At 41.6% G+C, this 144,179-nt stretch overlaps 1 protein-coding gene across 3 annotated transcripts; it reads right to left on the bottom strand.

Annotated features, from left to right (window-relative positions):
• Positions 1-5,569: 5,569 nt before the first annotated feature.
• Positions 5,570-120,073, bottom strand: SNX9 (sorting nexin 9). 3 transcript variants are annotated; one of them, XM_072767140.1, is made up of 19 exons: positions 119,930-120,073; positions 70,557-70,643; positions 67,377-67,451; positions 66,015-66,140; positions 49,563-49,722; positions 47,113-47,278; positions 45,432-45,582; positions 41,976-42,060; positions 39,832-39,957; positions 39,594-39,711; positions 30,794-30,924; positions 26,420-26,523; positions 24,709-24,812; positions 19,056-19,133; positions 14,390-14,466; positions 12,973-13,062; positions 11,007-11,121; positions 8,958-9,049; positions 5,570-7,207 (listed from the first exon to the last, which is right to left on the bottom strand). In XM_072767140.1, the coding sequence occupies exons 2-19, from the start codon at positions 70,586-70,588 to the stop codon at positions 7,160-7,162; spliced, it is 1,878 nt and encodes a 625-aa protein (XP_072623241.1). In that variant the 5' UTR covers positions 70,589-70,643; positions 119,930-120,073; the 3' UTR covers positions 5,570-7,159. The 3 variants fall into 3 exon arrangements, with proteins under 3 accessions (XP_072623241.1, XP_072623244.1, XP_072623247.1); XM_072767143.1 differs by lacking the exon at positions 49,563-49,722; XM_072767146.1 differs by lacking the exons at positions 49,563-49,722; positions 119,930-120,073 and adding an exon at positions 116,047-118,999.
• Positions 120,074-144,179: the final 24,106 nt, after the last annotated feature.

Below are 144,179 nucleotides of genomic sequence, written 5' to 3' on the forward strand. Positions count from 1 at the left end.
GCTGTACCAGAGAGGGGTTGCCCCCAGCCGAAGCTGGGAGGCTGTGGGCCTCGGGCCCCCTCCCTGCTCTTCTGCACATGACTCTCGGAGGATCCCCGCACTGGGAAGGGCTTTGGGACACGTCTGCTCCCGTCCTGGCGCTCCACAGAGGAGGGGACCAAGAGCGGAGGGTGTGCAAGACTTGTTCAAGGTGATTCCCCGGGCTCCGGCTCACAATTCAGATTTCTTTCCGTGAGCGCACGTTTCTCCAGGGGAAGGACTGTCTTCACGCTTCTGCGGGTTCCTCCGTGCCAGGGTGAAGCGAACAGCACGCGCCGAGGCCCGCGTGTGCAGAGCGAGTGGGTGTCCGGCACCCTGTTGGGGCTAACGAGCATCCGGAGAGCAGAGGGCGTGGGAAATGGAAGCGTTCTGAGAGCTTAAACACTTTTTTGATTTATGATACAAGCTCATTGTTTACAAAAGCTCAGAGAAGGGGCAGCCCGGATGGCTCAGTGGTTTAGCGCTGCCTTCAGCCCAGGGCCTGATCCTGGAGACCCAGGATCGAGTCCCATGTCGGGCTCCCTGCATGAAGCCTGCTTCTCCCTCTGCCTGTGTCTCTGCCTCTCTCTCTCTCTCATGAATAAATAAATAAAATCTTAAAAAAAAAAAGCTCAGAGAAATACAGTTTTAGGATAAAGGTCGCTCATCATCATACCCCCAAAGAACCACTAGAGAAACTCACTGTTAGCCTGGGTTTTGCTTCCTGGTCCACGTGCCGTGGTTTTAGCCTTAGCATATCTCCTGTCACCTCTGTTCCCCCACTACCCTGGGCTCCCTTAGATCCTACTGATGATGGCCTTCATCCTATCCTCGGCCATATACATTTATTGAGCACCTTCTGCGTGTACCTGAAACCATCTATTGGTCCCCAAGCAAAAAGCAATTGTCTGTTAACTTTATGGTTTTTATTTATTTTTTATTTTTTAAAATTTTTTTAACTTTATGGTTTTTAAAAGATTTATTAGAAAGAGAGCAAGTGAGCATGTGAGGCAGGGAGGCAGAGAGAGAGAGAGAGAGAGAGAGAGAGAGAGAGAGAGTCTTCAAGCAGATTTCCCCCTGAGTGCAGAGCCTGACACAGGGCTCGATCCCACAGCCCATAAGCTCATGACCTGAGCTGAACCTGAGAGCTGGACACTTGACCAACTGAGCCGCCCAGGCGCCCCTTGTCTGTTTGCCTTAAAGTAGGGTTTCTCAGTTTGGGTACGATGGACATTCTGGGTGGATATATATATTATTGTGACAGCTCTTCTTTGCATTGGAGGATGTTCAACAGCATCTCTGACGTCTATTCCCCAGAGGACAGGAACAGCCTCGGTAAATGTGTTCTGGAGGCACCGTTACCTCGGGCTGAGAACCTCCGCAGGACAGCTGATGGGGCTGCATCCCGACCGCGAGAGGCCTCTGTGTCCGCCGCCAGATGCTGTGACGTCACTTTATGCCCAGAGGAGAAGTGCATCACTCTGGCCTGCTGGTAAAACCAACATTGCTTTCAGTAAGTCAGTGGCTTTTCTCCAGAATTAATGACTCACCACCAACCCCACTTCCCGGCCTCCCTGACTCTGCTGCAGGTGCTCCCTCTGCAGGGCAGCTCCCAGCGGCCAGGGTGAGCCAGTGGCAGGTCTTCGGCCTTTCATAGAACATTACCGCACAGCTTAAAGCAGCTGGTCTCGCCTCGCCCAGATTCCTGGATTCAAGTCCCACACCCTACCTGTCTCTCTCTTCCCGCCCGCGGAGCCCTGCAAATCCGACAGACCATTGCTTCCTTGATTTTTTTTTTTTTTTTTTGCCTAAGATCATGTACTTCCATCTCCAGACCTTTGAACGTACTGTTGACTAAAGCCATTCTTCTCCCTTCTTCCCAGAGCATTCGTGGTCCTCAAAGTGGTTCATTGCTGTTCTTTGAACTGCCAACGGCACTCACATATTCCTGTGTGGTGTGGCGGCGACAGGTGACAATCCTGTATTACATATTTGAAAGTTGCTGACAGCAGATCACCAAGTGAGAACGACGTGAGGTGATGGTATGTTCCTGAATATAGTCATGTATCAGGCCACCACACTGCACGCTTGAATTCGTATGGTACAAGTCAGTTGTATCTCAATAAATTTGGGGGAAAAAAACCTTTCTGCTCGGCTAAGACTTCAACTTGTTCTCCTGTTCTCTGATACAGTTTCCTAGTGGAGTGTCAAAGACTATTCCACAACCTTTCACGGTCTATGCTGATGTATGTATTTTTTGGTGGCTTTATTCATTTTCTTATTCTTTTGTTTTGAAATTTTTTAAAAGATTCTTAAAAATTTATTTATGAGAGAGAGAGAGAGGCAGAGACACAGGCAGAGGGAGAAGCAGGCTCCATGCCAGGAGCCTGACACGGGACTCGATCCCAGAACCCCAGGATCATGCCCTGGGCCAAAGGCAGGTGCCAAATTGCTGAGCCACCCAGGGATCCCCTTAAAAATGTTTTCTTACAAAAGTAACAGCTGGGTCTGGGATTGATTTTGTTCTGTTTATGAGCAAATGAGTTAGTGTTACCATATTGTGGATGCCGGCAGGAGGCTTAGGTGAGGGGGACAACACGCATTATTATGCATGGTGCTGCAGCAGCATGAGCTCTGGCTTCTTCCGGCCTTGCAAGTGGGGGGGGGGCGGCCTGGAGGACCCCGAGGGATGCGAGCACATGCCATGAGCTGTATTACAGGAGAGGAGCCTGGAGCTTTCAGAGCGAGCTTTTCTTCCGTGAAGGTGTCAGGTCATCCGTCAAGGATGCTTGCTGGAAACAGCCCCGAGAAATGGCCTGGGTCAAAAGAAGTCCAGGCTCTGCGTTCTTGGCACAGCCGGCCAAGCTGGGCGGAGTGCAAGAGATCCATGGGAAAATGCCCTCCTTATCAAAGGAACTAAAATTCTCCTTACTTCCTCGGAGAAAAGGATTTTAAATCGAACAGGTTGAAAAAATTAAGGCACACACCTAGGAGCATATTCTTTATTTGGGGCTGTCTTGGTTTGTTCCGGGCCTGATGTGTATTTCTTTGAAGTGTGTCATGTGGCACTTGGTCAACCCCCCTGCTCTATCTGCTCCCAGCGGGGAGGACTAGGGTCCTCCACCTGCTGTATGAGTCCGGTGTGCGCAGACCATCTCCCTACACCTGAGGCAGTAGGAGACCCTGCGGCAGTAGGAGACCCACTGGCCATTGGGGACCGGCACTCATTACTGAAGCTGATTTTTTTTTTTTTTAAGATTTTATTCATAGAAACACAGAGAGACAATGAGAGGCAGAGACACAGGCAGAGGGAGAAGCAGGCTCCATGCAGAGAGCCTGACATGGGACTCGATCCAGGGTCTCCAGGATCACGGCCTGGGCTGAAGGCAGCGCTAAACCACTGTGCCACCGGGGCTGCCCTGAAGCTGATCTTTGTGAGTAAAGGCTTCCATCCAGTGCCTGAGTCGGGTCTTCCTTGGCAACTGTGAATCCTCCAGGGGGCTGGCATCCTGGGACTGCCATTCCTGGTGGTAGGCAACCAGGGTCTCTTGCTCAACAAGGAGACTGATCTATCCTTGCACCGTGCTTTTACCTCTCCTCTCCAAATACTGATTCTTACAGGGTCAAGATCTGTAAATATTATAAATTATTCTATATCTATAGCTCTTCTGGGATAGCCAAAGGTTGATGCAAATAAAAAAAGTCAACATATAAGAACCACACGATGTGTTTGAATCCACAGAGAAATCTACACGAGGTCATTAAAATTTTGCCACTCGAAGGAAAATCTTCCAAGTATCAACATTCGATGGATAATTTTTCACTTTCAAATTCCTTTCACTTTTCCTGGCTTGCAGTCAGCTACCATTTTTCTGAATACCTCATGTCATCTTTTTTCCTTGGATTCCTTTTTCATTTTCCTGGCCCCTTCCTCACACCAATTAAATCAGAATGTATGGAAGGTATCACTGACTAGGCCACAGGATGCACAGATACTTGTGTGGGGCCCAGAATAAGAGAAGCTTCACAACAGGTCCAGGCTGCTGTGCAAGCTGCTCTGCTCTCAGGCAGGGGCCATAGGTTCCAGCACATTCAATGGCACAGGGATCCCGTCTGGAGCCTTTGGCAGGGCCCCAGAGGTGAGGAATAAAGCAGGCTCTTAAGATTCTGGAGCAAAGCCTTGCCACCCCCCTCCAGATAACTACTCTCCTTGTGAGAAACAGCTCTTGGCCTTAGTGAAGCCTAAATGCTTACCCGTGGGCCCCCAAGTTAGGTGGTGACACCTGAGCTGCCCATTGTGAACTGCGTATTATCTGACCCATCGGGCCATGAAGTTGGGCACACATGGCAGCACTCCATCATCAAACGCAAGTGGAACATATATGATCAGGCCCGAGCAGGCCCTATGGGCACAAAGAAGTTACCCAAATGTCCAGAGTCCCCACTACCGCTACACCATCTTCTCTCTCCTAGCCTGACCTGTGGCTGCGTGGAGAGTTCTCAAAGATCAGCTGACAGAGGGAGAGAAGACTCGGGCCCGGTTTATAGATGGTTCTGCAAGGTCTTCAGACACCACCTGAAGCAGACAGCCCCAGCACCACAGCCCCTCCCCAGGAATCCCTAAAGGACACGGTGAAGGGAAATCCTCCCAGTGGGCAGAACATCGAGCAGTGCACCAGGCTGTTCACTTCGCTTGGGAAGAGAAACGGCCTCGCGGGTGTTGATCTATCCATTCTTGGGCTGAGGCCACGGTTTGGCTGGATGGTCAGATACCTGAAATCAACTGGACTACTGGTGAGAGAGAAATCTGGGGAAGTGGAATGTGGATAGACCCGTCCTCAAAAAAGTGAAGGTATTTGTGTCCCATAAATGCCCACCAAAGGGTGACCTCGGCAGAAGAGGATTTTAATAAAGTGGATAGGATGATTCATTCTGTGGAGACCAGTCAGTCTCTCTCTCCAGCCTCCCCGGTCACATCCCGGTGGGTTCATGAACAAAGTGCCATGGTGGCAGGGATGGAGGTTATGCGTGGGCTCAGCAACATACACTCCACTCACCAAGGCTGACCTGGCCACGGCCACTGCTGAGTGCCCAATAAAAGGATTTCAACCGTCCTACTTTCTCCTTTTGTTTGAATACCAGTGTGTGTATATAAAGCTAATATCTGATTTCTTTCCTCTCTTACTCTTTTCTTGTAACATAAGATTTTTACACCATAGAATTAAGTTACAGGATATAGAAAAGAGCAAACATCACTTAAGGAACACACACACACATACACCCCATCGGTTGCTTCTCTACGGATCCCTTACACACTTGGCATCAGCATCAGTATCTGTTTCTTACAGCTCGCTCTCTGGTGATTATGACATGTTTCCAGGATTGGGGACTCTGACTCAGGAAATTCAATTATTAATTTATATCAGGAGAATTAGGTATTGGGGAAAAATTCATTACCTAGACCATTTTCAGGAGCTGGAAACAAGAGGCAATTATCCAAGAAAGAAAAGAGGAAAGGAAGGAAAAAAAAAATCACACAAACACCAAAAAGTGTTTTGAAAAAGTGCTTTCAGAATTTACTGTACAGGTTTTTTTTTTTTTTTAACAATTTATTTATATGTTGGCTTCTACATGCTCTTACATTTGTGTAAAACATTTATACATATTCTTTACAATTTGTACATATATTAAATGGCTGTATCATAAACATTGTTCTATGAGATTTTATAAAAGAAAAATCAAGTAGGGAAAATTACTTATAAAACGTCAACAAAACCCGTGATATTAAAGAACAAGAAATTCTCATATTCATGTTTGTCAGATTTCCTCTTCTACTTATTTTTTGGATTCATTTTATTTGTGTGGGCCCAAACTTTCCATTTTCTATACTATAATTGGTAGGTCAGGAAAATGAAAGCAGTGTGGGTACTGTCGTAAGGCAACTGTGGACGGACACGCTCACCAGCAGGCAAGATAGCGTGTGTTCAGATGGAAAGCGGACAGTCTGTGAAGATGGTGTCTGGCTTTATGCCGTTTACTGGAGTCCTAGTGGTCAGGACAACTCTGACGTTTAGGGTGCAGTCACGAGGAACATCACTCCGTACTTCTTGAACATAAAAGCTCTAGGGATCACTGTGCATTATTCAGGTTGTCACCCTTATATCGGTCCCTAAACTTTTCCATTTGGTGGGGACGGAGAGGTCTACTGAGCTGGGTTTTTCATCTTTTCAGATAATAGCCCTGGCCCGCTGGTTTCCCTTCTGAAGTGAGGGGCAAATTACACTCTCACACCCATTTCTCATCACGTCTGACTGGATAGACTGAGACTCCCATTCGAGGTGAGAGCTGGGGGGAGCATGTTTGTCCCGGGGACCACTCCTTCCCGAGCACCAGGGTCAACCCAGCCCTGGGAGCAGAGTCAGAGCCCTACTTCTCTCCAGCATATCCCTTCTGGCCAGAACTATGCCCGGGAAGGGGGTGCCAGGGAGCAAGCCCTCTGCACAGAAGGGGACGCTCAGCAATATTCCTGGGGAAAGGGGGACAGTGACTGTGAGCCACTGCCGGTGAGGAGCGGCCCTAGGAGCCCCTCTCTTGGCTTCCTCTCTCCTGGAAACGTAAGCACTGGAGTCATAAATACGTCCGTGAAAGGCATGTAGATTTTCCTAAGTAGACAGGCGTCCCACAGGACTGAAAAGAGTTATAAAAATATACAAACATATATATTTTTTTATCCCGGCATATTTCATATTTTTAAGAAAGCAATTAGTAATCATCTGACATTGGGTAAGAACCAGAAGATCACGGATGATGTAAAAATCACAATTTTATGTAAAATACCAGTGGGGGAAACCCCTAATTTTCCATTCAAAATTCTGATAACTTTAAGTACTTTCCAAAAATAGAGACAATTTCCGTTGTTTTAAATAATGGATATGGAAATGAACCAGAGACAACTGTCCCTAAGTAACCGATGCGTTCATTTAGGTTAATAAAATAGATGCAGTTTTTTGCAACTCTGTTTCTTTTTGGTTTTCGTTCATTCTTTCCTTTTTGTTTTTGCAGAAGGGGGGAAAAAGATTAAATTGCATTGCCCAAAGTCAGAAAGAAGCACTTCGGAGTTCTCGTCATTTTCTGTTCTGGTCTACATGACTGGGAAGCGGCCGAGGGCCTGCCTCAGCTTTTCTGCAATCTGGTGAAGAAACAAAAACAATCCTGAGACACCACTCCTGCCAGGACTTCATGATCGTCTACTGCTTCCATCTCTTGCAAGTTAGACATGGCAAACAGTTCAGATGCTTTTAACTGGGCTGTGTTTCTAGACTCTTCCAGTACCAACCAGCTGGGGGGAACCCCCCCCCCACCAAGCCCCAGCTGGTGCTGCCAGGGGCCATGGCCCCAGCTTGCAGGAAGCCCCCCCTCTTTCCAGCCCCTGCCTCACTGAGCAGCAGTATTTCCAGACCAGGCACTTCTTCCTCAGTGAGTGAGGGGGTGTGGGTTTCAGGGTTGCCTAGATTCCCCCTGTCTTCTTGGGTACCCGTGGACCCCCAAGCATGCCTCCTGGATCCCAACTGCTACTAGTATGTGCTGTGTAGACGGTACACCATTCCAAAGCCAGGGCTCTACTGCGGCTGCGGCAATGTACCCGTGCCTTCCCCAGGGGACCACATGTTCCCCTAGGACACAGAGGCTGTGGCTGTTCATGGAGCCTAAGTATCTGGAGTTAAGTGCTTAGTACATAACAGGGGCTCAAGAAATGCTTGCTCCATGAACAAGTATGCAAATTTTAGTATTTAAGGGTTACTTTCTCATAAAACTGTTACCTCTAACAGGAACTGATTAAATGCATGGTTTTCTATTTTGAGTCACAATGTCATCGATGATTAAACCTCACTGGGCTGGAGATTATCTAACAAATCAACATTGTCAGAATTTTAAGAGGTGCCCTTCAATTATCTTTCCATGTAGAACAAATGCAATCTGTGACCCTAATACATGAGGGGCAACGACAGAGTGGCGCCAGTTCATAACAGAGAGAGCCCAGGAACCGCATGCTATAAGGCTAAGAATGCTGAAGGGAATTCTGGGAACTCAGCTCCAAAACCAGCTGCTCCTGACACACAAGTCACACACATAAGCACACTAATCGCAGCTCCTTTTTAAGAATTTGCTGTTGGAGACACACATTTTCTGCACTGTCTTGCCAAAAGATGACACAGGCACGGATGTGAGTTTGGGGCTTGCCTACCATCACCCTGAACGGACGTGAGAGAATATCATGGAAATAGTGGAACACTCCACGAGAAACTCGGCAGCCACCACATGGTCGATCATACAGAGCTTGCCTTCAGAGGTCTGAGTTTCTGCTTGTGTGTTACATCTTTGTTGTCTGTACACTCTGGTAAGCAACCACATTACTAGGCAGGGTATAAAAGTTTACATTTTCGGGACCGTTTCCTAAATGAAGATATTTGAGGTTCCTTTCTCTCATTTTCTTTCTGAAGTTCCTTTGATGCACAATGAAACCTCATTCACGAAGCCTGCCTGTGGTGCCAGGCTCCATCCCCAGCTGAGAGCCCCGCAGAGCCAGGGGCCTCCTGTCATTCACTGTCCCCAGGCAGAGAGAGGATGTGGGGGTAGGGAACCTCCTGGGAAGGGCTCCTAGGGACCTCACAACCAGCTTCCAGTGCCCCTTCTTCCTAAAGAGAAACCTTTTTTAACCCAGTGTAATTCAAAAAGGAAAAGGCAGATATAATTAAAAGGGATTAAAGAAAAAAAAAAAAACCCTGCCCAATAACAAACCTTTTGTTTATTACTCAGGATTAAAATTACAAACAGATTAACTTTATATGGTCAAGGTTAAGTGACCATGGATTCTCCTGTGTGTGTGTGTGTGTGTGTGCACACATGTGTAAAATGCCCAGGAGGGGTGGCCAACTTACTGTTTCATAGAACTGCACTTGTTGCTCCAGGTACAGGCGGATGACGCTGTTGTAGTCATAGATCCGGTTGCTATGGAAGTGATTCATCTCAGCTACAACCAAAACCAAGATATCAATCAGTACCCCTGAACTGCAGCAGACAACACCGGGGGTTCTGGGTTGTGATGAGTCATCAACTGGTTTAGTCTCGCTGGCTTTGGGGCAGTGCCAGTTCTTGACAAATCACTTTATAGAGGCTAGAAAAATAACCTGAACTGTCATGGCCAACAATACTTTCCAGTAGAGGGGCAATTTTTTGTTGACGTGCCTATCAGATACTCTGAGACCCAGTGCACACAATCCCTCATGTGTGCACATGGTTCTCACAGCGCCAATGGAGCAGCAGGTCGGCGTGGTGGTTACCCTCTGCAGACGCCTGTGTGCATCTGTAGGATGTGGCATCTGTAGGCAGGACCCGGCAAGGCACCTGGCAGGCCCTGCCCCGTTCCTTCTTGCACAGTGGCTGCCTGGGCAGGCGTCTCAGGAGCCTGAGAAAGGCTGTACGGATGGCTGGGCACAGGGGGAGACCCTCTTCTGTATGGAGCTTCACTGCCCTGGGCAGTAGGGCTCCCAGAACCCAACCTCTTACTAGGTGAGTGGATCTTCAACTCTGCTGAATGTACTGACTCCAGATGACTCCCTTATGGAATTTGTCTCTCAGTATCCTACCCCACCCCATACCAACTCTGGCCTCATCACACCTCCGCCTGCCTCTTCCCTGATTCTGCGCACCTAGAGAGCCAGCTGCAGGCATAAATTCCTACAGAGAGGGTACCGTCCTAAGTTTATGTTATCTGAAGTTGTATAAAGTTTCTCATTTATCTGTTTGGATAACTTCAAACACAAGTTCGAAGCCAAATCCCCCATTTTGAACCCTTCAGAAGCCAGATCTTCATTCAAGGAAGTCTTCCGGACATTCTGTGTCCCGCTCACTACCTAGTCCTGAGGGCTATTCCCTGGAAAAGCCTACAAACAAGCACCAGGTCTTGTTCAGGCTTGGAAGTCTTGGGCCACAGAAGTAGCAGTTTTCTGCGCGGGCTTTCCGATTACCGTCTGGCCCCCCAGGCTCTCCCACCTCTCTTAGCAGTGTATCCCCCACCTCCCACCATCAATGTTTTAATGGTTTCTTAATGTCTACATCAAGTCTAGGCTCTTCTGTCTGGCTCTCCAGGCCCTCCACTATTACCACCACCTATTCTCCAACAGCCTATAAGGAGATCTTACTCCTGAAGGCTGATGATAAAATCTTGTACCATTATTTTGTATGGTTTTATTCAAACTAGAGCATCCTTCTCCTTTCTCCTTTGCCCCAGCCTGCTCTGTCTGTCCATCAAGACAGGGAAAATCTGTTCACTGCTCCTGTGTGCTGGAAAGCACTCAGATATGTAAAAATTAATTAATATCTTTTTACTAACATTCAAACTTTTTTGAAAAAGCCATGTCCAAACTCCCTTTACATTCTGTGCTCCTGGGGGACAGAGGCTATAAACTGTTAAAAGTGGAACTTTGGAATCTAACACAGCATGATGATAGGCTAATATTAAGAGTTTTAAAAGGATCTTAACTGTTTATAAGAAATAATAAAAACGCACAGGCTCAAGCAGACTGTCACTCACAGTTATGTCAAGGAAATGGGTTCATTTTCATTAACACTGGAATCCTGCAAAGAACAGGCTTAGGAGGATACTTTTTCTTTCTTTTTTTTTTTAATTCATTTATTCATGAGACACACACAGAGAGAGGCAAAGACGTAGGCAGAGGGAGAAGCAGGCTCCATGCAGGGAGCCCGATGTGGGACCCGATCCTGTGACTCCAGAATCACGCCCTAGCCCGAAGGCAGACGCTCAACTGCTGAGCTACCCAGGCTGCCCTTAGGAGGATACTTTAAATCAGCTCTCACTTGCTTAGCTGTGGTTCACATTTAGATTTCTCTCTAGCTAGGAAAATAGCAACTTCCCTGGGGAGGAAAAAAAAAAATCTCTGCTAGCTGTGCACAAACCTCTGTCTTACCTTGCAACGCATAAGACATAGTGCCAACACGCTTCACCATGTTCTGTTTGTCCTGGGGGGTGATTTTACTAGTTGCAACCAATTTATCACTTTCTTTCACTTTTTCTATTGCTCCCTGTGAAATACGAATGCAACAGTGTCAATAAAACAGTGCTCAAAGGATTAGTCATTAATTTAAAATGCAACAATGCCGACATATTCTATGACTGGCTACTGAATAAAAAAATCTCCCGACAAAATAAGAACATAGGAAAGCACCTAAGTATAACTTCCTGCAAGTCACTTGGAAGCAAAAAGGTTGCTATTCTTAAAAAACAGAACTAAGCTAAAATGGACAGTTTTAGGCTACAACAGAAGGAAAACCAAACAGCAATCTATTTCTGTAATCTCTGTGAGCCTGTGCCAGGACAAGAGTAGCACATGAGACAGAAACAGGCACCGGAGTTTAGAAAGTGGATGAGGGGCAGCCCAGTGTGTGTGCCGGGGCCCTCTTTGTCTCTATCGGTGGGGGCATGCTGTCTGTGGGTGCCTGGGCGTGTGAATTGTCAGCTTTGCTCCAGGTCTGTAAGGAGCACTGCATCAATTCCAAGTTGATACTCAGAAGTCGTGGTAAAAGCTGCCAAACGTTTCCCACTCCAGGATCATCACAGTGCTCATTAGATCTGCCTGGGAAGAAAAACTTTCTACTCGTGCATAAATCAGGCTCCATGCCCAAAACTCTAACTGCTGGCATAAATCCCTACAACAAGCTAACTCTTCTGAGATGTTTTTTTAACTAAGACTTTTAGTTTTATTATGTTTATTTTATTCCCTATCCCTATCCACCCCCGCCAGTTTTGTTGATGTAATTCACAGACAGCAAGGTAAGAGTTGAAGGTGTACGACAGTACAACATAACCATCTAAGGTCTGTGTACACTGCAGGATGATGACCACAGTAACAGTTAACATCCATCACCTCACAGAGTTACAAGTTTGTTTTTCCCCTTGTGACGAGAACATTTAAGATCTACTCCCCTAGCAATTGCATTTCTGGGTACATATCTGAAGAAGGGGAAACTCAGAGAGATCACTGCATTCCTACCATTACCCACAACAGCCACAATACCAAAACACCCCCCAAGTGTCCACTTGGTAAAGAGAATGTTCTGAGTTTCATATTAAATTATCTGAAGTTGCACAAAGCTTCCTATTTGCCCATACTACCCCTTCCTGAGGCTTGTATTATTGAGCTGAATGCTAAAATGGCCACATGTCAGAATTGTTAGGGTCGCAGACCAGCCCTTGCCAGAGATTTTCCTAATAAATCCAAGTATATTACAACATCTCAGAGTACTATAGTTGATAAAATGCCCCTATTCTGAAATAATGAGTTGGAAACAGAAAAACTAACCAGAATCAAAAAGTGAGGACATCCCAAAACATTTCAAAATTCAGTTCAAAAAATACCTTTATGGTGGGACTTCTATAGTTTCCTTATTAGCACAAAAATATAAAATCGATGTTGACCATTTAAGTTTTAATTAGGAACCCTTCGTCAGGCCCAGGGACAGAATATCTTACTTCATCTCGACGGGGAAGGAAGGGTCTTTAGTGACTTGTCCAAGCAGCTAACAGAGGTCTCACTAGTAAGGGAAGCAGTATTCCTAATCTTGTTTTGAATTTCAAATAGCATGATTATTTTGTTTGATACCTGACCTAAGTATAGGCAGAAAGGAGTATTTTTCACATTTTTGTTCCCTCAAAATAGTCTGTCTATAGAATCAAAGAAACGATAACCCATAGCCTATATGTGTTATGGGACCTCACTAATTGAACACCACAGGCAGCTCCGGCAGATTTCAGAAAGCTCTTCCTTACTCGGGGCCAAGCTGACCAACAGGGCCCTCGCAGGTGGCCATGCAGGTGGCCCTGCGTGGCAGCCCTAGGTCACCCGTGTCATCTGTGCACTTCTGTGCTCAAGTTACCTTGTGGGCGCCGATAATATCAGGGAAGCAGCCAAGGAAGCCTTTATATTCATGATTACATTCCATGAGGAAATGAAGATCTTTCTTTGGCTAAAACAAGACACAGGGTGGTTATTCCTGGCAGAGAAATCCAGACCATCAAGGCCAAGAAAACAGTTGCCCAGAGGACTTGCATGAGCCAAGCCCCTGGGGTACTAGTTACCATACCAAGGGCTATGCAATCAGCCTAGTTTTCCTGCAAGAAAACAGGCCCCAAGACTACTACATTGTCAATTGTAGATTGGAGAGAAAATCATAAAACATCAGATCGTTTTTAGGCTGGCTGATAAAAATTAGTTATTTTGAGGCAGCTCCAAATATAATACTATTGGGGGGGAAAACTGGTTAATATTACTCATACACAAGCAAAGAAGATGTAATAACTTAATGTTTAAATTTTGGCAGAGAATATAAATTATTACTAAAGATCTGGTAACCATCTTAAGTGGCAACTTAAAATATTTCAATTTTTCTGAATTATAATTTTAATAGCTATGTTATGCACTTCTACAACCTAATCTTTTTTTTTAATTTTTATTTATTTATGATAGTCACAGAGAGAGAGAGAGAGAGAGAGAGAGAGAGAGGCAGAGACACAGGCAGAGGGAGAAGCAGGCTCCACGCACCGGGAGCCCGACGTGGGACTCGATCCCGGGTCTCCAGGACCGCGCCCTGGGCCAAAGGCAGGCGCCAAACCGCTGCGCCACCCAGGGATCCCCCCTAATCTTTTTCTATAAGGAGTAGTCAATGACTAACATGAAGGGGTGTGCACGGGTGTTATGTGCACAAATACGTATTTCAAGAAGTTGTCTGAAAAACTTTTAATCTAGGGATTTGAGACACAAATGTCAACACAGATGTCTATTCCCCTTAAGGGAATTTGTTATTGGTTATCTGTCAAAAGAACTGGAATTGGGACTACTGAAGGCCTCAGTAAAAGCCATGTGACTGTATCAAAGACCTTCTCCCTGCCAAATCCCCCACTGGTGCCTTCTCCTTTGTGGCTGCTGAATGCTGAGAACCTTACAGAGTTGGCTCTACTACCTCCGTTTACCAGGTGGGTAAAGCAGCCTCAGACAAGCTAAGAGTCTAAATGGTGATATGAACGGTGCTCTTGATAGAACATTCCAACCCCTGATGGCTGAGGATGGATCCAGCCATTGACACTGGAAGATATTCATTTAGATTTCTCAATGATAAATGTATCCATCACTTTAGCTTAACCAAAGAAACACTATTACCACATACAATTAACAAAAGATACAGAGGAACATAAGAGGAGAGTTACTGGCAAAGTTTGTTTTAAAATACGTTGAAAGAACATGTGGATTGGACAGCAGCTGTTGTGCCCTGGAGCTACACGGGTCTCTGTGGATACCTGCTCTGCCACCAGACCAGCAATTTCTTCATAAGTCTTTCCTGCTTCGGTGATGGCAGCGTTGAGATCCGTTTCGCCTGGAAATCATTACAGCTACATCAGTGGTCATATGTATTTTCCCTTCGCGTATTTTACTTAAAAATCTTATTATAGAAAACACTATACTTTTCAAAACTAGAGGATAGGGTAACAAGTTCCCATCTACCCATCCCCTGGCTTTCCAGTGAACAACTCATGGCCAGTCTTTCTGCAGCACCCATACTGTCCGCCCCTGAGGTCCCCCTTTCACTGGCCATGTAACAATGCACCCATTAATTTGACCTCAAAGATAAGCACACTTTCTTTTAAGTTCTTTTCTGTTTTGTTTTAAGATTTCACCTATGAGAGAGAGAGAGAGCAAGAGCGAATGAGCATGAGCAGGGAGTGGGCAGAGAAGCAGGCTCCCCGTTGAGCAGGGACTCTGGGGTCATGACCTGAACTGAATGAAGGCAGTTGCTTAACTGACTGAGCCACCCAGCTGTCCCAAGATAAGCATTCTTTAAAAAGCAAGGACAATATCAACACAACACTGGAGACAAGGTAACTGCTCCTGATAGAATTATCCAGTAAATGGTATCTGGAGTCTGGAATCAAGCTGGCTGCTTTCAGGACTCAGAGAAAGTCCACATCGTAGAGAGCTGAAGTGTTTCTTCAGTCTTTAGGTTCTTTCTCCTCCCTTTTTTCTTGCAAATTTCTTTTCGGGGGTATTGAAGAAACCAGGTGCCTTGGTACCCACAGTCTGGGTTTTGCTGTGTCTGTGGTGATAACATAGTCCTCTGTTTCCTGTACTATCTAAATCTCTCATTTTAGGAAAGGTCTGCAAAGTGTTGCTATTCTACTTCTATCACTCCTTGTTGATCTGAAGCATTTCTATTTTTTAAAAAAGATTTTATTTATTTATTTGACAGAGAATGAGCACAGCAGAGGTAATAACAGAGGGAGGGGGAGAAGTAGGCTCTCTGCTGAGCAGGGAGCCTGACACAGGGTTTGATCCCAGGATTGTGGGATCATGACTTGAGTTGAAGGCGGAGGTTTAATTAACTGAGCCACCCAGGCGCCCTGAAGCACTTTTATAAAGAGAAACTTCCCTTTATTGACTATCTGATTACCCTGAGGCATTGGAAGAGAAAAAGCAGATTAAATGCTTCTTTCTCTCTAGTTTTTCAGAATAATAAACTGATCCTCTAACCATCCCCCTAAAGGTAACAGATTAACTTTTTAAAAAAGTGTCCTCGCAAATCTCGATTTAAACATATTTGATATGCTTCATTGCACAGAAAGAATTATTTTCACTAATGCTTTAATTTTCTCTTTACTGGCTGTGGGAGGCTTTTCACATCAGCATTTGAGTTCTGTTAGGAGCCTGGTTCATCTGGGTGGAACAGTGTTTAGCAATGCCCCTGTGGGTGGCACTAGAGGTGCTTCTCGTTACTGGATTGGATATTTCTAGGCCTTTTCAATGAACAGAGCAAGGCAAATTGTATTTTTTTAAAGAGGAAAACCACGAGCTCATATCAGTATTTCCAATTCAAATTTAGGACTTCAGGATTTTTCATGTATTTTAAAACTTTTGATTTTTATCCTTATCTCCTTCATTTAAAAAACTTAGTTCCTAACAATGGTAATATATTACGTATTTGCTTTACTCTACAAATATGTAAGATAGTTTTAGAAGTTATAGAATAACAATATTAACATTTTACTGCTAACTATATGATTACTGAAAACAAAAAAGATTTTTGAAGTCTTTTAGACTTTAAGGCATCTACTACAAGGGATGCATAATCAAAATACAATGTTTGATGGTGATGTGAAATAATTCTTCTCTGCGTAGTTATGCCTTCATCTTGATGTATCAAGTGATTTATTTTGCTTTTGCTTTTTAGAGATTTTTTTTTACGTTTTGATTTAAATTTACTTTCTAATAATAAATGTAAAATAACAAACATAAATGTAAAACATTCCCACGATTCCAAAGTAAAATCTATAAAACAAGATAAAACCACAGGTCTAGCTTCTATAACCATTCTCCGCTACAGAAAACCATCTAAATATTTTTGTCAATTATGCTTCCGTGATAATCCATAAGAACAGGAAGTGCTTCATGGATCTGTGTGAAGGCCATGCTAATAGTCCCTGTGTTGTTCCAGTATGAGTTTATGTACTCACAGAGGGAACATGGAGGATTATAGTTAACATAATCTGAGATATTCTTAGGAACTGGAATCATCCAAATTATTGCAAGATAAAAGAGGGCAGCACTGCTCCAAGACACCAGTACATCCAAGCAAAGGAAGATGTGGTAAGACACAGTATGCAACTCTATATACTTTCATCTGCCCTGAAACGTGGAGAGCTAGTCCGTGGGGACTCCAACAGTTCTTTGAAAACAAGATCTCTAGTAAGTTGAATGGTATTCCACACAAAACTTATTACACGGAGTGCTTTTAATACTTAACAAAGTGTCATTTGCAATATGAATATTTGATGATGCACTGAATGATGGTTTTAAGCAGGGAAAACATTAAGAAAACAAGCAGCACTTCTGTGAGGCGTGGTGTAGAGGGGATCACAATGGGTGGGTGCTGTGGAGAAGGCACAGGGCCTTAAGGGTCATCTTGTACTCCATCTCCCCTCCAGGAGGGTCTCACCCTGCTGGGCATCCCCCTAAGCTCCCCACAGCCCCTCCATCCCACCTTTCTGCCTGGTTGCTTGGGGACAAAATCATACAGATATGTAACTCTGGAGAGAAGCTGATCATTTTGAAGGTATGCAGATTCTCCTGAAATTTACAGGATGAGAAATATATGGAAAGATTTATGTACAGTGTGAAGCTACCAAAGAATGTCTTTAGGAACCATTTCCCAGATCACCAACTGCCCTGATCCCTTTTCAAGACTTTTGGTTCAATTATCTGCACCCTCTAAGAGTACCACATTTAGTGAAGAGTGATTTGTCCCTCCTAACATTCAACTAGGAGAACAAATGAATTGCAGTTCACAAATTCTGTGGTCTAGTTCTGAATGATTTTTAAGTTTCATATCTGACCTTCAATGAATGAAGTCCTCAAGTCTGGGTCCATGCTACTGGGAGGATCATGGTTGAGCTTAAAAATCTAATCTTGGAGCAGTTCCATTTCTAGTTAGGATGGGGATAAGGGCAAGGCTCTTGCTCTCAATGTAGTAATACCAAAAAAACTAAAACGTCATACTTCTTACAGTCACTGAAGCACTGTGGGAATGTGGAAATCCAAATGAAGTCAGTGCAGAAAGGGCTGAGCCTTGCACCCTGGGCAAGCTGCTGAGGCTGGAGGCATGCTGGGTGGGAAAAGGTGCCTCCCTCAGGGAGAAGAATTTTGCTGGGATGGGAGGCACCGCTGCTTTTACCAGATGCACGTAAGCTGGTGTGAGGGATTGGAACCAGGGGGAGCCCCATATGCAGAGCTAGTTCTCTCACAGGGGTTTTGAGTACTAAGAGGTGATGGCGGGAATTGAGGACGGGGCTGGAGGACAGAGAGTTCTTGGGGGGGGGGGCTTAAGGAAGGCCCAGATTCAGGTGAGCTCTGACCTGTAAGGACACGATCAGGGTCCAGCATCTTCAGAACAAAAGCTCTCATCCCGTCAAGATGAGAGTGTTCTTAGAGTCCTGCCAGCACCTCAGCAATGGATGTGGCCCTAGACTTGGCCCCTCCATTAATCCTGTGTGGCACCCTGTCTGGGAGGCTTATCTTTTCAGTTCTATGTCCCTCATCTTGAAAATGAGGGCGCCAGATTAACTAATCCTCAAAACTCCCATCCGATCTAAAAGTTGGGATTATAAGACACGATTCAGTCAGGACAAAAAGAAATATTCCTATGTGGGAGCTCCACATCTTACATTCTGGTGAGAGACTGATTTCTTGATCCTGAAAATACTCAGACTCTGACGTCCACAGACCTGTTTCCCCTAGGTATCAGAATAAGCACTATGGCCAAAGTACCAGTTCTCCCACTTCTGTAAGTGACTGGACACACTCAAACTTAGTAAGTGCCACTCACCTGACAAATGCTTTCACTGCCTACCTGGCTCCACAGAGCAAACTAAGCAAAAGTAAACCAAAATTTAAAGGAAAACAGCCAGCCTGTTCTCACAAGTGCTGTCAATGTACAAGTGCAATGAATTCAAGATTCGACAGGTCAGATATACAGTATGGAATATGCTGAAAATCATGATAGGTCATGGAGAGACATAGGGCAACATGGATTTGTTAGTCAAAACATTTCCTCCAAATGGCCTCGATGAATTATGGCCTTTGTAACAGGAACACTTGACTTCTGAGTTTGGCAGAGAGACGAAAGCAAGGGCACAGGGTTACTTACCATAGCTGCCTGTTCTAGCAAAACAGAGGAGCAGTATCTGAGCACCAAGAAGCTAGCAAGAAAATACAGAGTATAACTACCCTCTCTGCTTTTCTCGCAAGTAGTAAGGTGGGGTTGCAGAAGTCCTGAGTGGAACAGTCTAGCCAATCTAAGTATCAGTGACAAGGGTCCTTAGCTGAAGAGTTTCTGTTTGCATGCAAGAGCCTGAATGGGGTGGCTGCTTTGCACAAGACACCAGCGGCCCAAAGGGTAAGTAAATACAGACATACCTTGATAACCACTGGAACTAAACACTGTTGCTAAACTCTGCAAGGCTTTTCCTATCTTCTGATATTCCTTGGGTAATGCTGAAAGGGAAAAAGGAATACATTGTTAACTAGTCCTCTGAGAAAACAGTCGGATCCCATTTCTATTTCCTAAAAGTAATTACTTTTATCATAAAAGAAATCTGAAGTTATTCAAGATATTCTATATTCTTTAATAAAATTATTGGCTTTTTATTTTTTTTAATTTATTTTTATTTATTTATGATAGACATAGAGAGAAAGAGAGAGAGAGGCAGAGACACAGGGAGAAGCTGGCTCCATGCTGGGAGCCCGACTCGGGACTCGATCCCGGGACTCCAGGATCGCGCCCTGGGCCAAAGGCAGGTGCGAAACTGCTGAGCCACCCAGGGATCCCCAATTATTGGCTTTTTAAAATGAATGAATTTTTTTTCAATAAAAATTTTGTACTAATTAATTGTTCAATTAGTAGCAGGTGCTATTATTATGAGTTACCACCCCGGCTGACATCCTTGTCCATGGAATGAAACAGAAGCGACTGGGAATTCGTCCGGAAGATGGTTTCTAGTTGACAGTGTGCTTGCATGTACCCCATCCTATCTAAACACAACAACCCCTCCACCGGGTGCAGACACACCATCTCTGTTCCATGGGTTAGGAAAATAAGGCTCAGAGAAGTGAACTGACTTGTCCAGGGTCATATGACTAATAAAATGGTGGATGTGGCACTTGTGATTCCAAATACCTTGCTTTCCCCACTGTTATGTATGCATGAATGATTATTTGCAAAACAAAACAAAACAAGGTGGAAGGCAACAAAGTGTGGAGAAAAATATGGCAGAAGGACTCAAGAGGACCAGGGAGGAAGGATTTTGGCTTTCTCATCTGTATAATATGATTAATGAAGCAATCTCTGAGGGTCCTTCTAGTGATAAAATTCTACCATTCTAGGGTCACTCTGGAGAACTTTCTAGAAAAGAGTCTGTATCTTAGGCTATTTTCTTTGCATCTATAAATAGTTCCCTTAGATACATGTATTGCTTTTCAGAAGAAAGCCTTATTTACACTTGAAGACTTAGTACAGTATCAAAGAAGAAATATTCAAATGTTTCTTTAAAAAAGTCTAGTTCAGAGAAATCTGAAATATGGTCTATAAGCTGCAATAATCATGGAACACAAATTCAAACTATATTAGCTTAATTTTAATAACTTGCTTAACTTTTATAACTATATATGAGGTTAAAGACATTTGCCATGTGCTTGACCGCACTATGTGCTAGATTTCTCACTTTAGAGATTAGGAATTTTGGCCATGTCCATGTCTTCCTCTGTGAGATTTCTCTTCATGTCTTTTGCCCATTTCATGATTGGATTGTTTGTTTCTTTGGTGTTGAGTTTAACAAGTTCTTTAAAGATTTTGGAAACTAGCCCTTTATCTGATATGTCATTTGCAAATATCTTCTCCCATTCTGTAGGTTGTCTTTTAGTTTTGTTGACTGTATCCTTTGCTGTGCAAAAGTTTCTTATCTTGATGAAGTCCCAATAGTTCATTTTTGCTTTTGTTTCTTTTGCCTTTGTGGATGTATCTTGCAAGAAGTTACTGTGGCCAAGTTCAAAAAGGGTGTTGCCTGTGTCCTCCTCTAGGATTTTGATGGAATCTTGTCTCACATTTAGATCTCTCATCCATTTTGAGTTTATCTTTGTGTATGGTGAAAGAGAGTGGTCTAGTTTCATTCTTCTGCATGTGGATGTCCAATTTTCCCAACACCATTTATTGAAGAGACTGTCTTTCTTCCAATGGATAGTCTTTCCTCCTTTATCGAATATTAGTTGACCATAGAGTTCAGGGTCCACTTCTGGATTCTCTATTCTGTTCCATTGATCTATGTGTCTGTTTTTGTGCCAGCACCACACTGTCTTGATGACCACAGCTTTGTAGTACAACCTGAAATCTGGCATTGTGATGCCCCCAGTTATGGTTTTCTTTTTTAAAATTCCCCTGGCTATTCGGGGTCTTTTCTGATTCCACACAAATCTTAAAATAAAGACATGGATATGGCCAACACGCACATGAGAAAATGCTCTGCATCACTTGCCATCAGGGAAATACAAATCAAAACCACAATGAGATACCACCTCACACTAGTGAGAATGGGGAAAATTAACAAGGCAGGAAACAACAAATGTTGGAGAGGATGCGGAGAAAAGGGAGCCCTCTTACACTGTTGGTGGGAATGTGAACTGGTGCAGCCACTCTGGAAAACTGTGTGGAGGTTCCTCAAAGAGTTAAAAATAGACCTGCCCTACGACCCAGCAATTGCACTGTTGGGGATTTACCCCAAAGACTCAGATGCAATGAAATGCCGGGACACCTGCACCCCGATGTTTCTAGCAGCAATGTCCACAATAGCCAAACTGTGGAAGGAGCCTCGGTGTCCATCGAAAGATGAATGGATAAAGAAGATGTGGTTTATGTATACAATGGAATATTCCTCAGCCATTAGAAACGACAAATACCCACCATTTGCTTCCACGTGGATGGAACTGGAGGGTATTATGCTGAGTGCAGTAAGTCAATCGGAGAAGGACAAACAGTGTATGTTCTCATTCATTTGGGGAATATAAATAATAGTGAAAGGGAATATAAGGGAAGGGAGAAGAAATGTGTGGGAAATATCAGGAAGGGAGGCAGAACATAAAGACTCTTAAGTCTGGGAAACGAACTAGGGGTGGTGGAAGGGGAGGAGGGCAGGGGGGGGAATGGGTGACGGGCACTGAGGGGGACACTTGATGGGATGAGCACTGGGTGTTTTTCTGTATGTTGGTAAATTGAACACCAATAAAAATTAATTTATTAAAAAAAAAAGATTAGGAATTTTAAGAAACTCTATTTTGAGAGAAAAGGAGAAAGAAGATCCTAACATCAAATCTTAAACCAAGTGTTTCAAACTCCTCCACCTCTCAAAAAGGGAGCAGCCTTAAACCAATATCTTCTATTTCATAAATTTGACCTGGTAGGTTACATGGGACATGAAGGTGACTAGATGTTAGACATAAAAGGATTTAACTTTTTTTTTTTTTTAAATCTTAAGTAGCCTCCATGCCCAATATGGAGCCCAATTCAGGGCTCAAACCCAAAACCCCAAGACCAGGACCCCAGCTGGGACCAGGAGTTGGATGTTCAACTAACTGAACCACCCAGGTGCCCTAGGGACTGAAAGAAATCCTAAACCCAAATTTTTGCAAGATCCTTAAAATTTTGATTGTAAGAATTGTACTCAAAATATTTCTAAAAAATAGGGAATAGCTTTAAAAGAGTTAAAGGATTTGCTATTCTTACAGCCTCATAAGAGCTTACAGCTGAAATTAATTATTTTACAATGAAACCACTATTTGAGAGAAGCATCACTCCCCTTTATGTTCGTTAACACCCTGTGACCAAAGGCGGCCAGTCGGTTTGTTTTCTAATGATGCATTTGTATATGTGGCCATTTCGGGCTTAATTAGTGCTATATTTGGGATACACCATATTTCTTTGCCATGAGAAAGGAGCAACTGCTATTACTCCCAGTGTCTGCCCCTCGAGCATGAACAGCTGGCAAACTGCTACAAGTGCTTTTTGTCGATATAAAATATTACATGAGTGGTACAGGGTCATTCACTGTGAACAGGGCCTTTTTTTCTCTGCAAAGGGCCAGACAGTAAATATTTCAAGCTTTGGGGAGCCACGGGTTTCTGTGGAAAGTACTTGAGTCTACCACTGTAACAGGAAAGTAGCCACAGACAGTACGTACATAAACGGGCAGGGCTGTGTTCCACTTTTACAAAAATAGGCAGCAGGCCGGATTTGGCCTCCAGGGCACAGCCTGCCAACTCCTGATAAGGCTTGGATTTCAGGTCTGGATTTGAGAGATCTTACTATTGCTATTAACTTGGCTATGCTATCTTAATAATTCACCCACAAGTCATTCCACATTCAGTTTCTTATGCATTAAAATTATTTTTTGACTTCTAAATAAGGGGAAAAAATAAAATTTGAAGAAAAACATCACTTGTTAAAAAATGTTCATAAAACAAATCATGAAATTCCTTCCTATGCTGCACATCAGTTTAAAAGTGGGTATGTATTATTTTTATAATTCAAAGCAGAAACCATTTTTATTAAGAGAAAAACAAAACAAAACTGAATATAACTGAATATAACAAAACTGAATATAAGTACTCTTGTAGGGGGTATAAGGTGAAGGCCAGAAAATTCTTAGATACCAGCCTTATGGCCAGCCTACTAGCCTCAGTACTAGGTTAGGGTACTCAGTCAGGGACTTGCTGCACTGCTTTCTCTAGGATTATAACACGCACAATCCCTAACTAGGGCACAGTTTTCCCTCTGAGACTCGGAAGGCTGGGCTGGCAATAAGGGCAGGATGGGTGGGCAGGGGAGGAAACTTCTGAACACCAATGGCCCTCAAAGACCGTGTGAATGCTGTGTAGCGGTGACCTGGCCTCTGAAGCCCACAGAGCGTCAGAGGTGGGGGGACAGCTACCAGGTATTATCCCCACAGCCGACAGTGACTGTTTCTAGCCTGGGCTATGTGACATAAGGGCTGCATGGTGCCAGGGAATACAGGAAAACACAGTTCTGGAGAATGATAGTGTAGACACAAAGGGAAGGGGTGTGTGTGGTGGGTGGATAAGAAGTCCCTGATGACAGGGAAAGAAGAGGCAGAAAGCCACAGCTAGCAGTGCCACCTCTCCTCACACTACTCTTGGTCTGTCCCAGCTCATGTTTTCCACAGCCAACTATCCTGGTCTTTCTAAAAGTTAGGGCTGTAGCAAGTACAGATGGCCCCTGACTTAACAATTTATCAACTTTATGGTGGTGCCACAGCAATAGGCATTCAATAGAAACTGTCCTTGGAATTTTGAATTTGGATCTTGTCCCCAGGTGCAGGTCTGTGGGGGGACTGTCTCTGTGATGCTGGGCAGCTGACAACCACGGGGATAAGTGACCCACATGCTGACAACCAGTTTGCACCTGTACAGCCATTCTGTTTCTCACTTTCAGTACAGTAGGAGATATTCCACACTGTACTATAAAATGGGCTTTGTGGGAGATGGTTTTGTCCAACTGAGGGCTGATGTCAGCATCCTGAATGTGTTTGGCATAGGCCAGGTTAAGCCGTGAGGTTCGGCAAGTGAGGTGAAGTGAATGTATTTTCAACTCAGGATATTTTCTATTTAGGATGGGCTAATAGGGATGTGGCCCCATTGGAAGTTGACGAAGATTTCGTATATAACACCTTACCAAATGGATAAAGATGAGAACACGAAATCATGAGATCAAAAATAACAAGTCCTCTCTAAACACACGGAAATGATGAACTGTCCATAGATTATAAACCCCAAATAACTAGAAAGCATTTAAGGGAACATGGTGTCTTGTGAGAGCTCTTGAACTGGCTTTGTTGGAGTCAACTTTCTGCTAAGTAGGGCTGATGAGTGAGGTTCACCAAAGGGCTCTAGGTATGATATTACTGGAGTTCACTAGACTGACAGCTCCTCGGGGTGGTAAAGGTCAGAGCACTGAGCCTGTACTGCCACCCATGAAAGCCCAGAGCTGCCGTGAGGATGGACTTACGCCCTGTGCACCGCTTCCAGTGCTCCTGCCCCACGGTCAGCAGCTCCTTCACGCCGTCGTCCATGGCTTTGGTGAATTTACCAACAGCATCACACTTCTGTTCTCTGTGGGGCAAAAACACAAGAAGGCATGTCCTTGACTTTGCTACCAAATGGTCCAACAGTGTGACATGCAGGAGGAGAAAAATCAACATGGTCAGGCGAGACTCACGCTAAACATAATCACGGGTATTTGTTTTCTTGCATTGTAATAGTTGCTCTCACCAGGCTTGATTCAGATTTTTATTTCATTTTATTTTAAGATTTTATTTATTTATTTATTTGACAGAGAAGAACACACAAGCAGGGACAGCAGCAAGGAGAGGGAGAGGGAGAAGCAGGCTCCCCATGGGGCAGGGAGCCCAATATAGGGCTCCATCCCAGGATCTTGGGATCATGACCTGAGCCGAAGACAGGTACTTAATGGACTGAATCAGCCAGGTGCCCCTTCTTTACAAATCTGAATCAAGGGGCACCTTGGTGGTTCAGCTGATTAAGTATCTGCCTTTGGTTTAGGTCATGATCCCAAATCTCTTGTTTCAGGGAGTCTGCTTGTCCTTCCCCCTCTGCCCCTCCTTTCTGGTTATGTTTGCTCTCTCTCAAATAAATAAATAAAATCTTAAAAAAACCAACAGAATTTTAAAGAATTAAAAATTTGCCATTTAAATGTTTAATTCTGCTTCCCTTCTTCCTTCAATTCCCTGTGAATTTTAACTAAAATTATTCTGAAGTAAACAAAATTATGATTTCTTGAATATCTGAGTGGAATTCTATCAGTGGAGGTACCCAGTGGTTCTTCATTCATTTTAACAAGTACTTTAACAAATCAGATAAGGTAACCTAGATACACAACCAGGTAAGTGATTCTGAACATCTTTGGTTCTTTGAGGATGTAAAAAGTACCAACCTGAAAACTCACCCCAATAATCATGTTAAATGGAAAAAAAAAAAAACCTCCAGATCATAAGACAATGCATAGCATGAGGTCTTTTTTGTTTAAACAATTTTTCCCTTAGCTATGTCTGTGCAGATGATGTTTCAGAAGACTATATAGACCTAGGCCAACATATTAGCATTGATTTTTTTCTCTTTGGGTAGTTACAAGATTGTGGTTTTTTTTTTTTTTTCTTGTCTCTACGTTTGGTAACACATAAGTGATAATTCTATAAGAAAAAAAAAATTAAAATCCCCATGATTTCTTGTTGGCCTTTAAATAGAAAAGGAACTACTTGATTTTCAGCCAAGCCTACATTTTAAAAAAATTACATAATTAAAAAAACAAATTAGAAAATAACACAAAAATGCAGGCTAGAGATTCCCTTCCTTCAAGGCAATATTCAGAGATTTCTGCTTTGTTGAATATTACATGGGTGTGCTCTATGCCATTTTGTTTTATCATTCTTTATTAGAAATGATTAGAAACCACTGTGCCAGATAGGAAATCACTGACTTGAAGGTAAAAAGGAAGCCGACTTCCACCTGATGTTATGGCTAGAAAGCGCTCTCCTGCACAAGTGAGGATCTCCTGACCACCTGACCACGGCCCCCACACCTTCATGCGGTCTGGCTCAACACCCTGCACCTCTGCTGAGGTCAGTGACACCGGCCAAGGCCTGTCAGCACAGGAGGTGGACACAGGTTAGGAAAAAGGGAAGTGTGATAATATCTCTTACATTTCTAGTAGGTCCAAGTCAGGTGCTTCTGGTTCCATGGTGGAAAATATCATAACTCCCACCAGCTCATCTTTCTCGGCCTTTCTCTTCCCACTTTTCCATTCCTGCAAATAAGAACATCATAATGTTACAGGGGGGAGCAGTGTCAAAATAGTCTTTCAAAATTCCCTAATGCAACTGGCTCAGCGATGGACTACGTCTAATTTTTGGCAGCAGCTCCCGTGCTGTTGCCCTTGGCACCATGGGATGTCTCTACATCCCAAATGTAATTTCGGTGCACGAACAGTGCCAACACACGGAGGGGTCCCTGGGAGCCTGAGGCCCTCAGAGTAAGGTGGTTCCATCACTGCCCCTTCCCCATGTATAGCAACGTAACACAGTGAACATAAGTACCTTCAGGAATCCTGACCAAGTGCCTCAATGTTTTAGGTTAAATGTTTTCTTAAAAAGGTTAAAGCTTTTCTAAAACACAAGACAGGAACCAGTCTTATGAGCTATTTTTTTTTAAAACATATTTTTGCAAGATATACCTACAAATATATCTATATACACACAGAAAAGTGCCCAAAGCAATAATACACAGCAACAAATTCTCACAAAGTGAGTACGTGTGTGAACTACCCCAAGGCCAAGAGAAAGAAGCCAGCATTCCAGAAGCCCCCATGTGTCCCATCCCACCCCCCCACCCCCCCGCCCCCCCGCCCCCCGGCCCCCTGTTCACTCCGAGAACAAGTAACACATTATCCTTTCTTTAGTGGTTCCTGGTTCCTCACTTTCCTTTCATGTCTTACCATCTAAGCACAAGTCCCTCATCAGGGGGTCTACTAGTTTTTTGAACCAAAAAGACCAGGTATATACGTATGCTTTTGTGTCTGGCTTCCTGTGCTAAGCCTGTGCTTACGAGCTACATCCACAGTGTTATCAGAGCTGCTGTGCATCGATTCCATTGTGGCACAATGTTCCACTGTATGATTACTCCCCAGTTTATTTCTTCATCCTCCCACTGGCAGCCACCCCAGGCCCCCCAGGTGACGAGTAAAGCTGCTACGTACACATCTCCTGGTACACGTGGGCACCCACGGGTCAGGTACACCCCTAGGGTGGAAAATGTTCAAATTTAGCAGGTAATGCCAGATGGCTTTCCAAACTGGTCTTACCCATTTCCACACCCACTGGCAGTGTGTGAAGAAAGCTCCTCAGTCCAACAAGAGCTTCGTTTGGTCAGTCTTTCTAATTATAGCCATTTGGGGGACGTGAGCACTTGTATTCATTGTAGTTTTAATTGGCATTTGCTTGATGACTAATGAGGTTAAGCACTGTCCTACACATTTGTGGATTACTGAGATACTTCCTTTTGTGAAGTACCTTATCAAATCTCTTTTTCTACTGGGTTATCTTTCTTACGGATTTCTATGGGTTTTCATATATTCCAAAATGCAGCCCTTTGTTGGTTATATATGTTCAGATCTTTAGCTTGTTTTTCACTTTTAAAGGCTTCTTTTGATACAGAGCAGTTCTTAATGATAATATAGTCTAATTTATCAGCTTCTTCCTGTGTGATTAATCATTTTTGTGTCCTATTTCAGATATCCTTTCCTACCTTGGGAATATGAAGATATTCCCTTATGTTACCTTCTTAGAAGCTTTACTGTGTTGCCTTTCACATTAGATTTGCAAATCGCCTGGAGCTGATTTTTTAAAAAAGATTTTATTTATTTCAGAGAATGAGAGAGAGAGAGAGAGAAAGAGAGAGAGAAAAGGGAGTGTGCATGAGCAGGGGGAAGAGCAGAGAGAGAGGGAGAAGCAGATTCCTTGCTCAGGACAGAGCCTGAGCTAGGGCTTGATCCCAGGACCCTGAGATTATGACCTAAGCCGAAGGCAGATGCTTCACTGAACCACCCAGGTGCCCCATGGAACTGATTAAAACAACAACAACAAAAACTTTACACAATGGAAACTTTCAAATACATACAGAAGTACAGAGAAAAGTCTAAGCCCTGCTCAGACTCAGTTGTAACAGGTATCAACATTTTACAGTCTTGGTTTTTCTATTCTCCTCCTTTCTACCTTCTATTTTCTTCTTGCTGATTTTATTGGAAGTCCCAAACATAGTGTCATTTCACCTATAAATATCTTTAATAGATAAAGCTGTGTTTTAAAAACATAACCACAATTCCAGTATCAAATCTAATGAAATCAATAGTAGACTGCTATGAGGTGGTAACCAGACTTCATTTTTCCCTAATGACACCACCAAACTGACCCAACATCATTCACTGGAAAGACTGTCCTATTCCCACTGTACTTAGCACCATCTTTGCCATAAATCAAGTGTCCACTCTGTTCTGTTCTACTGGTCTGTTTGTCTCTCCTTATGCCAATATCATGCTTTTAAAATTATTTTAGCTTTGTAACGAGTCTCAATATCCAATAAAGCCCTCTTCCCACTTCCTTCATTTTCAAGAGCACCTTAGCTTTCTTAGTGCTCTGATTTTCCACATGGATAGCATCTTTTCTGTTCCTCAATCCATGAAACAGTATTGGAACACTTAGCTGGGTTTTTCTTTTATTTCTGTCAAAAATGTTTCATAGTTTTTAATGTAGAGTTTTTGGGTACATTATCTTGTACTTATTCCCAGATATATTTTTATGTTACTGTGATAGTTTTTTATAGACTTTCATTCTGTGTTTACTGCTGGTATGTAAATATGTGAAGTCTTATATATCCAGTTATCTTACTAACCACTTATTTCTAGTAATTTTTCTGTAGGTCTTCTATGTCCATCCATCTACACAAGGTACTGCTGGCCAAAGAATCATAGCTTTTAGTGATTATCTAGTTTTACACTGTCATTTAGCAGGTGAGGAAACTGTGGCTAAGATCACAGAAGGGGTTAGAAGCAGAGCCCAGGCACCCTGAATCCAAGTTCTTTCTTTTTCCTATTATATCAAATCCATCCAAAGTTCCCAGTGTCTAGATTTATTATTTTTAATTACAATATTCTGTATAAAACACAACTTTTAGAAGTGCTTTCTAAATCAAATCTTTGTAAAATCAGGACTTTTGTTAAAGTCCTGAGGGTAACAGTTAAGGCGACAAACTTGGGAGGGGATGCCTTATAGTTTTTGTGTCTAAAGAGTAACAAAACTGATGGACAGAACTCACTCGAAGAACCCAGTTTCACCACTCTATGGTTACAGGGCATATTGTGAATGAATCACTACATCTCACCAGAGAAATCAGAGTTTTCCAGGGCAGCTTGTAGGACTAGACCTGCAATCTCTACAAAAATTGTTGAAGCACCTCCACGTTTTCTAGCTCCTGGCCTGGTTACATGCAACACATTGAAATGAATGAGCCTGCCAATTCTAGAAATAAGCAGTAACTGAGAATAAGGCCCAAATATTTATACTAAGTGTATGCCTATGTCTCTAAACACATACAGTGCCTGATTATTTATGTTTATTATAAATGTGTTCACATTAACAAGGGGAAAGTACTATAAAGCAGTTTAGCGAGTAAATCTCTGAAAGTTCTAACAAAGTATGTAATATTCTAGCATTTAAATAAACTTGAAAATAAGTCATGACTTTTTTCTAGGATTGTAATGTATTTCATATCTGCTGTTGGCATCTGAGCTGACTCATGCTTTTATTCTCTGCATTGTTTTCTAAGATATGTAATATTTGTTATAAGAGAAAGATGGAGAAAACATCTTTTTACAGAATAAAAAGATACAATATAGAGTAAAAGCTTATTGAGAGAGAGAAAACTGTTTCCAAAGCAGGACAATAATGAGATGTCAGACAGCCAATGTTTTCTTGATTCTCAACAAAGAACACATGGCCACTGGCAGAATGACTATCCACGGGGACAAAGAGAGACTGGCATTCATTACTGTGGAGTTGGGACTGCAGTTCTGGAAAAATGACTTGGTTTTGAGAAGGATGGTCTACCTCTGAAACTACTTTTCTTTTCATAACATTATCATACTGCAAGGTCAAAACGGAATCTTAAGAACTCATTCACTCTACTTCCCTGATTTCATGAGACTAAAATACTCTGCACTGTTTGGGGCCTTTCCTATCTTTAAAAGCATCTTGGGGAAAAACATTCCTCACCTTATCATATCCTTCACCTCCTGCCCACTCTGGGCCACTCTATTCCAAGTTTATGGAAGACCATTCTGGTGAGCAGTTCTTCCACAGAGCAGGACTAATTTCCTGTGGTTAGGATCTAGGGTTCTGCCCCTCGTGGTCTTTGGAAGGAATAAGAAATAGCTAACCAACATCCTATTAACTTTCAGACATAAAATTGATGCAAACGTAGTAATTCTCAATATGACCTGAGACTATCACAATAAAAGGTCCTACCTTTTCATCTCGGAAATTTAGAAATTGCTGGAAAAGCTCACTTTCTGAGATTACTGGGTGACGACACATCCTGGTCATCCACGCCTGGAGTCTCTCCATGCGCATTTTGATAAATTCTTCTTCAAAGCGACCTGCAAGGTGCACAACAAGAGTGACTTAAGATGCAGTGTATAATGAGAATTGTCGTCACCACAAACGAAGATGTTTGTCTCAGCGGGTACTTGGGAGAAAGTAATTCAGTAAAAGGTAAAAGACCATGGCAGTTTTTCACTAACTTACAAACAAGCTGCAACACAGCAAATGCTTCAGGGAACCATGGGAAAGATACGACAGATGTTTTAGTTTACAACGATTCTGATTGAACAAGCTAATAAACTTTTTAATTGTGACAAGAAAAATCACAGCTGCAAAATGCGATTTTCCTCAAGGATCCCTAAGCTCTCAACAAATTTAAAAGCAAATCTTATCTGGGTATGAACAACTTTCTCTGTCTGATAAACTAAAACTATGCCAGTTCTGTGTGACCGTATGAAGCCCTATGGGCAGGAAAGGGGAAAGAAAATACAATTTAATGTCTTACAAAGTGCATAAAATTTCTCTATTTATAAAAACGTGTCCAAACGTTTTTAATTAAATCTCAAAAACACAAACAAATTGACTATTTTTGAAAAGTAATTCAGGACGGTGGTTCTTATTCCATCTGGTTTTAAAAATTAAAGCCAAAAATAGAAAAAGCAATTTTTCCATGAATGCAATAGTAAAAGCTACTATCTCAGAACTTATGACCATTCTAAAACATAGCTTAATGAGTGATATTTCTATTTTAAGAGCAGAAATTCAGCTTAACAAATCTGACATACCAAACATCAAATGAACACTGACCATTTTTATAAGCTTACCAAATAAAACCACTAGTAGTTAAAAGGCTTCTGGAGATGAAAGTTCCAGCTACAGTTGAGTGAAGCAATCAGCTATTCCCATCCCCCCAAAACAATTATAAAGCTGGACAGAACCCACCAAAAATAAGTGCTCTGGAAATCAACCAAAGGCACACAGCCATCTGAGAATTGTTTATACTTGCAAAACTGCTAAACTTTATGCAAGAACCGTGGAAATCTGCAGCGTTCTGTCTGGCGTGAGGCTGCTCCCATCTCCTCCCACTGCCCCTGTGCCTCCCCACCCTCTCCTCGGTTGACATGGAAGCTCTACCAGTGTAGAACAGGCTGTGAAGACTGGCTGCTTCAGGTTCCCTGGTGAGGTAGAAGGCTGGCTTGACCTGGAGTGGTGGGACATGCCCATGCTTGGTGGTGGCGGCAGTGACAATCCAGAGGCTGGTCAAGATAAAGTGCCAGTGGTTCCACTAGCCAAGGTTGCATGGTTGGGTCAAGCATATTCCAGGCTGAAGCTGTGTGCAGAAACAGTGGAGGCCAGAGGGGATCCAAGCCAGGCACACACACCTGGCCAGCTCTGAGGTTGCACACACTTGTAAAGGAGACACAAAAAAGCCCACAAAAAAGCAAAAAGCCAGGGTAGCCAACTTGAAAATTATCTGAGCTTTGAATGCAGTCCCCTCTCCACATGAAGATCCATCAGCACAGGACAGAAGCCTAACTGGCTTGAGGCAGGCTTCCCACTAATCTACAGAGATGCAAGGGTGAACCCCAGGAAGCCAAAGTTAAAAGAAAAAAATACAAATATAATTGAACTTCAGGGGAGAGAGATTTCAGAGATTTACCCTAAGCAAGTTACTTATCAAACAAATAAACATAAAATAGAAATAACAACCTTCAGAGAGGTAAAATCAGAATCAAGATTGCTAAAATTTATTCCCTAAAATGTTCAGTTTTCAACAAAAAATCAAGAGAGATACAGAGAAATTGCAAGGTATGACCCATACCAACAAAAAAGTAGTCAACAGAAACTATCTCTAAGTGTATCTGGATGTTGAATTTAGCAGACAAAGCAGCTTCTAGAAATATACTCAAATAACTAAAGGAAGTTATATTTAAAAATGTAAAGGCAAATATGACATGGAATTAAAACAAAGATTCTCAAGAACTTATAAAAAATTATGTCTTTTTTATTTTATTTATTTATGATAGTCACACAGAGAGAGAGAGAGAGAGAGAGAGAGAGAGAGAGAGAGAGACATAGGCAGAGGGAGAAGCAGGCTCCATGCACCGGGAGCCCGACGTGGGACTCGATCCTGGGTCTCCAGGATCGTGCCTGGGCCAAAGGCAGGCGCCAAACCACTGCGCCACCCAGGGATCCCTTATAAAAAATTAAAATGAAAAATTTGGAGTTGAAAATAACTGAAATTAAAAATTCACTCTAAGGGTTCAAATGCAGATTCAAGATGGAAGAATCCATGAATCTGAAAACAGATGAACAGAAGTGATCTAATATGAAGACTAGAGAGAAAAAACTGGAAGTATCATGAATAGGTCTCAGAAAATAAAGCATACCAATACACTGGTAATGAGAGTCCCCAGAGGAGAAGGGAGAAAGAAGAAGAAAAAATATTTGAAGAAATAATAGAGGAAAGTTTCTCAAATTTGATGGAAACCTATAATCTGATTTCCAGAAGCTCAACCTGGATAAGATAAATATGAAGATATCCACACCAAGATACAGCAGAATCAAACTGCTGAAAGACAGAAATGAAATCTTGACAGCAGCAAGTGAAAAATGCCTCATGATGTATGGTGGTGGTGGTGGTGGTGGTGGTAGTGGTATGTGTGCGTGTGTATGTAATCAGTGGAATAGATGGACTTGTCATCTGATAACAATGGAGGTCAGGAGCAATGGAAAGACATATTCACCATGCTGAAAGGAAAACTGTCAGCCATGAAAATTCTACAACCAGCACACCTATCCTTCAAAAATCAAAACAAAGACATTCCCATACAAAGATGAGCAAACTAATTATATATATATATATAGCAAACCTATATTATATATAATATATATAGCAAATCTGTATTACATATACAACAAACCTGTATTACAGAAATATTAGAAGAAGTCCCTTGTGCTAAAAAAATATTACCTCAGGCTAAAAGGAAATTACCCAAATTCACAGAGAGAAATGAAGAGCACTACAAATATGTGGGTTAACATAAAATATGTATTTTTTTCCAACTTCTTCTCTTAAGAGCTATGACTGTAGAAAGCAGTAATTATTATACCATATTGTTGGGTTTATAACAGATATAGATATAAAATGTAAGATGACAGTACATAAACAGAGATAGGGAACCGGAGCTATACTGGAGAAAAGTTTCTATCAATTTTACTAGAATTGAGTATTCATATGAAGTATGCTGTGATATTACAGAAAGATGCATACTGAGGCAACCGCTAAGAATATAATTTTTGAAATTTAGAGGAATGGGCAGCCCTGGTGGTGCAGTGGTTTAGAGCCACCTGCAGCCCGGGGTGTGATCCTGGAGACCCGGGATCGAGTCCCACGTCGAGCTCCCTGCATGGAGCCTGCTTCTCCCTCTGCCTGTGTCTCTGCCTCTTTCTCTCTATGAATAAATAAATAAAATCTTTTAAAAAAATAAAATTTAGAGGAAAAATGAGAGGAATTAAAACAGCACATTAGGAAATATTTCACACAAAAGAAAGGCAGTAAGGGAGGAAGAGATCAATAGTCAAACAATGTCAAAATGGCAAATTTAAATCTGAGTCAATAATGATTAAATATGAATGGTCCAAAAATTCTAATCAAAATGCAGAGGTTGCCAGATGTGATAAAGAAAAAAAAAAAAAAGCAAGCTCCAATAATGTTGTCAACAGGAGATACAGATTCAAAGACAGCATTAGACTGAAGTAAAAGATGGTAAAAGATAGGTCTTGCAAACAGCAACCATAAGAGAACTGGGGTGACTATATTAACATCAGACAAAATAGATTTTAGGGACACCTGGGTGGCTCAGTGATTAAGCGTCTGCCTTTGGCTCAGGGCAGGATCCTGGCGTCCCGGGATTGAGTCCCGCATCGGGCTCCCTGCATGGAGCCTGCTTCTCTCTATGTCTCTGCCTCTCTCTCTGTGTGTCTCTCATGAAAAAATAAATAAAATCTTAAAAAAAAACCCCAACAAAATAGATTTTAGCACAGGAATTTTACTAGACACAAAAGGACACATTTCATAATTATAAAAGAGTCACAACATCAGGGAGATATAACAATTACTAACTGTATGTATACCAATCACAGTCCCAGCATGATTAATTCTAGATATCTACAAATTGAGTCAAGTTTATTTGGAAAGGCAAAAGAAAAATAGTCCAAAGTTATTCTGAAAAAGAACCAAATTGGAGAATTTATACTATGTGATTTAAAGATTTACTATAAAGTTACACTAATTCAAGATAGTGGGGTGTCGGCATTAGGATGGACACACAAATCAAGAGAACAAAATACAGTCCAGAAATAAAACCACACAAATAGTTCAATTGATTTTTGATAAGATGTAAAGGAAATTCAACAGAAAAAGAACACTTTTCAACAGTGAACTACTTGATGCCCAGGTGCACAACATAAACTTCTGCCTTATCACAGTCACATCTTATACAAACACTAACAAACACTAACTTGAAATTCATCTAAAACTACAAAACTTTCTGGAGAAAATATTACTGTGAACTTGGGTTAGGTAATGAGGTTTTCATCATGATGTCTAAAACACAATCCATGAAAGAAACTTTCAATTGGTAATTTGAACTTCATGAGAAGCTTTTGTTATGAGAAAGACACTGTTGAGAGAAAGACAAGCCATGCTCAGGACAAATTATTTGCAAATCACCTTATTTGACAGAGGACTTGTTTCCAGAATATAAAGATTTCTCAAAACAACCTAATAAGAAATGGGCAAAAGATTTAAACAAACTCTTCACCAAAGAAAATATATGGAAGGGAAATGAGCACAGGCAAAGATGCTCAATACGGGAAATGCAAGTTAAAACCATGATGAGGTACCACTACATATTTAGTAGACATGTTAAAATAGAGGAAAACTGACACTATCCAAAGTGGAAGTAGGGATGTGGAGCTCCTGGTACCAGCCTCATCCTCTGCTGGTGGGATCCAGCTGCTTTGGAATAGTTTGGCAGTTTCTTAAACATGAAACATACACCCGCCAAATGATCTAGTCATTCCACCCTTAGGTATTCATTCACCAAAGAGAAATGATAACTTACACTTGTATAAAAACTTTTATGTAAATGTTTCTAGCAGCTTGATTTATAAATGTCCCAGACTGGAAACCCAAATGTCTTTCAAGGAGTGAATGGATAAACAAAACGCATACTGTCGAGTGAGAGAAGCCAGAATCAGAGGACTACACACTGTATGCTTCCGTTTTTATGGCGAGGAGGGGAGGTGGGGGATAGGACAGACCAGTTCTCGGTTTCATTGATCCATTCTACTGTTTTTTTTTTTTTTTTTTTTAGTTTCTTTTTTATTTATATCTGCTCTATATTACTTCTTTTTTCTGCTGGTTTTGTGCTTTGCTCTTCTTTTTCTAGTCCTTTAGGCATAAGGTTAGGTTGTTTGAGATTTTTCTTGCTTCCTGAGGCATTTCTAAATGCTTCCATTTATAACGATATTCTGGAAAAGGTAAAAATATGGAGACAACACATCAGTGTTGTCATGGGTTAGAACTAGGGGTTGGGGTTGAATATAAAAGGGCAGCTCAAGGGAATTTGGGGAAGAGATGGGACACCTTGCCTTGTCCTTTGAATATAGTTGTGGTTATAAGACTACAGTGGTAGTTGTCAAAATTCTTAAAACTATACACCAAAAGGAGTGAATTTACTGTACAGAGGTTTACAAATAAACTTTTAAAAGTGCAGCCATGGCCTTTCCTTTAGAAATTACAAGTACAAATAAGCACAAATTTCTTTTAAAGGGAAGAGCATTACAGATCCACGTAGCAAAAACTCCTTACCTAAGAGGTGTCACTTGAACAGCATGATGGGTCTGGACACTTCCTATATAATAAAACACTTCAAATTTTGCACTTATTAGGAGTACAGATTAAGTGCTACAGAAACTTAAACTATGAAGAAACAAAGTCTGAGCCCTAGGAAAGAAGTTGACCCACCTCCTGGGCAAAAAAGACCCAGTAAGTCAGCATCAACCTGGCTTACACTGAATTCTCTATTAGGAGAAAGTGAGTTATACGAATAGTTTATAACGTACTCATTGACCGAAATTAACTAATTATTAGTGATTCTTATTCCTCCTGAAAAATTTTCTGACATTGCTGGTTTATTCTGAACTCTGACTTTAGATGTTATTTTGTACAGGTCAGGATTTTCCTACCAGGTTCCAGAGAACTAGAAAGAAGGTTAGGGGAGAGAGATTTCTAATTCCCCACTTTCAACGAACCTTAGGTTTTCACCAAGGATGGGAGAGTACCAGTCTGGCACCCATGAATAAAACTAGATTCATCCAATATTATTTCACAATGAAGAAGATCTATCAACAAATAAAAATCACTTGCTGTAAGTTTCTCAGAGATTGATTATCAAGTCCACAGAAATATCATGACATCATCTACTTGTCTACTTGGCATTCCTGTTTCTTTTCTCCAGGATGTAAGTGAGAGGCGAGTTTATATAATAATGATCTTGTGGGGACCACAGGCAGGAGGCAAACGAGAGAGAGGAGAAATAAAGTGGCTTCTGTGCTTTTCGGTTTCCTCGGCACATATCCCAGTCAGTGAATCAAAGCTCAACTTTCTTCAGACCGAGCGGCTGTTGCTTTCTTGCTTTTCTAGGACATCCCCCTGGCTTCGGGCCTGCACTTTAAAAAACCAAACCTTGGTATGGGGGTGGAGAACTGTGACTCCATGATGCTTTAAAACAGCACTGAGTTATCTAGATTCAGAACGAACAATGTATTAAAGTCTAAAAGATAGGAGGAATCCCTACAGCCCCAAAATAGCTCATGAGTCTGTTTATTTAGCTACTACAAAGCACCTGTTGTGCTAATCAAGTTGATAAAGGATAGTATAAAATTCAGGAAACAGACTGAAATTTGAAAGCAAGGAGAAAGGCAGAACCAAACTTTTCATGGACATAAATTTGTAAAAGGAAAGCCGTGATTTCAAACAATAAGGATGACCAAGAGGAGTAACAGTGACTATCTGAGCTGGGCCCAGAACTGGGGGCCTGAGGACACCTCTGGGTGGAAGAGAGCAGCGATCCATCTACACCACCTGGCTGCCCTTCTGTGGCCTTCACTCAGCTACTCTGGCTCTGCCCAGATGATGGCCATAACACATGATCCATCTGGCAACACAGCCTCACTCTCCACTCTCCTATGCACAATTTGAAATTTTTGAAAAGTTTTCAAAAAAAAAAAAAAAGTCACAATCAAAACAACGTCTTTAAAAAGCAAAACTCCATCTCCTCAAAAAATTTCAGAGAAGCCTAAGCGTACAACAAAGTAAAGCACAAAGTAAAGTTCTAAGGAGAATAATAACTTTCTTATCCTAGGGTAACTCATTCGAGCTAAGGACTAGTTGATGCACATCTTGTGAGTTTAACAGAGCAAGCTCTGGAGTCAGATTCCAATTCCTGAGCCAGTGGTGTTGAGCAGAGCCTGCTGGACGGCTCTGATGGGAGGCAGTGCATGAGCCGTGACATCTGGTTGGCAGGGACACCCGTGTCCCGCCTCCCCAAACTGAAAGCATCTGGAGCTGGCTTTGCCATCTGGCCGCCAAATTCCCCACCCTCTCTGAACTACCTGCATCTTACTCTTGCTGAGCGAGGACTAAGCCCTCTCCATCTTCCCTGACCCCCAGGAAAGAAGCCTTCCTTCATGCATTCCACACCTCCTCCAACTGAGTTCAGGTCAACCTTTTGAGGTCTTGAGGCCTCTCTAGTGCTGACCTCTGTAAGCCTTATTCTCATCTTTGATTCTTTCCTTTCTATACTACTAGTTTCACTTAGTTGCAAATTTTCTAGCTACATATTAAAACTCTTTCTAATCTTCAGTAAAGCTCAGCTTCTTTACACACTTTTATTCCAAGACAAACATACTGAGTTCTGAGTACTGATATTCCAGGCTCTATACTAGGCTAAAGATGTAAAACAAAACAAAACAGTGACAGTTCTCAAAGTAGACAGAAACAAATACTCTCTGACTGCATATTTACAAACGGCTTTGGTAGCATTGTGAATTATCTACCAGAAAATCATTTGAGGCAGGGGGAGCAGGGGAAATAGGACACCCTAAATAAATGGAACAGGGTAATAATGATAAACAAAAACACTGAAATATTAATAGTCACCAAAATAATTGAGTGGAGAACTTTGCAACATCTTAAGTTAATACTTAGAGGCCCTGTGGCTTCTGATGCTTCCACGAAAACAACATGGCTAGACTGCATGACATGTTTACATCATTTGGATCATACATTTTTATTTCCATTCCAGGCTATCTGGATCATTTCTATTTTTTCAGGTGTCACTTTTCACATTTAAAAAATTCACACATTTCTTTTATAGGCAATCAAGTAGCAACAAGGACACAATGAGTTCACTAGAACTTAAGATACATATACAAGAACTCTGATAGAAAATTTTATGAAGCATTCTCATTAGGTGTTTAGGTAACTTCCAAATACATGTACAGTATATATAGATTTATAGTATTTAGCCACTGTTTCTAAACTCAAACATTTTGTTCTTCTAGAAGATGGAAAATGTCAATACTGATTCACATGAGGAAAGATGCTCTATCCACTGTCTTGTTATTTGTTATCCTGAGTGTCACGTGCACTCACCTGTGACTTGCTTATCTGGAAGAGAAGGGATTGGAATGGCTGACCCAAACTTAACCAGGAGACGTTCATATAACCAGTCAAAGTGCTTATACCTGTGGTTTACGGATCGATTAGTGTTCTACAAGATAAGGGAAAGAGAAGAAAACATTACCAATGCCAACTAAGGACAATGAAGAAAAAAGCAAATTTTAGCTAGGAATGCAAGCACAAATCTATTTTTGATAATTTAGATACTTACTGTAGGTGTTAACTGATATTCAATGTAGCTCTTCAGACCATACATTTTGGAGCCTTTCCTGGGATCTGCTACCACACAGTCAAATGTAGAGGTAGGATAAACCCACATTGGGCCATAATCTCCAACCTACATAATGTTACACGAAGAGTTAATTTTGTCACATGGAAAAACAGTCAATATATTTGATATAAATTGTCAAATGATTTTCTTTTTAGGACTACGAGTCCCTTTGGAGGGTCATTCTTTCTCTTTTCTGTGAAGTTCTATAAATGCTCTCTATTCCTGATAAGGTTATATTTAAAGACTCACCTGCTAGGGCAAATCCTTCTGCTCCCCACATGGTCATCTCAGGCCATGGAGAAGAGAGGTCTATCTCCCTCCCCTCCAGGGGAGGCAGGATAGAACACAATTTTCCTCTCTCTAGTCCAGGTGTCTTAGTTATATGTGATGAAGGCCAAGTTTTTAAAAATTTCCAATCTCTCACAGACTAGTAGTTTTGTGGAATATAAAGTTACACACCTGGATGTCCTGACAATGTCAAATTTCCCTCCAACTTTCTCAAAGTGGGGGTAGGGTATGGGGGGTTCAGAGGTTATGAGGTTGGGAAGCTGACCAGGACCCAAACAATCTTACGAGGGGACTAGAGAGATCTTGACAATAAGCTACTATGAGGCCTCAAGAGGGAGCCCAGATCCAGAAAACGCTGAAAGCTGTAGAACAGGAGTCTCTGACGAACTTTCCTCAGTGACTGGGACCAAGAGGCAATTCTGATCAAGTAGGGCCCAAGATCCAGGGGATTGCATTTTATTAGTGGGCAGGGTTACTGTGCCTTAAGAGTAAAGAACCACAGATCTGCTTTCTCTTGGCTTTCCGAAGACTCGAAGGCATTATCCTTCGGCTGCCCTTTCCATGCGAGGAACATGCATAGGCAGGCTGGCCTACAGGGTACATGGGCCTGGGGGCACCTAAAACTTACAGAAAAACTCTGATGTTGAGGTATTTTAGTTCCAATACTATTGTGCTTGTGATAAAGTCCCTTTTGAGGGCTCTTAGTCCTGTGGAGTTTTAAATTTAGTGAAAAGAATAATACATGTTCAGTAATTTACAAAAAAAAAAAAAAAACTGAAGAAAAAATTTAAACATTAAAAATTTAATTAAAAAATTAAAAATTAAAATAATCTTTAGTCACTTAAGATAATTACCCCAAATTCACTTTGAGGGAAAAAGGATGAAAGGGGCTCTTGGTCACAATGCTTTTTTCTGGAGCTTCTAGGCTTTCAAGCTTTTCAAAGATGTAGGAACAACTAATAATAATTAAAAAAAAATCCAGTATCGTTTATGCATTTTATCAAGTTTCCCAGGACTAGAGATGATAGAATAAGATGAGATGTTTCTCCAGCCTTGTCTGGGTTCATGGTGATTACATTCAAGACTCTCCCGCAACCCCAACCCCATCCTACAGTTACAGGGTTAAGTCAATAGAGTCAAAAGATAGCCAGAGTTCTCTTTTCCAGAATTTCATCTGGAAATATAGCACTAGACAGTGCTTAGGACACAACATCTATCAGCAATTGACATTTGGGTCAGAAAGCCCATGACACGTAATAATCAAGTTATTCTAAGAGAGAGATTCTTAATGGTGTCACTAATTCCTAGCTTTTACTTGCTAGTGCCTTGTTGTGACCTGACAGCTGGTTTATTGGAAGACAGACTAATTATTACCAAGGCAGTGAAAAGGGCATCTTTTGATAATATGCATGTACTTTGCCAGGGCAGAAACTAAATATTTGAATTGGGTTTATTAGCTAAATATACAGAGTTGGTAGAAAGACAGCATGTAAAAGATACTTCAAGACACCCTAGAGAGGAAAGATTATTAAAAGAATATACACTATAGGTGTGGTTAGTTCAGTTACTAATAATCTTAAAGGTAAAAATAAAAAATATCTACATATAATGGCTGGCATTAATTAATGCTAATTATCTTTAGCATTCTTACAATACTAATATATATTGTCAGTTATGTGGAACATTAAATCTGTTAAAAAATACCCTCCAGAAGACTAATAACCCTCTTAACTTTAAGGTATTATAAAAGAGCTTAATTAAAAACAAAGCAAGCAAACAAAAATGAGCTAACTTACAATGATAGGAATTTTCTCTTTGGGTTTTGCTAGTTGCTTGGCCAACAAATACTGTTCCATTCCAGGTTTTGCAAATCCAGGAAACCTAGTCATGAAGACAAATGTCGTGAGTCTTAGGTCTTTCCTCATAGAATTCTACAAGTCTTGTCCGCATTGACTGAATACAACAGTTTTAACCTTGTTCTGCCTTTCAGATGTACCAGGAGTAGGAAACTGGTAAATGAAACCTAATGTAATCAGATTGTTCAATGGCCAATTAGTCATTTAATTAGGTTTTATCTGGTAAGAGTGCAGTTTGACTCCAGAAGGTGTAATATTTACGGGTACTCTATTTGCTTAACTGGATCTAAAACACTCTATCACCCTACAAAGAGTGAAGGGCAGCCTAGAAAATTGTCCCCCAGGGCACAGGAGGACAAAGTAGCAAGCATAGCCATTTGAGTTGAATGCATGGGGCAGTGGCCACACGCCAACATTTCTGTATCCAAATTAAAGCTGCCTTTCAACATAATCCCTCTAGGAGGCCACAATTATTCCAAAAAAGCTGTCACCATTCATAAGCACTTGTGCCATTTCCTTTTAGAGTCATCTTCAGAACTGGTTTATGAGACACAAAAGAAAACGGGTCTCCTTAGTAAAGAGACCCCAAACATTCTAAAATTGGAGAAAAGCTGGAATATACATACAGTGGTCCAAAGCACTATTTTGGACAAGTAGGGCAAGATTAATTTGGGTTTTATTTTTTTATTTTTTTTTTTTGAATTTTTTTTTTTTTTGAATAATTTGGGTTTTAGAAGTGCTTTTAATAAATGGGGGGGAAAAAGACTCTCAGGAAGCAAAATACCTATACTAGGGAAAGAAATATTAATTCTACAAAAAAACAGCTACACTACTTCTATTTCATTGATATAGCAAACTAAAGACCCATGTGATGGTTTCAGGGGCCCCTCCTTCATCCTCAAATGACTTACCTCTATCCTCTTTCCCCTAGACAATCTTTAAACACAGCTCATATAAGAGAGAACAAAGAGGGGTCTAGGAGCTGGATGGTCTTGGATTTGAATGCCAACTCTAACAATTAATAGCTATGTGACCTTTAGAGCTCTAGTCTCCTTGTGTGAGGAATGGGACCAATATGACCTGCCTTTTAAGATAATAAGGGAATTAAAAGAATAAGGGAATTAAATGAAAGAGTTATATAAAGAGCCTAGTATATATACTCATAAATTAAAGTTATTTCTAATTATGTTATCATCTCTTTGAAAGTATTCCCTACAGCCTCGGGTACAGCTCTGTGCTTCTTCAACATTCTGAGCAAACTTATGTATATAATGTATCATGCTTAATCACCATGATCCATTTACACATTACAGCAGACTAGAAGTACCTTAGAGAAAGTATTTGTATTTCCAGGACCTAGTCAAGTTATGGGAATACACTAAATGCTCAACGGACTAATCTGGAACAGTTATTAAAGAGTCTATACTTTTGCTAGAAAATACAGATGGAAAAATTGGGGAATTACAGAGAGTGACAATTCCTTGACTAAACTGTAAGCTTCTGAGAGCAGAGGTTCCATCTCATACCTCCTTCAGTATTCTCAGGGATCACAGCAAAACTCTAGGGCTGACTCATTTAATACCGAATGGCTGTGCAATTTGTTAATTCTTTGAGTATTATCAGGATGGATTCTTATAATGCTAAATACACTTAAATTTCTAATCTCCTTCTCTAGTGTAAGGTTTATGTTCCATGACTGGAATATAGCTGTCATATAAAATGGATTAACTGCTGAGAAACATTAATATTTTAAATAATTTTTATGGCTGTTATGAGTGAGTCATTTATATATTAGTCTAGTTAAATAAAACACACACACACACACACACACACACACACACACACACACACACAGGATTTTAAGCAGCTCTCAGCATGAGAGGCGGGCGGTGGGGGCACATCTCAGAGGTTCCAGGTCAAATTAAGACTCCTTTGATTTGGTTTCAGCCCGAACTGAAGTTTTTGGGCAGACAGAATTTTAAATTAAAGCCAGCCCCTTCACTTCAGAGATAAGGAAACTGAGGTTCGAAAGGGTTACCCAACTTGCCCAAGATCATACAGCAGATGAGAGAGCAGTGGGGCCCCAGAGAGGAGGAGAAAGCAGGGTCAGGAGCTTGGGCAGGAGGCAAAGCCCTGCCTCATTAGCCAGGAACTCCTGGCCACATACGTGTTGCAGAGTCAGTGCTTCTTCACTGTCCAAATGGGACTGAGAGATACTTTAGAGTCAAACAGGTTTACACAGCACCCTACTTTACATCACTGCAGACCACACTGAGTACTTCACGTTCCACTGTAAGAACTAGGATACAGTCAATCTGAGTGACTAATTGTATCATGCATGCAGCTAAGCCTGAAAATACATAATGGAAGAAAGTGATCAGATAAGTAGGGATAATATGTGTCTAAAAGACAACTCATTGTAATCACCTGATGCTATTTAAATATACTAAGGGAGAACTGGGCCGACTCAAACTTATATAAGTAGATCTAGATCCAGACTCTGACATCTAGATATACAGCAAACCTTATGTTTGCAACTTTTCCCAGACATATTAACATTCTTTTCTGTCTGCTTTGAATCATGGACTTGGAACATGGAGAAAAAGTGGCAGTAAGTTTAGAAAAACTTTATGAAACACACTGCTGTAAGGAGAGCATCTGAAGATTCTTAGGGAAGTCATCAATTTTAGCTCCTTCTAGCTACCCTGGGGTGAACTACAGGCTCATCCAGGACCCTCCCCTGGAGAATCCCAAAGTGCTACATCCACTTTCTCCCCTTCTCACATACTTTCCGGTGGGGATTCTACTTACAAGTCCTGTTCCAAACTCTTCTTATCGTTTTAATCTAAGAGAAATCTAAGTGAAATCAAGTCTTAAAACATACCAGGCAGAGTAGCTGAGAGACTGAGTGATTTATCGGGATCCTGACTCGATCACTTTATCACCTGTGTGAGCTTGGACACTTAACCCCTCTGGGCTTCTGTTTTTCCCACAGTGGAATAGAGATTCTATGCACCACAGAGGGATACGAGGGTCACATGACAGCACATAGAAACCACTCTGCATGATGCCTGGCACACAGTGAGTGATCGACAAACAGTAAAACATTTAAAGGAGGGTTATTATTATTAATGTTATTTTTAGCTTTCCTGTGACATCAACAAGACCTCAACATGTAAAGGTAAAAACAGTATTTGGCAGATCATTAAACAAAACAAGTATTTCACCTTAAAATGATAAAAAAAATTCTTTAAATAAGCTTCTAAAGCTAAGATCCAAAGAGAAATGATCAAATGACACCCCAAACTTCAGAGATCCCAGAGAAGAGGAAGCCTCCTCGGACCTCCTGTCTGTTTCGGCATGGAGTTTACATTCCCCAATGCTCCTTGAACCTACTTGTTGAGCGGCAGCTTCATGGAGGAGGAGCCGGCACGGCTGTTGCCCCGCTGAGCACCCCCTGCTTCTGCCGACTCTGAATCCTTGAAGTAAGGAGCAGCCGACTTGGGGTCGTCCCAGTCTTCGTCCCACTCATCGTCATCACCAGTTGCTAGGGGTGCGCACAGAAGACCACCAGTGAACAAAAATGGAATAAACATGGAACCACTTAATTTTCTGACAGTAGCTACTGACTGCCTTAGCCAATTAAAAGAGAGGAGAAAAGGTGTAGCACAGGATTATAAGGCAGATGTACAGTGTAGGCTCTCTAGTGGGTTCCAGAGCTCCAACTGCAGATTCTGCCTTTTAGTGCAAAAGACAAGTCAGAAACAATGAGGCTGTCAAAGTAACTTCAGGGAGGTGCAGACTAGGAGCAGCTCTGTGGTGGGTCCAAAGGGCAACGCCTGAACACGGATACCTCTCACTTTATAAACCTGCAAATAAACAGATCCAACACCCTTTCAATCATGAACACTGGGAAGGAAGGATGGGGGACATAAAGATCCTTGAAAAGGAATTAACACTGATGACAATGCCGGTAAGGGAAGGACAAGGGTGTGCAGAAGGAAGGGGAAGAGAAGAAATGAGATGGGGGAGTCAGCAGCGCCTGCAGCCTCCTACTCTAACTGTGGTCTCTGGGGGGCACACTGCTGCCAGCCTTCCCTGCCACTTCCTCCTCCCACTGTCTGGGCCTTTGTCTCCCTCCCGAATGAGTCCCATGTCCTCTTGCTATCAGGCCCTGGGGTCTCTGCCCTAGGGGTGCCAAGAGAAGCTGGGAGACAAATGCCAAAATGAAAATGAAAAACAGAATGTACTGGAAGGATAAGGGCTGAGCTAGTACAGAACTAGAGGTCAGCTGGTGGGTCATAGCCCTTCCACTAACTCATGGCTCCTGGGCTACAAGAGGACCCTGTGCCCTTCATATCTCCTCCATACAGGTTCCCTGCCACCAGCACATTCAATTTTCTGCGTGATGTGCTCATACACAGGTCATAAAAAAAGTGAGAGGCAGATCTCTGTCTTTTTAATTTCAGACCAGACATAAATACCCTTTTGCTTAATTCTTGAACTGTTTCCCTTCTACAGATTCCTTTTGCCTCTGTACTTTTATTAAAGCCAGGGAGTCAAACAGGTAGTGAGGGAAAAGATAAAACCATTAAGTCAGAGGTCATAAACCAGCAGGTGATAAGTCATATTCGATCTGTATACACATTTTTTTGGCCCAAGGTTTTAAAACAAATGTGTGTCAGCTAAGACTCTGGAGTGGGAAGATGACATAAAAACGGAGATTTCTAGTCTCCAGTACTGTGGAGACCAGGAAGATTAATGGGGGTCTCCCACAATGGCATCAACCTGCTGGCAGCAGGAGGGTGACCCCTTCTGTCTCCCGCAGCCACTGGGCTGCCTGTTCTGCCTCACGCACCTGGCCCCTATAAGCGTTTGTGACTCTACGATGGATGATGGAAGCTGTGACTAGAGATTATAATTAACAACTACCCACATCTGAGTCCAGAAATCTAGGTTTGCTATTAGTGAATAAGAGTACCTGAGAGCGCACCTTATTAAATTCTATTTTTAACTCAGACGCCTTCCCTAGTCACTCTAAGGGTGGGCTGATCACCAGCAGAGGCCCCTTCCTCACCTGGTCCTTGGTAGGCCTGGGGGTGACCAAAGGCGGTGTCCCAGTTATTGGAGGTGTTTCTTTGGGCTGCGGCCCCCTCTGGCTTGGCTCCCCACCCATCAGTGCTGTCCCAGTTTCCAGATGTAGAAGCATTCCAGGCTGACCAGGGGTCATTGCCGCTGCTGACCTATTGTTAGGGTTAAAAAAAGGAGAAAGATTATTTGTGACTTCTTAAAAGCATTACTCAATTCAGTAAGAATCATGTAACAATCAAATACAATAGGGGTGCTGGGAAAACGAACATAAGTTCAAAACAATTTTAAATTCAAATAATAAATTTTACATTTAAATAGATAAGGAAAGCACAAAAAGCAGCAAAAACCTGATTTGTTGTTGTTGTTGTTGTTAACCTTTGGCACTATTTGCTGAGGAACCCGACAACCAGTAACAAAGGAACAATTACACGTGGCTGCTCTACTCCCTCTTTCTCCTTCCATCACCCCCAGCAACTACTTTTCTGAATCTATATCCATTCCTGCAGACATTTTTATCCTCCACTGGGTATGTACACATTCATAAATAACTTTTATGTTCTTAAAACTGACCTACACAACATTACATGGGATTTATCTCTTTTCAAGCTGTCTTGTTTTCAGTTAGACCATGTTTTTGAGATTATACATGCTGATGAGGGTCTGTTGGATTCACTTTAACTGTTTTGGAGTAAATCCATTGTATTTTTGACTAGGTTTTTATTTTTATACGAAAAGTAATACCTTCCCAGTTTAAAAAAAAAAAAAAAACTCGAGCAAAACAAAAGGATATGCACTTCAAAAAAATATGTCTACCACTTAGGCTGCCATTCTCTCCACACAACGACCTCTAAGGAATTCCCTATATATACTTAATCAAACATCCCACCCACAGAGATCCTTTTTGCTTTTAAACATCTAAGTGGACCCAAATTGTACTCTGCACTGGGCACTGGTGTTCGTTTTTTTCATATAATGGTCTGACACATTCTCCGTGGTCCATCAGCACATACAGGTCATGTGGCTCTTCCCTGTGGCCCCATGTCATCTGCTGTGTTTAACTTCCACAGTCTAACAAGCATATGCTGATGCTCATGTATTGTGCTTTCAGCATTTTGCTACCATAAATAATGCCGCAATGCACCTCCTCATACACCATCCCCCATGTGTCCAATACATTTATGTGAAATTCCCAGAAGAGAAATTGGTGGGGTAATGAGAATGTGCTTCTTCAGTGGATAGATTTTGTCAAATTGCTTTCCAAAGAGATTGTATAGTTGCATCTCTGATTTGTCTGGAATTTCTTTCAGTGGAAGAAATAATAATATGGGAATCTGACTTAATTTTTTCTTGTAGTCAGTCTGTTGGCTTAACATCATTTAATGAAAAAAAAATCCATCTTTTCCCCCCACTGAGTTGAAATGTCACTTTAATCATATACTGGACTTGGGCCTACTTCTGGACTCTTTCTTGTATCCTAGGAATCCGTTCGTACAAATACCAAGTGACCTGGGAGCCCACTACACAGAATACCATTAGCACTTTAGCATAAATCTTTTATTGGTTTATTTTCACACATGAAATTTAGCATCAGCTTATTATTTTAAAAGTCTAAATTTTTGCACCAGAATGTCAAATTTTGAAAAATGTGTCAATTTTCTCTTGTATCACTTAAAATTACAGATAAATTCACGGGAAACAAAATAGTGCCTCAAAAACAAAAAAAAAATAATTTCAATATTGAATCCATTTGTCTAAGATCCTGGAATAGCAAATTTACCCTTTGAGTCTCCTTTCTCACATTAAAAAAATTTGATGTTAAAAAAAAAAGTAGAGAAAGAGAGGGGGATTTGCAAGAAAGTTACCCACGCTAATAAGCCTCATGTTCTAGAATGCTATCTGGTGGGACTTTTTAAAATTCTTCACTGACAGATGGGGGGACAACTGCATGCAGCAAACCAGGAGCATAAAAAACAGAGTGTATGTTTTACACGTGGAAGTGTGATTCCATTCAATCACTTATACCTTCCAAGACAAAAAGTGAAGTTTCTAGTGATTTTGTTCTAAGTCCAATATGAACAGCAGGCGGACATTTCATCCATATGCCTGTGAATTTCCTGAATCTACAGCTGACATGGTGATACTCACAAGCCCCTCTGGCGGATACTGTCAATGATGGCAGTCATGCTAAGGGCCTGACAATCACATTTCATTTAAGAGAATCCCTTCCTCCCGTGGGTTTCGTTAAGGGAGGAAATTATACTCAGCTACACACACACACACACACACACACACACACAATCTGCCCTCCAAACTCTATGAGGTTTTATTTTCAGAATAAGTACTTCCATTCCATAAGTACAGAAATTCTGGACAGTAAGAGGACAATAAATACATTCATTTGTCCAGTATGTCCATCAAGTCCTGAGTAGGCCTCACCATGAAACGATAGGCACAGTCAGAGGCAAGGCTTCTGGTCAGGCTGCCAGGCTGAAATTCTGGTTCTACGTCTTGCCAGCCGGGACACCTCAGGCTAGAATTCGCCACCAGGCAGCCTGCCTCAGATTCAGAAAAGCCAACTGGAGTTATAGGATGTAAACTGAAAAGGAACAAAGGGTTATAAAGTACAAGAGGAAGACTAAAGCTCAGCATTGCCTGATGTTAAGGCTATCATGTCAGCAAAGAAAGATTTTCATCAACATCAAGGAAACCATCCGATGTGAACTACTCAGAGCAAGTATTCTTAAAAGGAAAAAAAAGTTATTTTGAAAACTATTGTGTTTAAATGAAAACATTAATTTGAAAAGATATAGGTACCCCTGTATTTCTTGTGGCTTTTTTTTTTTACCATAGCCAAGATATGGAAGCAGCCACGTGTCCATCCATAGGTGAATAAAGACACACACACCACAGAGGACTATTAGCCTTCAAAAAGGATGATTTTTTTTTTTCCATCTGAAGAACATGGATGACGCTGGAGGGTATTATGCTAAGTGTTAAGTGAAACAGTCAGAGAAACACAAGTATCTTATGATTTCATACATGTACAGAATTAAAGAAAAAAAAAAAAAAAACGAACAAAGAGAAACAAAGACAACCGAGAAAAGACTCTTAAGTACAAAGAACAAACTAGTGGTTGCCAGACAGGAGGTGGGCAGGAGATTGGTGATCTATGAAGGGGATCAAGAGGATACTTATCAAGATGAACAGTAAGAAATGTACAGAATTGTGGTATCATTAGATCTGAAACTAAAATAACACTTTCTGCTAATTATACTTAAATTTAAAAATAAGTCAATGAAATTTACAAAAAAATTAATTATGGTAAAAATAAACGAACTACTTTGTTTATAAATTGCTTGTAGTAATAAGTATATTATTTGGTCACCTATATGATCTCAGCCCCTGCCTAGGTTATGAAATACTTAGAGGCAAATCTAGTAACTATGTGCTGCTTTTCTCTGTTGTTTTTCCTGGGACATTCCCTCTATCTTGCTTGAAGGTGACTCCTGCTGATGCTTCTTTCTTTCTTTCTCTTTCTTTCTTTTCTTTCTTTCTTTCTTTCTTTCTTTCTTTCTTTCTTTCTTTTTCTTTCTTTCTTTCTCTTTCTTTTCTTTCTTTCTTTCTTTCTCTTTCTTTTCTTTTTCTTTTCTTTCTTTCTTCTTTCTTTCTCTTTCTTTCTTTCTCTTTCTTTCTCTTCCTTCCTTCCCTCTTTTCTTTCTTTTCTTTTCTTTTCTTTCTTTCTTAGATTTTATTTATTTATGAGAGAGAGAGAGAGGCAGAGACACAGGCAGAAGCAGGCTTCCTGCAAGGAGCCCGATGTGGAACTCAATCCTGGATCCTGGGATCACGCCCTAAACTGAAGGCAGACGCTCAACCGCTGAGGCACCCAGGCGTGTCCACTGGACATGTCTCCACTTTGATCACAGACTTCTCACTGTTGCTCAGATAGTCTTCACTGACTTCCAGGGCCCCAACTCTAAGATCAATTACTAGTAGCGTCTAGTATCAGTTACTAGTAGCTCATACTGCCTGCATCATTCTTTCTCCAAACAACCTTCCCATGAGTTGGCCTCTGACTTCTCAGTTTTCAATCCCCAATATCCCCTCTGGGGCGCCTGGCACAAACATTTTCTGGGTGCCAGATCCTTCTAACTCCAACCCCTTCTCTAATATCCTGGCTACAATGACCTGGTTTAATGACCCTGTGGCCTCCACCTTCTTTGCCCTCAACCCAATAACCCTCATGTCCCCCCAACTGCAGGCATTTGGCCAATTAGTTCTTCTCCTGAGCTAAGGCTTCAATGGCCTCTTCTCTCCTTTCTTCAGGCTTTCCCTTCTCTCGTCTCCTGCCAGGTCCTCATCCTCTTCCTTGTCCATCTTTCATGGTACCAAACATACCCTGACTTTTTTTTAAATATGTTGTTCTTCATCATTTGTAGGAAATACTTACTATTCTCTGTCAACCATGTGATTAAGAACCTGGTGGAATAAATTCTGAACTCCTCAGTCCACGAGTCAAGACTGAACTTATCTCTCCATCATACTCCCATTCTCATTCCTCACCACTGATCCTCACTACACTTCAATCTTCACACTCTCAAACTTTCCTGTATCTTTGCCTTTGCTCACGCTATACTCTATCTGCATGCAAAGCCTTCTTCCTCAGTTTCTCAAATGTTGTCAAAGTCCTGCCCTACTCGGGGCCTGGCCTCAGAGCCTGCTGGCCTCACATTCTCCCAAAGTCAGTCTCCTACTAGAGTTACTTTGTATCAGATGCTCACTTCCACTAGTAACTTATGTCTTATTTTACAAACACTTCCCCCAAAAGATTCTCAAAATGCTTTACATAAAGTGGCAAGGACTCACTTTTTTTTTCTTTTTTTTTTTTACTTAAAGTGGTTAATATGATATTCTTCTTCTTTTTTTAAGGCTTTTGTGACTGGCTTTGTTGTTACTGTTTTAAGTAGACTCCACATCCAGCGAGGAGCCCAATGTGGGGTTTTGAACTCATGACCCTGAGATCAAGATCCAACCTGAGATCAAGAGTCGGACACTTAACTGACTGAGCCACCCAGGCACCCTGGATTTTTTTTTTTTAAATGATGATTTGTAGGAAATATGTATTATTCTTGACAGACACATTTTTTTCACAAAGAAGGAAATCAGATTTTCCTTATGTTCAGTGACCTGTGTCTTTTCTAGAAAAATAACCTGCTGTGGTTGATCACAAATGAATCATTTTCAATACGTGACACTACCATTCTCTTAAAATGGCAATGACTTCCAAGTTATAAAGGCCTTATCAGCATAGTGTAGAAAAGCTGGAGGAATCAGACAGACATAGATGGATGGAGGATGGACAGATGTGTGACAAAGCAAGAACAGTAAAATGTTAATGGTAAAATCTAGAAGGCAAGTACATGATTATTCACTAGGAAATTCATTTAACTTCTCTATGCTTCAAATTTTAACAAAATGTTGGAAAACCCAACAATCTGTTCATACACTCATTCTGTCTTCTGAACTCCATTACAGTGTATGCAGGGGACACAGAGAAGCACTGTGTCCATCAGGGTCACCAGCATTTCCTGTTGCCTATGAACATGGGGCCTGGCATGTAGTCAATTCTTAGTAAATTATTTGTTGATTAACACACTCCCAAAGCATGTTTGTTTGAATCTCTATCATGAATGTATATTAATCTGCCCTGCACCGAACTGGCTGATATGTCTGATGCTCTCCTAGCCCCCATGCCGACTAAATTAAATGCTCCTTATGGCCAAGAGCAACGCTTTCTGCTGACCTAGCATTCTAAATTTAAGAGCTATCCTATCCTAACCTCATACGGCAAATAGAGAAATTCATTTATACTGGCCTTATGTCACAGGACATTTAAATTATCCACTAAAAGGATTTATAACATAAGGTAGCTGTAGAGCCAGAAGGGCCACAGAATGGAGCCAGAGTGGCCATGCAGGGGTGGGCAGTGATGGGCATTCATGAGATGATCACCAGAGGAAAGCTGTGCATCTTCCAAATATATAATATGGGGTAAGAAGGGGCCAGGATAAGAATACCAGTCCACTGGATGAATTTTCAATCCCCTAATGAAACTGTAGGATTTGACTTGCTATTTCATGTGGGCAGAGTGGTTAAGAGGTTAGGCTCTTAGAGCTGTCTAGGTTTGAATCCTGGCTTTATCACATACTAGCTACATGACCTTGGGCAACTTACTTCACCTTTCTTTCTTTTTATAAGTTTCCACACTTATAAAATAGATATAATAACATAACTTTCTCATAGGAGCTTTATAAGGATTAAATGATATAATGCATATAAAGCACTTAAAACAAAACATGGCCTGACCCATAGTTTGCATTCAGTAGAGTGGTGGTTCATTACATGGTGGTTCATCATTACATGGTGGTTCACCTAGAATATAAGGGAAAGAATGAACACCAGCAGTTCTTTGAGTAAATCCCCATGTAAATAGCTCACCTATTAGTTTACACTTTAGGGGAAAAGATCAGAAGCTATTATTTCCCATGGTTTCAACGCTAGATCACATTAATAAAGAAACTTAATCAAAGAGGTGATAACAGCCACTTGAGATATTTTCTATTTTAGCCAATGATCTGTTTCCTTCAGAAACATGAAAGAAAGAGGAAGAAGACAAATGGCTCACCATAAAGTTCAACAGCAACTCTTAATTCTTGGGGCACTTGGCGGCACAAACATTTTCCGGGTGCTAGATGCTAGATCCTTCAAAGCCCAACCCCTCCTGGCTACAATGATGGTTTAATGAGCCTGTGGCCTCCACCAACTTTGCCTTCAAACCCAAAATCCTTGTGCCCCCACCAACCACAGGCATTTTGCCAAACAACCCATTCTGCTCCTGAGCTGAGGCTTCAAACCCAGAGCAAACCTCTTCTCTCCCTTTCTTCAGGCTTTCCCTCCTCTCTCCTACTGCCAGGTCTTCATTCTCTTCCTCACCCGCCCTTATGGTACTGAAGAGCTCCTGACTGTCAACCACATGAGTAAGAACCCATCATTAGCTCTTGCGGCCCATGGAATCATCCTCAATCAAGTCTCAGTAACCAGTTCTGCTAGGAGAAAATCCCGGCTGCTCTTCTAAATCCTACCTATTCTACCTGTAGGTCTCCATGCCCCAAGAAGGCCTTCAGGGAGATATTTCACCTGAAACAGTCACCTCACTTGTGGAAAAGGTTACTCTGAGGGGTTTCAAACATTTATTTCTTCTTGCATTCAGGTTTGAATTTTACCTTATTTATGGTGGGAGAAGGAGAAGGTGAAGAAGGTGGTGACTGGCTGAGACTTTCAATACAACCAATCTGAGCCAAAATATCCACCTTAAAACAAAAAGGGTGCTCAGTAAGTGGAAGAAAAAAAAAAAGAGCATACCATAGCTTTTAACTAGAAACAGCAAATTCATGGCAGGGCTAGGTTCACCAGAACATTCTAGCATGCTGTTCATTCAGAAACACTGCATGCAAAAGCAAAACCCCAACTGTATAGGAGTGGCTTATCGTCAATGCACATTCTAGAGCCTGCTGTGGTCACATCACCATATCACGGAAGCACTAAAAATAATCATAAGCAGCACAGGAGGGATAGAACAAATTTCATGCAAGTCATATAGTCAGTGAAAGAGACTCCAGAGGAAACACAAAGCCAAGCTTTTGAAAATGTTAAGATGTTGAACCAGTGTTTTCAATAGCACCTGGTTGACACAAAGGAACCACGGTGTCACAGTGAAACCTAGCAAGCCCAGGCGAGGGCACAGGATAGCCAGCCAGGCCACGCACACAGAAGCAAAGGTCTCTGGTGTGTGCTCCTGAGGTTCTCACTGGCTCAGTATACAGCATCGTTGTGAGAACAGGTAACGGATACATTCCCATGAAGATAATCAGTGGCCAAAATGGCATCGCTGTCAAGGACAGCTATGGGCAGCCCCGGTGGCTCGGCGGTTTAGCGCCACCTTCAGCCCAGGGCGTGATCTTGGAGACCCGGGATTGAGTCCCACGTTGGGCTCCCTCCATGGTGCCTGCTTCTCCCTCTGCCTGTGTCTCTGCCCCTCTCTCTCTCTGTGTGTCTCTCATGAATAAATAAAATATATATATATATAAAAGGGCGGCTATGGAGCCAAGTTTCCAGGCTTCAAGTCTCAGTCCACAACTACCCAGTAGGGAAGTCATTACAAGAAAGTTCACATGGTGTTTTGAGAATGCACTTTTCAGATACAACTCTCTCATTAAGTAAGCTGGTGGTATTATTTCCATTTCATACATGTAAATAAACTTGACTTTGGAAAATTAATATACAAAGCAGACCATCAAGATTATTCAGTTTTCCACTTACACTAAAACTATTTTAAAAAGACAACAACAGTAGACAAAACATATGAAACTGTTTCCCAGTCATTGGACACCAGGCAACAAACGACCTGCTCCTGCCTAGAGAGACTCTCCAGGTCATGGATCAGGGATGAGGAACCCGTACAAAGACCAGTGGTTCCTGTAAATGAAGGAGACAGAAAGGGGAGCCCAGGGCAGAGTGCCAAAGGGGAGAGAGCTGCACAGAGAGCCCTCTGCAGATGTGCAGAGGGGGCCCCAAGTCTTGGGCTCATCCTAGTCAGCATACCACACGAAAGGATTAAGTATCTCTCTTGCACAGTGTGATTCTTACTAGCCAGAAGAGAAAACCTCCTGAGTCACAGGGCATCAGGTACAGTACTAAAAAGGGCTTTGCCTCAGTAGAGACGCAAAAATACCCCCAAACGTTGCTCTGGTCCCACTTGAAAAAGCTTAAAAATAATGTGAGAGGATTAAACTATTTCTGCATAACTTAACCGTGTGCCAGAACAAGACCCCCAAATATTTATGGGAATACAAAAATACCCAACATATAACAAGGTAAAAATCACCAGGTCTGCCCTCCAATAAAAAAATCACCAGGCACAAAAAGCAGCAGAAAAATATGAGCCATAACGAGAAAAATCAATCAAAACTGACCCAGTAATGACACAGATTAACAGAATCAGCAATAATATTTAAGAGCAAAAAAGCTTCCAGATATTGAGAGAGAGGAAACACTTTGAATGGGCTTCCAAGGGGTGATAATTTCAAGCATAAAAAAGAAAAACCCACATTGGAGGGAACACACTGATCAATGGAAACCTGTAGGTTCACAACAGTAACAAAAAAAACAAAGACAGGAAAACTCATTTGTTGCCACCTGAGGCAGCTGTTAGAGCAACTTCTTACCTGGGAAACTGATAGCTTAAGGGAAAGAATCAGACATCTATACCTAATTCCAGTAGAAAGTGTTTTCCAAGGTAGTAAGTGCTCCAACTAGTAAGGAAAAGTGCTGTTGTACAGAAGGAAGTCACCTCAGCTAATGTGGAAGAAATAGCCTTACTTATTCAGGCAATGATTATCAACTGGTGGTAAACCGTTAGGTGAATGGTTAATACACCGAATTAACACCAGGCAGATTACCTTCTGGTCATGAGCAAAGAGAACTAGACAGTGGAAGCACAAGACTGTCATAAACCTGACCTGTGACCTGAGGTCATTCTGATCAGTACCAGTGGGCTGACCAGACATGTCTTCTGATGTCAACTCTATGGTATATTCTTGCCCCAAATGTTCACTCTGAATTCTCTGAGCCTTTAGTGCAACTCCCAGCTTACAGGAAGCACAGAGAATAGAGGAACAACGTGGATGATACCAAAGGGACAATTTGACAAATCCATGAGATGGGAATCCTACAGGGAAACTGGCTATGTCAGAGTAAAAAAGAAAGCAGACACGTGAAGGACCATGATGGATGTAACCAGACATAACAGTTGGTCCTATGCTAAACTCCAGTTCATAAAAAGGCTGTGGAGGACATTCTGGGGTCTGCTGGAAAATTAAAACTGGTCTGGATATTATGTAAGATGAAAATTTAGTGAAAAGGATCGTCAATGTTTAAAAGGTTATAAATGGTATGTATCTATCATCTGTGCCTCGTACTGGTATACATGTGGATAACCATGTTCACGTGGGAAAAATAAGGTATATACCAAGTGTAAACAGTAGTGCATGTTTGGGATGTGATGTTTTTTCTTTTTGCTAGCCTGACGTTTCTAATATTCTATAGTGTGTATGTACTGCTTCTATAATCATAAAGGGTTCTTAAAAATTATTTTTACAGAAAATAAAAACACTAGTCCACAAAAATGACGGGTTCTGGTTTTGTTTTTGTTGCTTCTTATATGACATCCTTAGGGGACCTGGACCAGTAAGAAGCAAACTCCTACTTCTGACAACAGGGCAAGGGCTTATTTGGATAACAGTGGTGAAATCTACTCATTCACTGGTCTCCCAGTAAGCAGACAAGACATGGTCTGAGAAGGACAACTTTCACTGCACACATTAGAACAGCAGCCACACATGAGCTACTGGGACAAGATGTGGAGAAGGGTAATAAGTCCACTACTGTTTCTCTGTGTGTCCTCCTAATCTAGGCCGGACATTGAGGGTGATTGAGGTCTGAGAATGAAAAAGATAACCTATTTTAAGACTTTGTGCTAACAAAATTTCATTAAGGTTGCTTTCTGTTTGGCTTTCTACCAAACCAGCAAACAAAAGTCCAAATGATATCTGGTGGCTCAAAGAAACCAATGAGTGTTCATGGCTCCAGCTGCCCACCTGGTTTCCTTAGAGGAGATGCTCAAATCAATACAGGTCATGAAGACCACTTGGTCTGATATGTGTGCCAGGTAAGAGGAGTGCTGAATTTTGGGCTCACAACTATACTGTTACCTTGGAGGAGAGGCCGTGGAAGCATTTGAGGGTTCCCCTTGTGACCACATAAGGGAGTCTTGCTGTGCCTCTGGCACATGTTCATACATTCCGTTTGTTGTCAGCAGGCTAATCCTGCTGTGGCCTCTCATTCCACTACATCCTCATACATGGTCTCCTGCTTGGGAGCAAAGATGGAAAGAAGGAATTTTGTAACTAGAAACTTCTAGGGCAAGACTTTGTGCTGGGATATGCAATAGGAATGAAAATAAAGTTGCTTGCTCTGAGGCTGAGGCTATTTATGTTTTTTTTTTTCTTCTTTTGTTTTGACAACTCATCTGCATGACTGAGGTACCAAAGTTTTTATTTGACATTTCTCCTGCATCAGACATGTAATGACAGTGTGCCAATTGTATTAGGGAGTAGGAACAGAAGGCAAATACTGTGATGTCCAAGAATAGTTCAACAGTTTCTGACAAAGATTGAATGCTTTCTCCCAAAAGGGCCTACAGAGGGTATAAAATTCTCTTATGTAAAGAGCCTAACCATTTATGCTCAGAATGTAGAAGAATTTGTAAAATTTTCAGTTTTGTTCCTTATAGATCTTTGGCTCATAGGACATTATCTAATTATAATTTATCAAATTCAGATGAACCTCTACTAATTTCACAAAACCACTGGTCAGAATAGAAAACCTGTACATATTTTTAAAAATGAGGTTAGATCACCAGAACCAACTAAACTCTTTGTACTGACTGGAAATTACCCAAAAAGTTTAACCGGTTTAACAAACCTTTGTTAATTCAAATTCTGAACCCACAGATGTCAACTCCAGGTATTTATTTTTTAAATACAAAAAATTAAAACTTATTTTATTAATTTGTCTTAAGAAATGGGAAATATTTGTATTAGTTTGGAGAGTTTACTTATTTTGTTAGCACAAAGTCTTAAAATAGGTAGCTTTATGTTCCAAACAGGATGATGCTACAAGTAGCTTCCAGATAGATCTAATTAAGGTCCATGAGAAATGGGCTGACGGACACTTCTAATGATGGGTTGTGTTATAAACAATGCTGGCTGGCCCTTCATCAAAGCAATGTTAAGGTAAAAAACAAAACAAAACAAACCCTTTGCTTTTGTCATTTGTTTCCTGTTAGATGGAAACAAACAACAATCACAAACCACTCTCAACAATGAATGTCACGGCATGTACTTTTGGAAAGGTTCCCTAAATGCATAAAGCTGTCTTATACAAAGCAAGGATCTGTAATTAAAAAAAAAAAAAAAAAAAAAAAAAAGCATGGAAAGTTAGTATCACTGGCCTGATGCAGTTCTGGAGAAAAATGTCAGCAGATCCTTTAAACAGACGTCTACGTCTACAACCTTCCTTACAAAGTCCTATAACCCATTAAAAGGGATTCATGTGGGGGTGGGGAGGCAGAGAGAACCTTTCCAATAGGATTATGTAAGGAGGAAATCTCAATAAGCAATTATGAGAAGTCTATGGCATTACAGATCTTATTTGAGATAATGAAATAATAAGCAAACTTAATACCCGTGTGGAGCATTCTTCTGCTGATTTATTTTTAAGTGAGTTACAAAATGGCCTTAAGATGGCCTAAAAATGGAGTTTTTGAGAAATGAGAAAGCAAAACGTAGTTCTAACATAAAATTACTATTGCTTTCCTTATCCCTTAACCAATTAAAAATCCTTCACAACAAATATCATTACATTGAAAAATCTCTGAAAAAAAAGTCATTTCCCTAAATACCCACTTAACTTTGAGCATTTATTTAATATCTAAATGGTTAAAAAAATAATTAACAATCCCAGAGGATTTCCTGTAAAGGAATGAACTATTTCTGATTGGGTAAACCAGCAGGTGGTAGAATGATATGTTACGATGGCTCCTAGTCCTACAGCCAATGTTAAGAACAGCACAACCTCCCTTGACAAGAATTTAGGTTGAAATCAGACAATCTCATAACATTTTCCACTGTAAAATACCTTTTGCTATATTTATGAAAGAACAACAACAAATCATTCCAACATGTGTAGAACACTCTATTATGGTGCAAGGCTTCCTATAGGTTATGGGAATAGAAAAAATAAGACAAAATCTCTGCTTTTCACCAAGCTTGCAAGTTTACAAATAAATAATGTGTGATACGAGTCACAAATAGCACTAAGGGAATTGAGAGATGGAAAGGGGAGAAGGAAAGATGATGGCCTTCGTAAGAGGCATGATATTTGAGCTGAATCTTGGGGGCTGGGCAGACTTGAAAGACAGAACGAGTCATTCTACCATTCTGGGAGGAGACAGCAAAAGACAAAGAGAAGGGCGCTAGCATAGGGCATATCTGGAGAAGAGCCAGTCTGGCTGGAGCCTGATACTTAGGGAGGATAAGGGAAGGATGGGGCCATGCTGGGGAGTCAGACAAATACAACTGAGGCTGGAAAAGTTATCTACCTGCATCTCAAGTGCAGATGAGTTCATTACACAAGGTCCCTACTGTGCACTGTCTAGTATCTGGCTGATTACTGACAGGATAGTGACCACTTGCTCATAGATGTCTCTCTCTCTCAACATGCAGAATTGGGCACTTGGTTCAGGAGGCAACGGGGGAGGCCTGAGAGCTTCTCAAGCAAAGAACTGACATACTTAGTGTCTTATTTTAGAGGCAGTGATACAAGACACTAAAATGAACAATTAGGAATGCCTGCGTGGCTCAGTCAGTTAAATATTCGCCTTCGACTCCAGTCATGATCTCAGGGTCCTGATCGATCCCCAGGTAGGGGGCTCCCTGCTCAGCGGGGAGCCTGCTTTTCCCTCTCCCTCTGTCCTGGCTTGTGCTCGTGCTTTCTCTCGCTCGCTTGCTCACTCTTTCTCAAATAGGTATTTAAAAAATAAAAAAATAAAATGAACAATTATTAAGTCCCCTCTGAGTACCAAGTATTGCTCTACACACTTTGGAACTATTTCTCCACTTACTCATTCCTACCATTCTACAAGATTTCCCAGATGAGGCCCCGGAGGCACAGGAGCCAGGGCGCTGACCCAGTCTCACAAAAGTGAGAGTCCTGGGATGAAAAGTGAGTTTTCCTGCCCTTTCCTACTGGAAAGGTGCAGGCCGCTCCTGTCCATAGCCATCTCGGTGAGGGTCTCAGGATGGAATAAAAGGAGGGCAGTTAAGAACATGTCTGAGGAGAGATGAAGATGTGGAAGAGTGAGGAGGAGAAGCCAGTTCCTTGGGGAGATGATGAGTGATGGGCTCAGGCTATGTCAACAGTCCAGGAGGGAGCGGCAGAGATGGCCAGCAAGGAGCACACTGAAGAGAACATTCAAGACTGGAGAGACATCTCCATGGCGGCAGAGGACAGAGAGAGGCTGGAAGGAACAGGATAAGGCAGCCACAACACCCCCCGGAGCAGGGGAGAGGGGAGATGATGATGAGGAGGATTTATGAACTGTCCACCCGTGTGCTGACCGCACTTCCAACCGGGGGTCCTCACCCCAAATTCCAGAGGCCAAGGCTCACAGCTCAGACAGTGGAGCTGGTGTGTCACACGCAGGGCTGACTGCCGGGCTCAGGTTCCACCTGTGACAGATGGCAGTGTCCTGCCCTGGGAGTCAGCATGAGGGGGGCAGGTGCGAAGAGCCAGGGACCCAGAGGACAGAGACTCCAGAGCCCTGGGATGTGGTGCCACAGACAAACAAGCAAGCCATCTCTCGTAGGTAGGGAGATCTATGTTGCCAGCATCTAACAAGGATAGAAAAACAAATCTCTCGAGTCAAAAACATTCAGGTGAAACATCTAGGTTCACAGAACCTTTGATTAATGTGTAATCCACAGAGGCTGCCATCCAAGAGGTTTATAAAGATCCACAGTGAGAAAAAAAAAAAATCCACAGTGAGGAGCTTTCCAGAATTGAGGCAATGTTGTTAATTTAAACACTGATAACTGGGTAAAAATCCAGACTAGGGCAACTATCCACACGCATCTTTGAATGATGGCTGGTGGCACTGGCACCAGTGTGAGACACTCCTGAAGCTATAAAATACCAGATAAATAATAATGAAACTAATGTTCATCAACCACTAAAATCTATTCTTCTTTTCTAAAGACATTACAATAGTGTCTCATGCAACTTTGAATCTGTGTAAGAGTAAGAAAACAGTGAGAATTGGATTCATTTCTGGGTTATCCTTCAATAAATGCTCCACAATCTACATCTGTGGTGTGTGGGTATCTAAGCACAGGAAAGCCAGTACCAGCCATATTGTGTGCCTTCAAAAACAATCAGACGTCCACGTCTATACATCTGCATTTACACTCATGCTTCTGCAAGGAGCACTGCTTCCCCCTGTGTGGCTGCCCTGGGGTTCGCCTGGCCAGGCCCCTCCTGCTGGACACGTGTGTCCCAGCCTCCTGCTGTTGGAACCGTGTATGGTGAAGCTCCTGCCACGTGGCTGTGTTCCAAGAGGAGCTCTGCAAGTAAACTGCTAGGTCAGAGTGTATGAGTTTTAAATATTAATACATGCTATCAAACTGCCTTCCAAGTGCTTCATCAATTTATCCTTCCACCAGCTTCGCAGCAGAATGCTTATCTGAACATGCCTTTCCTCACACTTGGTATTAAAACATTTAAATTCTCTGACCATTTAGTAGTAGGCTCTAAAAATAAGTATTTTCCTATGTTTATTAGCTATTTGCCCTTCTTTTCCAATAAATAAATCTGTTCCCACCCTTTGCCCATTTTTTCCTCCTGAGCTATTCACCCTTTTTCTACAGATTTGCAAGAGTTCTTCATGTATTCGCCTAACCAGGCAATATCTGTGGCATGTGGGAAATAGTTTTCCTAGTTCAATATTACTTCGTTACTTAAACGTATCAATCCTTTCCTTAATGGCTGTTAGACTCTGTATTGTCTTCCATATTCTAAGGTTAGGGGAAAAAAAAGTTGTCCATATTCTCTCCAAGTACCTGAAAAAAACTCCAGCTTTATTATTTTCCATCTTAAGCTATATCATCACATTTAAAGAATAACGTGTTATATTCCCTCGACATTACATTTCTAGTCTTCTACGATAGCCAAGCGACTGGACCATGTTCTACAGATTAAGGGTTCCCCCAAGTACTAGTAAAGGGAGAAAAAGGTCACAACAGATCACTGTAATAAATGCACCCTGATCTCTCCTCTACTCCAGTAACTACACTTAACCTCTGTGGCTGCTAAATAGGAAGCCAGAACCGGAAGGTACCTCAAGCAACCCGAAATTAGGAGTTCTAAGAAAAACAAGAGGAGGTGCTATTTTACATATTAAATTATAAATGTATAAACTAATTACTCTGAAATGTACCATAGATTAAAAATACAAAGTCAAGGGAGGCTCAGATAAATTGAAGAATAAGCTCAAAATGAGTTATCCAAGGAGATCTGCAGATGGAAGTAACTTTTAGAGAGAGTTTTTTTTAAAAGATAGGATTTAGAGAAAAGATACCACAGTCGGAAAGTTGGATAACCCATAGCTGAATGTGAGGCTTCACCCTGCCAATGTGGGAAGAAAGCCAAATTTAAAATAATTGGTGCCGAGGAGAGCAAATGCATACTAGCTCTAAGTGAGTGGCGTGCAGAGTGGAATGGGGGGTGCGCCCTGCATGGACCAGGGAAAGGGCAGAGCCAGCTCCCTCTGACATACCTGCCTTCCAAATAAAATTGCTCTCAGGGAGAGAGCACACTGCCAGGGTAACTAGAAAATCCCTAAAAGAGGCATATCCCTGGAAAAAACAAGTATTTTTTGTTGACATTCAGAAAATGAGCAAATGAGTAAACCTAACAGCAAAATTTTTAAAAGCTACCAATTAATAATGTTAGCCTGGTTTCTTATTCACGACATTTTTCATGATGTTTATATATCAGCATTTTGGCCTATTTAAATTATTCTCCTATCCCAGATAACTGAAAGCATAGATGACTATTATAACTTGTTTTTACTTGAGAAGGGGGTGCCTGTGTGGTGCCACTGAGCATCCAACTCTTGATTTTGGCTCAGGTCATGATCTCAGGGTTGTGGGATCAAACCCTGTGTCCAGCTCCAAGCTGGGCCTGGAGCCTGCTTAGGATTCTCTCTCTCTCCCCTCTCTCTGCCCCTCCTCACCTACTCTCTCTCAAAAAAAAAATTCTCTTATTTGATTTAAATTAAATCCAAATGCTCAATTAATTATGGCCATGCTTTCTATATTTTGTTACTTCTAGTTTCAGTTCACTTTTTCTTTGCTTTCAAAGGATTTGGTTAGATTTACTGTTAGAATGGATTAGTAAAATCCACCTTCAAAAAGTTAGTTTTATTTTCTTCTAAATAACCTGGAAGAAAAAAATTTCGACTTATGCTACTCAGTTCCTACTGCTACATTTAAATACCAAGGAAGCTACTTCATAACAAGACTTAGGCCTGATCCTGCATTTTGGTCAGAGTGCTTCCATTTATCCTGAGACAGTGGCTGAAGTAGGTCTCTGAATTAAAATCAGATGAATATTCTCCATCTTTTTGCTTCCTTCATTTACTCTACAATCATCTCGGCATCATTCCCTTTTATTAAAATGTTGTCTTTTACTCAATGCAAACACATTCACTGATGTTTTTGTTTAACTCCGTGAACTCAGCTGGGTTGGCTTTGCCCCCAGAGGACATCTGACAATATCTGCAGATAACTTTGGTTGTTACACCTGAGGGCTACCAAATGTTACTGGCATGTAGTGAGCAGAGGCCAGGAGTGCCGCTAAACTGCGTAACACAAAGCTCAGGCCCCGGCCATCAACAGTGCTCATGCTGAGAATTCCTAGTAAAACTTCAAGTAAGGCTTGACTACTATTTCTTCACATTTTATCTTGAATAATCTTTAACTGACCAATGTTCTCAAGTAATCTAGAGTAACAAAATATTGGAAAATGTTCAACTATGGTGACTACCTTGCCTCTGAATTTTAAATATTTGGGCCAAACTAATTTGTAATTCAGGATGTCCACCAAAAGCTATTTAAAAATGTATAAAATTGGGTGCCTGGGTGGCTCACATCTGATAAAGTGTGTTACTTCAGCACAGATCGTGATCTTGGGGTCTTGGGATCAGGCCCCTGAGTCAGGGCTCCCTGCTCAGTGGTCAGTTTGCTTCTCCCTCTCCCTCTGCTCCTCCTCTCACTCCTACTTGCTCTCTCTCAAATAAATAAGTAAAATCTTTACCAAATAAATAAAAATGAATAAAATCTGCAGTTAACATATGGCAACAGTACTTCAATAAATTCTCTTGGAAGGTTAAGATATAGGCATTCTGTAAGCAAATAATTACTAAGTGATATGACTATCAGGCTTCACATAATTTAAAACCTTCTACATAAAGAATATCAAGAAACACCCTCTGAAGTCCATTTGTTTCTAAAGATGTAGGAAACGGTAACATTTTGATCTCCATCTTTTGACTTTTGTTGCCACTCACCCACAGTAATCATTTAACGATAACTGAACTAGGCAGAGTCACCTAAGGCAGTTAAACTCATTAAAATTACTATGGAATTTCAGTGTATTTTTCTTAAATCACCCCATGGTTGTAAGTTTCCTAGAGGTAATACAATAGTGCTGAGTGCTGGATTTGCACCCACTTCCACTTGCACTGCATCTGCAAGATGAGGGGCTCCCTCCCTGAGAGTGTAGGAAATGTGCTAAGGTCAGAGAAATCCTTTTTGGTTTCAGCTGGAGCTCTGACACTCACTGGAGCTCTAACACTCACTGCCTCAGCATGGGACCCTGCTTTTCTTTCTCCGCTAGTGAGAATGTTTGCATCTTAAAGGGTCTGTGTTTTTAGAAGCAATTCTCAATGAACACTTTAAAGACAGTCTTTAGCCAGCCTCAGAGGCAAGTTCTTTGTTAATGCCCAACAGAATGCCACACAGACATCTAATAGGTACTTTGTTTATGCTTTCAGGGAATGGCAACTACTAGGACGCATCTGGAGCTTTTACAAATGTGCTGCTCTGCTCTAAGTACAGCCAGTCATTTCCAGCCAGATGATGGAAGACTTACCTGGTTGTTACTGTTGGCAGCTGATGAATTGGCTTGAGCTGTACTTGCTGAGAGAGAATCAAGGAAGGCTTGGTCAGCCACGGAATTTCCACAAGAAAATGGGTCTTTTCCATCATTGGGCAAAATCTGAATATCAGAAAGAACCACAGTTATTTTCATAGATTAGGGGTATTTCAGAGTTATAGTCTCTAAAGGCAAGCCAAAATTGTCAGCTATTATGAAGGGGTTATATTCTTAAAAGGTAAGTGAGCTCTTGAACACCTATATTAATGGTTCCTTTTCAGAACTATGCAGAGTTCTAAAAATGCAATTAATGCCAGCACGAACTTAAATCCTCAGATTTTTCTCCATCTTGCCCATTTTTAGGATCCTGGCTGCACTGTGCACAGAGGTAAAACACAACATAAACCTAAGACAGGTGGACTGAGTCCAGGGGCCTGTAAACACTCTGGAACCACATGGATGAAACTGGGGTACATGCACAAATTTCTGAGAAGGGCCACAGATTCACCAGATTCTCCAGAGGGTCCAAAACTCCCCACCCCAACTCTCCATCAGGAACAACAGGTAGACAGCCAGCCTTCCATTCTGCAGGTGGCACCCAGGTAAAAATCCTCCCAGGACATTATTTCTTCCTGCTGGAGGGAAACCACAGGCACTTTGTTCTTGATCTCGCTCCCAGTTTACCCACAGGGCACCAGGCAACCTGGGTTTGGTGGGTCACCTGAGAAGAGAGGCAACCTGACTAAGTACCCAGGACTCGAGTTTGAGTGACCTACAGACAACCAGTAGAGGGCGGCAGGAGGTTGATGGGGCGGGGTTCCAGCTGAGAGGGTATGTCCCAGGCAGAAGGGAAAGGGGGTTCCTTCCAGGGGCTGGATCCCTAACTTTGACATTTATGGAAACACAGCTTAAAAGAGGCAGCAGCTCCCAGGAGCTCATCCAAGACCCTCCATCTACAGGAATGGGACAAAGAGCTGAGAAATAGGTACTAAACCAGCACAGACAGAGCAGAGCTACTTAAAACTTTCAATTTTGTGAATGAACTCTATAATATAAACAGTGTAGACAGTAGTGATTATACAATATAAACAAAGGTAAAATAGGGACATTTATTCAGATTAATTAAAAGTTGTTCTTCCTAGAAGGAACTTAATCCAAATATCTGGAGTCACTCTTTGGAGCCTGGTTGCATCTACAGGTAACATTTCTTTGTTGCATTTTTCACATTTTATATAATTAGCAGATATTACTTTACAGTGGAAATTCTTTTATTAAAAATAAAGTTGCTACTTTCCATAATCCATAAAAAGATGTTTGACAGAGACCAGGTTTAATTGCTTTATGACAGTAAGTTCTTACTTCAACATAGTCTGTGGGAACAAGTCCGCGTTCTCCTTTGCTGTTTCTTCCTTCCAGCCATCCTCCACCAACATCCTAATAAAGTTTAAAGAGAGAGAGAGAAAAAAAAGATTATAGTTGGAATTTCCTGCAGAAGTTTTGCTTTGTTATACATGAAAAAATAATTAATGTTAAGCCCTTTATTCCCACAGAGTTAGCACTGTTCAAAGTTATAAATTATTTTTTAAAAGATTTATCTGAGAGAAAGCATGCACATGTGCACACACGCACATGTGCACACACTCACCTGTGCATTAGTTGGAGTAGGGGCAGGAGGAGGGAAACAGAATCCCAGACACCCCACTAAACTCAGAGCCTGACCGTAGGGCTGGATTTCACAGTCTTGAGACCATGACCTGAGCTGAAACCAACAGTTGGATACTTAACTGACTACTAAGCCACCCAGGTGCCCCCAAAGTTACAAACTCTTAAGGCTTCTCTTTACTCCAGAAAATGATATAATATAAAAACAAGAAAAATCAAACAAGTGATCAAAGACTGAAAAGTAGTCCATTTAAAGGATTGGAGTCCTATCCGTGTGTAATTCCCTTCTATTAACTGGTCGGGGGCAGATGACAAAAATGGTTTGAGCTCCGACTGTCAAGAAGTGGAATGACACCTCTACTTCTGGAATCTCTGTTGTCTTTTGTGACCTCTGTGGTCAAGAGAATGAGGTGAGGTAGAAAAAAATATGGAATGTTTTTTTTCTCAGAGTCTAGCCTCAGGAGGCTTTGCACACTTTTTCCAAAAGAGCTGCTGTGTGAATAATTTGGCTTGCTAGATGATGACAGAGAGAGGGCCCAAACTCCTGTACGCCCCAACCAAAGCCAGTAAATCTTCATCAGGGGACTCGCTGGACACCTGAATGACCATGTGTTAAAGCACTCCACCCCCAGCTGCCCACCAGGTGACTGACTGCAGACGCATGCGGGAGCTCAACCTGAAGGTCCCTAGGCAAAACAACAAATGGTTGTTTGCTTAAGCCACTAAGCTTTGGGATTAGCTAGTATCTAGGAAAAGCTGACACATGGTTCCTTTGTTCTTCTGGATAAGTGATATTAAACTAAATTGTAAAATATTCTATACCAGAATTTCTACTTTTCAATCTATTATCTCCACAAAGTCCTACTTTTTTACCTGAAGAGTTGTCTTAAGTTCATAAATCATTTCTCAATTAGTTAATATCTGAGTGTAGGTAACACTTTTTTCTTTGAAAACTTTATTTATTTAGCACACATGCAAGAGGAGCAGAGGGAGAGGAAGAGAGAATCTCATACAGTGCCGAGCCCAAATGGGGTTTCATCCCATGACCCTGAGATCATGACCTGAGCTGAAACCAAGAGTCAGATGCTTAACTGTCTGTGCCACCCAGGTGCCCAATAACACATTCTTTTTTAAAAATCACTTTAAACCACAACTCTGTCCATTTTTGACCATGACAGCAACTTAAAATACTGTTTTACCAAGAAATGAAAATTATTTCTTCATTAAAAAAAATCAGATAAAGAATCTTTAATCTCTCCTATGATTAAAAATAGAACCTAAGTACTTATATACACTTGGCATATTATCTAAAACTACATATATTTTTCCTACCCAGTAATTCTTTTTTTTGTATCTAAAACATATAAAACAGGTTTTGAAAATACTATAACATCAAGAAACCTCTATCCTCTTGGTCATTCCTGGGTCTCTGTGCTCCCCCAGCCCTCTGTCCCTCTGACCTAGGGGAACGCCTGCATCTCCTCCTTCCCTTCCCAGCACATCTCCAGCTGTCCTGGCAACCTTCCTCACATGCTAGTCTTGGAGGTATCCAGAGAGATGACCTATCTCCAGCTCTCACCTCCAGCTCAACATTTCCATTTTAAACTGATGCAAAGCTACCGGAAAGGGTTAATTATTTACTGTTCTTCAAGCTCAACATATCTAACAATAAACTCACTTAATCTTTCCAAAGAAGTTTTTCTTCCTGACTCACATACTTTAATAAATCCACCATTCTCTCAAGTCAAAGGTCAAACGTCGCAGGGATCCTTATCTCTTCTTTCTCCAACAGTATCTAATCTGGCACCAAGTCCTCTGGGTCTGACTTGGCAAAGCCTCCTGTGGAGAGCTTTCTTTTCAATTCCTATTGCTATTACCTAAGCTACATTCCCAGGTTCCAGCCACACCAGTTCACTCAATACACCTATGCTAGATTAATTTCCTGGAAATGCACATCTCACCACTTCATTTGCCTAACAACAACATCAAAAATAAAACCCTTAAATGAACCCACTACTTACAAATGAAGTCCAAAGTCTACAGCCTGGCCCATGGGTCCTGTCTGATTTGGCTCAAAAAGTCAATTTTCTGAGCCTGTCTGCTACTGGTATATATGTGCCCTGGACCCCTGGGACCTTTGTTTACATGTAGAGTTCCCAGAAGAGAGAAAAAGCAGAGGCTCAGAGATCCAACAGATGTGGTTTTGGATCTTTGCTTACAAACAGAATGATCCCGGTCAAGTTGCTTATCTTCTACGTCTTACCTTCATCGGTAAAACACAGATTAAAAGTCCCTAGCTCGGGACACCTGGGTGGCTCAGAGGTTGAGCTTCTGCCTTCAGCTCAGGGCGTGATCCTGGAGTTCCAGGATTGAGTCCCACATTGGGCTCCCTGCAGGGAGCCTGCTTCTCCCTCTGCCTGTGTCTCTGACTCTCTCTGTGTGTCTCTCATGAATAAATAAATAAATAAAATCTTAAAAAAAAAAAAAACCTCCCTAGCTCATAGAGTTCATGGAGAAAACACATCAAAAATACATGTGTAGTACTCAGCCAAACACCTGGCTCATAGGCCGTTAATCAGCCACAGCTGTGACTTCCAGGAAACCATACTTCCAAATCTCTACACTTGTGCTCTGTCTGGGATCTGTATGGGACATCTCTTTCCATTTCTGCCTGATGGAACCCCATACAACTACCTTTAGGGGACTGAACTTTTATTCAATGTTTATAAAATAGAGTCTTACTTCACCATCAATACTTCATAAACAACAGGGAAGAAATTCCTGTGGGTTTGAATGATCAACTTAATAAAAAAAATAAAATTGAAAATATAAGTCCTTAAGAGCAAATCAGATTTAAAAACTTACTCATTCTCTTACCGGATTTGTAATTGTGATGATTTCTCCTTCATTAACCGTCAGTTCATTATTTCCAGGCTCAGCAGCAAAATCATACATAACCCGAGCCTGTTGAGAATAGCAACAGAGGAAGTTACAAATGTAAACTTCACAGTAAAAAACCAAACAATCTTTATCATACACTTTGTAAACATGCTGGTATGAACAAACACTCATGACTATGGCTGTGGTTTTTTGAAATAAAGGAAGACATATTACCAAAATGATTCATCAGCCCTATTGTGAGGAAGAGGATACTAATGGTGAGGGCCCCTGCTCTGTTTTGGAAACAGGGAAGGTTTCTCATAGCTGCCTACACTGCTTTCAGGGACCAGCCCCCAAAATGTTCTCAAAACACACCCTTATCATCCAGGGGGCGAAGTGTACCTTTTTTTTTTTTTTTTAAAGATTTATTTATTTGAGAAAAAGAGAGAGAACGTGCATGAGTACATACAGGAGCAAGTGATGGGGCCAGGGGCAGAGGGAGAGAGAATCTCACACAGACTCCGCACTGAGTATGCAGCCCAATACAGGGCCCAGTCTCAAACTCTGAGCTCACTACCTGAACCCAAACCAAGAGTCAGACATCCTACCTACTGCATCACCTAAGTACCCCAATACCCTTTCTTTAAGGAAGTAAGAAGTGGAAATGGAGATATCATTCATTCTGGGCACACTCAATCTCAGGGACTGAAGGGACATACAGACACACATGTGTACACTCATTTAAGATGCATACATGCTCAAATTATTCCCTGGCAGTGAAAACTCTCGCTATTCTTTATCTAGAGCCACTGGGATGAATTTTAATAATGTGGTACCCCTAGCCAACTAAACTCAGAACTTAAGATCTGGGTAGCGAGATATACTTACATTCTTCTCCTAGAATATGTCACCCTATACGGAAGCCTTCACAGGGTTGCGTATACTGGTCAGGTAACCTAACAGCTGGGATTTTCAAACCTTTCCTGCAACAAAATCTTAATTTCATGGCAAACAGACTTAAGCTGTTCTAGCTGACGGGAGGTGGGGCTGCTCCTTCAGCCTCTTCCTCAAGAGGTTCCTAAAGGTGTCAACCCAGAAACATGGATTCTAGGAATACCGCTATGCATTTATTCCAAGATGATCACTGTTGTAAACAATAGATATATATTTTTTTATAGTATTTAATATATTTTAATCCATTTCAAATTCTAAATTATCGTCTTTCATGGACCATCTCATAAAAGAAGGTCCATCTCATATACTGGAGATAACATGTACCTAGGAAACCGATGAGTTACTTTAAAAGTAACTGTCCTAAATGGCAAGTTCAAGTATATGTACAGAGCTAGTCAAATAGGACTAACAGAACTGCACTCATTTAACAAGATACTTGCTGAACACCCACCATATGGTCAGAACTGCGCTAGGCCCTTCTGCTTGCCAGTGTGCTCCCCCACACTTGCTTAATGATGCCTGAAATACTCAGAACAAGGATAAAGTATTCACATCTACTGGTAAAGGTTAAAAAAAAAAAAACCCTCCAAATACTATTTTGACATACATCAGAAGAAATAAAATGGACTGGGGGATGAATATGCAACAAAGTAGGTAGAGTAATATGTTATTTACAGAATCTAGATGATAGGTGGATGGTGTTCAATAGAAAATGATTTTGATTTTTCTATTTTTACATATTTGAGATTTTTTTCATAACAAAATGTTAGAAAGAAACAAATGGTTAGTCACAAAACTGGCATCAGCTCCTGGACTTCCATCCTGAGAGGCTGGGCAGGGGGTATAGGGAGCAGGTTGCAGGCGCTAAGAAGTCTGAACGGAGTCATTACATGGGACAAGACTGTGTTGATGGCTCTTTCTCATACTGCTGCAAAAGCAGTTAGAATTCTGTTGGTCACGTTGTGGGGTATTTTTTTAAAAAAATCGCATCACCCCAATCTCAATTTCTCATGCAACAAGGGCAGATACAGATAAATGCATGAGGAGGGTCCCTGGGCCAAGCACAGGCCCCAGGGCTGTGGGCCTCCTGGGATACACAAATGAGCCGGATGAGCAACCTGCTGTTTGGTTCTTGTTCCTTAAGGATCCTGCTTAACATTTTTTTTTTTTTTAATGCGGCTAAATCTAGCTAATCCCCACTACAGAATACCAAAGACTATTCTTGTGTACCAAATGTCCAACTTGATGAAACAAGTCAAAAACTAATACTGGAAACTCCCTTACACATTTAAATATTATGGAACTTTAAGCCATGGAAAAATGTATATAAACACTGTAGGTTTATGTAAACACTGATTTAAGCCTTAAAAAACAAAACAAAACAAAACCCAGAGATGCTTCTTAAAAATTAGAATTGAGAGAAATTTTAGAGAATGAAAAGAATGAAAAAAGCACATCCCCAAATGAGCATAAATGTGTCAACAGAAAACAAAGTTGAGCAGTTACTTTTCCCAAGCTTAGGTAGCCTAGAGGCCCCTAGAATGTAAACCTTCGGGGCACTGCCTCCCTTCACCTGCTTTTCCCGTTCCCATCCTTGTATCTGGCTTCCATCTGACTGCTCCTCTCCTCCACCAACAGGATTCCAAGATGCTGGCCCCCACCCCGACTGCCCATCAGTCCCACTATGCTTCAGGTGGCCTTCGAGAAGAGGTCCATTTTCTGACTGCTTTCCCCAGTGTTGGCTACACTCTAAGAAATGACTCAAGTATTTTCAGAAGCTAAACCTCTACTTGGTTCCTGGGCAGATGATGTGATACTGTATGTCGAACACATACTGTCAACAACAATTAGTTTCTCCAATGGCAATACCAAAAAGTATTACAGATGAAGGTGAGGGGATAGTAGACTGCAATCTTAAACATCAGTTCCATTACCTAGCTGCAAATAAAAATAAACGTTAGCGGATCCAAAGCTCCAGATGTTCCAGGCACCGGAATGCGAAATGTGCCACCACACACCTGGTATGTGCATAATCCATCATCCTTAACACATTATTTCCTTTTGAGAGAAGAGAGAGAGGTATAAAAGTATTCATACTTTCTGGCTATGTTGTAAACATCTGTTATGTTGTCTGCTCCATGTCCCTTCCTTCTGGAAACTTCCTGCTTGACTCCATGCCATTGGTAAGCATATAAACCAAATAGGGATAAGGAGAACTCTTTCCCAGAAATTGATACAGATTCTGGCAAGCATGGGTCTTTTTCTCTGAAAATGCTGTCAAAGGCTAACCAGCTGAGGTAGGAGAAAGTCCATCTTTGGTGGAGTGTAATGGCAAAGAGAAAGAATGTTCTGAGGTGATCACTTGAAGGACAAGCCTGAGGCTATGTCTCCTGCTGTCAGACACAAGAGCCAACATCTCATTTCCACAGGTGCCTAAGCTAATGTGAGTTCAGATCCTGTTGCACAACGAAGACAGTTCAAGTCGATACAATCCAATAATCCCAAACCAAAGATTTATTAAGACATTCTAAATAAAGACAAACACTGGATATAATAAGTACACGACTGCATTTCCTATTTTGCAAAAAGAAAACACTAGAACCTAAAATGAACAAGAGAATGTTTAATTCTCTTAGTTCAAAATGTAAAAAACAAACAAGAGAATGTTTAATTCTCTTAGTTCAAAATGTAAAAAACAAACAAAAAAACCCCAAAAAAACAAAAACAAACAAACAAACAAACAAAAAACCAACCAACCAACCAAGCAAAAAAGTTCATGTGGGGATCAGGATGCAGGAGACAAGTCCCCATTCTTAAGCATCTGCTTCTCTGGTTTGCATAAATCACAATTAACTGTTGGGAAAAGCTCTAAATCTTCGGTAGTGTAGCTCTCTCATTTTAAAAACAGAGACACTCAAATAGAAACTAAAATTTAAAAAATTTCAAAGTACAGACAGATCCTTTATTAACATGGTCCTTGAGAACCGATGTTGTGCATGTAAGTGGTATTTCTATATGACTAGTTCACCTTTTTAAATGCTAAGCTTGTGTTTTTTAAAAAAGATTTTCTTATTCACTTGAGACGTGAGCAGTGGGGAGGGGCAGAGGGAGAGGAAGGAGCAGGCTCCCTCATGAGCAGGGAAGCCCAGGGCCCTGGGGTCATGACCTGACCAGAAGGCAGTGCTTCACTGACTGAGCCACCCAGGTGCCCCTCAAACATCGAGCTTATTTTACTTAAGCACGCTCATTTGACTTTTTGTGAAATCATATAGTTAATGCCTCCTAGATCTTGCTTTTACATAACCATCAAGATCATAAGAAGAAAAAGGACTTCCTTTAATAGACTGAGAGCATTATTATGCCCTTAATACATGCAGATGTATTTGTCCTTACTCTAAATGATTATGACTTAAGTGCTTTTCGGTTTCTATTAATATATGATTTCAGGGACGTCTGCATGGCTCAGCGGTTGAGCATCTGCCTTTAGCTCAGGGAGTGATCCTGGAGTTGTGGGATGGAGTCCAACATCGGGCTCCCTGCATGGAGCCTGCATCTCCCTCTGCCTGTGCCTCTGCCTCTCTCTCTCTCTGTCTCTCATGAATAAATAAAATCTTTTTAAAAAAAATCTATGATTTCAATTAAATCCTGATCTGTGCTTGTGCAGTTGTTACATTGCATCAAACAGCGAATATTAAATTATCCCTGTAAAATTTTATCTTGTTAGATTTAGTCATGCTCCAACCTACTAAGTTTTCTGGATTCTGAAGCCATCATCTAACTATACCCAACCACGGCTCATCCTTCCCTGTCGAGAGTCATCAGAAAGCTCGTTAGATACGCTTTCCATGGCTTCACCTGTGTCATTACGAAAGCTGTTAACATATGGCAGGGCTGAGGTCCCAGTCAGCCACACATACTAAGAAACTCTTTCCCAGACGACATGGATTGATTATCACGTTTTGGGTTTGTTGCTCTAAGGTGGACCATGTTAGTATTTGGATTATTCTAAACTGAAGGCAATCGAGACCCTGCAGCTCAGAGGAAACTTCTGCCCTTCTCTAAGGTACACAAAGAATCCACGCTGGGGTCTTTCCCAGAATAAGGCTCGCTCGCTGAGATAAATTTTATCTGAGTGACGCATCTGTACAGCAGGGCAACCATCTAATTACAAGATATCTTCTCACTGCCCTGAGAAGTGCATTCCTTTCCTGTCAAATCCCGGACGCTGCCCCCTTCTCCTTCGTTCAGAAGGACATATTTGAAGGAGGACTTCATCCACCTGCATTTTGACCTCCAACTTTCTGATTCAGTTCTTCTGTCCAGCTTCTCTCTAAATTCAGGCAAAAGACCCTGTGAGCAAAGTATCTGTGATGAGCACGAAAACTACCCCCTGAAGCAATCAGGTCTGCCCTGAGCCAGGGAGACCCCACACACCTGAGCCCAAGAGGTGTACCCACCTGCACGTATTGCCCCGCATTTTCCTCATATAAACTGGGAAGTACCTCCAGCACTCTGTGGAGACCATCTGAGATGCTAGTGTGCTATTTCCCAGTGGGGGTCTCAATGAAATGAATTCATTTGTTTTACCACTGCTCCTTTCTCTGCCTGTGGATTTGTCAGCGGTGGATGGGGAGACCCACCACCCAGCTACATATATGCCTCACTTTGCCCATCTTTGAAATTTCCATGTCTGTGTGGATTCCCTGTATGTATGCTGTTAAATTTGGGATTTTCTCCTCTTAATCTGTCTCATGTTAATTTGATTCTTAGTCTGGCTAGAAGGACAGGAATGTCCCTAGAAAGGGACAGGAATTCTTGCTTGCGGACAGTTGGCGTAGTTGGCAGGATCCTGTAACTCACTGGCCACTACTTGCCCGGACAGTACTGCAGCTGAGAGATCCTGGAACGTCTGACAAGCAGCCACAGAAGGAGAGATTTCTTACCATGTCAGTCTCCCAGAATCTCTACCTTCAGAGTCGATGGAGCGAGACTGGTGAGAGGCCTTTTCTTACTTTCTACATTTACATTAGGAGAAAATGTTTGTGTAACTAGTTCCTTGGGCTTAGTGACTCCTTGGTTAAATTTGGTTACTGACCCATTTCTTCCCAGAGATGGTCTTCATTCTCCTTTGTGTCTTTTACATTGTTTGTTATCCTTGTTGCTAAGGGACATCTTGGAAGCCAAAGCCACAAAATTGGTGGCTCCGGGTCAAGTGCTTAAAAGCTGCTAGAGCATTCTCTACCCCAAGAAGACCGTCGTGATAGGATAAGTTGGTCACAGAACAGGGTAGATTGACCCTAGATCACTTGCCAAAATCAAGTAAACCGTACAATGAAGTACACTCCACTCTAAAACAATACACAGTCCCCAATCCCATAGCACATCCCTCTTAGATACTAGTATGGCTCCAGGAGGCCCAAGGCTTACAGAAAGCTGTTAGACTTTCCCTCTCATCGTGTTCTCTGTCCTAAGAGCTCGGCTTATGACTAATGAGAATAAGCTCTTTGGTCTCCACCACCATCCTTGGTGGTCGGCTGAACAGATGAGGATCTGAGGCTCTCCATCCAGCTATGCCAGCTCTCAGGGGGTGTCTATCATGAGAGGTTTCAGTCCATAGGAACTTTTGTCATCTCAACCTTCATTGCTTGATCAGTGCTAGAAAGTTACATCCCAGAAGCACCTGCCTGGTGTTACAGATTAGTAAGCCTGTGACGGAGGCATCTCACATTCTCTTGCTATCAAAACTAGAGACAGCATTTTCACTGCACCATCCTTACGGCCTGTGCCCTTTGCTTTCTTAGCCTAATTTTGGGAGTAAACTTTTGAATCATGGGGTCTGTGTCATCTATGCCCTTTTCTGGAAGCCTCTTTCATCTTTGGTTAAGGCACTAAAAGGCTTATTGGTTTGAATTGCTATCAATAGATCCTACTCACCAATGGCCAGATAATGGTTCCTTTAAATTGGTTATTTAAAAAAGCAAAGCAAAGCAAAGAAAAAAGAGTTCTCAATTGTCTTATTAGTGTAATGGCTAGCCTCAGGGACTCCCTTGACAAGACAAAAGAACAGAAATTAGCCTTAAGGTTAAAAACCAATGTCCACATCCAAAGTAAATTCCCCTTAAAATCCAGACTCACCTGCCTGTTTTAACTTCCCTCTCCCCGCAAGATTTACAGAGATCATTCTGGCCTAATCTCTAGGTTTTAAGTAGCTGGGATGCTCATGTAAAAGCTGAAAGCCAGAATATAAATCTAACAAAAGCAACTGAGACTGGCAATAAGGCTGGCACAGCTCCTACTCTCCAGGGCTCTGGGATCAGGCTCTGCCCACTTTGGGCATTCCTGCAGCTGTATCCTAGACTACCCACCTGCCAAAGAATTCACATTCTCTGGACAGTGCAGATCTTTTAAACTATAAAATCCTTTTACCCTACCCCCATTTAGAGAGTAATTAGATTGACTATATTCATAACTTTGGCTTCACTAAGCAAATAGATGACCAAAATTTCCCCTAGGCCCTTAGTCAAGTGATCTGCAAAAGGCCAATGTTCAGAGACTAAAGCCAAGGGTTAATTTTGTACCCAGAAAAAAAAAGGCTTTGTTAAAATGCTTTATACATATTTTACAAAGTCATAAATCTCTTGGTTCCCATTTTAGTTAAAATTCTCCCTGATACAAAGAAGCAAATTTAGTTAAAAATATGGGCCAGTGGCACCTGGGTTGCCCAGTGGGTGAAATGTCTGCCTTTGGCTCAAGTCATGATCCCAGAGTCCTGGGACCATCAGGCTCCTTGCTCAGTGGGGAGTCTGTTTCTCCCTCTCCCTCTGCTCCCCCTGCTTGTGCTCTCTTTCTCTGTCAAATACATAAATAAAATGTTAAAAAAATAAGAACATGGACCAATCCTTTGATATTCAGGCTGTAATCCAGGCCTTTGGGGAATTAGGAACACCTGTCTTTCTTTTACAAACCCCTAAAACCCAAAAACTGCAACTCTAGAAACAGGTTAATGCTCACCATCTCCAAGGTTCACCTATTCCTCTCACAAGGCTTGTACATATTATAAAGATCGGAATACTGGAACAAAATTGTTCTGCACCTAATAGAAACAAAATTAAGGTTTTGTTTGTATCTTGTCTGTGTATTATTTGGTGTGTCCATGTATATTGTAAATGTGAGATATTTTCTCTACCTCTGGATGATACTACTAAAATTAATTTGTAAAAGAGCTTTAGTTGAAGGCAAGCACTTGTAAGGCCAGGCCATTCTAAAACTCAGAAACTAACCCAAATGTTTTTCAAGTTCAAGTGATCTGGGACAATTTTCAGTATTAAAACTAATTTAAGATTGTTGGTTTAATTAAAGCAGACGCGTATTTAGAGTTATCAGCATTAAACATAAAACGTTTATTCTGCTTGTGTTTACTAAAAGTCAAGTAAGTTCATGATATCTCTGTTGCAAAATCTGCCAGAGCAAAAAACCAGAGTAACGGCTGATTTTGTCTGATGCCTCATCAAGTTTTATGGATAGTCTGGGCAAAACTGTTAAGAACAAGTAAATTAAACAGAGGTAAATAAAATAAAACGGTTTGTAGGTAAACTTTTAAATACCTTCCAAAATCTTTCATAACCTAAAATTTTAAAGTCTTGCTAAGTTAAATGATGAGTTCATTGATTATCTAGATCATTTCCAGTAAGATAAAATAAGGAAACATAATCATACTTTATGTTTTACTGAAAGTAAATGGGGGGGGGGGACCACATTCATATAAAATATAAATCTGCCAATCTAAAGAATTCTGGTGTGACAGTTCACAATTGCTTACTACTTAGTTTCCACTAGAAATTAAGGTTTCTAAGCATTAAGAATTCTAACAAATGTAATTAAGACCGCTGGAAACAAGGGAAACAAGTTGATAGGTGAGGAAAATGAGATGTGCTTTTGAATAAGAAAAAGTATGAGGAATGAAAATACCTATTGTTGGGGAAAAAGAAAATAATTTTGTCTCAAGTGGGGCTGGTTATTTAAACAGGGAAAATTTAGGACAAAATCTGAATGTAAAAAAGAACCTTGTAGGGCAGCCCCGGTGGCGCAGCGGTTTAGCGTCGCCTGCAGCCCGGGGTGTGATCCTGGAGACCCAGGATCGGGTCCCGCATCAGGCTTCCTGTATGGAGCCTGCTTTCCCCTCTGCCTATGTCTCTGTGTCTCTCATGAATAAATAAATAAAATCTTAAAAAAAAAAACATTAAAACAGAACCTTGTAGAAGATTTATGGAGAAACAATCTTTGGAAAGGAACTATGTGTGGTTGCCACTGGCTGAGATGAGGATAAATTTAAATAAGTAAATGAGTTTTAATATCAAAAGTACCCCAGTACAACATTTTTGGCCTTTTCTTTGTTAAAACTACAAACTTGAACTACTTGTCTTGAACTTGGACTACTGGTCTGTTCTCCCTAAGAAAATGTAAACAAAAGTTCTTCTTTACCTTTTAAGTTATCTGCATAAGAAATAATTATTCTATTTGCCAAAATAATTTCCTATGTTTATCAGCTCTTTGATTGCTTATGAAACCTGAGTCTTAAAATGAAAAGAGTTAAATTTTGCTCAGAACTTTGTAACCTCTATTTGCCTTTGAAATCTTATACTGTCATTGTGGTTAAATGGATAATTAAATATTGTTTCATAATGACATCATTCTATTTAATCAAATGCTCAAACCTTTTGATATTTCTGACATACATCCCAAAATCAATTTTTTAAAAAAGACTTTATTTATTTGAGAGAGACAGAGAGAAAGCACACACACAAGCAGGGGGAGCAGCCAAGGGAGAGGGAAAAGCAGGATCTCCACTGAACAGGGAGCCTAACACGGGACTGGATCCCAGGACTCTGGGATCATGACCTGAGCGGAAGGCAGATGCTTAACCCAGGCGGCCCCCAAAATCAATTTCTAAAGTAAAATCTTTTGACCACAATCTGAGGTGTTCCCAAGGGCTTGCAGAACATTTCAAAGATTTCTTTTTGAGAAAGTAAGGTAATTAGGCTTATTTGGTATGTTAAATTACACGTGAAGCATTGTCAAATAAATGATATTCCCATTATACTTATGTAGATATGTTATTAAAATTAAGTGTTCTAAAAATTATATGAGAATCCTAGAAATCTGATGTCCTGGTATGTTATTATCCTGAAGTGTATGTCACAAAAATAACTAAATTTCCTTTGTCAATTGCATTGTCATGAACTCTAGTCAGACTTCAATCATGGCCATTTTAAAGTTTATCATCATTTATAGACAGTTATACTTTTACTCAGATGCCTCTATAGAAATTTCCACAAATGTGCTGCATCTTCAATGAGACTCATGGAAAAAAAACTGAGTAGCGGCATCTGGAAGCCTTCAGGTTATAAAACTGAACTAGATAAAAATTCTAAAACTAGTAGAAGAACTGGATTCAAGAATTAGTAATGCGGAACTGAGTAAGTTGAGGAAGATAATTACACTTTATGACTTTTTGTTTAACATTGCTGACTTTTTAAAAATGTTTCCCAGATTTAAAAAAAAATTTTTTGCTCTAAGGTTGACTTACTGCAATTTGATAAAAAAAACACTTTTTTGGGGACAAATTGAAACATTTCTTTTCTAAACCCTATTGGAGCCCTCCAGAATTCACACTCTTAGTGAGTCTTCTTATATGCGCATGACAATCTATTTTTTGGCATAAGTTCAGTATGAATGTGTTCTCCTAATGACAGGATGCCACTGGAAACATTGGTTGTATCACCACATGACTGGAATGCCGTATTTGAGAGAGACATGAATAGCCTCAGATGTGACGAGACAGCTTTAGGGAACTAACAACTTTATGGAGCCAATAAAACTCCCTTAGAAATGTCAGCCTGGCACCTTGCTTACGGAGTTCCCAGCAGCCTGGCTATCATAGGTCTAACTTTAAGAATCCCCCTGTATCACCACTACCTGAAATGAGTTTGTCCAAACTGACCTGCTGTTATCAGGACTAAGACACTGGTTCACTGAGATAAAGCAACCTACCAGCTCAACACACAGCTTGAACTCAGGACCCTGAGATCAAGACCTGAACTGAGATCAAGAGTTTGATCTGAGCCACCCAGGCGCCCCTCAGCTCAACTTTTAACATGTGAAACTCCCAGGCTGAGGGTAGGCCACCCTGGGCTGGCCACTCGGGCATGCAGATTATTCTGAGCTGAAGGCAGTCGAGACCCTGAGGGCTCAAGAGAAACTTCTGCCCCTCCATTAACTACACAGAAGAATCCACTTTGGGGGTCTTTCACCAAATAAGGCTTACTCACTGAGATAACCCATCTGTATGGCAGGGCAACCATCTAATTACGTGATATCACTCTTCTCACTGCCTTGGAAAGTGCATTCCTTTCCTCTGGAGTCCCAGACCGCCATCCCCTTCTCCTTAGTTCAGAATGACACATACACTTCATTTTGCCTGTCATTGGAATTTTCACGACTGTGTGCATTACCCAGACATATGCTATTAAATTTGACTTTTTCCAGTTAATCTGTCTCGCGTCACTTTGATTTGTAGTCCAGCTAGAAGGACCCTTTAAGGGACACGAACTCCTGCTCCCCTACAAAAGAAGTAGTCTGGGGCACCCGGGTGACAGAGTCAGTTGAACATCAGACTCTTGATTTCGGCTCAGGTTATGATCTAAGAGTCATGGAATGGAGCCCCATGTCAGGCTCCTAGCTCAGTAGGGAGTTTGCTAGAAGGTTCTCTCCCACTGACCCTCCCCTTCTGCTTAGGCAAGCACACACACATGTTCTCTCTCAAATCTTTAAAAATAAAAAAAAAAGAATTTGTTTCCTTAAATGTTCACAAGTAATGTGTTTAATATCTATTCAAGAATATAGTCAAGATGATAAAGTTCTGTTAAGGTTTTAATTTTAATAGTTGTTCTAGTAAAAGATCTTTTCCCAAAACAAGAAATTTCTACAAAGAACTAGTAGCAGCCATAAAGAACCACTGAAAACTTTTCTTATGCAAAAATTTCAGAAATAAAATCAGTGAAATTGATATGTTCTTTAAGTGTTTTTTCCTAAAATGGGTTTGTATCTATTTTCCTGAAATATGATGCACTTGAGGAATTTTGTAACTAGTGATCAATTATATGAGCAATTTGAAAATTTCCAAGACATATTTAGGATAATCTTAAATCTGAGTGTAACAGAGGGCAATTACACAATCACAAGAGGAACAGAAAAGAAGTTCTGAATAGCCATCATAAATAAATCACATTGTACCATCCATTTCCACATTCCCCCTCCCTGTATTCCACGCATGGAGAATAGTTGTGGAAAGCACTGGGGACCAAGGAAATCCTCAGAACCAAACCAAACCATGCTGCTAGAGATTGGGATGATTTTAAGAGACTTTCTACCCAAACTCACCCAGATCAAAGCTTCTTTATGTATTGTATATAAGAACAATCAAAGGTGTTTTAATAGTTATTTACTTAGGTGGCATCAAACTGGTCATATCATATATAACATCACTATGACCAAGTAATATGCCAAAACACACACTTCTGACACCCACATGTGACAGCCTGTTCTGCCCACTGCTTCATAATGGCATATACATACGAAAAGTTAACTGGATTTTTTTATTTTTAAGGCTGTATCAAAATGACTGCATCATACTGAACACTTTGATGTAGTTGCTTTAAATTGGGGACAGTTTTTCTTTCTGTAAAGGGCAGGATACTAAACATTTTAAGTTTTGCAAGTCTTACAATCGGTCTCTGCTGTACTTTAAAGTTACCATACATGGTATGCAAATGACTGTGGCTGCATTCCAATAAAACTTTATTTACAAAAAACACATGGCAGCCTGGATCTTGCTCATGGGCCACAATTTGCTAATCCCTATAACATGGCTGGGAACAAAGTTATTTTAAAAAAATCAATATACATTGCACGACTTATAAAGGAAAATCTTTGTAATTCTTTTCACAAATAATTACTCTTTCTAATATAGAGAGCTTCTAGAACTTAAGAAAAAAGATCAGCAACCCAGAAAAATGGGCAGAGGAACAAATAGTTCATAGGAAAATATAAATGGTACTTAAATATAGGAAAAAAAACCTGATTTCACATAAAGAAAGAAAAATTAATTTGGGAGAGGTTGCCAGATTTCCATTAGGAGCTGTATCATTTAAACTACCACCAGCAAAATACATATATATGAGAGTAATGGTTCTCTGTATCTTCACAGACAGAATAAATTACCCAGCTTTTGAATTTTCTGCCAATTGGGAAAGAGAAAAATGCTATCTCAATATAGTTTTAAAGATAAATGGACTCTGACTCAGAAATCTCATTTTGGGACTCCACTCTCAAGATGCACCTCTTTGTACCAGGGTATTTACAATAGCACAATCTGCCATGTCAAAGGACTGTACACAACCCTGGTGTCTGGTCATAAGGAACTGGCTAAATGAACCATGGTCTGTCACAAGAGTGTAGACCAAGCTTCAGAAGGGATATAGAATAGCTACTTCTTTCCTATGCAGAAGGATATTTATATTTGCCAGTATTTCCACCAAAAAGCACTAGAAAAATCAATTATTTTAAAATTGGTTACCTATAGAGATGGGAGAGAGTAGGAGTGGATTTCTTTTCACATCATTTCCACATTAACTGTGTACATGTCCCGCCTGCTCTAGAATTCTCCATTAAAATAAGAGGAGAGAAAGACCATTTACAGTAGCAGCAAAAAATAGAAACCTATTTGGAAAAAGCTTTACAGTGTTCCTGAAAGACACTGAAAATTGGAAAAGCTACAGAGTGTGGCAGATTATTTGCCAAAGTGGCCACAACAAATCCTCCTCTCTCTATATGAATATCACCTTTGCAATGTGACTTTGCCACTCTTCCCAATAAGAAGTGAAGGCTACTTTCCTACTACCTCTTGGTTCTGGTCTTGTTCATGCACTTGCCTTGGCCAACACAGTAACATCAAATGTGAGAGAAGCAAAGGCATGAAAGGCACTTGCACATCGAGCCTTGCTCTGTCTTGTTACCAGGCTCGCCTCTGTGCCCACTGAGCCAGCCAGGGTTGGCCTCTGCAGACGAGGCCATTGCACCCCAGCCAGCCAAGCTGTACATTATGAGAGTCCAGCATTGTGGGTAGGCCACTCAAAGCTTATCCAGCCTCAGCTGGGCTTTCCAGATCACAGGAACCACCCACAGCCTACCCACAGAACTAAAGAAAAATTCTTTGTTGTTTTAAGTTACTGAGTTTGGGGGTACTTTCTTATGCAACAGAAACTTAATTTATACAAAGAACCTTCCCATGTTTCTAGATGGGAAGCCCCAGGATCATCGAGATAGCATCTCTGTTTACCGGTTTTAATAAAAATCTGAACAGTTTTTTTTTTTTTTCCTGAAACAGAACAAACTGATCCTAAAATTTGTTTTGGCCATATAAATACACAAGAATAGCAGAAAAAAAAGTTTTTTTCACAGAAAGACAAGCAGAGACTAGAATAAGTAGAAAGTTCACAATGAGGGATCCCTGGGTGGCGCAGTGGTTTGGCGCTTGCCTTTGGCCCAGGGCGCGATCCTGGAGACCAGGGATCGAATCCCACGTCAGGCTCCCGGTGCATGGAGCCTGCTTCTCCCTCTGCCTATGTCTCTGCCTCTCTCTCTCTCTCTGTGACTATCATAAATAAATAAAAATTAAAAAAAAAATTTTAAAAAGAAAGTTCACAATGAGTCCCAAAGACACATACGGTAGCAGGATGCAACAAAGTAGTATGACCGGCATTATATTGTTTTACAATAAACGAGTAGATCTCTAGGGAAAAAAAACAAAGTGAATCACCACCTCATGCCTTACACCAATATAAATTCCAGGTTGGAACAAAGATTTACATGAAAAGAAGGAAAGCAGGAAGGTAGAGAGGGAGGGAAGGAAGAAGGAAGAAAGTAAAGGAAGGGGTAAGGGAAGGAGGGATCACAGAACTAGTACCCAGATTACAATCGTCAAATCGCATTTTTCATCAAATGGCATCAGATTTACTAAAAAATGGCTGATTTCAGGTTTCAAAGAAAAAAAACAACAAACACACAAGAACAAAACCCACACACAGTATACAAAGATGGGCCAGGGAATCTTTTCCTTCTAGATATTAAGACACTAACAAAACCTGCTATGACCCTATCAAAAAGACACAGGCTCCAACTTGCAGAGGACCTTGCTGTCCAAATAAGGGACAATATAAGCGTCAATAAGGACAAGGATTACAGTAGCCTGAAACATCAAATTTATTTAAATCTGTGAGTTAAAAATGATAAAAATAATTGGTCACTATTATAGGATACTAGGGAACCGATGCATTTTGAAAACCAATAAATATAGGTAAAACAAAGCAGGCATTTATCCTGCCCCTCCTTTACAAATTGTAGCACTAACTAATCAAGTAATAGATAAGTTTCTGTTTATAAAAATATTCTAGGTAATACAAAATGGTGCAACCACTATGGAGATCAATATGAGGTTTTCTTAAAATATTAATAAAATAGAACTACCATATGACCCAATAATTCTGAGTATTAATCCAAAAGAACTGAAATCTGGATCTCAAGAGATATGGCAGTCCCATACTTACTGTAGCATTATTCATAATAGACAAGGTATGGAAACATCCTAAATGTCCTTTGACAGATGAATGGGTAAGGAAAATGTGGTATATACATACATATATGATAGAGTATTATTCAGCTTTAATAAAAAAAGGAAATCTGCAACATGCATAAATGTGGATGAACCTTGAAGACAGTTTATAAATGAAATAGATGAAAAAGGAATAATAGAACTAGAACATCATTTTCAATCCCTAATAATTTAATGCATCTAAGCATAGTACCTCCAAAAGCCAGAAACCATTTGCCTTCTGATGGAATGCAATGCCAATTACGAAAAATACTTGAAAAGATAAAAGAGATTGCATCTTATGGCCACTTTAGATCCTCATACCAATTTATAGGAAATATAAAGGAACATATTATTAAATTATGCAATGAGTATGTGATAAGAAAACCCAGATGTGGGACACCTGGGTGGCTCAGCAGTTGAGTCTGCCTTCGGCTCAGGTCATGATCCTGGGGTCCTGGGATCGAGTCCTGCATCAGGCTCCCTGTGAGGAGCCTGCTTCTCCCTCTGCCTAAGTCTCTTCCACTCCCTGTGTCTATCTCATGAGAAGAAAAGAAAAGAAGAAAGAAAAGAAAAGAAAAGAAAAGAAAAGAAAAGAAAAGAAAAGAAAAGAAAGAAAAAAGAAAAAGGAAAAGAAGGAAAAGAAAGAAAGAAAGAAAAGAAAAGAAAGAAAAGAAAAGAAGAAAAGAAAAGAAAAGAAAAAAGAAAAGAAAAGAAAAGAAAAGAAAAGAAAAGAAGAAAAGAAAAGAAAAGAAAGCCCAGATGTAGTAAATTATAGAATCCATTTTCTCTAACAAATCTCAAAGAAACAAGCCTGTTGGGGGAGGGAGTGGAATAGGAGAACCCATAAACTAGGAGATTTAGGAAATTGATCCCAACTGCAATATACGTCGACTTTATTTAGATTGAGTCCAACAGAATGCAAAAAAGGTTATAATATGAAAACTGAAAATCTGAATATTTAAGAGTTATGTGATACTTAAAAGTATTCAATTTTTAGGTATCAAAATGGTATTGAGGTTATAATTTTATTTATTTATTTTTAATAAATCATCTCTTTAAGGTTTACTGATGAGAGAGAGAGAGCTAGTGCAAGCACACAGGCACAGGGTTGGGGGGCGGGGGCAGTGGACAGAAGGAAAGAAACCTGAGCAGACTCCTCTCTCAGCAGGAGCCAGATGCAGGACTCAATCTCACGACCCTGAGATCACCACCCCACCTGAAACCAAGAGTCTGAGGCTCAACTGACTATGCCACCCAAGCACCCCTGTGGTTATATTTTTAAAGGACTACCCATATTTAGAAATATACACAAAAATATTTACTGATGAAGAAATGGCATTTCTTCAGAAATAATGCAAGAGCAGAGGAATGGGATGGGGTCTGGACCAAATGAGTCAACGGTTGTTGAAGCTGGGTAATGGGCATTTAGGCTTCGTTATACTATTGTTTTGGAAATGTTTGACATTCCCCATAACAGAAAAGGCTTTTTGGGAAACTATAAAAGGTACCAAAGGAAATCTTAGGAAAATTTAAAAAAATAATCCTGCAGTAGAGGAGGACTTCAAATGTGAAACAGAATCTTAATATTCTTAAAAGGGAGGGAGAGAGAAATTTCTCTTCACCCAAATAAAACATACCTGCTTTGCCTGGCAAAAGCCAATATAAATAAGATAAAAATAAATGACAAATGAGTAAAAAAACACTTGCAATTCATATCACAGACTAAAGGTTAGTTCCCCTACTCTACAGAGTTAACTACAAACCAGTTAAAGGGGAAAAAAAAATATGGTTCTAAAAATTGTAAAACATAACTTCTAAAACTAAACAAATATTTTTTCACCTATCAGCATAGCAAGGGAAACAAAAATGAAACTCATAACATCATGTTGATGAAGACGTAGGTTCAGGGAAATAGGTTATTCCTATAGTGCAGATGAAGTGAGAGGCAATTCTGGTAATGTCTGTCAGAATTACACACACATCCTCTCTTACTCAGAAATTCCACTTCTAGGAATTCATCCCCTAGAAATACTCACATGTTTGCAAAGTGACGCGCATCAAAAGGTATTCACTGCAGCACTGTTTTGTAGGGACTGGTACAAAATAGAGTGTCCGCAGGAAACAGAGCACCATGCTCCAGCAAAAAAGAATGAGGGTTTGCTCATTTTTCAGAAGTGCAATTATCTCTAATGAATGCGTTAAGAAAATAAAGCAAAGTATACCTTTTGTGCAGAAAAAGGGGGAAATGCCTCTGCTTGTATGTACATAGAATATCTCTGTAAAGACAGTAAAAAAAAACCAGTAACATAGCCCCAAGGAGAGAAGCCAGCTGGCTGGGGGAGGGGACAGATAAGAGAAGAATTTCCAGAATCATCCCCTTTGCACCATTTTAGTGTTGTTGTTTTAACTAATATAAATGTACCCCTGGTCAACAAAATAAAAAATTGAAATCATGGTTTTGTACCTCCACCCAGGAAGCTCAGAACCTGTTGAAAATACCACAATCTTTTGGGGAATGGTTCCTTGGTTGTAACAAAACACAAAATGCTCCAAAGTGCAAGAGGACTGGGAGGCCAACAGAATCTGTACTAAAGGCTACATCTTTCTGGAGCTCTCATTCTGAGTACTGTCACTTTCATTGCACAAAAATATATATGTAATACATTTTACAACAACAAAAGCAACACAATTATGTTTAGAGAAGGAAAAGTTTAAAAATGTTCTCTTCCTCCCCCCTTGCAAAGGGCACAAAACTCTAACAGAGTTGAAAGTAGCCTTCAAACATCATGCATTTGCCACACATGTTTGCACACACAGAACCAATTAGAAACACCACGGTACCTATGCTCTTCTACACTTCAAGTTTTATTTAATCTTAGGACTGTTGCTATCTGCACATCTACCTTGTTCTCTAACACAGCTGCAAGGTTACTAACCCACTCTGCAACTTCTAGGGCAAAGCCCAAGACAACTTAGCTGTGGTTAGGAAGGTAACTTTACCCCCACCCTAAATTAAAATACTTTTATTGTTTTTTCCTGATTATAAAAGGACACATGTAACTAAAAGGGGGCAGAAAGTTGAAAAGCAAACAGTACCCCAAATTCTAAAGACAACGGTTGAAAACTTACACTCTATTAACAAGGTCTGCCTGCCGCCCCCCCCCCGCCCGCCAACCCAGCACTGGGTGTTGATAATGGTTTTCACCCCCACCTCCCCAACACACACACACACACACACACACACACACAAGGGAAAGGAAATGTAATCGCTGTCAACATTGTGATGATGAGCTGACTTTGGAGCCAGACCACGCAGGGTCAACTCTCTACTTTACCATTTCAACAGCTTTCTAAACTTGGCCAAATTCCTTCAAGACTGTCTCAAATTCCTCCAGAATAAGATAAGGATAACAGCATGTGCCTTGTGACACAAGTGATAAATGAAGTCATTAATGCGAAATGCTTAGAACAGTGACTGGCACAAAGGGCCCAGTAAATGTCAGTTATCACGACCTCTGGGTCACTTGAACATTATATATACATTCCGTGTTGGGCTAAAAGTTGTAGCATAACTGTGTCCTCTTTCCAGCCTACCAAGAGGTCTGAACTAGCCTTGGGGTTCAAGACAAAGAACTGAGTACTGGGTTACTTATTCCCTCAGAAGGTGTTTCTGTAATCTGTTATTTCACCAGGTCTCCTGAGAACCAGCCCCACCTCCCAGCAGAGTCTACGATCCCCTGCCCCCCACCCCTGTGTATATGTAGTATTGTGTGCAGGTGGGAAATGACAGCAGAGCGGAGGATAATCTGCAGGGAGCCCCCAATCTTTTGTAAAAATAATAGGATAATGAAAATTCAATAAGAAAACCAAGTCTAAGAAAAACTGGCAAAAATCAATAGTTGATCTGTAAATAATAACTTGATTAAAAAAAATACAATTGGGAGGACATTCCCAATAGCAACAAAACCAAACCACAAAGCCCAACAGATAACCATGGGCATGATGAACCTTAGTGAAGAAAGGCACATCAATAAATCGTATCACATTCCTGAGAACAAAGGGATAACCATAAAGATGTCAGTCTGTATACTGCAGTTTCATCCAAAATCTCAAGGGGATATTTTGGGAGAAAGTACAAATAAACTCATCCCAAACATATTGCAACCACTTAAAAAAGGGCACCTGAAACATACTATGACTTCAGAAATACAGAATGACAATACCTTATTTTTAGCACTTCAAAGCCACAAACAAAAAAGGACCATGTTAAAATCTTTCAACATTTCATCTAGCTTTTTAATACGAACTCAGCATAGTTTCTAAAATGGCACAAAGTACCTTGAAATATTTATTTTCCCCATGACAGTGAAAACTTTGTTTAGATTAAACTGTCCTGTAAGATAAATTCTTGTTTCAGCCATTAGCCCCTTTCAGTTAGTGCTAATAATCATGGTGGGCAAGTACTACTTAGTCTTTACTACACTGATTACTTTGTACTGAGAACTCCAACACTCCCACTTGGGGAGGGGGGGGGGGGAATACATGATCTCATGAAAGTTAAGAGAAATAGTCATCACAAACGAATCTGTCAAAATATTGTATTACATTCAGTGTCTTAAGTTCCTCACGTGAACTGAAATTTCCCCTAAATCTGTATTTCTTAAATACAAAGATTCCCAGAGCTCATTTGTGCGCTGGGGAAAGGTATAGGAAAGAGGATCTGAGCCATCATGCAGTCTACACTGTTATCTGGAGACCTTGCAGATAAACTGTGAAACACCAAATATGTGCAGGATGACAGAAATGAATGTGTGCCCTAGAACTCCAGTATCATTGTCTTGGTATAACCTGAATCCACTGAGGGCCCTGGAAGGATTAAACTATTAAAAGTGGAATTAAAGAGGCTACAGTACAGACCAAATAAAACAGAGAAGATAAAGACTAGTACATTAAGTCACACACCAAATTTCAGTAGTTAAAATAACAAAATCAGAATCATAGTAGAAGGCCACAGTGGAGGAACTGGTACTAGATTTTCCCTCTTACCACATACAGCAAAAAAAAAAAAAAAAAAAAACTGGGCAAAACACGTGAAACAACCGTTTCCAGATCTTGAGCAAAAGGGCAGAACAGGACAGTGAACTCCAAGAGAAGGGAAGCAGATGAAGTGAACCCCAGGATGGCCCCAACTTTCTGCCTGGAGGCACCTTCAGAACCAACCGCTAAGAGAAGAATCCAAGCAGAGAGCCCCAAGCAGAAAGCACAGGTCCTGCTAAGGTGAAGAGACAGTGAACCTAGAACTCCAGGAGGCTCAGCAACAGAGGACAGACTCTCAGAAAGCAGCTACCCAAAGAAAAAGCTCCAGAAATCTGCACCAAGGTCTCCTTGAGCCTGCTGATGGACACTAAGATGCACACAATAGGGTAAAACTCTTTAAGACCAAGCAAACAACAATTACAGGGGAGCTCAGAAAATGCTGAGGTCAGGCAGGGCTGGAGTTGTGACAAGCCAGAGTGGAGAAGCTTCACTGAATACATCCAAAGCATTCATGGTAGCGACCCCAACAGGGCTCGGGTTGGGCTAAAAGCACCCTAAGATAAGATTACTGTGGACACTCCTCTTGCCCCCTCAAAACTTAGAATAAGTCTTGAAAAAACTGGACTGATTCACAAGTAATTTAAGTGCCCACCAAAGACACCTTAACAACCTTTAAAGGGAGAACACAAAATCCAGACACTCAGCAACATGCCAACACAATGTCCACTATCCAATAAAAAAATTAATAGACAAGCCAAGAAAGAGAAAAATGTGACCCAGGACAAAAACATCCATCACTACAAACCACCAGGAAATGACAGACATAATAAAATTGGCAGACACTTTAGAACAACTACTATAAATATGTTCAAGGACTTAAAGGAACATATGATGATGATGAGAAAAATGGATGTTATATAAAAAAAAGATTCCAATGGAATGACCAGAGCTGTAAAATGCAATTTCTGAAATTAAAAAGTTTACCAGATGGGCTCAATGGAAAATCAGACACTCCAGGAGAAAGGATCAGTGAACCTGAAGAAACAGCAACAGAAAGAAAAGAGGCTGACACAGGGGCAGGGCCTTTGTCTAACACAGGTGTGTTGGAATCCCAGAGGGGCAGGGAGGCAGTACAGAAATTTCTGAAGTAGTCATGGCAAGAATTTTCCAAACTGATGAAACCCACCGATTCAAGAACCCTTAGAATAACCCCCCACATACACACACTAAAAAACAACACACACAAAACAAATACACAAAGAGACGTCATAATCAAGTCGCTGAACACCAGCCATAAGAGAAAAGTCCTGAAAGCAAACCACAGGGGGGAAAAAAAAGAGAGACATGACAAACAAAGAAACAGCAACTGAAGACCAGAAACAACACAGACCAGAAACAACAGGAGTCAACATCCAAGTGCTAAAAAGTAACAAAGACCATCAACCTAGGATTCTGTACACAGCAAAATATCCTTCAGAGATTATTGGTAAAATAAAGACATTTTCAGCCAAACAGAAGCCAAGAGAATTTATCACCAACAAACTGACACTACGAAAAATATTAAGGGAAGCTCTTTCATCAAAGGAGAATGACACAGAACGGAAACCTGAATACACAAACACAGACCATAAACAAATGTCATATAAAAAAAATCTCATTGTTTATTTTCCCCAAAAGATAAATGATTTTTAAAAGATGACTTTTATTTTATTATTATTATTTTTAAAGATTTTGTTTATTTATTCATGAGAGACAGAGAGAGAGAGAGGCAGAGACATAGGCAGAGGGAGAAGCAGGCTCCTTGCAGAGAGCCTGATGTGGGACTTGATCCCAGATCCTGGGGATCAAGCCCTGAGCCGAAGGCAGATGCTCAACTGCTGAGCCACCCAGGTGTCCCGACTTTTTTTTTATTTTAAGATTTATTTATTCATTTGAGAGAGAGAGGCAGCGAGTTGGGGGGGGGGGGCAAGGGAAGGGGATCCTCAGACTCCTGCTGAGTGCAGAGCCTCAAGCAGCTCAATCCCATGATCCCATGACCCATGAAACCAAGAGCTGGATGCTTAACTGGCTGAGCCACCTAGACACTCCTGAAGCTGACTGGCTTTTAAACCAAGAACAGCAGCAGTGTATTGTGGGGTTTATAATACCAAGAAATCAGACATACCAGACAGACAGAGAGACAAAGAACAGGAGGGAGATCTGGACGGGACCCCCCCAGGGGGCAGGGTCAGAGTGTGTTAAGGCACAGGTGCATACTGTGATCCTGAAAGCAATCGGGAAGAAAGAAAAAAAAATGAGAAAAAGAAACATATATGAATAAATAGCTAATATGCCAGTGATAAAGGTGAAAAGGAATACTATCAAAAATCTAAATAAAAAAAAAAATCTAAATAAAAGGAAAAGAAAAAACTGAAACCAAAGACAGGTGCAGCAAACGAAGAAAGAGCAGGAGGTTATACCTGAACCAAATCGAATCAATAATCACTTTAAATGTCAGTAGTCTAAATGCCTCGATGGTGAGAGACTGTCTCTTGATGACACAGTGAGACCACGATAATAAGTAGTCTGTAAGGACAGTGTCAGGAGGAAAGGAGACAATGGACTGCGGAGCCGGAGAACAAAGCTGCCAGCGGAGGGCCAGGCTGCTGAGGGCCAAGCTCCTATTGGGATGCAGGCTGGGGGGGGACAGACGGCCCGCTGGCTGGGAGACCGTGTCACATACACGTCTGGTGCCATCACATTCGGGGGTCCCGTGCATCTGGGTCACTGGATGTGCATGGAAGCAGGGTCGGAGTCATCCCCAAACAGCAACCCTAGACAGGGAAGGTGAGCAGTGAGGAGGGAAGGAGGCCACCAGGGCCCCTTTTTGCTGAAGATAATCGGTCCCAGGAAAAAGGCCAATTTGACAAAAGCTAACTTCAAAAGGTGGACAAAGATGTCCTAATATAGGGGGCAAATTTCAGCTTCACAGAAGCTGGAATAGTGGGGTCCTGGGTCTACCCTCACACCTTCCACAACTCAGACACCGAACAAAATATGTGAAACAACAGTTTTCAGGCCATGGCCAACAGGCGACCCGGGACAGTGCTCCCTGAGAGGCCACAGGGACTGTGGCCACAGGGCAGGCGGGAAGGAAGCCCAAGTGAAGCCTGTCATCTCTCTGCACGGAGGACCCAGGGACAGGACTGGGGGAGGGTGGATGGCAAAGAAGGGGCAGGAAACAGCTGCGCGGGGGCTGTGTTCTGGAGATCTGCAGAGGGGCCCTTCCTCTGCGTCTCCAACTGAGGACGGGTCCGCATATGCATGCAAGGAAACCGCACAGCCATGCAGGAAGAACCACATATGCAGCAGGCAGAACCATCTCCAGAGTTCGCAGAGGGCAGGAAATAGCTAGGGTTCACCCCAGCCATAGTGGAAAAAGCTGGTGATAAAGGACATTGGATAATTGTTCAGACAGGTATCCCCTTAGTGGTAGGGAGAGCACAGGCCAACAGGCTGATCTCATCTCATCCTGCAGGACTTAGAGCAAGTATCAGAAGGATCAAACTGTTTCCAATAACTTAATCGCATTCCAGAAAACAGCTCAAGAAAGTTTTGAAAAATATACAATTATTCAGCACTCACAAAGGTAAAAGTCACCAAATCTGGCAACCGATCAAAAATTATCAGGCGGGAAACCAGACTGCAACGAAGAGAGGAAATCAATGAAAACTGACCCAGAATGTCAATTAGTTCCATCATCTGTGACAAGGTTAACATTAAACATTAAATCATTGTAACTGGGGAACCCTGGGTGGCGCAGCGGTTTAGCGCCTGCCTTTGGCCCAGGGCGCGATCCTGGAGACCCGGGATCAAATCCCACGTCGGGCTCCCGGTGCATGGAGCCTGCTTCTCCCTCTGCCTCTCTCTCTCTCTCTCTCTCTCTCTCTGTGTGTGTGTGACTATCATTAAAAAAAAAAAAAAAAAAAAAAAATAAAAATAAAAAAATAAAAATTAAAATTAAAAAAAATCATTGTAACTGATAAACATTAAAAATTAAACACTGATACAGCAAATATTCATAAGAGCCAAAAGGTAGACACTACTCAAGTGTCTGTTAACAGATGAATAAACTACCATGGAGTATTATACATAGAAAGGAATGACAGTCTGACACGCTAAGACACGGATTCACCAGGTGAATTCACCAGGTGTTCATTAGAACCTCATGCCAAGTGAGGGAAGCCGGATACCAAAGGGTGAATACTGCAGGACTCTACCTCGATGAGGCATCTCTAATAGGCAAATTCATAGAGACAGAAAATAGAACAGGGGCGCCCTGGATTACTGTTTAATCACAATGCAGAGTTCCCACTAGGGATGGTGGAAAAGCTCTGGAAATTGGTGATGGTTACACAACATGGTGAATGTACTGAGGCCACTTGAATCATACACTTAAAAATGGTTAAAATGCTAAGTTTTACGTACATTTTCCACAATTTTTAAGACTATAGAAATAAAAAGGTACAATTATGGGGGAGGAGGGAATGAATGGCACTCTAATTGCACTTTTCTTCCTTTTACGGATAAGCCTTCTGTAGCTGACAGCTGGTGCTAAAACACATTCACAGCAGAGCTGACCAGCAGCACACTGTGGCTTGAAAAGTCAGAGAAACAAAGATGTGCTCTCAAAGAGGTCGCCAGGAGCCGCAAAGCAAACTAAAATACTTTCAGTACAGCCACCAAACACTGTAAAGCAGATGTGATAAGCTTCACCATCAATGTTTGCTTTAGGGCATCCTTGGGGGTTACTTGTAAGTACCTGGCCTGGGCTCCAACTTCAAAAGACAAAAGACAAAGAAAGAAAGGAAGAATTTAGGAGAGGCCAGGAGGAAATGCCCCTGGGGGGTGCTTAGGGGCACAATCCATTGAGGGTCAACTTGGAGTCTTGATTTCAGCTCAGGTTCTGGGATCCCTTTGTTGGGTTCTATACTCAGTGGGGAGCCTGCTTAGGGTTCTCTCTCTCTCTCTCTCTCTCTCCTTGCCCCTCCCCCTGCTCAAATAAATAAATCTTAAAAAAAAAAGAAACTCCCTTGCAGAGCTACAGTGATCATCTACAGCTGATCCCCCCAGCCACAGTGGGGCAACACTCCCCAAATTCCACTTCCTAGCCACTCTGGGACTTTTCAACCTCTCCTGTCTCCCTCCATCAGCATCTAAACACTCATGTCTATCACATCTTGAAAAAGGAAAAAAATCCTCACTCAACTTCAAGTATTCCTTTGACCAAGGTTTCTCTTAATCTAAGAAATCAAAATTTTAAGAAAAGCAGTCTGCATTCACAGTGTCTGCTTCACCTGCTCCTCCCCCTCCAACTCTCAGGAGTCGAACTTTGCCAGCTGGCACCCCTGGCACTGCTCCAGCCCAGGACACCAGCAACCTTCACACAGCTAACCTGTGGCACCCTCCCCTCTCTCCTGGCCTCTAGGCCACACTTGACTCTGTTATCTACTCTTCCTTCCTGAAACATCTTCCTTCCTCTGGCTTCGGGCATGTGCCCGCTACTTCCTCCCTTTCTGTGGTCTGTCCTCTGTTGGGCTCCCTTTGGAGACAGGCCCCCTGTAAATGTTCATGCTCCCCCAGGGGCCCTGTGCTCTCCCTACCTTGTACCCTATACCCACTGTGACAGCTTCATCTGCCATCCATATACTGATGAACCCCAAATCTGTATAGACCTTCCCTCTTTACCTAAGTCCCTTTCATCTCTCAGGTCCCAGCTTTGATTCCACTTAGGGGGAGCCCCCTAAGACCTCTAAGATCTGCTATGCACCCCTCCTCTGCAGACTGTCCCTGGGCCCACACCATACCTCCCCTTTCACTGTATTTCCATCCCACTATTTGTGCTTGTTAACTTACCCGCCTTCTCTACTACACTGTAAGTTCCTTTTGTTTTGTTCAGCATAGCACCTGACAGCAGTCACTCAAATATAGGTTAGATGGATGAATTATTAATTCATTCATCACATAGCACAGACATTTAGATGTTTGAGCTAATGAGTTCTCTGCCATTTCCAAATAAATCCAATTGCCCTATTTCAGTGACGAAATCACAGAAGGTGCACTTTTCTTGAGACAAAAAACTTCATTAGCCCTGGTTTACAGCCTCAGCTAAAGAACCAAAACCTGACAGTTTAGCAGGCAATCATAAAATTCTTGAGTTTATAAACTAAACATTACCTTGCAAAATGTCAATGTTTATTCCAAATGCTTCTTAATTATACTTTTCTAAAACTCTACCATAGTTTTGGAGAAGAATTTCCCCCCCCCCCCAATATCCTAGTTTTTTCTGCTTAACGCCATCAGAGGCAATTCTCCTGGATGCAGTGGAATCGCTGAAGTTGATGCTGGCCACCAGATGGAAGCCAGATGATGGATATGATTCATTTGGTCATCCAATGTAACAGGCAGTCACTACTGCCAGGCCCTGTTCCAGGTAGATTCAGTGGTGAAAAGCACACCATGTCTACCTCCCCTCAGAGTGTGTTAGTGGGAAGAGACAGCCACTCAACACACAGGGCGATCCAGCTGGTGCTAAGTACAACAAAAGAAATTAGGTGATAAGATCGAATAAGGGGCCAGTGGAGGGCTACTTTAAAATGTGTGGGGAAGGTCACTTTGAGAACTCAGGAATGAGGGAGCTAGCTTGTGAGGAACAAGGATGGAGGAGGAGCCAAGACTAAGTATGGCAGGCAAGAACAGCAAGTGTAAAGGCCCCTGTGAGTTTCTAGGTCATGCTAAGGGTAAATAAACCAGAGGTCAAATAATACAAAGGCACATTTACAAAAGAATTTTTAAAATCAACACCTTATTTTTAGCATGACTTCCCTGATGTTTCTATGCAAAACACAAAAAAACCACACTTGTATATATAACCTAACCTATGAATAAAATATACTGAAAAGTAGATTATAGGAATCAAGCACTACTAAAATCAGAACAGAAGATGTAGGATATATCACATCAGCTCCCCTGCTCCTTCTGGGGCCCAAGGTAGAAATTATTAATCTCTCAGCAGAGTTTGTGTGTGGCCTCTGCCCTGCTCAACAATGCCCTCCTGGCAGCTCCTACTTGCCCTCTCTCTGTCCTAAAGGCTCAATCATCAAAATGGATGAAATTTTTTAAAAAATTATTTTTCACGGTCCTTCTTTTGTAAGTATTACATACTTTCCTAGTTTCACAAAGATTACCCTGAAAATACAACTCATTAAAAAAAAAAAAAAAAAGTCTTCTCTTAATGCTTCCGGATCCTCGTCATAACCATTATTGTATAAAGTAAAGGACACTGAATACTTAGTTTCTAGGGTTCAGCTTTCAAATATGAAAAATGACAGGGTTAGAATAGATGACCTGCAAGTCCCTTTGGACTATTTAAAGAATTTAAGTTAAATATTTCACATTGGCAGGTTCTCTTGCATCAACTGCCTGAGAGTCACCCTGTAAGAAGCAACAACCTTTCCTCTTGCTCTCTGCCATCTGCTTGGCAGCCACAAAATAGCAACCATGCATAAGAGCATCTCCATCCCTGCTGGCCAGGCTGGGGTCCAGATCGGCAGTGCCTGATGGGAGCTCTGTTGCCTGAACATGGCATCCAGCACAATGGCCAGATGCCAAGTGACAAGACCACTTGGGAAGGAGAGGAGTCCTTCAACACAGTCTTCAGTGAGATGGGTGTTGTCAAGCATGTGCCCAGTGTCTGCAGACCTGGAACCGATAGTCATTGATGAAGTTTGCACTGGCACCCACTGCCAGCTCTTCCACTCTGAGCAGCTCGTCACAGGCAAGGAAGATGCTGTCAATAACTATGCCCAAGTGCACTACACATTGGCAAGGAGATCACTGACCTTGTCTTGGGCCGAATTCAGACTGGCCAACCAGTGCACAGGGTTCCAGGGCTTCTTGGTTGTCCACAGCTTTGGAGGGAGAACTAGTTCTGAGTTCACCTCTGCTGATGGAAGGTTTCTCTGTCGATTATGGCAAGAAGTCCAAGCTAGAGTTCTCCATTTACCCAACCTTCCTTAGTTTCCACAGCTGTACTTGAGCCCTATGACTCCATCCTCACTAACTACACCATCCTGGAGCACTCTGATTGTGCCTTCATGGTAGAACACGAGGCCATATGACATGTCGTAGAAATCTCAATACTGAATGCCCAGCCTACACTAACCTGAACAGGTTGAAAGGTCAAATGGTGTCCTCCATCACTGCTTCCCTCAGAGTTGATGGGGCTCTGAATTCCAGACCAACCTGGTACCCTATCCCTGTATCGACTTCCCTCTGGCCACATATGCCTCTGTCATCTCTGCAGAGAAAGCCTACCACGAACAGCTTTCTGTAGCAGAGATCACCAATGCATGCTCTGAGCCAGGCAACAAGAGGGGGAAATAGGACTGTTGCCATGGCAAATACAGGCCTGCTGCCTGTTGTACTGTGGTAGTGTGGTTCCCAAAGACGTCAATGCTGTCACTGTCATCATCAAGACCAGCATACCATCTAGTTTGTGGACTAGCTCACTGGCTTCAAAGGTGGCATTAATTACCTGCCTCCCACTATAGTACCTGGTGGAGATGTGGCCAAAGTACAGCAAGTTGTGTGTATGTTGAGTGACACCACAGCCAATGCTGAGGCTGGGGCTCACCTGGACAAGTTTGACCTGATGTATACCACGCATACCTTTGATCCCTGGTATGTGGGTGAGGACATGGAGGAAAGAGAGTTTTCTGAGGCCTGTGAGAACATGGCTGCCCTTGAGAAAGATTATGAGGAGGCTGGTATGGATTCTGCTGAAGGGGAGGGTGAAGAAGGAGAGGAATACTAATCTCTGATCTGTGCTCTGAAGTTAATGCGTATGTAGCAGTATATATTCTCACATACAATTACTGACTTATGCTTTAAAACACAACACTTTGTTACAGACCCAAGCTGCCCATTTCTCTGATGGGTTTGAATAAAGTATCACCCCTGTCTTAAATGAAAGAGAAAAAACAAAACCCCAAAACTTTCAAGTATTTCAAGAACACTACTATACTTAAGTGAAACATACAGATCTTTAAAATTAAACTACTCAAAATGATGCTTCTCCTTCAACATCAATACACACACAACTGGGTTACATGAGGGATACAGGTGTCTGCTTTTAAACCGCTACTTGGATGAAGAGCAGTACTCTTAACCATGACTTATTTTTACCAGTGGTTCCTCTTTAGGACAATTTCTCTTCTAGATTCGTACAGCTAACATAAAACCACAAAACTAGAGCTGGTTTTATTGTACCGCAGTGTAAGGTAGTAAAACGAGACTGTCAAAGTTAGCAAAATAAAACACAATGCAAAGAGCTAACAAAGGTTCTTAAGCCAAAAACAGAAGAATGGATCATACAGGGTCAAATGAAGAGATTTAGACTAAACAGCAACCAAGGAGGAACCTTCCACCAGGCTGGAAATGTACCTCTGACCAGATTTCTGCCAGGTCCCTCTTCTACCAGGTGGTCCTTTCTGCCAATTGATAAAATGACCAAGAGGGAAAAGCAAGTGGATGAGGACAAGTATAACTGGACTGAGGCACTTCGCACATTGGCCTTAATTTTCAAAACAGCCCCATGGTAGCAACGGACTCAGCTTTGCAGGAGAAACAGCAGCTCACACCAATTTCACACACTAAGTACCTGGCCTTGAGGTCAAGTGACCAGCAAGTGGAAGAGGTGGCACTTAACCCAGTTCTCTGCCCTGCAGCTTCTGTGGCACTGGACCCGCTGGGCTGATCTTCCTGCCACAGCTTCCCTCACAGCCATCTCCACACACTGCTGGGAAGCTCCCTTTGCAAAACTGGCATCATTCGCACATCAAGAACTTCTAATGATACCCCCTCACCTAAGATCATCTTCAAATTCATTCCTTGGCAGTCAAGATTCTCCATAATCTAAAAATCTACACCTCTCTCCCATTCCATAATACCAACCCCTCTTGGGCCCCCATGACTCACTTTCAACCCAGTAAGACACCATCAGGATCAATGACATTCATGCCCTCCTTTTCTCCCTTTACTGGACACCTTCCTCCCATTTTCTTAAGGTTTTCATCCCTCCCTCTGGTGAGTCAGGTAAGGTAATCCCTTGTCTACCCGAGGGACAAATCTAGCCTAGGCCAGGGTTTCCCAGTAGTGATGCAATTTGTATTTGAGCAAGGGGAGGATGATGGTTCATGTTCTATGAGACTTTCCTGCACATCAGAAGTTTAACATGCCTGCATAATCACGGATGAGGAACCCTAGCCCAGAGTGATTAATCAGCCTATGGTCAAAAAGCAGGAAAGTGGGGAAGCCAGGATCTCAACCCTGGGCTGTCTCATGGCAAAGCCTGGCCTTCCCACACCCCCAAGGGGCTCCTGGCTCCCACTCAAAACATCACCTACTGAGTATATACTACTCATCACTCCACAAGGATATGAAAAGGAGCAAGGAAGAGTCATTGTTTCCCAAAGCTAATGGGGCAGAGATACAGTGTGATCAAGAGAATGCACTACTAATAAGACAGCAGCAGCAGTGGGCAGGGAGGGAGGTGCTGGCAGGGAGGCCACCGGGCAGAAGAAGCAGCCGGGAGGGTGTTCCGAGTTTCAGGGAGGTGGTCTGTATCTTTCATTTTCCTATTGAATATCGTCTTGTGCAGCCAACTGTTGTTTGTTTTTTACAACACCAAAACCATAACGGCCTCAAGGACAGAGACTATGTTTGACTCTACTTCTTTTATACCTTCTAGGGTAAACATAGTTACTTAAGTTGCAGACTCTAGTGAGCACAGAACACCAGCTAACCTGCAATGCCAAGAAAGATTATGTCCCATCACCACCAGGAGAATATGTTTTCTTCACAGGATTACATCCACCCTTACTTCTAGGATAGAAGAAAAGATGAGTGCAGAAATTGTAACTATCAAGTTCCCCATACTTGTAAGATCTTTAAATTTATTTTATTTTAAAGATTTTATTTATTTATTCATGAAAAACACGAGAGAGACAGAGAGGTAGAGACACAGGCCGAGGGAGAAGCAGGCTCCATGCAGGGAGCCCGACGTGGAACTCAACCCCAGGTCTCCAGGATCATGCTCTGGGCTGAAGGCAGCGCTAAACTGCTGAGTTACCCAGGCTACCCAAGATCTCTAAATTTAAAGAGCTATACTGTTCTTGTTTGTAAAATAGGAAAAAATGATACATTACTTTAGTACACTACATTTTGTTGCTTTTCAGAGACATGCCTAAAACCCATTTTCAATGAAAATGTCGCAGAAGTGCTTCTGATCATTGTTTAAATCATGATACAGCCCTAACTGGGATACTGATTTACTCAAGGCAGCTGGTCAACATACGAAAGTGAGGAACAAATGCTGACTTCATCATGTCCCATCAAGTCTCCTCAAAGCCTCTGGGGCCATGAGAACCACAGTCCAAGCCAGCAATCTCAAGTAAGCAGCCACAAATGTCAACAATGTGACTCATGAATAACAGAGCGTCATGCTGCCTATACCCGCTATGATCACCTTACCAGATTCACCCACACACTCCGTATAGAACATGCATGTTGAACTCTTGCATTTAGGGCGCTACTCCCTCAAACCCATGCCAACGTGGTTCTGAACCCCATTTATGTAGTTGTACTTACAGCTGTAGCTGAGCAACTGAATTATTACTATCTTTCACACAAGTCTGTGAAAAAGGAGTGATTGTTCTAGGAAAGTTAGTTGAATGTTTGGAGGAACATTGATAAAAATTTGTTAAAAAGTTTACTATTAAACTAAGTAGAGATGGGGCAACAGTTAAGACAAATAGGAAATTGTAATTTTTAAAAATCTAGAATTCTGTATTTACAGTTCTTTGAAATGAGTTTTAAATTCTTTAAGCTCTTTAGAAGAAATTAAAAATGGAAATAAAAAATAAATAAATAAATAAAAATGGAAATCATAAGCAATGCATTCTGAGATTATACAAGATGGATCGCTTAGAACTCCAATCAGACCTTGGCTTTCTATCACAGGATTGGTAAATAAATGTCTATTTATGTGTTCTTCTGATTATATAATCCCATTTTCCCCTAATCCTCAGCATCCACCCATTGCTGGCACCACCTAAACTGTACAGAAGGGCTTTAGAAGGGCCTTGTCTGCTGAGGATTCTGTTAAGAAAGGTAAGAGGAAAGCAACACACATACCTATTCTAAAATCTGTGATATGTTAGTAGTAGACACACTACCAATGGCCAAATTTGTTTTAAACTAACACTGGCAGATTCACACAAATACCAATCATAATCATTTAAACCATCACCTAGGCATCTAGCTAAACTAGATGGCACAGTCCTTATCTTCATGCATATCAAGCCATATAAATACAGCAAATTATTAATTTGGGAAAATGTGTACAACTCTACATCTACGAGCCTACCATCAGACTGGGTATTTCAAGATATTAAGGATTTATTCTCAATTTTTAAGTACAATAGGAATAATTGTTTTGTTTTTAAAAAGTCTTATTTGGGGAGATATATACTGAAAATTTTTTTTTTAAGATTTTATTTATTTTAAAAAGAGAGAGAGAACATGAGCAGGGGGAGCAGCAGAGCGAGAGGGACAAGCAGACTCCATGCTGAGCATAGAGCCCAACATGGGGCTCAATGCCACGACCCTGAAATCATGACCTGAACTAAAATCAAGAGTCAGATGCTTAACTGACTGGGTCACCCAGGCGCCCCTGCAATTTGCTTCAAAAAAATGAAGGAAGGGGAAAATGAACGAGAAAGTTTGGAGGAAACAAAACTGACCAGGAGTTGGTAGCTGTTGAGGCTGGTAATGGGTACATACTGGGCGGTGGTGGTGGGGGGTCACTATTCTATAGTATTCTTCATACTATTCTTCTTTTGTCTATGTTTGCAATTTTTATAAATCAAATTAAAATAAAAATATTGAATCATGCCAAACTGCTTAGAGAGTATCTTTAAAACTCACAAACATGGAGTTTTAAAGCACAAATAATATGAAATTTCACTTACTTCATATTCCCCCTTTCCCCCACAAGAAAAATCACTCATGGAACCAGGAAAAGAATAATGATTCATTGAATCTCAAAATCCTAAGCCAGGATGGTGCCATTTCTTCTAAGCTTGTGAGAACATTCTGACCTAATTCTTGGTGTTCCTGTTGCTTTCTTATACCACTGTTCTCAAAACTGCTGAAGCTTCAGAAAGTTTACTGCTTTAGCAAGCAGTGATTCCTGTTAGAGGAAGAATGTAGTTGGTTGTAATTGGTTATAAATATGCTCATATCTGTTTAAAATCTGTCAGTCTGGAAATATTTCACTTATTGTCTGGGTGAACACCAGTTAAATCAGTAAGGTGATGATGACCACCAAACCAACTATCTTCTACTCCAAATAAGTAAGTGGCCTGATAGGTATATGTATTTGCTTTCTGTATAACCAGGAGACCTCTGAAGAGTTCTATTAGAATCTAAAATTCAGTGTGCTCAAGATTTTTAAAAGTTCATTTACAAACTATTTTCAACTAACTTGACTGAGATAGCTTCGTACATAAAAGGATAATTTATCTATTTCTTTATTTCTAGTTCCAGTATAGTCAACATATGTTTATTAGTTTCAGGTGTACAATACAGTGACTCAACAATTCCATACATTACTCAGTGCTCATCACGACCAGTATGCTCTTAAAATATAAATTATTTTTCTTTATTTTCTAGATTTCATTTATTTATTCACGAGAGACACACAGAGAGAGGCAAAGACACAGGCAGAGGGAGAAGCAGGCCCCCTGAGGGGAGCCCGATGTGGGACTCAGTTCCAGGACTCCGGGATCACAACCTGAGCCAAAGGCAGACGCTAAACTGCTGACCCACCCAGGCATCCCTAAATATTTTTTTTAAAAAAGGATAATCTCTGAATCCTTTTATAGCTCTTTCACTGACTGGCTTAAACATTGCACAGAATTTTCCTAGTGTGACTTTAATTAGACACAATCAATTAAGTCTCAAGAAGAGATAAAATAAGACTTAAGTCCAGTACAAAAGCGAACAGAGCATTAACTCCCCACAGCTAGCTTTGGCCAATAAAGGCAAGCTCAATTCCTTTAAAAAAAAAAAAGAGACAGAAAAAGAAAAAAGCCAGTGGTTTTAGCTCTGTTGAAAAGGAGCCAGCGGTTTGGCATCTCACTCGGAATGAATGCCACAGACCTCATGGTCAGCCAGGTGGCCCCAGACCTGGCAGGCTGGCCCCCTATTACCCACTCCCACCCCCTCCACTCCACCCCCCCACCCTCACACCCCACCTCACCCGCAAGCTGCTCAGGTGGGGAACAATGCTCTGACGCTCAGGCTTCGGGGATCCAAGTGGCAGGCTCCCTCCCTTCCTTCAGGTCTTTCCTGGAGGGTCACCTGCCCAGCGAGGCTTCACTGGCCACCCCGGCTAATGCCAGGTGTGCACATGCACACTCACAGACAACTTCTCTTCTTCCCAGTTATGGCTTCCTCCTTACCGACCTCATTTGCTGCAATCTCCTCTGCTAGAAAGCAAGGGTCATGAGAGTGGGGATTTGTAATCATTTCCTTCAATGTTGTATTCCTAACACTCCAACAGTTTCTGGCCTGTAGAAGGTGCTCAACAACATACTGAAGGAACAAGGTGACAGGGTGATCCACCCCCGTAAGGAGCCAGTGACGTCTGCCTTCTGAAAACTCAGTCGATGGCTCTACTCAACATACGTAGTGCTAGGACAGCACTGCCAGGCACCCTGTGGTCTGATTCACACTTCTGTCCTCTACGCCTCTAACATCTGGCCGCCGATAGAACATCTATCACATTTTGATGTATGAAAGGTAGTTTACCAAAATTAACAGGGCACACCAGGATCATGGCAAAAGAAGCAAACTCACATTGTCAGACACCCAATTTGGGAAATATATCCAAAGTTTTGGATAAACCTGAAGCAGACAGAAAGGTTGATCCCCTCCACAAGAGTAACATGAAATTAGAAAAATCTGATTCAGCTCCCAGACTCTAGATCTTGGGGCCTAACAGATCGTAGTTTATAGTCTATTTTTGTAATAACACGAATAATACCACTCCACCATAACTACCATCCCTGGCTATACGCCAGATGCTTGGTAAGCCCTTTGCATGAATTTTTACTAATTCTTGAAATTATTTGGTAGAGACAGTATTTTTGAAATGTAATTTTTTTCATCCTTAGGGTTTTTGTTTGCCTTGTCTTTACGCCTACCTGCCCAACCCAAAGCAGCAGTGCCCACTGCCCTGGGAGAGGGACAGGCTGTGGCAAAACATGAGAGCCTTTCCAGCTACGGGCTCCAAAGGCCCTCAGAATAGAGGGACCTCTAGGCCTACACAGAAAACACACCCGTGAGAAATACCGCACAAGAGAGACAAGACAGGGCCTCTGTTTCCCCCACTGCCACCTCCACTCCCAACTCCTGGGACAGAGACAGTGGAGATGTACAGAATACATCCTGAGGTGATGGTGAGCCCTGGGGAGAGCACACCCTACAGTGCTAGAGCCCCAGTGAAGTGGCACATTGACCGGAGGGAAAAGGCAGCTATTTATTGCATTAGGACAGAAAGTATCTGAGCTTTGCAGAGATTTGTGTCCCACTAGAGCATGACAACAGCAAAATGGTTCCCATTCCCTGGGGCACAGCATGGAAGGATGGAGAGAGCTGCTAAGAGCAAGCGACACCTCGATGCTGCTGCAGAGAGGTCAATGGAGGGCAAGACAACATGGGGTCCCACAGGCCATGATGTTATGAAGGGATCCCCATCCTCAAACCATACCTAAGCCTAGGCAAGACGACGAGATCCACGAACTCACATATTTGAGTTCCACATCGCCAGTAGCATGGGGCCGTAATTTGTTGTAAATTATTAATGGAAAATACAGTTCTGTTTTTTCCCCACTTGGACTGTGGAATTCACACTTGAGTTCATATTACCACTTGCATTTTACAGATGAGGAACCTGAAGCATTAGGTAACTTTCCAAAGTAACACAGCTGGATTTGATTGGGATCTGAGCCCAGACTCTCAATCTCTATGCTATACTACCACCATTGCACTGAAACACATAAACTTCATAATCATCAAACTTCAAATCATCATAAAACTGATTTGTTCATTGCACCTCTAATAGAAAACCCAACAAAATCTCTCTCCTAAGTATAAGCTTAAAGTATAGCAAATACTGGTAAGGGAAATGGGCTGTTATGCAATAGCTACCTTGAATCATAGAGGGATCCCAATAACCTTAAAATTAATTTTTTTACAATTTTTTGAGAGAAAGAGAGCCCACGTGCACACACATGCAAGGTGGGGGAGGGGCAGAGGGAGAAGCAGGCTCCCAGAATAGGCTCCCCGCTGATATCATGACTTGAGCCGAAGGCAGATGATTAACAAACTGAGCCACCCAGGCACCCCTCAAAATTAATTCATACACATATATATTACCCACAAACAACTATAATTATACAAAAGTACAATTCATTGGGGAATAATGTCAAAAAAGTACCATGAAGTCATTAACATTTTTAAATGTATCCATATTTTATTAGTAATACAACTGACATATACTTTTAAAACAGTGATGCAAACGTGAAGAAGACACACAGTCTGTGACAATGTTCGATCCCCTGAAGGTTCACCAGCTGCGAATCCCTAATCTAGAATAAACTGGAGGTGTTACAAACCAGACATATAAAACATCCCAAATGTTTTAACTGAATTGCTAACCTGGAAAATCTGTTTTAACCATTGTGAGGCTATGTCCATGACCACAGGGTTTTAGAAAGACCGTCAGACTATCTGCATGGTACGTGTTGTTCACGGATTCCTAAGCGTGGCTTAGTGTGAGCAGTCTCAGATAAAATTTTAGATCACAACCAGGGAGACTTGAAATGTCTGCTTCTGTGAAATGTACTTTCTGTCCTGTCAGGGCAGTCACTAATAAAGGACTCTTTAAGAGAGACCTCAAACTGAATGTGTCCTCATTTATCTAACACTGCTGCTCCCTGATGTCAAGTACAGAAACCATCCTCCTCTGCATTATGACTAATGTATGTCAGAGTTAACGCTTTTATTTTTACATAAACTTTTAAAATTACGGTCTCTCTACTGACAAATTGATTTTTACCCTTAAGTTTCCACTGAAAGTGAATGTTAAGAAAATAGACGGTCTCATTTCCAACTCCAGGTATGGTGGCATAACTGTACCTGGCACATTCTTCTACAGCAGCAACTGTAACATTTAAAGACATTGAAGTGTTTCCCCCATTAGACTGTAAATTCCTTGAGAGTGGAAAAATATATATACATTGTGCACGTATAGTATTTATAAGTTCTGGATAAAGACTGATGAATAAAAAAAAATAACTCACGCATTTGATTTCTGGTGGCATACTCAACATTTCCCACACATATCTCTTGGTATTTATTTATGTATAGTGATATTATAATGTTAACCACAGACAGTGAAAATTAAATGTATTCCTTCCATAACCAACAGTATTTACTGTTAATGGATCCGACAAAAAGACTTTGAATGGTGTAAATGCCAACAGATTTTAAAGTATCTGTCTGCACCATTCTTATTTAGACACGTGTTAATTCTCAGGGATTATACAGGTAAATTATGGGAACACAGACAAGCTCTCAATCACAAAGCTCTCTTCCAAAGCACACCTAGGCCTTCATGCGCCGGTCGGAGACCAATCAATTTACTTATTCGACCGCAGACTTTTGTAGTTCAGGGATTACACTCATCCTTTTCTCTAGCTTTAATAAATACTTTACCAAAATTTGACCTCGTTAAGGCTTCTAAGGGGGCCACAGAGGAAGGATGGATAGTTCCTCAACGGAAAATAGGATGGTTGAATCTGATGCAATTCAAAAATCACCAAAATTAATAGGCACACACTACAAAAATAACATTTTTTAAAAACTGGATTTATACAAATATCATAGATTATCTGAATTATGAGATAATTAAAACACGATAATTTTACATAGTAATTCCCCCTAGTAAATGAAAAGCTGTTATCATTACACAACCACGTTAGGAACGGGCTACCCAAAGCGAACCGATGTAGGCTGATTACCGTGAACTCCAATGATACAACTGTCTGGCCAGTTTCTGGCTAAGCTAAAAGCAACAAGAAAAGATAATAACCAGCCACAGCCACCCCTTCACCATCATCAGAAACTCATTTGCATACAACACAAATGACCCACCAATCTGACACTGAAAAGTTACTGAAAACCACAAGTCGACAAGGAACCAGCCTTTACTGGAGAATACTAATCTTTTGATTTTTAGCATCACCTGTACCCAGTTAGAAGATTCCTTGAAACAAGAATCCATACTCACTACTCACGGGCATGCTGGTGTGGTCCACTCACTTTAGAGCCCACAGATTTTTGGGATGAACCAAGAACAGAACTCAGGTTCTGATTCTTCTTTTTCCATCTCACACAAGAATGGTTCTCAAAGTGTGGTCCCAAACCAGCAGCACGGGTGGTGTCACCTGGGAACCCGTAGAAATTCAAGTTCGGGGCCCCACCTCCTGAATCAGAAACTGTGGTCCAGCAATTTGTGATTAACATGCTCTGGGGGCGAGGGCGGGGGGAAGCTAGCGACGGTACCACGACTCAACCAATAATGCCTAAAACCTCAGAAACATGATCACAGCTCATATAATATCCACGCACATTAGTGAGAGTCCAATGTCTCCCTAGAAGGAAGCTTGTTACCAATGCCACAATCTTTCTTGACAGCAGAGATGGCTAATGAGTCCGAGAAGGGGGGGGGGAGTCTTAGGAAAAATATTTTTATTTCAGAGAACTACCTGTTACTTTCATAATAAAACTACAGAAACGGGCATTTGGGTGGCTCAGTGGTGGAGCATCTGCCTTTGGCACACATGTGATCCCGGGGTCTTGGGATGGAGTCCCACATCAGGCTCCCCGCAGGGAGCCTGCCTCTCTCTCTCTGTCTTTCATGAATAAATAAAATCTTTAAAAAAAAAAAAAAAAAAGACCCTACAGAAACAGAATGAAATTTTTTACTTATCAAAAAGGGGAATGTTTTTAAAAATTACACATATAGCAGTCAATACTAGAAGTAGTTTAAATATCAGAATTTTAAAACACAATGTCCATATTCTTTGGTATCATCTTAGCTTTAAATGATTAAGACAAATCAACATAATGTAACTACAGATCTCAGTAATCTAGAAGCTACTGAGTTTTCTAGGTGTGGGAGGGAGGTGGTTTGAGGACACTGAAAGGGCTTTACTTGCTGGGCAGGGCAATCACAAGACAAAGCCTGACACATCAACAGAAAGGCTATAAAATCTTAAATTCAACTCTCGACTCTAAAATCTTAGGAAGGTGGGAAATGTTAGGAAGTGATGAAAACCCAGTCCTGCCCATCGAAGGCTAGTGGCTCTGCTTTCTTCAAGCTCCTGAGGGAAAGGGTACAGTCAGTCAGGCAGGGTAAAATTACAAGAGTACTTATAAAGCAGCAATTTTTAAGAACTTCAGGTTCAGTGCTGGTTTTCAGTAAGTTTTTAGTGATTTTTAAAATTAAGAAACTTACTTTCTCTCCTTTGGAAGAAGAAAATACAGAGCTTAAGGAAGTAAAATAAAATTTTAAGTTTCCATTTGCAATCCTGCATGCATTAGAATTTTTCCATTAAAGTGCCACTTACTAGTTATAGCACTAATTTAAAACACTTTTTTTTTTATCTTAGCGTAATTCAAAGCAAATTAACAGAAGGTAGGTATGTTTGGGAATCTGCTTTCAGGGCCTGGTTAAATGACAACTAGCTTTTAAATGGGGAAAAAAATGAACTTGTTTTCTTTCTCATTACAAAAGCAACAAATCTTTATCACTCCAAATCATGAGAATTCAAAACAGGCTAAAAGATGAAAACGAAGTTCCTGAGTGCAACCACCATGAGAAAGGCAAATAATATTAACACACAGGGCAGCCCTAGTGGCGCAGGGGTTTAGCGCTGCCTGCAGCCTAGGGCGTGATCCTGGAGACCCTGGATCGATTCCCACGCTGGCTCCCTGCATGGTGCCGGCTTCTCCCTCTGCCTGTGCCTCTGCCTCTCTCTCTCTCTCTCTCTATCTGTGTGTGTGTGTGTGTGTCTCTATGAATAAATAAAAAAATCCTTAAAAAAAATTATTAACACACATTACCTACATTTTCAAGCCGTCTTCGTGAATTTGCGTTAGAAAATACATTTAAACTGACATTTAAGTGGTACATTTCAAACAGCACATTAATTTTTGACTGTCAAGTCTCTTAGGCAAGGATCCAGATCTTATCATCCTCCCTTCCTGCACAGAGGCTCCTGAAGGATCTGAACTGGGTAACTTGGATCCTACAAGACAGAGTCTGGCCTATGCAGACTGTCGAAGTGTGTTATAGAAGTATCTTAAAAGTGACTGATGTGAGGGATGCCTGGGTGGCTCAGCGGTTGAGCATCTGTCTGCCTTCAGCCCAGGGCATGATCCCGGGGTCCTAGGATCTAGTCCGGCATCAGGCTCCCCGCAGGGAACCTGCTTCTCCCTCTGCCTGTGTCTCTGCCTGTGTGTGTGTCTCCTGAATAAATAAAATCTTTTTTTAAAAAATGATTGATGTAACAGAATAAAGGTAAAAGTTCATTCACTGAATTACAGAAAAACACAGACCTTTTAAGATTCAGGGCCTTAGAAAGCCTCGCGGAATGAGAAGCTGCACCGGGAGGCCCCACTGTGCTGGGCAGAAAGCCTGCACTCCAGGACCTACAACTCTGGTAAGTGCTGTTGAGGCCTGGGATTGGGGTGAGGCCTTCAGTGCTGACGTCCCAAATGGAGGGAGCACCAGGCACTGAGCTCACCTGTTGTTCAAATGAAGGAGTCTGTGAATGATGATGGGTAACAGCTCCCAGGCTAATGGTGCCTCTTTCACCTTCCTTAACCCACCACCTAAAGTTTCCAAGTCTCTTTGACGTAAAGAACCACCACTAACAGGTGATTCTGCCTCCTGCCTGCAGGTAATGATGCTCCATTTTCAAAGACTACAAATAGCTCAGTAGAACTGAGTCATATGGAATAACATCCTCAAGCACTGTGTTTACAATATCTAAAAATGAGTAAGTAGGGCTAAATCCATCATGTGCTTTTTTAATAGTTAACAAGGGGGGGCGGGGAACCTTAGCTGGAAAGTGAAATATGCCCACAGTCTGTTATTTTGATCACTTGACTTAAGGTTTGGTTTCCACTAAAATGCTTCACTACTCTGCTTTTTCACCTTTTTCCCTCCAAAGAAGAGACTGGCGCTATGTGTGCACATATTCCCCTCCTCCACTTTATAGTCTGTTACAAAGAATGCTATGACTCGGGAACGGGGGGGTGCCTGGATGACTCAGTCTGGTAATCCATCAGACTCTTGATTTCGGCTCAGGGTCTGCACTCAGCAGGGAGTCTGCTTGAGGATCCCTCTCCCTCTGTCCCTCCTCCTACTTGTGCTTGCTCTAAAATAAACAAAACTTAAAAAAAAAAAAAAAAAAAAGCTCTGACTTGAATTTTGTCCCAGGACACATGGCAGCCCACATACCCTGAACCACCAAGTTCCATCCTGGGTACTCCATGATCCTGGGCCTAAGGCAGGCGCTTAACCGCTGAGCCACCCAGGGTCCTAAGAAAATCTATCATTCAAAAGTGGGCAGCAAGGACACTTGTTTTATCATTGACCCTAAGCAGAAGAATAAGGGTGATCTCCCCTGACATCTGAAGTCTGTATTTCTGGTACCAGTATGGCTGGAAGGACATTGAACCAGGAATTCAAGTTAAAGTGGCCACAAGAATGTAGTGTCCCCAGGAGACCCAGCACAAGCAAAGACAAATTCTTGCTGGAAGACTGTAACTTCAATCTGGGTATCAAAATTCCCTCAGCTGAAGTTCCAAGGAAAATGAGCAACTCACAGGAAACACACACACACACAACACACAAGAAAACAAGGCACCATGAGTAAGTGAGCAGAAACAGATGGCTGAATTAGACTTCAAATACCAGAACAGACACAAACTATAAATGTTTAATATGCTTAACAGAAGCTTAAACATATGAGCAAAGGATGAGACTATAAAGAATGACCAAGCAGATTTGAAAGAGAACCAAATATAATTTTTAAAAACAGAACTGAGATGAAAGTAGTGGATAAAAGAGGAGTTGCGGCCCAAAGAAAGCAGGAGTTGTGAACTGAAGGTAAGAGCCCAGGGAATTATCCAGAATGTAGCACAAACAGAAAGAACGTGGCAGGTTTGGAGAAGTGAGAGGTCTGCTGGGCCTTTTCATGCTAATTAGAGTTCCAGAAAAAGAATGGGGAAAAGGCAGGTTCAGGAAACAATCATTTCTGGGAATTCTCTATAACTGCACTCCCTCCCAAGGCAGCCACTAGCCACATGTGGCTATTTAAAATTTAGGGCACCTGGGTGGCTCAGGGGTTGAGCATTTGCCTTTGGCTCAGGCTCCTGTCATGATCCAGGGGTCCTAGGATCCAGTCCCGCATCAGGATCCCCACAGGGAGCTTGCTTCTCCCTCCCTCTCTCTCTCTCTCTCTGTCTCATGAATAAATAGAATCTTTAAAAAATAAATAATAAATAATAATCAAATAAAACTTAAAACACAGTTCCTCAGTCCCACTAACCACATTTCAAATTCTCATTAGCCACATGTGGCAGGCAGCTGTGAGCGGGACTGCACAGACGTAGAACACTTCCGAGATCACAGAAAGTTCCACTAATGCACTATTCTAGAACCACTGAAATTCTCATCCTTGGACCCAACAAAGTTCAAGCTGTGCCCACACATGGGCACGCTGAGATAAAACTACAAGGGAGGAATGCTCCCTAGGAGATCTCAGAAAAGGGCGGAGAGAGGAGTCAGGCCATCCTCAAGGAACAGCATGAGATCGCTAATTTGTTAGGAGTAACTCCAAGAGCCCACAGAGGTCAGGGGAACATACCTTCTAACCCACCTAGAACACTGTCAACCTCGAAACCTATCTTTCAAGCATGAGGCAAAATACATTTTTACACACAAGAGATTTACCAACATCAAATCTTCTCCAATAGAAACTCCATAAAGAATTCATTTTAAGTAGAAGGAAAATTATCTAGAAGGAGGAGGACTAAAATGTAAATAGAAATAGCAAAAATATGATAAAATTTTGATTAAATCTAAAGCATAGCTATACAAAAAATAGAATGTCTCATTTTTGGTGGAAAAGAATTACAATACTGGGCAGTAACCAACTATACTGGAGGACATGACTGGAGTCATATTTTTTAGATTTTTAAGATTTTATTTCTTTATTCATGATAGGTACAGAGAGGGAGGCAGAGACATAGGCAGAGAGAGAAACAGGCTCCCTCTGGGGAGCCTGAGGCAGGACTTGATCCCAGGACCCTGGCATCAAGACCTGAGCTGAAGGCAGAGGCTCAACCACAGAGCCACCCAGGTGGCCTTTTTGTAATTTAATTCAGGAGGAGGGTAATGATAGTAACTTCAGACTTTAACTTAGAAATGGTAACATACATGCTTATGATAGCCACTGGAAAAAACTGACATATAGGACAAACCTTCCAAAAAGTTGAGGTGGGGAGGGGATGGATGAAATAAGAGGAAGAGTGGGGAAAAAAAAAAAAAGTCTTCCGTTGGTCCATAAGATGGGAGCCAGAAATCCAAACACATCAGTAAACACAAATAATAACAGACAAAACTCCCTAGCCACAAAGACCACTAGACTAGATAAAAAAGGTAAAATTGTGCTATAGGATTTTATATATATGCCAGGCAAATATTTACCAAAAGAAAGCCAGTGAAATGACCTTAACATCAGACAAAATAGTCCTTAGGACAAAACACACTGGAGATCAAGAGGGTCCCTTCATACTGGTAAAAAGTTCGATTCACCTGGAAGAGGATACTAATTCTAATTAGAGTAATTTTTTAAAAACACCATTTTAACATCTCCATCAAGTAGACAAAAGATCAGCTAGATACAGTAGACCAAGTGTAGTCTGTAAGGACACAGATGTGAACACATAATTAATTAATTCAATCTAAGAGACAAACATAGAACACACACATTGATTAGGGGATGAACGTATTCTTTTTATGAACAGGTGGCACATTTATGCAAGCAGACTATAGGAGAGGTACAAAGTTAGCCTCAACAAATTTTCAGGTACAGTGTGTTTATCAATCAGATTCCCTGGTCACAATGCAATTAAGTTAGAAATCATTAACAAAAAGATAAATAGGAACACCCTATACTTTCGGAAATCAAACGCACTTCTAACAACCATGGGTTAAAGTCTCAGAAGTATAAGGTTTGTCCCAAGTAACCTGAAAACATAAGAACCAATTTCTCATTAGTAAAATTGAATTAGATTTTTTTTAAAAAATTGCTAATCCCAAAGTGTAGATGTGTGTTTTTCACTGTGCATGTATACTTAAAAAGGAAAAGTTTCCTAAAACACACAATTAAAAGAATTGGACAGTTTACAGTTGGAGAAAGAGTTTTCCTAGCAGGCCCTGATCTCACTGGAATATCTTTTGTACTTTCAAACTGGACAGCAAGGAACCCAGGCAAGAAAATCCAACATTCATTTGTGCAATAAGTTTATCAAGAGCCTCACCTATGCCAGTCACAGAGGATTCAAAGGTGAGCAGACACAGTCCCAGTGTCCGGGGGCTGAGAGCATCCTATGACACAGCCACTGGAAGCAAAACATGTAAAATAGCTGCCCAGACATACAATGTGACCCTGTAACAGAGGTCTGGGGGATCAGGAAAAGCTGGAGGAAGGGATGCTTTGAACTGAAAAATAATGTGTTAAAACAAAGGCATGTGGGAAGCGGGGGTATCTGGAGGGAAATGGTCAGAGAAGAGCATTCCAGAAAAGAACAGAACAATACAGGTGAAGTTAAAAAGGTTTCGGTGGGCAAAGTAAAATTATAATTTTCAGATGGTCAATATAAAAACACAGTGCAGGGCAGCCCTGGTGGCCCAGCGGTTAAGCCCTGCCTTTGGCCCGGGTTGTGATTCTGGAGACCTGGGATCAAGTCCCACATAGGGCTCCCTGCATGGAGCCTGCTTCTCCCTCTGCCTGTGTGTGTGTGTGTGTGTGTGTGTGTGTCTGTCATAAATAAATAAAATCTTAAAAAAAAAAAAAAAAAAAACAGTGCAGTAGAAAACTTTGCAAAAAATTTATGCTTTCTCAACTACTCCTTTCTCAATAAGAAAGTGGCTGACCTTTCTACTAGAGAATTTTGGGGGGGCTATACAAATACTGTCCAGATATTCTATTTATTAAGACATTTAAAAATTATGTGTATACAAAACTGAATAGTTAGCATTTCCTATACTGTTTTAAGAAACAATCAAATCCAATGTTAATCCTTAAGGCTCTATTAGATAGATTCTTTCTGTTCTTTCACTCAAATAAAGAGGTTTTTGTTCAGAAGAGATAACAAAATATGCTTTCTACTGCTCTCACTAATGTAGATCATGGAATAGTCCTGAGCAGGTCACTCATTTCCTACCAGTATTTTCAACACTCCACGCCCCCTTAATTCAACCAAGCACTACCACAAATAGCTTACTTTAGATATTGGAGACAGAAAGTAAAAACAAAAACAAAAAACACACATCCAGGACCCTCAGAATCTTGTTAAAATGATTACTCCCAAAAGTGACTACGTAAGCACAAAAGGAACAAAATTAGTTACCAAAGGTTAACTCTGACATGGAAATTACAGCTACGTTATATAGGTATGGATTAACTTTCACTATTTTCACGCTTCTTTCGATATATGTGAGCCAAAAAAAAAAAAAAAATTATTTCCCAGGGCTTAATAAGTAAACTTAATTTACTCTTAAATCCACCAAAGGATTATGACAAAACACAACCTGAGGTTTCTAGTAGAAGCCAAGACTTTACAGACATACTAGCCCTTCACCGCATTTGTCAAGAGAGATAAGATTGGAGTCAGAATAATGTACCTACTTAAAAACTGAATTCTGCATCCTCCTTAGTGATTAGAAACAAAGACAATAATCCCTGTAAAATGTGCAGTTATTGATTAACTTTCTCTGGCAGTGGTGAATGGCCCCAATTAAAGTTTTTCTTCTAAAAGTTCATTTCTTTCTATTGTGAGCATAGCAGATTTTTTTTTAATCACGACCATTCAAAGATAACTGCATCTCCGAAAAAAACACCTGAGAGCAATATGCAAGAAAATTAGATCTGAAGAGAATGAAGCCATTCTATGTAAATTCAAAGGGAAACTCAACAATCACCCTACACAGCCAGACACTGTTATATTTTTCATCACTTGAGGCTTGCAGCAAGAGCCTGAGCGCCACAGAAGTCTTAAATTTCATAAAAAGTTAGAAGTCGGTACTGAGTAGCATTCTCACCACCTACTCAATTAAAGAGAGGAAAGGAAAAACCCCAAACTGCTCTGATGTCAGCAAAGGCAGGGGTGGGGTTTCGGAGGGGGGCGGTGAAGGAAAACTTTCCTCCCTGATAACAATGAAAAACTGAGGCTGATTTGACACACAGATCATGGGAAAATAGGGAAAAAACCGGAAAACGGAATTAGGGTCCTCCTTTAGCAAGTGCTTCTTTGCTCTCCCTTTTTTTAAACTGGAAGTGGCTCCACATCATGTAAACATGGAGATGAATACCACATGGAACGGTGATCAGAAAAGAGAAAGACAGACTTGGAACCCTGTTGAGTCGGCCTCCAGAGAAGTGCAGGTAATAAGGCAGGAAGTGCTTACACAGCATGGTTTGCTGAGGACACATGCAATTCTGGTTTAGTACGAGGAGTGCTGTCCTTTTCAACTTTACAGAAAAACTAAGTTCAGTTTTAACTACAGATTCAAGTTTTCATGAGGTATACCCGTGCTAGCTGCTAACGTGGGTCCCACTGAAAAGGAGGATACAGGTAACACGCATCAGCAGATCAGAGGGCAAAATACCACAGACGCTGACCACCGCTGAACACACATCTACCACAAACCGCTTTTAAGGTTGCAAGATGAGTGCAAGATAGGACGCATAATCGGTCATTTCTGGAATGTTTGGTAACAAACCTCAAAAATCAAATTTCCTTAGAAATCCTTGGCTTCAGTCTTGTTTTTAAAAAGATCGACACAAAATTATGCGTGTTGCAAAGGTACCAAGTCCTACGACATCTAGTAAACCAAGGAAGAGCCCAGTTGTTGATGTACTTAACAAGCAAGTCATTACTTCAGTTAACAGCAGACAACAGGTTCCCTGGAGGGAGAGCTCCATTTCTAAAAATAATAAGAATAAGAGTAATAAATAAACACTGCACCTAGGCAGATTCAGAGCACAAATTGTAACAGAACTGAAATGACATCAGACAATCTGGCCTTTTTAAAAAAAAAAAAAAAAAAAAAAATATTTTTTATTGGTGTTCAATTTGCCAACAAATAGAATAACACCCACCCAGTGCTCATCCCATCAAGTGAATCTGGCCTTTCAAAGGGATCTCAAATTTCGTATCCTCTCCTAAATTTTCCTCAGAACCGAAACACACAACACGAACACACAACAACAACAGCTTAAGGTTTTCAGCAACCCCAAAGCAGCTCAGACATGAAGATGGAAGAGGGTGCTGATGCTCTACCAAGGTGACATCACAGAAACTATTTGCAAAAGTGGAGCCGTTCCCTCTACACCACATCCCTAGGTCTATGCAGGCGGGGTCTCCTGCCAGGAGGCCTTCGCGGTCGTGACTTCCCAGGGACTGTTCTGCACGAAGAGCTGAAGCAGGCGGCGCGGGGGTGGGGGGGTGGCCCCGGCACGCTCAGGTAGCAAAGGGTGACTGCCAAGGCCACGAACAAGACCCTGAACGAAGCCAACCGCGCTCCTGGCCGATGACCGAGCTCCAGCCAAAGTTCCACCACGGAAATTCGGGCCTGGGCCTTCTTGCGGGCGAACTCGTTACCGAAAGCTCAGTCATTTCCCTCTTTGTATCTCATTCACGCTGGAAATATACCATTCAAACTGAAAAGGTAGCAAAACAAAAGGGGGGGGAGAAAAAGAAGAGAAAAAAAAAAAAAAAAAACAAGAAAAATGAAGGAAGTGGAGGCGCGGGGTTGTCGCCTGTGCCTCCTCCCTCGGCGGGGGCACCGGCTCGCGGGCGGCCTCCGAAATGCCCGGTCGCCCCCCGCGGGGCTCGGGGCGCCCCAAGGCCGGCCTGCGCGCCGGGGGTCCCCGCCTTCCGGGCGCGGGCGGCTCCCCCCTCACGGGCGAGCCCCGGGCCGCGGGAACTTTCCGTCGCTCCGGCCCGGCCGCAGCCCACGCTCAGCCGCAAACTTTGCAGACGGCGCGGCGGCCGTGCGGGGTCCCGCCGCGAGCGCCCGGCGCCTCAGCCCCGCGTGACCGGCTGGCGCCCCCCCCGCGCCGACCCGCCGCGACCCGCCGCGACCCTCCCCGCGGGCCCGAGCGGCCGGCCGGCCGGGCCTGCGCCGCGCGCCCCTCACCTTGGTGGCCATGGCGGGCGGCTGCTCTCCGGCGCCGCGGCTGCCGGCCTGAGGCAGGAGGGCGGGCGAGGGCGAGGGCGAGGGCGGCGGCGGCGGCGGCGGCTACGGCTGGGCCCCGGCGGCGGCGGCGGCGGCGGCGGCGGCTCCGCCTCGGCCGCGAGTCTCGGCGCTCGGCGACTCCGGCCGCCGCCCGCTCCTCCAGTTCCTGAAACTCCCCGGCTGCGCGGCCCCCGCCCCTGCCGGCCGAGCCTCCCATTGACCGCGGCGTGCGCGGCGCGGCCGGCGGAAGCGCGCCCGGTGCCCTGGGCCGGCCCGGCCTCCTCGCCCACTTTCCGCCCCCGCCCCGAGCCTCCGCCCCGGCCCGCGCCGCCGCCGCCGCCGCCGCCGCCGCCGCCGCCACAGCCGCCGCCGCCACAGCCGCCACAGCCGCCACAGCCGCCGCCGCCGCGCGCCCTTTGTTCCGGGCGGGGGTCGGCGCCCGCCCCGCGTGGCCGCCCGCGGGAGAACTTGGCGGGGTGTGAGGACCCGCTGGGGGCCCCGCGAGGAGCGGCCCTCGCGTCTGTGGGCCGCGGGGCGCCGCGGGCGGTCCGGGGCCGCGCCCCCCTTGCCGGGGGTCTCTTGCCGGGGTGGGGGGTGCGCTTAGCCCAGGGAAACGAAGTGCTAAATCGACAGGAGGGAGGGACGGACGGGAATAATGGCCTCCCGGGGAGGGCAAGATGGAGTCACTCATGTCAAGTGGTGAGCTTGTGAGGAAAGCGGCTGAGGGCCCTGCGGCTGAGACCGGCTGTCACCTGCGCCGGCACGGACTGGCAGCACCCAGGACCCGTCCTCAGTGCGGCCCCAGACCCTGCAAGACCCGGCGCCGGTGGTCACCAGACGCAGAAGAGGCCTGCAGAGGCCCACAGCCGCCCAAAGTCCTGAGACGGGAGACCTGGGCAGCCGCTGCCGGACCCTCCAGACGCTGACCCTGTCGGAAAGGCCGCTGCCCCCGAAGGCTCTGCCTGCTGGGTCTCTGCACAGAAAGAGATCCTCAGAAAAAAGAAAAGAAAAAAGAAAAAGGAAGGAAGGAAGGAAGGAAGGAAGGAAGGAAGGAAGGAAGGAAGGAAGGAAGGAAGGAGAAAGAAAAAGAAGAAAGAAAGAAAGAAAGAAAGAAAGAAAGAAAGAAAGAAAGAAAGAAAGAAAGAAAGAAAAGAAAAAAGGAAAGAAGGAGGAAGGAAGGAAAGAAGGAAGGAAGGAAGGAAGAAAGAAAGAAAAAAGAAAAGAAAGAAAAAGAAAGAAAGAAAGAAAGAAAAGAAAAAGAAAGAAGAAAAAGAAAAAAAGAAAAAAAAAAAAAAAAAGAAAGAAAGAAAAAGAAAATAAGAAACCTCCAGGGCTGGACCAGAACAAGCAGTGAGCATGGAGGGCTGACCCTGACCAGGCCGAGTCCTCCTCTCAGCTGTGCCCAGGGACCGGCTTGGCCTTTGGTTGCTTAACTTCTCACCTTCATGGATTCTTCTTTGCTGTGTGACTTTGTATTAGTATCTTGTCTCGTGTGATGTGTGTGAAGCCCGGTGACATGCATAGTGAAAGGTCATTGAGCTTGGAATCCTGAACCTGCTTTACAACGATGTTAACCTTGTTTGATGATTGAATAAAGCTGACGCTGTGGAAAGACACAACTTGTGTACGGGCCTTAAGAGGGTGCTGGCAAGAGCTGACTTAGTCGGCAGGATTCCACGTCACTGACTCACTACATGCTTTTAGAGAATTTGGAAGAATTGGGAAAAAAAAAAGGGGGGGGCTCCTTGAGTGTTGCTGGGATTGACTACAGCAGAATTAAAAACAATGAGTTGGGGGATAAATGTGTGTGAATATAGGCTTGACGGGTGTCTTGCTTGGGGTGAGATCGTAAGGTATTGGCACAGGCAGGTGAAATGGAGACCAGCTCTGTGCAAGGAGTAGTTGGCAGTGGAAGCTTGTCTGGCTTACTCCTCTGCAAGCCAGGCATGAGGTAGAACTAGCTAAAGCTGAAACTCAGGGAGACCACCTCAGAAAGGAACTCGGAAGCTTAGGGAAAATTAAGCCATTCAGGAGCACTGTAAAAATGCATGTCAGTGAGGGCCAAAACAAATCCTTTGTTTTGAAGAACAAAAATTGTGTAAAAACCTATATACAGGGGATTCCTGGGTGGCTCAGCAGTTTGGTGCCTGCCTTCGGCCCTGGGTGTAATCCTGGAGTCCAGGGATCGAGTCCCACATCAGGCTCCCTGCATGGAGCCTGCTTCTCCTCTGTCTGTGTCTCTGCCTCTTTCTCTCTCTGTGTGTGTCTCTCATGAGTAAATAAATAAAATCTTAAAAAAAAAAAACTTATATGCATATCCCAGGTATAAGTGGAAACTAGAACTCTACATAATTAAGAACTTGTATATAACAGCTGCTAGAATATAAGAAAGGAAGAAAAATGTGGGCATTAGGTAAATACCTCAAAATGATAGTGGAAAGGCCCAGAGGTCAGACATCATACATTGTGTAGAAGACCTGTGGTACCCCCATGGAACTAGAAGTCAGAAGAGGCTCACAACTAGGATGTAATTATGGATCTGAAGGATCCTTAAAATGTAAAACTGTTAGTAGCCCCAGCTCCCCCTGCAGAGGGTCCCATCTTACCAATGAAAACACTGCAGCTAGACCAGGACCAATAAAAGGCCAAGGAGCTAGCTAACAGAATAATAAGGAAGGCCAAACTGATGAATAATTTGAGTTTAAAGGACAAGCCACTCTTGGGACCACAGGATCCCCACGTTAGGACCCAGGAGACTATGGTAACTCCGTGGTAAGGGGATGATTCTCAAAGCAGACCTATTATTACAAGGAAAAGAGTGGCAGATTATAATCACAGGCAAAGGCAACCCATAGAAGTAGCAGAAGATAGTGAATGTGTTCACGCTGAACTTTAGAAGATTAGGACAGTTTCCTGTCAAAAACATATATGATGTAGACTGGTTGTTCTTTGCGTGGGAGAGTGGAGCAAACACAATAGCACTACTGGGTACAGAGATACATCAGGTATCTTCTTTACCTGGAAACCCCTCATTAAACTGTTCAATTATGGAAATACATAAGAAAGGATACATACGAACATATGCATTATCTATATGGTTCACAGAAAGAAGTCTCAGGGTTATTTTTTTTTTAATTTATTTATGATAGTCACAGAGAGAGAGAGAGAGAGGCAAAGACACAGGCAGAGGGAGAAGCAGGCTCCATGCACCGGGAGCCCGATGTGGGATTCGATCCCGGGTCTCCAGGATCGCGCCCTGGGCCAAAGGCAGGTGCCAAACCGCTGCGCCACCCAGGGATCCCCTAGTCTCAGGGTTATATGGTGGGAAATAAAAAGAACGTGCAGGGACGCCTGGGTGGCTCAGCAGTTCATCAGCTGCCTTTGGTTCAGGTCGTGATCCCAGGATCTGGAATCGAGTATCGGACTCCCTGTGGGGAGCCTGCTTCTCCCTCTGCCTATGTCTCTGCCTCTCTCTCTCTCTCTCTCTCATGAATAAATGAATAAAATCTTTTAAAAATAAATAAATAATAATAAATAAATCTTCAAAAAGAAAAACGTTGCAGGGATGCATCATGTGTAAACAAATGATAGACAAACGTGGGTACACTGCACCAATAGACATATATAAACCCACTACATTTAATTTTATAATATAGATAGATTTCATAGGACTTCTAAATCATAGTTATCAACAGAAGCATGCCACTGCCATGGTATACAGATGTATAGCATTGGATATAGCTATGGCTGCATCTAGGTCCCCAGCCCGCCCAAACATGAGAGCTCTAGAATCATGCTTAGTTCACTTTGGAGCACCAATGACAGTAGAAAGCAAGCAGGGAACTGATTTTATAGCCAGCTCAGTTAAAAAGCCCTATGATCTATGGAACTTAGAATGGAATTATCATCAAGCCTCTAACCCTACAGCTGCTGGGTATCCAGAAAGATTTAATGGGTTATTAAAAAGGGAATTACCGTTGGTAGCAAGACAAGGAAGTTTTCAACAGAGCCTCGATGTGGCTTGCTTTGTGCTAAGTCAGAGACAGATTAGAAAAAGGTAGTCCTCATGAGATCTTAAACACTTCTGCCCCAGAATATAGGAAAAAGGGAGATACCAGTAGACCTACCCAAACTTCCACGTAAGGTAGCAACAAAACTGAAGGACAATTCTGTCTCATTGCAAGATATTGTTGCTCACACACATGGAAACACCTATTGGACTTCACGGGCCAAAGGACAGCTACAACGTAAGAAAATCGTAAACTTTTCCCCCATGGGCATACGTTACAAATAATCAAAGGAGGAGGTGGGGTGCCTGGGTGGCTCAGTCAATTAAGCATCTGACTTCTGACTTTGGCTCAGGTCATGATATCGGGGTCCTGAGATCAAGCCCACATCAGGCTCCTTGCTGGGCATGAAGCCTGCTTAAGATTCTCTCTCTCTCCCTCTCCCTCTGCCCCTGCCCCTGCTCGTGTTCTAAAAAAAGGAATAATTGGATAAAAATTGCATTCGAGCTAGGATACTATGCCCATGGCATTATACTTTGGCTAATAATCAGCACACTCATATGGACATTATATTATGTAAGCCTACTAGGCACATGTGTAAAATTCAGCATTCGTCATATTATAGATTAGAAAACTACCATATACTGCATCCAATCTGTGTGGCCCTGCTCACTTGTACAATAGCCACTTGTGAGTTTGTCATTATGAGACAAGTGATACACATGCCCACGGATTGCACTATCAATTAAGTTACAAATATGCAGCGTTGACCTAGTTTCCTAGCAAGAGGCTGCTAGGGATAATATATTTTTTAAGATTTTACTTATTTATTCATGATAGACACACAGAGAGAGAGAGAGAGAGAGAGAGGCAGAGACACACACAGAGGGAGAAGCAGACGCCATGCAGGAAGCCCGACGTGGGACTCGATCCCGGATCTCCAGGATCACGCCCTGAGCTGAAGGCGGCGCCAAACCGCTGAACCACCTGAGGTGCCCAAAATATTTCCAATAATTACCAATATTGTTCTGATTTTTGGTCTCACTGACTAACTGGATACTTCACCTAGTGCCACCACAGAAATTGGCACAGTGGTAACAGGACCTAACTATAGTGCAGAAACCTAGTTAACTATATTGCCTAATTAACGAAGCTCTAAAAGAATAAGATTTTCCACATTAGGATCAAGAAGGAGATGCAGCAAATACTGGACTGTAGCATACCAGACTCCCCAGAATCTCCTGACAGTGATCTAGACTTGGCACAAATAACTTAGGAAGACAATCCAGAAAGACACTGCATTGGAAGCAGCCTGGGAAGATCTCTCAGATCTCTTGGAAGACATGTCAGATGATCACGTCTGGCCACAGCAGGTACTTGCGGATTGGTTTGAGTGCCAAGATGTGCTGAATCCCATGAGGCATGCTAATTTTAATGATTGTTTCTTGACTGACCCAGCAGTAGCATTAGGAGTTTTACAAGGATTAGTGGAGATCACAAACATAGGTCACTTAGTTGATATTTGTTGGCTTTTGACATACTATTGTCAACATATACAGGGGCTGATTAATCAAAGAGATAATAGAGGACATTATTCTAGGCTGGTAACATACCCACATGTACCACATGATTGCCAATATTTGGTGGCCAGTTTTGTGTATCTTAATCATAAATACCGCCACTATCCCTACGGGCACAGGAGATACCAATTATATTTTAGCTCCTGAACACAACATAACCTTCCCTACACCACAAAACCAGCCCACACCAAAACTCAGTTATTCAAATCATGCCCCAACCACACCTGGACTGCCTGAACACATACCAGGCTATATTTTGTACAATAACATCTCCCTTTTTTTGGAGCTAATTACATACATGCTTAACTCCATAGAGCTCAAAAAGCAACTTTAAGATCCTTTCACACTTATTGTAATGATATTAAGCTTTGCTGACAAAATTTTTACTCTAGTTTATAAACTGTATGCCTTTATACATAAAGTATGTCACACACTAGATGATTGCAGGCAAAACATGATAAAGTGTGAAAGGCCAGAATTATGCTCATTCAATGAAGACTTTAATAATATCTCAAACCAATATGTTGCCCATATTACAGACAAGAAAATTTTAAGACATGGAATTAACCACATCCATTGACTTTAAAAACATTTGTACCGTCCTACATAGTCTAACCACAGACATGTATGTACATAGAGCCATACACTGCAGGATATCCAGATATTACCTGTATGAACCTTATTAGATACTCATACAAATCCTTCGCAACAAATGGTATGAATTTCAGTACCAACTGGGTATGGAACAAAAGAAAGTAGATGATAGGGCTGCTAGCACTTCTATTACTAAACCCTTGTCATACCTAGACAAAGTTCCAATGCCAACTGGGTACCCAAAGGATTACAACATCATATCCACAAACAAGAACATTACACATTATGACTATTATTTAATAGATTTCCCAAACTTTCCATTTTTTGGCAATTTTTGCATAAGACATAAATATTCACAATGTAATAATACATCCACATGGTACTTGGTATGCCAAGTCTTCATCAATCTACGTTACACCTAAAGGATTTTATACAAGAAGAAATGGAACATTTGCACCCACAGAATTAGATTGGAAATTAAAAATAGAACCAACCTTGCTCATACAACCAGATCACCACTTCACACATCAAGCTAGACCTATTTTACATGTACCCAAAACCCCATATTATTATATGGAACAATTATACCATAATCAGACACTCATGTGCCTGAGAGGCTTTAAAAGTAATTTTACCCCACACCCACGCAGGGACAATGCTACAAGACCAAGGTTCTTAAAACCAGTTCTTGTCTGCTTTTAACTGGACTTTCCAGTGGCACACACAAAGGAATATTTTTACACAGAATATTCAGGGAACCTAAACTACCAATTTGGAACAATTCAGACTTTAAAATATTGGTCTACAGGGTGCAGGCATTACCCTGATGGACAAGTAAATCACTCTAGATCAGAACCTATAAGCTCAAATTCAGCTGTTGACACTATTTGCATACCAAATCATAATGGAAAGGAATCACAAATCTTGAACAACACCGTAATCCGGCAACTCCCACTTAATTGTACAGCTGAATTTATGTTACACTTCAATAACACAGGATATAGTATGCAATGAAATGGTGGCACAAACAAAGGTTACACACGGAAGCCACATAACACCTCCAGCAGTGAATATATCCCCATGGAAAATATCATTATGGCACCGTATCATCATGGAAGTGACATCTCTTCCAGTGGTAACACTCTTGAACATCATCCAGGCTTATCAAAATTCAGATGCAATATTACATGGTAGTGTAATGTGTTTATGGCTTTAACAACTATCTGTTATGGAGTTCCCTACTGCTGGTTAACATCACAACTTACAAACTGTCAATTAATATGACTAATTGTTCGAAGTCTGGGCACCCCGAAGTTAAAACGAAATGGTTTCCAGAACAGTCTATGACACCTATACAATTATATCTAAATGAGTTTCAGCACGTAAGAGGTAAACAGGGCAATATGATCTTTACTTGTGATCATATTCTATATAATTTTAATATCCTTGTAGCTATGAATCCAGCTACTTTAGGTCCTTTCACACCTACATGGTATAAGGCACAACTCAATCGCTCTAACACTAATTCTACCTACAACACATCTTTTTATAAATGGCTTAAGATAAATGGCACATATGATGCTCCCTTAATATCAAAATTTGTAGTCAATTTTGTAACATAACAAAGGAAATGATCATACAAGTATGTCCATTAGAACTTCAATACATTTTATACCTTCTGGTCAATTATACAAGGGAGATTACCAGCATAATGGGAAACATTGGGAATTGATATATTTTTTTCAAATGCTTTATTTATTTGAGAAAGAGAGAGAGCACAAGCAGGGGGAGAGGCAGAGGGAGAGGAAGAAGCAGACTCCTCGCTGAGCAGAGAGCCTGAGGAGGTACGCAACAGTATTTCTTCTCAGCTTCTGTGAGAAGCACAGCTTCTATGCTTCATCAGAAGCACAGTGGGTAAAACACACATGGCCGGCACAGCACCCTATTTATGAGAATATAACCAGAACTGATTCGTCTATAACAATGTACCTAGCTAAAGGAGTTACCTTTGGCAAATATGGTGCATCACTCAACAGCCCAGGCCCATGTATTATTGAGAAATGTTGGAATGCTACATATTGTATGAAAACTTTCCATTGGAAGCCACATGGACACATGGCATTACCAAACCAATACCAAAAATCCTCAAGCCAAATATGTTTGAACCTGTATTACTTAACCCTGTGAGAATTGTATATAAACCTATACCACAGAGAGCTGAAATAACAAAAGGAACAATTCAATTTGTTTTATATACAACCTGAATGTAAAATTTATGCAACAGAAATAGGAAGGACTGGAATGCCTGGGTGGCTAGGTGGTTGAGCGTCTGCCTTTGGCTCAGGTCATGATCTTGGGATCCTGGGATCGAGTCCCACACTGAGCTCCCCACAGGGAGCCTGCTTCTCCCTCGGCCTATGTCTCTGCCTTCTCTCTGTGTCTCCTATGAATAAATAAATAAAATCTTAAAAAAAAAAGATAAAAAAAAAGAAATAGAACCATCCATGAATTGCCTGACTTACCACCCATTGATAAAATTAGGCTCAGAAAACCGCTACAATTGCTAGTAGGACTAGATATCATCTCTAAATTATCTCTGAGATACAAGAGGCAGAAATCCACTCTTAAGAGGGAGCTATTTGCATTTAAAAAAAAGAGCAGGTTTTCTAATGCAGTAGGTGATTTAAGTTCAAAGAACTCCTCAGCATTCAGAGAACTACATTCCATTGTCTCACCTATGTGTGATTATCATGCCTACGGACTAAAATTATACTATAACATTGACCATAAAGTCCAAGCCATCCAATAAAAATTCACTCAATCTTAGAAATTTCTACATAAGAGAACAATTTAAAAAATAGTTGCTATTTGGGGAATATAAAAGGTAGTGAAAGGGAATAAAGGGGAAAGGAGAAAAAATAAATGGGAAATATCAGAAAGGGAGACAGAACATGCAAGACTCCTAACTCTGGGAAACGAACCAGGGGTGGTGGAAGGGAGGTGGGCGGGGGGTGGGGGTGACTGGGTGACGGGCACTGAGGTGAGCACTTGATGGGATGAGCACTGGGTGTTATTCTATATGTTGGCAAATTGAACACCAATAAAAAATAAATTTATAAAAAAAAAGAGAGAAAGAGACAGACTAAATCAGTGCAACCAAATAAAATATTCGACCATAAAAAAAAAAAAAGTTGCTACAGAACCAGTAACCTACTAGAGAGAGCAGGGATTAGTCAGAAACATTGCAACAGGGAAAATGTCTTCTCCTGACTAGATGCAGTCTCTCCTACAGTTAGACACCTCCAGGCCATCTGGTTATGACAATACAGGACAACGTAAACTCATTGTTAAGACTATGAGGGGGTCAGGAAGCCTGGGTGGCTCAGTTAATTATCTGCCTTTAGCTCGGGTCCTGGTCCCAAAGTCCTGGGATTGAGCCTCAGATGGGGCTCCCTGCTCAGTGGGGAGTCTGCTTCTCCCCTTCCAAACTCCCTGCTTGTGCTCTCTCTCCCATACTCTCTCTCATGAACTCTTTCTCTCTCTCAAATAAATAAATAAATAAAATCTTAAAAAAAAAAAAAAAAGACCATCGGGGGATAAAAGCCTTAAAGCATATAACACATACACCAACCATACCACAAGTACATGGTAACATAGCACTTTTGACAACCCACACACCCATATGGAGTGATGGATATTTACTACCCAAAGAGATGATATTTCATTGATGTAATTACCTATATTATACCTGGCGTGAACTGGAAATCAATGCTAATCTTCATCCTCTAACAACATTTGTGGAAAATCTATTCTTCAACATGGGATACTTTTCAACTGGATAATTTGTGCTAAGAACTCCTCAGAGATCACCTTCTTTAATCACAGTAGGAGGCATGATACTGTCATCACTAACGACAAGGAATGCATTAAAATATTATATGCTCTTAGTGTAATATTTAATAATGTTATCAAAATGGGTACATTTATCTCCGAATATTCACATAAGGATTTGCCAAGATCCTATCATACCAAAGTAACAGAAATACCCTGGGTGAAAGCTGAAAAGATTGATAAAGTCTAGATGAAAATTCAGAAAGACTCAGAGCAGCCTGCAAAACCTTGACCAGCAAGCTAACCCAATTTGAACACACGGCACAGACCATTTGTGCGGACTCGACACTCCCCGACACCAGGCTAGCCTCACTGAGCAGAGAGATACACAAGACATACAGAATACATGTTCCTTTCTAGAATTGTTAACAAAACCTTTTAAACATGTCATTTCTTCTGGCTCCTGGCTTGACTATAGTCCCTTAAAATACTTAAAGATGGGATGGAATTATTTCTCTACTCATATTTGATAATTCATTAAGGAAATCCTTCTATTGCTTTTAGCTATTATTTTTGCTATCTTATTTAAAATGCCATTAGAATGTTATGCACCCTCAGGCTTACAAAGGGAAGATTACAAAAGAATATGATTAACCATACCCTCATTGTTGTTTTTTTCTGTATGCACCATGAGCCTATGTCGAAGATTTCATTCATAGCTTTGGACTTCTGTCTACCATATTTGATAATATGATTTTCATTTTATTTTTGTTGATTTGTTTACTTACCTTAATTGAATTCAGATTTAGTTTGGTTTCTGACTTGACTTAATTCTTATTAGATAGGACTGGGAATTTGACTTTTGATTCTGATTTAACTGTATAACCTGGCTTAATTGATATTTGATTTAACCCTTAGTTGATTTTGCTTTACTCTAAATTGATTTGCCTTTAGTTGACTCAATTTATTTTATCTAACTTGTTTTGATTTGTTGTGACTTTCATTTTATGTTGTCAATTGACATTTCATATGATTTGAAATTGATTTGATTTGATTTGATTTTCTTTGGAACAATGATTGCATGACTTAGATTTGCCTTTATCCATAGCAGAATAAAACTATACTGCTGATGTGATTAAAAACATATTTGGGCAGCCCAGGTGGCTCAATGGTTTAGTGCCGCCTTCAGCCCAGGGTGTGATCCTGGGGTCGTGGGATGGAGTCACATGTTGGGCTCCCTTCATGGAGCCTGCTTCTCCCTCTGCGTGTGTCTCTGCCTTTCTCTCTCTCTATCTCTCATGCATAAATAAATAAAATCTTAAGAAAAATATAAGAGAAAAACATATTTGATTCCTACACGACCTTTATGGATTAGTCATGAGAAATCATGGAGTGGGAATGTAGAGTCCAAGATGGAGTCATTCATGTCAAGAGATGAGCTAATCAGGAAAGTGGCTGGGATCCCTGTGGCTGAGACCAGCTGTCACCTACGCCAGCACGGACTGGCAGCGTTCAGGACCCATAATCAGTAAGGTCCCAGAACCTGCAAGAACCAGGGACTGATGATCAGAAGACCCAAAAGAGGCCTGCAGAGGCCCATAGCCGCTTAAAGTCCTTTAAGAAGGGAGAACCTGTGCAGCCAGCTGCCAGATTCTCCAGATGCTGACCCTGTTGGAAAGGCAGCTGCCCTCTGCCTGCTGGGTCTCTGAACAGAAAGATCCTCCAAGGCTGGACCAGAATAAGCTGTGAGCATGGAGGGCTGACCCTGACCAGGCCGAGTCCTCTCAGCTATGCCCAGGGACTGACTTGGCCTTTGGTTCCTTAACTTCTTACCTTTATGGATTCTTGTTTGTTGTATGACTTTGTATTTTATCTTGTCTTGTGTGATGTGTATGAAGCCCGGTGACATGTGTAGTGAAAGGTCATTGAGTTTGGAATCCTGAACCTGCTTTACAATGCTGTTAACCTTGTTTGATGATTGAATAAAGCTGATACTGTGGAAAGACACAACTCGTGTGTGCGCCATTATGGAGTGCTTATGACATCTTCCAAGGAGGTTCTATCTCCAGCCTGTAGTTACCACAGGCTGTGATCCCAGCTGGAGCTTCTGGGCCGGGTCGCATGGGGATTTCAACCTGAAATGTCCAATTAACCTCCTTCTGGACTCCTGATAAATTTAAAAATGCCTCAGGGCCCTGGAGGTTCGAGGGAGACACAACAGGTTTCCTGAAGTGGAAATGAGAGGTCTAAAAATTTTTCTTTCTTTCTTTTTTTTTCTTTTTTGTCGAAATGTTTCTCTGCAGAGTAGATATATGGGTTTTATTAATAAATGAATGACTCAAATGGAGAGACAAGATTTTGACTCAAGTACAAAAGACATGACCGGGAGATATATTTTAATTGGTATATTAGTGTATTTTGTTTTTATTATCAGAGGCAGCTATCCAATCAGATCGACCTTAGTCTAGGAAAGATGTATTTAGAGTTAATGTCAAATGTGTGTCCTCTCAAAATACTCTCTCTGGTCTCCAGAGATTTCATTAGTTACATTCAGCAATGGAGTTTAAAAGGGATGAGGTGCTACAGAGCACTGTGAGTGTTTGCTGAGCTGAGGGCTGAAGCTGTAGTCATCATAATATTCATTAACAGTCTTTCCTAAGTAAAAAAAGTTGGAAACTAGCATTTGTTGACAGCCTACTTGCCCTATCATAGGCTCTTACAGTGAGCCTCACTCTCATTTAATCCTCATAAGAAACCTTTGGGAAAGCCATTATAGTCCATTGTTTACAGACATGAAGAAATCAAGGTCATTTAAATAACTTGGCTGAGGGACGTCTGGGTGGTTCACGGTTGGGCGCCTGCCTTCGGCCCAGGGAGTGATCCTGGGGTCCCAGGATTGTGTCCCACATCGGGCTCACTGCATGGAACCTGCTTTTCCTTCTGCCTATGTCTCTGCCCCTCTCTCTCTCTCTCTCTCTCTCTCTCTGTCTCTCATGAATAAATAAATAAAATCTTAAAAAAAATAACTTGGCTGATTTGGGAATATTTATCAACATCAGAAATGACCTTACCCATGGACCTAGCGGCTTTGCTTCTAGAAATCTATCCTGCTGTCAGACTTTGTGTAAAAGAGAAAGATGTTCGGTAAGCCATTGATTTGTGAAAGCAACCTGTATGTTTGTTAACAGGACTGTTTCAATAAATATGATATATCCACAAAAGTGAAATACTAGGAAGCCCGTAAGAAAGTGGCAATATTTTAAGAGGCATTAATAAAAGTAAAAAGAACATTATAGTACATGCCATTTGTGTAAAAAATATGAAAATACATCATCTATGCCTAGAAAATTCCTGAAAAGACTCACCAGATACTATTGTCAGAAGCTTTGCATAAATGTATTGTTTTATTTTTAAAAATGAGTTTACATTTTAACAAACAACTAAATATCTTGAATAAGAGCACACACTAGGATGTGGAAAAGCCAGAATTTGAACTCAAGGAACAAGAAACCTTTGGGAAAATTAAGTACTGAGGTTTCCCTCTTCCTTTAAATTTGAAAGCTGGGCACAGGTCGCTGCCCTAATTCAATAATGTAGGTTTTGCCAAGAAGTCAGGTCTCTCCTGTGACCTGTGGGTTCTGCACACTCAACTGAGTTCTGGGCAACCGATCATTTTGGGCACCTGGCACCCAGAAAGCAAGAAGACCAGAGAGTCCCCCACCTTCTCCTATTTCAACAATTTCTCTAGCCTCGGTTTCATTTCTAGAAGTAAACGTGAAGACAGCAAATGCAGAAGAACCAATGCAAAAAATTGAAATAGTTAAGTAAAAGTGACCACGTATATTCTCGAGGCTTTGTTCACAGAGCCCAAAGTGTAGTCACTAATGTAATCCTCATGTCAGCCGGATATCCACCCCTCTTTCCTACCATTCTCCCAGACTTCTCTTCAACACACTGGCCCTTCTCTCCCTCCTGAGTCATGAGCGTCACACTCCCTTCCAGGGAAAGGATCCGGACCAACTGGGTGGGCATGTGACCTGGGGCAAAAGGGCCCATGCCCAGATGGACCCTTCCTTGCTTTCATGCTCTGTTCTCACCACCTCTAAATTCTTAATCAGTCTGAACAAAGGGCATCACAATTTCATTTTGTGCTGGGGCTCCTAAATTATGTTGCTCATGTTGTTTCTTTGTCTGAAATACTCCCCAGCCGCCAACCATCCACCCTCCCCACCACACCCACATACCAGCTAACCTCCCACTCATCTTTCAGAGCTCCCATGAACTGTCACAGCAGTTACAATTCTCAGGGAAATCTCCCTTGCCTCCAGTCTAAGTCAAGTTCGGTCAATACAAGTTCTTACACCACTAGTTTCCTTGCCTTTGGAAACTTATCTCGGTCTGTAATTCATCAGAGTGACCATTTGCCTGCCTCCCCCATCAGACTGTAAGTACATTTAAAGAGAGAAGGTTCTGTGCTCTTGTCTCACACCTGTCCCTGCTCACCTAGCTCACAGGAAGCCCCCACTAGTACAAACTGTGTGAAATGAATGAGTAAATGAATGAATAGCAGGAGTTATGAACTGCAAATTAGGCAATATAGCATTTGCTTGAATCTACTTTCCAGCAACTCGTAGGGTCTGTGGAACACATCTGAAAACCACTGTCTCTATCTTACACATGTTAATATGAACCATTGCACAATACAAACTTCCACCAATTTTATTACTCAATAACATCCTGTTTTTTTAAAAATTCTTCAGAAGTATTATTCCTCTACGAAGTTTTAGGAAGTCATACTATGATATAATGTTGCTTTTGACTGGTGTGTATGAAAATTAAGCTGCTAAGTTGAGCAGTATTTACTGGAGATGCTAAAAATTCGATAAATAAAGATTTTAGTTATCCTTGAGATCTCTCTAGTGTGACTTATCATTGAAGTGCACATCTCTTATGCACTTTCTAGTTATTGGTTGACATTTGTTTGTCTTGGATGTAATTACCGAGTCCATGGGTTTATAAAATGCCAGTCCACTCATTTACAGGTGCAGAAATGAGACCAGGGTTATTAAGGGACTCACTCATGGCTGTGAATTAAGCCAGAGCAGGGACAAGAGCCCACTTCTCTTATTACAGGTCTCCAAAACATGGCATTTTCAAACTACAAATATTTTGGGGGAGAGGTTTGTGAAGCTAGGGAAGCAGGACAAAGAGTCCCGTCCTGGAGGAGCCACCCACTCACACTAGAAGAACAGAAGAAGCATGATATTGTTTTCTCTCATCTGATGAGATCCACATGCCCAGTGGAGCAGCAGCTTCTCCCAAACTAAAAAGTTGACTTCAGGGACGCCTGGGTGGCTCAGAGGTTGACATCTGCCTTCGGCTCCGGCTCAGGTTGTGATCCCGGGGTGCTGGGATCCAGTCCTGCATCGGGCTCCTCATGGGGAGCCTGCTTCTCCCTCTGCCTATGTCTCTGCCTCTCTCTCTCTCCGTGTCTCTTATGAATAAATAAATAAAATCTTAAAAAAAAAAGAACCTCACTCAAGACAATCATGGAAAACCCTGGGTGAACCTGGGAAGTAGACAGGTTTTGTCTTCTGCTTCCATTTGAAAAACCCATTCACACCTTTCTTGCCTCCAGTCCACCTCCTTCCCTTGGCAGGCTTCCTCAAAGGTGGACCCTACTCGGCCTGCCCGTAGAACCCTGAGTCCCAGCAGTGAGCCCAGCACACATTTCCCAGATAGCCGGAGTTGCCAGTGCTTTTTTTTTTAATTAATTAATTAATTAATTAATTTATTTATTTATTTATGATAGTCACAGAGAGAGAAAGAGAGAGAGAGAGGCAGAGACAGGCAGAGGGAGAAGCAGGCTCCATGCACCGGGAGCCGGACGTGGGACTCGATCCCGGGTCTCCAGGGTCACGCCCTGGGCCAAAGGCAGGCGCCAAACCGCTGCGCCACCCAGGGATCCTGCCAGTGCTTATATTGATGAGAGCACAATTGATTAGCAAAGGAATTTGATTTGTATTTGCAGACAGATTTTGATTATAACAAGATTGCATTTTCAAAAGGAGAAAGAGCCTGTAGCCAGAGCAACAGATCTGCTCTGCTTAGATTTTGCACTCTTATCATGCCAGGGAGGTGGAGGGATAGGGGTTCCTAGGAAGCCTGTGCTGGTGACACAGCTGGTAGCAATAGAAGAGCAGCCATTGACCATCCGGCTTTGTTCAGTGACATTTAGTTGTGATGACTATATACTCATGAAGTTAAAGCGCCTTGGTTTTAACTAAAGAAATTAGTGACTTCATTGTTGTAACTCAGAAACTCTTCACCCTCAAACTCATTTTTTCATAGCAAAATGTTTTAAAATTCATCTTTTATTTTATTTATTTATTTATTTTTTAAGTAGGCTCCATGCTGAGTGTGAAACCCAACACAGGGCTTGAACTCATGACTCTGAGATCAAGACCTGAGCTGAGATCAAGAGTCAGTATTGCTCAACCGACTGAGCCCCCCAGGCACCCCTAAAATTTGTCTTTTAAAAACTACAAGTTTCTTAGATACAACTATGATATCTAAGTTCAGGAAAACACAAATGCAGTCCCATGCCATTCCCTTCTCTTTTCTCCTCCTTTCTTCCTGAGAAGCAGACTTTTCTGTTGACAGATCTGGATCCTGTTACTCACAACCTATGTATCCTCAGGTACACGACTTAAATTTTTCATCTTCAGTTTTTTGAGCTGCAAAATGGGAATGTTAATAGTACCTGTTATGGGTTGGCTGTGTGCATTAAACTAGATAATGAACTCAAAGGACCTTGCATGCTGTTTCATACATAATAAGCACTCAATAAATATCGTTATTATCCTTCCTGTTTGTTTCTCAAGTCAAATTAGATTCTTCTTATGATTTTCCAATAGCTCAGGCCCTAACTCAGTGCTAGGTCAACTTATGTGAAACTATGCAGAAATACGAAGCTATGAGAAGTAATGTGGAATGGGGGGAGCATATGTGACCGTCACTTCCTGTACATGTCGGAGAGTGGAAGCATGGGGTCTGGTGCGGACCCCTAGAGTTGGCCTGGCTCTGGCACAAGACTCTACCTTCTCTCACATTGTGAACTAGATGAAGCTAAGTGAACCTCAAGGGTGGCCTTGAAAATAGCAAAACTGAGATGCCTGGGTGGCTCAGTGGTTGAGCATATGGCTTTGGCTCAGGTCATGATACCAGGGTCCTGGGATGGAGTCCTGTATCAGGCTCCCTTTGGTTGGGGAGCCTGCTTCTCCCTCTGCCTAAGTCTCTTCCTCTCTCTCTCTGTGTCTCTCACGAATAAATACATAAAATATTAAAAAAAAAAAAAAGAAAATAGCAAAACTGGTTGTGATGGGTGCCTTTCCAATCCCAACAAATGTATTAGGCCTTCACCTTGTACCAGGTACTGTTAGGGGTAAAAGCCCCTGCTCCCTCAAAACTGACAATAGGTAGAAGGTGGAGGAAGACAATAAACCATGATTGCATATACAACATGTCAGGTGCTTCCGGAAGTGCTCTTGTGGAAAATCTAGCAGGGGAAGGAGATAAAGTGAAAGGAGAGAGGTTCTTTTATATAAGGCTTTCCCTTGGTGTGAAGCTGGCCGATGGTACATATGAAAGTGCATGTCCTTTTGTCTGGGCTGCTTAGCTAATAGGTAGGTTTTAGTTTTTGTTCTGTTTTGACTCCGTCACTTTTCTCTTCCTCTGTCTGGGAGACACAGTCCACTTATGATCATCGGAAACAGAGTGCAGAACTGGAGACCTCACAGGAATCTCACTGCCAAGATCTGAGCAGGCAGGCAGGGACAGCAGGTCACGGCAGGAAGAGGCTGGAGGTCAGTGGGACCGCACAGATGGCAGCGGTGGCCTGGCCGGGCAGAGGAAGGCTGCAATAAAGACTGCTCTCTGTTCTATGCTCGCCTGTTTGCTCTGTGTGGGTGAACCTGACTTCCAGGAGGAAGGCTGGGATGGGAGGTTGAGATGAGGGGAGTGATGGTAACATTGGCTAACCTGTTGGCTTCCCAAATGATCTCCCAGGCTGCAGCATCCTTGTGTACCCTAAAACTTTACCCCAGGTCGTTGCTTTGATTCTCTGATGCACTATGCACAGATTTGGGCATGCATACTCAGAAACATATTTAAAGACAGGTGATTGAGTAACAAAGAAGTGAATGATACAAGAGAAGGAATAGATGGGGTGCAGAGGAATTTTTGCTAGCTCTTGTGTCATTGCTCAAGTCACAGGTTATAGAGAATTCCTTTTAAAGCTAGAAGTCCCACCTAACACAATAGTGTGTGCACAAGTACTTTCACACCTGCACGCATGCATACACTATTCCTTCACGGACAGTGCTCACTAACACGAATGTAGGTATTTGCCACTACCACCATGATGTAGACCTAGTAAATGCGAATGACAACCTCTGTCCCTAAAGTTGTGTTCCTTTCCAGGCCTTTGATCAGAAAAGCCACTGGCTACTGAGTGCTGAATAGGAGGCCCCAGATTTGGACAGCTGTTGGCTTGAAACTCATTTCCACTGCTTCCATTCCACCTGTGTGAGTTTAATTAGGTTATTTCATCTTGACCCTCAAGGTTCTCATTTATAATGACACTGCCCTAAGGCTTGTTTAGGAGATTCAGTAAAACCGCCTTTAACCCAGTAGTATACTGTCCTAAAAGATATTAATAGTTATCAACAACTCTATATTTGGGGGTTCCCACTCTGGTGTAGAGTTGTTGTTGTTTTAAAGACTTTTTTATCTGAGAGAGAGCAAGTGAGCACACATCAGTTGGGGGGGGGGCACAGGGAAAGGGAGAGGGAGAGAATCTCAAGCAGACTCCCTGTTGAGTATGGCGCCCAATACAGTGTTCCATTTCATGACCCTGAAATCATGAGCTGAGCTGAAATCAAGAGTCAGATGCTTAACCGACTGAGCATCGGAAATAATGAATTTCCAAACGTGTTGCTTCATAATGGTTACAGCTTTTCCATCACCCACTTCCAGGACCTGTATTTGCTCACTCCCATGGTGTTTCTTTTCTTCATTCTCACTGCTGTTTCGTTCAGCCCTGGGATGTACTTATCTCTTCCCTGGGGTGTCCAGCAACTCGAGCTTCTCAGCATTTTCACAGGTGCCTCAGCAATTCTGTTTCTTATGATCATTAAACTTCTAAGTCAAGAAATGTCGAAGTGTAAAACATTCTTTTAAGTGAAAAAAGGCATAGAAATTCACAATTCGTATAAACACAAGCTCCACATTAGTTTTAAAAGAGGTGACAAGTTTAATGTTATAGAAGCAGAGAAATTCTAAGTTCGATTTTTAGAAATATAAAATAAGTAGCTGTTCAGAAACACATATGATTCTTATGAATAGTTACTATCTACCTAAAACCTCTCTATGTTAATATTTGCAAAATAAAGTCATGGTTTTCAGGTAACAATTCTTCATTGACTGGAATGACACATGCAGAGGCCTGGCACTCAGTAGGCCTTCTCTGGAAACAGTGGCTCTTATTAGGGCTAGTTTGGTCTATTAGCTGCTTTTTATTTCATTCACAACATATTTATTGCAAGCGTACAATGTGCAAAGAACCATGGTAGATTAGCTCAAAGTTGTGAAGAATGCATTTTGTGTTCCCTTAGAATTGGAAATATATGGAAAATAAGACCTCCATCCTGGTACTACATTCAGAGTCCCCAAGGTGGTTGTGGGTGGCTACTTACTGTGAGTAAACAAACGTCCTGTATTCTTCTTGGAAACAAAACTCTCATACTATTTCCATGAGAACCCTGGGAGAAACACCTGTGTTTTAGAGAACCTATGGTTTCTGAAATAAAGAGAAGTGACAAGCTTTGAAAAGCAGAACAATTCTGGGGAGTCCATCAAACCACATGGCCCTGACCTTAAACCCCAATATGTTTACCCCAGAGCTAGCATGCCTTACAATTATGCTCCACCTGAAATGTCTCCCACTACAACGTAATAACAGTTAGAGACTAATTTAGCATGTTCTTTTGAAAGTGTAATTGTTTTCTGGGAGGATTAAGGGGCTCTTGTTTCCTTGTTAAAAACCTGATAAATATTTAGTAGATTGAGTTGGTTGAAATGAAAAGGAAGTGAATAATTTTGTAACACAGTTACTGTTAGAAATTAGATACCTATGTTCTGAGCAGGCCTGGGTCACTTAAAACAGAGATCTAAGTTCTTTCCTCAGTGGGCAGTTATCAGGTCCAGCTACATAACTTGTAGGTCCTAGAGAAACCCTTGCTCAAAAATGATAAAGAATTTCAAAAGAATGAAATCAATCCTATCTCACACCATATACAAAAATCAATTTGAAATAGATTAAACACTTAAATGTAAGATCTGAAACTATAAATAACTTCTAGAAAAAATGTAGGGGAAAATCTCCTTGTCATTGGTCCTGGCAATGTTTTTTTTGTATCTGAAACAAAAAATACAGCAAAAAAAAAAAAAAAGCAAATACAAGTTCGTGGGACCACATTAAACTAAAAAGCTCTGCACAACAAAATAATTAACGAAATGAAAAAGCAACCTATGGAATGGGAGAAATATTTGCAAAGAATATATCTAAGGGGTTAATATCTAAAATGTATAAGGAAGTCATACAACTCAATAGCAAAAATTCAAATAACCTGATTAGAAAATTGGCAGAGGATTTGAATAGACATTTTTCCAAAGAAGACAAACTAATAGCCAACAGATATAGGCAATCAACATTGCTTATCATCAGGGAAATTCAAATTGAAACCACAATGAGATATCATTTCACATCTGTTAGAATGACTTTTAAAAAAAGACAAGACATAACAAATATTGGTGAGGGTCTGAAGAAAAAGGAACCCTTGAGCACTATTGGTAGGAATGTAAATTGGTGCAGCCATATGGAAACCAGTATGGAGGTTCCTCAAAAAAAATTAGAAATAGAACTACCGTATGATCCAACAATCCCACTTTTGTCCATATATTCAAAAGAAATGAACTCATTATCTTGAAGAGTTATCAGCACTCCCATGTTCATTGCAGCATTATTTGAAAGAGCTAAGTTATAGAAACAACCTAAAAGTCCTTTGACAGATGAGTGGCTAAAGAAAATATGATTTGATGGAATATTACAAAGAAGGAAATCCTGATGTTTATGATGTAGAGGAACTTGGAGGACTTTATACTAAGTGAGATAAGCCAGATACAAAAAGACAAATACTACATTGATTTCACTTACACGTGGAATCTTAAAAAGAAAAAATATCCAGTTCATAGTACCAGCAAGTAAAATGATGTTTTTCAGGGACCAGAGGGTGAGGACAATGGGGAGAGGTTGGTCAAAGGGTAAAAATTTTCAGTTACAAGATAAATAAGTTCTAGGGATCTAATGTACAGCATGGTGAACAGTTATTCATACTGTATTGTATACTTGAAATTTGCTAAGAGACTAGATGGTAAGTATTTCACCACACATACAAAAGTAACTATGTGAGGTGATAGATATATCAATTAACTTGATTGAGGTAATCATTTCACAATGTATACATATAATAAATCATCACATTGTACGCCCTAAATACAAATAATTTCTCAACTACGAGTAAAGCAAGTTTGGAACGAATGAAGAAAAATTAAAATACAGCTGAAAAAGAAAGCAAAGACATAAGCAAAAATACAGGGTGAACAATGTTGGAGAATTCAGGACAGAGTTAAAAAATAAATGGAATGTGATTAAAAGGGGAGTAGAGAGAATGTAGAGAGGAATTGATATCAGAAGAGAAAATATAGAAGCTGGTTCCAAATTGATGAAAGGCATCAATCCACAGATTCAATTTTCAATTAACTCCACATCCCCTAAGCAAAGAAAGTACACAGGAAACAACAGCTACCCTGTGGTCTAAAGAACAAAGGTAATGAGAAAGTTTTTAGAGAATACAGAAGCCAAATACACAACGAAAAAGCTGATAGCTGAGGTCTCAATATAAATAAAATGAGAGAGACATCAGTGGAGCCTCATTTTTAAAGTGATAAAGAAATCTCTTGTTGAGACAGAATTCTATACCCAGCAGCAATACTATGCCCCAATAAAGATTTCTTAAGAAAAGCTTAAGCTGAAACATTTTGTTGTTAGCAACATTAAATTAGAAAAAAACACTAGAGTGAGTTCTTTAATCCAAAGGTAAATAATTCCAGACCTAACTGGAAATGCAGAAAGGAATGAAGAATAACAAAAAAAGATAATATAGAGATATATATAAATGAATATTGTTTTATGAAGTGATACTAGAAATGTTTCATGAAAATTAAGATATAGGTAGAATTAAAAGGAATGACAAGGGTCATACAAAAGTCAGGAAGGATAGCAATAGAATTAAGAGTTTGAAGGTGTTAGAATTTGAGAGTTTAGTTTATTAGACTCTATTAAGTATTCATGATTTAGTCATTAGTGTAACTACACAAAGATTTTTGTATGATTGTAACGAACAGGTTTATAGAGGGACCAATGGAATAATAAAATACCAAACTCAAGGCAAAGGTAAGTACTTATTCAAGTAAAGAGATTAAGAGAACATTAACCAGTTAGGTCAGAGCTTGAGGAAAGAGCAAGATGGTTGAAATAATCTCAAATTTACAGCAATTACATGAAATGTAAATGCACCAAATATTAATTTGTTTTTAGTGGTTGTGTGATTCCTTCCTTAGAATTTTTGAAAATATTTTGGACATTACTTTATTGAAAAAAAAGAATTTCAAGACAGCAAGAGCAGAGCATTAAACCACGTGTGGGGCCCTTTTAAGCATGGGGCACCCATGCAACTGTATAGGTTGTACTTCAATGATACCTACCATGACAATTAAAGTGGAATTCGAGCTACATCTTGAAAAATAGGTGACTATTCAATTTTTTAATGTAGAGAAGAATGGGGTAAGCAAGGATAAAACAATGAAACATGTCAGGCTGTATCCTCATGAAGTCAGCTAGACCAAGTTTATTGGGACAGAGGTTGTCATGTGGGAAATAGAGCTGGAAAGATAGGGAGAGAGTGATTATGACTTTAGGAGTCCATGAGAAACCAATAGGAAGTAGCTGAAAGTAATGCTTCTGGAAAATGAATCTGGCAGTGGTGTGTAAGAAGCATTGGAGTAGGTGGACCCAAGAGAGAAGAGGACAGGTGAGAAAACCCTTTGGGAGTTAAAGGTATTCATTCATATAGTAGCTATGGCCATAGGAATTTGGGACTAAGAGAAATGATCTATGCATTAGATTCTTAAAGGTCAAGACAAGGCTGATAAGAGCAGAAATATCCAAAAACCCCTTAAAGAGATAAAATTGTTTCTTGGCATGCAAAATTCAACAGTAATTAGATTAAAGGTATTAATGGATTTGAAGAAAGGCAGTGCCTGTCTTTAAGGAGTGTTTGACTTGATTTGGTAACAAAGGAGAGGAGAGCCCAGAACCAATGTGGCAGGCCTGCAAACACCTATCTACGACTCTGGTGCCTTCCATGTCTTCGGTCGTGTGGGGAAGCCTACCATGGCCTAATGCCAGTAAACATACGCAAAGCATAATTAACTTCCTGGGCTCCGATTCCAAGCTCATAAAACCCTCTGTATAGCTTGCCTAGAGGGAGAGAAGCTGCTGGCAAAAGGACCCAAGTGTCCCACACCCTCGTCAGTGAGACTCCATCATAAGCCAGTGCATTGGCATTCCAAAGTAGCTACTCTCCTGAGCCTCGTTCATGTGATCTGCCTCTCTGATGTACAGCCACGGCCAAGCTGGTGACAGATCATTTTCTGAGCCCATGGGGTGGGTGGCCACAGAGCACCCAGGAAACATGCCACTGTGGTCCTCTCGTGTGACAGGCCAGCATTCCCCAGGGAATCTGTTCCTCAGTATTGCTACTCATCAAGTATCTTCTTGCTTCCTTCAATGTCTGAACATCAGCATAGAGACAAAAGAATCACCACGAGAGATGATTTTGTTGTTTTTTTAAAAATTTTGATTATGGAGAATTTCAAACATTCAAAAGCAGATAGAATGGTAAAATGAACTTCCATGTACCTCTTATTCAGACTTAGATATCATCAACCCATGGCCAACCCATTCCTACACACCCACCTGCAGTTTGCCTCCCCTATTATATTTAATAAAACCCTAGA

Source organism: Vulpes vulpes, chromosome 1 (genome assembly GCF_048418805.1).
Source record: "Vulpes vulpes isolate BD-2025 chromosome 1, VulVul3, whole genome shotgun sequence".
Classification (NCBI taxonomy): Eukaryota; Metazoa; Chordata; class Mammalia; order Carnivora; family Canidae; genus Vulpes; species Vulpes vulpes.

Bases quoted from the DNA above. Each gene is read 5' to 3' on its own strand.
- SNX9 (XM_072767140.1), bottom strand. From the start codon at position 70,588: ATGAAGGAGAAATCATCACAATTACAAATCCG. The intron at 66,141-67,376 runs GTAAGAACTTAC...TCTGATATTCAG, and splicing joins TTCCCACAGACTATGTTGAA to ATTTTGCCCAATGATGGAAA. The intron at 45,583-47,112 runs GTGAGGAAGGGG...GCGCACCCCTAG, and splicing joins CCAGGCCTACCAAGGACCAG to CAACTGGTGATGACGATGAG.